Source organism: Leguminivora glycinivorella, chromosome 25 (genome assembly GCF_023078275.1).
Source record: "Leguminivora glycinivorella isolate SPB_JAAS2020 chromosome 25, LegGlyc_1.1, whole genome shotgun sequence".
NCBI lineage: Eukaryota > Metazoa > Arthropoda > Insecta > Lepidoptera > Tortricidae > Leguminivora > Leguminivora glycinivorella.
This window is the reverse complement of record NC_062995.1, coordinates 1,104,921-1,248,308: the sequence shown is the minus strand read 5'-3', so window position 1 is coordinate 1,248,308 and position 143,388 is coordinate 1,104,921. Positions and strand designations below refer to the sequence as shown.

Below are 143,388 nucleotides of genomic sequence, written 5' to 3'. Positions count from 1 at the left end.
CGAACCCGGGACCGCGGCGCAGCAGGCAGGGTCACTACCGACTGCGCCAGACCGGTCGTCATTAGTATAGATGTAGTTCAAAAAGGGTTTCCTTCGGAAACGTTCGTATTTGTCATGCTAGTTCAGTCAGTGTCAGTACATCTTGTATTGACACTGACTGAAATAGCATGACACGTTCGCAGGGTTGCAAATAGAAAAAAAACCAAATGTTTTTTTTTTCAGAATTATGAAAAAAACCGAGCACCATGTTTTTTTTTAAATATGTTTTTTTTTTTCATACATACATACATACAATCACGCCTGTATCCCATAAAGGGGTAGGCAGAGCACATGAACTACTCAAGTTTCAGTGCCACTCTTGGCAAAAAGGGGTTGAAAGAAAACGAAAATTGTGACATTGCAGTGACAGGTTGCCAGCCTCTCGCCTACGCCACAATTTAACCCGTATCCCACTGTCGACTTCTACGACACCCACGGGAAGAAAGGGGGTGGTGAATTCTTAACCCGTCACCACACGGGGTTTTTTTTTCAGATGAACAAATAATTCGACAATAACGGTTTTTCGTGAGTTGTAACGTGTTTCAATAACAATAACGTACATTTTAATTCGATTAACATTTAGTATACAAACGTTTATTGGGGAATCCCCGATGCGGCGTGCAGCGTGGAGAGGCGGTGGTGTTGCTAACAGTAAATAGTGATAACTAACAACTACAGAATTCGTAAATGTTACTTATAAGATCAGAAATTAAAGTTATTCGATTAAATTCGTTTAATAGTTAACATTAAAAAACCGTATAAAAGTATTAACTGCTTTGCAAATTCGAGATTTCGTACATCAGAAAAAAAACATACTCCAGAAAAAAAATTGTTTTTTTTCACGGTTTTTTTTTCATGTTTTTTTTTCAAGCCAGAAAAAAAACCGTTTTTTTGCAACCCTACACGTTCGTATGTTTCCGTAACAATACGAAGGCAAATCTTTTCGCAGTACATCTGTATGGAAGTATGGATTATACAAGTGAAGTTCAAGTTTTTTATTTATTTTCAGATTGGACACAACTGAAATGAAGTAGCTTTAGATTATGATACCGAACGTACCGCCTGGTACACAGAACATTGTTAACGCAGCAGCTGTACCACAGGAATACGCACCTAACTACGGACAGGTACATACAATACAATACAATACAATACAACGCAACGCAACGCAACGCAACGCAACGCAACGCAACGCAACGCAACGCAAAGCAACGGAACGCAACGCAACGCAACACAACGCAGCGCAGCGCAGTGCAATGCAATACAATACAATACAATACAAATATTCTTTATTTCACACCTCAACACAGGAAACAGCATACAAAGTATAAACAACAATTTAAGAGGTAAACCAAGAGGCGGTCTTATCGCTAAAGAGCGATCTCTTCCAGACAACCTAGGTAGCGGAGAATAATGAATTTAACCTGGTTAGTAGGTGCACTAAATGTATACTAGCACATACTATATACTACACATAAACAATATACTACGAGTACACACTTAGAACCTAACCACAAAATTAAAATTTTGAAAAAACCCAATATAGTGGACCGATTTTCATGAAACATGGCTAAGAACACTCCCGACTAATTTTTTGAGCTTTCAAACAAAAAAACTAAATCTAAATCGGTTCATACGTTCGGGAGCTACGATGTCAATGCCACAGACAGACACACACAGTCACACAGATAGACAGACTCGTCAAACTTAAAACACCCCGTCGTTATTGCGTCAGGGATTAATAAAATACGATACATATACATACAAATACGTATATATAATACAATGTACGTGCCAGATATAAGGGATATGAATCTATCAAAATATAACTGACCAGATAAAAAGTGAAGCTTGAAAAGTGTCTTAAAAAAAGTAGGAGATTGAGCGCGTCTAATGGGCCATTTTTTTTTTTCAAAGTTGTCCACCCACAGAGAACCTCCTATAGAGTGGCAGTCTTGTATATTTGGTTCGCGATACGAGTCACCAGTGTTTGGGGTGCGAGGAGCGGGCGGGGAATGTGTTAAGCGCGCTGTGATTGGCCGTTTCAAGGACGGCGGGCAGTCGCGCCAGATGAAAAGGGACAGAAGTATGACTGTCCCTCTACTGACGCGTAAGTGGCCAATATAAGTTGACCTATGCCGGCTCTGAATAAATTATAAATATGACTTATTTGTGGAATGTAATGCCGTCTGTTTTTAAATTTGAGCTTCTTGTTACCTTTCCACACCATTTCACACTACAGGTGGACATCTTTAAGGCATCAAAATACCCTTTTCCAATTTTTTTGTGCGAAAAACACGCGCTGCTTTCGGGTCTGTTACTTGGTCGATACTGATCGGGCACGGCGAGCGCCCGCGCTTATATCAGTGCAAATACTAGGAAGGCTGGCCACCGCGAGTCGTCTTGTAATAGATGTCTATAGGGGTTGGTCTGTGTGTCCACCCCACTTTTTTACACACACAATATTACAGGATTGACGAATACATGAACATTTTGACATGAATTGTATTAAAATAATAATGACAATATGCAATGTGTAAATAATTTGTAATTTTTTTTAATGTCTAATGTAATGAGTATTAATTATTAATTTATTATTTTGCAGCAGTTACTTAAATCCTTATAATTTTTGGTCTGTTAAATAACTTTTAGCATACGCTATTAGAATAGCTTAATTAAGTAGCTTATAAGTAAAGTTTGCATGCTTATTCAAGTAGAATGTACGCACTTTTTGTATACTTACACTTAAGAACTCACTGTAACACTACATTTTTGCAAATAAATATTGATTGATTGATTGATTGATTTGTAACATGGGTATACTCAGAATCGCGAGGTGTTTCGATGCTGATAGGAGAAAAAAAATGTCCCAAGACTTCCATACATTTTTCAAACCTTCCATTCCGTTACCGCCATACAAAATGTATGAAAAAATGGTAACGGAACGGGGAAAAAACCTTGGGACACTTTTTTCTCTTATTAGGATTGAAAGAGCTCGCGATTCTGAGTGGAAACCACATAACCAAATAAAGAAAAAACCGGCCAAGAGCGTGTCGGGCCACGCTCAGTGTAGGGTTCCGTAGTTTTTCGCATTTTTCTCAAAAACTACTGTACCTATCAAGTTCAAAACAATTTTCCTAGAAAGTATTTATAAAGCTCTACTTTTGTGATTTTTTTCATATTTTTTAAACATATGGTTCAAAAGTTAGAGGGCGGGGGACGCACTTTTTTTTACTTTAGGAGCGATTATTTCCGAAAATATTAATATTATCAAAAGATGATCTAAGTAAACCCTTATTCATTTTTTAATACCTATCCAGCAATATATCACACGTTGGGGTTGGAATGAAAAAAAATATCAGCCCCCACTTTACATGTAGGGGGGGTACCCTAATAAAACATTTTTTTCCATTTTTTGTTTCTGCACTTTGTTGGCGTGATTGATATACATATTGATACCAAATTTAAGCTTTCTAGTGCAAGCGGTCACTGAGATTATCCGCGGACGGACGGACGGACGGACGGACGGACGGACGGACGGACGGACGGACGGACGGACGGACGGACGGACGGACGGACAGACAGACATGGCGAAACTGAGGAGTGTCTTTTCAAAAGGGCTTATTTCCACTTTGAACTTTTTTTGGGAAATCGAGAAAAACATAATTCCACGGTATTGATTTTGAAATTAATATTTAATTTGCAGAATTGTTATATTGTAAGTTGACGTTAATGCTATGATTACATCAAACGTAACATGTGTACCTAAATCAATATTTAATTACCATATGTTTTTGAGAATTAAGCACTTTTGATGCGAACTTTTGGGAATTAAGCCCTTTTGTTGTGGCCTTGTAGCGTAAATGTTATTATTTTAAAATAGTTTTATTTTATTTTTGGATTTTGTATTAAGTTAGTTGATATCAATGTTGTTGTACTACATACATTGGTTTATCCACATAAATAATCATTACACATTCTTCAAAATTTGTTCTAAACTTTGATGTTACTCTTTTTTTTAAAGATCAAGGCGAGACTTTTTGAGCTATAATCTCAAAACAACACGTAATTTTCTATACTAAGAAAAACTGCATTCATAGTTTAAAAAAAAGATAAAATGGAAATAAGCCCTTTTGAAAAGACACTCCTCAACTATAAGGGTTCCTAGTTGACTACGGAACCCTAAAAATGGGGGGACAACTTAGAAAATAATAGCCCTAATATTTATACAGGTACCACAGGATTACGGGCAGTACGGAGCAGCGGGACCACAAGTTTACGGACAATACGGACAAGAGGATTACGGACAGAATTACGGACCGGGTCAGGCTGGTCCGGCGTATTACCCTCAGGAGGAGGAGATTGATGAAAAGTATATTTGTCCACCAGGGTACGACTAATTATGGTTTATTTCTCTAAGAAACTAGCCTCTTAACCCTAACGGCCCAGCCACGACATTGGTCTAAGCGCGACAGCGGTGAGCGGCAGCCATACGTGCGAATGAAAAGTCCCATCGCTGTGTCTAGCTCCAATGTATGGCCGCCGCTCACCTCTGTCGCGCTTAGACCAATGTCGTGGCTGAGCCGTAAGACCGTTTTCACATTATCCGTTCCGATATCGGATGTCGGAAGGATTTTAATAAAAAAAAAAACAGTCCCCACTTTACATGTAGGGGGAGGGGGGTACCCTAAGAAAACATTTTATTTCACTTTTTATTTTACCACTTTGTCGGCGTGGTTGATATACATATTGGTACCGACTTTCAGCTTTTTAGTGCTAACGGTCACTGAGATTATCCGCGGACGGACGGACGGACGGACAGACAGACATGGCGAAACTATAAGGGTTCCTATTTGACTACGGAACCCTAAAAAACTTGTATCTTCGTCTGTCAATGAAAAGAAAATTGTAGATGCATATAGACTTACTGCGTTTTAACTTTGAGGAGCAGCGTGAGATACGAGATTTTTTCAAAGTAGTGACGATAATAATATGTATGTATAACCGTTTTATTAGGCAGGCGTCCGGTTTTTTATCCATAGCCCAGTATTTAATCCATCACTTTCATCAGAATAGCCCAGTTCATTTTAGATTCCATTAACTCTCAAATAGTCCTTACACCCTGGCGGGTGTTGCCTCTGCGTGTGTCCCATGATATGGGCAAGGGCAACATCCGCTCGGTGTACCCCTTACATTTCATTAAAGTGTCGAAAGGGCCTCTACGCGTTGGCTTCGGCCCCGCGCACGCCTCCCAAAGGTCCGGAATACCATTGTTCCGTGATGGGAAAGACATGTATGTATAATTCTGGAAGAGCGAGGTCTCCTGATACAGGTACTTCGTACCCACTAGGAGGACTCGACAACTATGTATTTAGCAATGTTGTTTTTTTTTTATAAAATAAATCATTTTCAAAATCATTTTCATTTCATGTATATTGAAATGTTGTGTATTTCAGGACCTGTATCAACAGAAACTACAATCGAAACAAGTATATAGTAGCGGGTGTGTTTCTCGGAATACTAGTGTTCACTCTGATCGTTTACTTGATCGTGTGTGCTGTCACGGGTAAAACATAAGGTGTGTGTCTGTCTATTGATTCCTTTTTTCAGGTTCCGTACCAAAAAGGTACAACAGGAACACTTATGGTGCGACTCTGTCCGTCTGTCACATTCCTAAATATCTCGAGAACTACTAATGCTATCAACTTGAAATTTGGAATAGTTATGAACATTGTAAACCTCTACAAATAGAAAGTACAATTTTTTTTAATTTATTCATTTTAATGGTAGAAAATGTCCAAAATTAAAGGGGGGCAAACTGTAGATTTCAAGTTACCAGGTCAAGTGGGGTACCTATCGTTAGAAAGAGCGCAAATTGAACGTAAATAAAATATATTTTTAAATTTTTTTGTAGTGAAAAAATAATAATTTTGAAGGAAAATGTAAAAAACAATACCGCCGACGAAAAATTATGAAAATTTTACGAAATATTGGTTTATGCTAAATATTACAGGACAAATATAATTTTTTTTTATACCACGTCGGTGGCAAATAGGAGAAGGGTTATTTTTAAAACAATTAGTTCCATCCACCAATGAGTAGACGCTATTTCCGCTCTAAGGAATAAAAGGAAACGAACAACCTACCTGGGAATACTAGGTTACTTTTTGTTTTGAAGTCATAAATAGAGGTAATATTTTGTGTATAAAAATTTTCTGTGTATTTTATATGTATGTCTGAAATATAATATGAGGAGTGTCTTTTCAAAAGGACTTATTTCTATAAGTCAACAGAGGTTATTTTTATCTATGTCTTCCTAGAGAAATAACCCTTGGTGACTTATAGAAATAAGTCCTTTTGAAAAGACACTCCTCATATACTTTAGGAATTTTAGACATTAAATCTATATGCAGAACAATCAGTAGGGCTTCAAAATATATGCTTAATAATATTTCTTAATAATTATTGTTATACTTTAGACTTATATTGACCGGGATATAGACCGTGATTACCTTTTTGATTTTTGTCGAGCTCCCGATATTTCGACGCAGTTGCATGCATCATGATCACGGAAAACTATACTATCGGGAGCTCGACAAAAATCAAAAAGGTAATCACGGTCTATATCCCGGTCAATATAAGTCTAATGAAAATAACCGTGAATCATTCAAAACTCTTATTGTTATACTTTTCAATTTTATACTCATCAACTTTAAGACTTTTGAGATTATGATACCTATCCGATAAATTATGGTTTGTTATTGTTAGAACCATTAAACGTTATTCGTAACAAAAATTATGACTAGTGATGTTTATGACCACAAAATATATGAATAACAAATTCTGACTAACGAAATTATGAACAATAACTTTATGGGAAAGAAAGGGATCCCGAGATTCCCGAGCTTCAATTGTTTGACAAGCACGCCGCACGCCGCGCCCCGCGCACCTCCAATATGAGCGTACCCTTACGGCACAGCCACGACATTGGTCTAAGCGCGGCAGCGGTGAGCGGCAGCCATACGTGCGAATGTAAAGGCCCATCGCTGTGTCTCGCTCCAATGTATGGCCGCCGCTCACCGCTCTCGCGCTTAGACCATTGTCGTAGCTGAGCCGCTTATATTTTGTTATGTGTGTGATGTGACACAAAGTAATATTTTCAGATAGCGTATGACCAAAAAGGTGTGCTACATCCTCGCGGGCACATTGCTCGGCTTCCTCGTCATCGGTTTCATCGTTTACGCAGTTTTGTGCAAATAAGGTGCGTACTTATATTTGTGGCTTGCCAATCACTATCACTATCATCACTATCACTACATAGTATAAAACAAAGTCGCTTTTTCTGTCCCTATGTCCCTATGTATGCTTAAATCTTGAAAACTACGCAACGGATTTTGATGCGGTTTTTTTAAATAGATAGAGTGATTCTAGAGGAAGGTTTACATGTAGGTATAGTACCCATGCGAAGCCGGGGCGGGTCGCTAGTGCAGAATAAATAATGTTGTGGGGATCAACCTAGCCCCAAACTAAGCAAAGCTTGTACTATACGGGAACAGTATAATAAAGAGTACTATCATACAGTATGGCCACTCCCGCTCCCTGCTGAAAGTGCCGCCCACCCCCTCTCGGTTACCTCACAGTTACCGCCTGTCAAAACGCGAACAGTATACCTGTCATATTTCACTCACACAAGCATAGTACGCGTTCACCTACACGAGCTTAGACTGTGTGCTAGGAACGTGCCTCTTCCATAGGTATATTTGATCGCCAGTGTCCGAGATTTAAAGAGAGTTTCCGCAAACTGGCGCATCACTAGCCAGGTTTGTTGACCATCGTATGACATTCGAGATTTCTACTTTTAGCACTATTATAAAAATAGTAAGTAATCTTTTATTTCACAGATTTTGCATGGACGAATCAGGAGCGAGAGAGTGCCGTAAATATTTGGACGAAAAATTCGGGAAAGCGAAATATATAATCGCTGGTCTCTTATTATTTTCCCTCATTATAACTCTTGTGGTTTACGCTGTACTCTGTACCGCTAACACCAAGAAAAGAACTACGTCAAATAATAGTACGACGTCAAATAATAAAACTAGTACGTCGAATAGTAAGAATAGTACGTCCAATAATAAGGCTTCAAGATTTGCGTTCGTTTTCGTCGATTCATTACCTCCAGGTGTGTATTTCTTGTTTTTTATTTGACAAATTTTCAATTGAAGTTAAAGCCTGCCCAATATATAAATAAATAAATATATTATAGGACATTCTTACACAGATTGACTGAGGCCCACGGTAAGCTCAAGAAGGCTTGTGTTGTGGGTACTCAGACAACGATATATATAATATATAAATACTTATATACATAGAAAATATCCATGACTCACGAACAAATATCTGTGCTCATCACACATATAAATGCCCTTGCCGGGATTCGAACCCGGGACCGCGGCGTAGCAGGCAGGGTCACTACCGACTGCGCCAGACCGGTCGTCAAATATATGACTATTGTCAGGAGGGCGCTGATATTCTGATATATGCGGTGACAGTTCAGTATGGTATACTCTTGGCTCGAAACGATCGTTTTTCGTCAGTTTCGTCACGTTCCTAAATTTGTCAAATTCTGCTTTCGTCAGCCATTCTTTATTCGTCACGATCGTCGATGGTCTTTCTCAACTACGGTCAATTTCGTTGTTCATCTTTATCTTAATCCGTCTCGTTTTTTACTCGTCATAACCTTCTTTCGTCATGTTCGCTGTTAAATCTATGTTTTTCGTGTTTTTTCGTAGTCTTAGGTCGGTACAAAGCTAGAATATGACCAAATACGAAATGACGAAAAACAATTGAGTCGAAATAAGAAAAAGGTCAACTCATTATGGTCAAAGACGATAATGACTGCTGCAGTCTAAGTTGACGAATGAAGAATGGCTTACTTGGTGGATATTCCACGAATCCGCACGAAGCGCTTTGCTTCTTCTTTTCTTATGCGCACTGCCAAGGAGTGGAATTCCTTGCCGGCGGCTATATTTCCGAGCTCATATAACCCGGCAACCTTCAAATCAAGAGTGAACAGGCATCTTCTGGGCGAGCTCACTCCATCGTAGGCCACGTCTTTGCCTTTGGCTAGCCTGTGGTCAAGCTGACGAAAGCAGAATCGGACAAATTTGGGATCGTGACGAAAAACGAACGTGTCGACCCAAGAGTATACCTTCAGTATTAGTATGAGGAAAATAGTTCTGATGAAATTCCGCAACATGGCGCGTAGTTATATATTACTTGTCTGGCTTTACAGCTTACAAAAAAATCGGCCAAGAGCGTGTCGGGCCACGCTCAGTGTAGGGTTCCATAGTTTTCCGTATTTTTCTCAAAAACTACTGAACCTATCAAGTTCAAAACAATTTTCCTAGAAAGTCTTTATAAAGTTCTACTTTTGTGATTTTTTTCATATTTTTTAAACTTATGGTTCAAAAGTTAGAGGGGGGACGCACTTTTTTTTCCTTTAGGAGCGATTATTTCCGAAAATATTAATATTATCAAAAAACGATCTTAGTAAACCCTTATTCATTTTTAAATACCTATCCAACAATATATCACACGTTGGGGTTGGAATGAAAAAAAAAATCAGCCCCCACTTTACATGTAGGAGGGGTACCCTAATATTTTTTTTTCCATTTTTTATTTTTACACTTTGTTGGCGTGATTAATATACATATTGGTACCAAATTTCAGCTTTCTAGTGCTAACGGTTACTGAGATTATCCGCGGACGGACGGACGGACGGACGGACGGACAGACAGACAGACATGGCGAAACTATAAGGGTTCCTAGTTGACTACGGAACCCTAAAAAAGAGTAGAAATGGAACAATATTTTTGTTATCGGCAACATTTACTGTTCTCAGCGAAAACTACGCCCCCAGGCACTTCTTACCATTTGCAAAGACGATCGTGTATTATAGAGAGTTACTGTCGAAGTAAAATGTGTAATCACAGTACATAGACTGCCATCTCTTGGCACAGGCTTAAAACTTTTGAACCTCAGTTTTGACAATTTGGCCCATATTCTTAGCTTGATATGTGTTAAAATGTCAAATATTAATATTAGCGCCATCTAGCCGAGCTTACCCTAAAGGTGTAATGCCATTTTGGCCACCGTACCTTTTTCTGTATGGTAATGAGGTACGTTTTTTTGTCTATACGGAGTATATACACCCCTGTGTGGTGACGGGTTAAGAATTTCACCACCCCTTTTCTTCCCGTGGGTGTCGTAGAAGGCGACTATGGGATATGGGTTAAATTGTGGCGTAGGCGAGAGGCTGGCAACCTGTCACTGCAATGCCACAGTTTCGTTTCCTTCCGACCCCTTATTTGCCAAGAGTGGCACTGAAGCTTTAGTAGTTTCATGTGCTCTGCCTACCCCTTTATGGGATACAGGCGTGATTGGATGTACGGAGTATAGGTATATATGTCTTTGCCATTTCATAGCGGCCACCATTCCGTTAACATTAGTCAACCTGCCATCACTCTATCTGTCCTATTTTTTTTCCTACTACGTCGGAGGCAAACAAGCGTACGGCCCGCCTGGTGGAAAGCGGTTACCGTAACCTATGGACGCCTGCAACTCAGAGTGTCACATGCGCGTTGCCACCCCATTAGAAACTTGTACATTCCCTTTTGCTGTGTATATCTGTGTGTATGTTAAAGTGTCTTAAAGTTAGTGTGTGACCCGTATTTTTAATTTCAGATTATCAGGACGTACATGGAGATATACGTACCGGGGAAAATTCATAGGCTTTTAGACCGTTACTATGACTATCTGAAATATATTGTAGGAGGTGCTCTGATTGCCGCTCTTTTTATTGGTTTTATTGTTTATGAGGTCCGGTGCAGAAAGAAGGACAAAGAAGAAGGTGAATATTTAGAATAGAATAGAATAGATTTAACAGATTTCAGATTTCAGATCTTTATTGGTAAAAAATTATATATTTTTACAAGTACAAGTGTTAAAACAGCAACATGCATAAGACTAAACTTAAATTATACGATAAGTTTAATATATTATTACAATTGCGCGATAATCATAAATTCATTTAAATTTAAAAGTGGAAAATGTCTGCCTTGGGTGAGACTTGAACTCACGGCCTCTGGATCGATACTCCAGCGCTCTGCCAACTGAGCCACCAAGACCACCACTTCCACTTTTAAATTTATTCTAAGCCTAGTGGCATCGATTGCAGACGTTTCTGCTAATCAGAAGTTAAAAATCATAAATTCAGTTGGGTATACGTTTTAAATTAATAATTGTTCAAAATTACATTAAATTTATTTTTCATTTTTTGTGTAACGTCACACTAAAGTACAAATAAAACAGGACACATACAAACAAAAAACATTAGTCGCTAAAATAGGAGCCCCACTCGGCATCATGGATTATGGCGCGGACATCTGCAACGCTGCTGTCACATCTCGGACACTAGCAATCAAATATACTAACTCTTAGTGCGTTTTCACATTATCCGATCCGATATCGGATGTCGGACCGATATCCCATACATTACAGGCGCCATCTTGGATTTTTTCTATGGAAATCCTTCCGACTTCCGATATCGGATCGGATAATGTGAAAACGGCGTTACGGTTATCGAATTATTAAAAAAATAATTTAAAGAAAAATTTAATATACATACATACAATCACGCCTGTATCCCATATAGGGATAGGCAGAACACATGAAACTACTAAAGTTTCAGTGCCACTCTTGGCAAATAAGGGGTTGAAAGAAAACGAAACTGTGACATTTGTGAGAAAAATTTAATTTAATTTTAATTTAGAGAAATTTCGACGGGTACCTCGGCGGTCGAGGTGGTGTAGCGGTTTATCACGTCAGCCGCGTTAGCTGGAGACCCGGGTTCGATTCCCGGCTTCGCCACCAGTGGGCTTGATCGCTTTTTCTTTAGTGTATGATGGTATCTATTTCAGTTTATAAAAATAATTTAATTACTGAACACGTGTGTGGCATCCCTTACCACTTCCTTATGTTATTTATTTTGACATTTGCCGTCAAACACTTCACACTGACTTTAATATAATGATTAAGGTCCTCTCACACTAAATAATTAATTTATTATATAATATATGGAAAGAAAAAAAATTTTTTTTTGGATTCAACGAAAAGCGATATACAGGGTGGTGAATTTAACGGAAAAGAATAAAAACAGGGTGTATTTGATCGCCATGCATTGTTCGAGGTGTGATTTGGTTGACTCTATAGCTACATTTCTTTTATTTCTAGACTAAAATGGAGCGAAAAGCGTATTCCGAGTCCCGTCTCACCGTAGTTCAGCGTAAAGGCACCATGTTTGGTGTGAAAAACAAGAACAACTTCAGAATATTCATCACTGTCTTCGCTACAATCAGTGTTATGATGTTCATCGGCGTTATCATCTTCGTATTGGTGAGGACGAGCGTAATGCCGAGCGAGTATAAGGGGAAGAAAACTAGTGCCTCTACCAGTTCCGCTACTACTACAACAGCGAGTCTTGAGCAATTGGTCTTTTTGGCGAGAGACGCCGATTTTGTATATAGGTATTGACGTTTTAACCGCTCATTGTTCACGGTACAGTAATAGTTATTTGTTATACAAGGGGGCAAAGTTGTATTTTAACGCCGAGTGTGTAATTGAAAAACGAGCAAGTGAAAGGATTCTATAGTTGAACCACGAGTGGTTCGAGAATAGAATCCTGAACTTGCGAGTTTTTTAACACACGAGAAGTAAAGCACATTTGCACCCGAGTGTAACACAAAACTTTTCCCCTCACTATAGCGAGGAAACTACAACGCAAAAAATGCGTTTATCACTGCTTCCAGTAGTTCCACAGGCTTTGAGTAATTATGTTAACTAGAGAGGGCACCTCAACTTGATTTTGTGTAACAACACTTAGAGCCGATCGGCACAAACGCGCTTAGTCTGTGCCGAACGGCTGTGGTAGATTGACGTATCGCAATGAAAAATATTTCGTCTAAATAATGCCGTCATGTGTAGTGAGGTACTGTACAAACTGCTCAGGAAAATCTAACAAAAGCCAAGGAGTGACTTTTCATACGTAGGTTTTCTGCATTTTTGTTTAAACACGCTTACTTTTTAAAAAATGTATCAATATAAACTCATGCCGAAGCGCCATGTTGCGGCGGCCATGTTTCGTTGAAACCAAAGAGTAAAAAATGCAACAAAAGCAGACGTGACAATATCGCAAGTTAGTTCAAGTTTCCTATCATACATTAAATTATATATATTTATCGACGCAAAAAAGGTTATTTAATTATTATTGTCAGAATTGCAGTTTTCCGACATGTCGGTCTATAACAGATTCTCAATACGCGTGTCGAATTTCATGTGAGTATGTAAATGTAAGTGCAGTACCTAACCTATCTGAATGAATTTGGATAGGTAGACGGTCAAGCAAATTATAAGAGTATAAAAACGCGCGAAATTAAAATTTTGTATGGGACGATAAACCCGCGCCCATACATACATGGATGTAGATAAAGTTATGTATGCGACTATACATAATTAGGCGTTAAAACACTCATGTTATCTTATTAACACAACAAAAACAACACTCATGTTTTAATGCCTACCATTATGCAAATGTCACATAAATAACTAATATCCAGTTGCGGCTACGTGTACACATGTACGCTCAGTCCGTATGCAACTTTATATGTGGGCATTTAAAAAAATTGGGACTCACAGAGTTGTTAAAAAAATGTTAAATCGCTGTCAGTTGTGCAACGATAATTAAGCATGAAATTTCAATAAAAACATCGTTTTTGTTTTAATTATGTAAATTATACTAAACTATAATCTAAATTCAGAACGTGAAAAAAGTTTAGTTTTAAATACAGATTTCAAGCTTGATTGTCGTTACAAAACTAACAGCGATTTATGTTTTTTGTTAACAATTCATGCTAATTGAGAGTAAAAAAAGTTAAAAAAATGCCCATGTAAACCCATGTCACTTCTATACTACGACTTCTAATCTATGCACTCTATGCAGGGCTCATCATCGCGACCGAAAGGTCGTAAGCGCCGAGTAAAATCGTAGCGCTTGCGACGTTACGGAAGCAGGCCATTGGTTCACACCCCGCCCCCTCACCCCGCCTTCAGCTTACAGGCTGTGACACGTTCGTTGTTTGCTATAGCTCCTCTATACGAAGTAATACTTACTCAATGTCCACAGGTGGAAAATCATCTTTATTACTAGATTCACCTACTTTTATCAATTTTAAAGCAGTTAATTTGACTTTATTCAAAGTCAAATTACTTTACCCACTAGTGGATAAAATGCGTTTTTACCCGCTGGTATTAAAGGACAAAACACGTGTTTCCGAGCTAGTGAGGGGAAAAGGTATTAAAATTATAGACGGTCAACCAAATCTTGGCACTAAAAAGCCGACCAAGAGCGTGTCGGGCCACGGGCCACTTGACTATACAAAGTTATCCGAAGATTTGTCTTATTTATCAGAATCGCAATGAGCTGTATATTGTTTGTTTCATATATATCGCCTGGCAAAAAAGAGTAGAAATTAATAGGGGCGCTACTGTATATGTAGTCCGTTTTGCATGTGGCAACTATTGAGTCACTTTTTTATGAGAAAAGTGTTGCTATGATAAAATTTTGTTCCATTTTTTTTCGCCAAGCTGCAATTAAGAGTAGGGTGTTCCTTATTTTGCAAGTTTAAAATTTGAACAATGCATACCCTTAAAATATACTGATACTAGCCCAAAATTACAAAAAAAATCATGACTTCCCTGAAATCGGAACCCGGTAACTAAAATTCCTATAAAAAAATTAATAAATTTGATCAAACATTATATTGGAATTCTTTCGCATCAAGATTTTTTTGTGAAATATTGTGTATACGATCACAGAATATATAATAGTACAAGTACAGAAGGCCCACTGCTTTGATGTTCACGAAATGCCGCCTTTTTAAATGCCTACAAAATTCTTACAAAGAAACAATCCGCACGTGCGCGGCGTCTGGCACTAGGGTTGCCTATGTATTAAAACGAATTAATATTCAGATAAAATGTTATAAGTACTATTATATTGTATTAAAGTCTTGGGCACTTTCTAGGTACGTATACAGTATTTACATATTTTGGTTTAAATACCAACACCACAAGCCTTATTGAACTTTTCCGTGGGACTTAATCAATAGTAGATCTGTGTAAGAATGTCCTATGATATTTATTTTACACATGATGTCTATTTTACTAAGCATTATTAGCTATTCCACACGCGGACATCGCATATATGAACTTAAATAAAAACTCGCGACGTAAAGTAACATAGAAAATGTGAAAGTGCGTTCCGCGATAAAGCGCGCCACCCCTGAGTAGGCCGCGAACTCGCGGCCGCCAGCATGTACTTGTAGCGCGGCGATAGAATCGCGGAGTGAGCCGCCCCTGATACGATAGCAATGTAAGAGGTTGATATGAAAAAAATATATAAATATAAACAAATAATTGTTTTCATACTTTGTATGGAATTTTCGCATTTTAGCCGGCACGGGTTGAGGTTACAGGAATCTTCTTAAATGGAGGGTTTTTAGAGATGAAAAGCAAATTCGGGTTCATGCGTTATAAATTACTGAAAATCATGAAATAAGGGATATCCTATTAAGAGTATTAATTTTAAGAGGAGAAATTACTGCCTTAGGTAAGACTTGAACTCTCGGCTAGTCTCGAAAATTTTGTAAAATGTGAGTTTTGATATATTATCCATTTTTATTCTTCTTTTTTGGACTGTAATCATGATGTATTTGTTAAAAATGGTACAATGCCAGTAACTGTTATAATAGTGTAATAGTTATTTGTTTTATAAGGGGGTAAAGTAGTTGTTTAACCGCGCGTGCCAATATTGATACCCGAGCAAGCGAAAGATTCCAATATTGAACCGCGAGCGTAGCGAATGGTTCAAAAAGTGGAATCTTGAGCGTTGCGAGGGTTTCAAAGTACGAAGGTTAAACAAACTTTGCCACCGAGTGAAACACAACATTTTTCACCACACCAACACGAACAAAATACTGACTATAAAACATCAAAATAAATGAAATCCATCAATTTATTCAATATTTATGATTCAAAATCATCATTTATAGGTAAAAATCTAGCAGCCAGATTAAGACATCGAGTTAAAATTTGTATGAGATTACTTTGCCCCATTGTGGATAAAATGCAATTTTGCTATCTGTTTTCGAATAGCAAAGAAAGCCAGTTGGTGTGTTGAAAAATATTTTGTTTTGTATTTGTGAATTGTGAGTTTGTGCGTTATGTAATTTACAACTGTATTAAGCAAAGAAGTTTCATTTTAAGAAACGTTTTAATAAAAACATTATCATTAAAAAGTTATTTATTTACTGAACAGTATACCTAAAGCTTGACCAGAAATATATTACTATACGCGCCATGTTGCGGAATTTTTTAGAACTATTTTTTTCATACTGTCACACCTCGGACACTGGAGATCATTATATGAAAGAGGCGCGTCCCCAGCACACAGTCTAAGCTCGTGTAGGTGAACACGTACTATGCTTGTATGAGTGAAATATGACAGGTCAGGGTTTTTGGTGGCAATTTCAGCGAGGAGTTGGAGTGGCCATACTGTACGATAGTTCTCTTTATTATACTATGATACTACTTATACTGAACTGTCGCTGCATACATCATAATAACAGCGCCCTCTTGACAATAGTCATATATATCTGGTCAGGTTTTTATTTTTTTCAATTTCACTTAAATCACAGATAATATTCCCTTTTTATTCTAACTACCGTCGTATTTTCTGTAGTAGTATCTATTTCATTCAACTTCATATTTATTGTAGAAGATGTACCATTCTTTATTTCGACATTTAGTGATTTTCTTCCAATTGTGGGATCTTCTGATTTTCTCGCATTAAATTCATTATGGCCATCATGGAATATTTCATGACTATCTTCATGAACACTTCTGGCTGTAGCACTTTCTCTCAGTTTTCTTATTAAATAGTTGATTTTGCTTTCTTTATCACTATTTGATATATCTGTAGTTGTCTGTACTGTTATCTGTGGTTGTGTTGTTTTTGGCTCTGTTGTCTTTGACTCTGTTGTGATTTTATTGATATCATTAGTTCTGAATTCTAAAGTCTTATTAATTTCAATACTACTTTCAATATCTGAATTTTCACGTGAGAAATATTCTCGATTATCTCTTTCAATTGATTCGGAATTTTTGATATGAGCTTTCGTTTTTGACTTGGATGACGATCTGAAGGAAACTTTTTTACCGTTGATAGTTAGTGTTTGCTCAGGCGTTATGTCATCTATATAAGTTAGATTTTTTACGTAGTCCACTTGTTCTTTGACATCCTCTATTTGCTTTTCTAGATTATGAATCATGTTTTTCACGTATGTACGAGATTCTGGAAGATCTATTGGTAATGTATCGTTTACGATATATTTCCTGACATCTTTGCTAATAGGTTCACTGTTTCTCGCAATGCGGTTGTCATTGTCTAAATTATTGTTTTTTGGGTTTTCGTATTTAACATCATTTACATTTAATTTCTTTTCCGTCGTATAATCATTTATAAGTTTTGGTTCGTTTTCGATATCGCTGTCAGTTTCGGAGGAGTCTGAGAGCGCCATTTGTAACGTGTCGTTCAAGTTATATTTTCTGATATCTTGGTTTTGAAGATTACTAACATTTTTATTATTATGGTAGTTTTCCAACTCGCTTTCAATTTCTAAGTTCTCCATTTTTATTGTGTCGTTTTTGATAGTTTCCTTAATAAGTCCGTTCATTTTAGGATCCTGTTTAGGTTCGCGGTCATTTACATATTCTGAGTTTTTAATGTTTAATGTATAATTTTTAATATTTTCCACCATGTGTTTTCTTTCAATTTTAGGATCGTTATTAAATTCACTGTCCATTGTCTGTTTCGGATAGTATTCAAGCTCACTGTTGTTGTCGTCGAGTGTTCGGTTCTTTTCTAGCTCGCGGTATTTACTAAGTTCAAGGTTCTTTCTATCAGTTTCAACCTCACTGATGTTTTCCAAGTCACCTGTGCTTAAACCTTCGCCGGATGTACGCGCTACTAAATCAGTGACATTACTTTCATCATTTTTGTATTCCTTTGCCGTCCGCATTTGTTTCTTCCTTTTCGTTACGAACCTGTAATAAGACTGATTGTTAAATTCATGGCGTTTATTAGGCACTTAAACCCAACTACAAAAAGACATCCTAAACATAATAACTTGAGAAGACGAAACTGTAGCTTATTATTAGGAGATAATTTATTGTAATTTTAACAACTTTTTGAAACGTTGAATCAATTTACCTAATTCTTTATCATATTTTACTTTTATCTTTGGCTAAGTAATTTCACAAATTTTCTAGTTTTACATCCACAACTAGAATCTTGTCTTACCTTTCTACAGATATATACACTGCCGTGGGTCGAGTACTGTCAGTGACAGATTCTTTCGACACTTGTTGGTCTTCTTTTGCTTCTTCTGATTTTTCATATTCATTATATACATCTCCAGGTGTATCACCACGTAAGTCAACTTTTTGTGCTTTTTGTCCTCCCGTTAGCAACATCAAATCGTTATTCGGTGTATCTACAAGCTTTTCATCATTTTCTATTGAATGTTTTGGCCGTTTACTTTCAGCAAACGAAGGAGTGAACTTACTTCCTTTCATTGTGTTTTTTAAATGTTTTTTATCGAGAAAGACATCAAAGTTATGAGGCTTTGTTAGTTTTTTATCTTCAACGATTTCTTCAGTTTTGTGGTCAGACTCAAGTTCGACAGATGCACTTTTCTTTTCATCGGAAAGAGTTATTCTAGTAGTATCCCTATATTTGTGTAATTTAGTAAACGCCGTGACAGCTTTTCGGTCTTTTTTAATGATGTCTCTGTATTTATACCTTTTATTCACATGTTGGGTAGCGTTATGAGGTTTTCTGGTTCTTAAAATTGGCCGTACACCCCTCATTTCATGTTCCTTCTGTGCTTTAAAACTAAGACTGTTTCTATAAGGGTGTTTCTCTTCTTTATCTTCATCCACTTCCATTGTAGAAGATGTCGTTGTGCGTGTTCTTTTATTCCATTTTTTGTTACCATATACTCTCCAATAATCTTTGGCCATCTCTATTAGTTCACGCTTAATGTTATCGTTTAGTTTATTAAAATGATCGAAAATTAAAGATCTCAATGTACGCTTTAGGACGTCTTCTAAGCGCACGTCTGTAGATCTTGACAACTTTTCTAGATCTCTGATTACTGATCGCAATTTGTCATGTCCGCCGATGTACACGAAATCTCCGATGTCAAGTAGATCATTTTTTTCTCCGTTATATTTTTTGTTTTCAACTGCAGAAATGATTGCTTCTAAGTGCTCGCGCAACTTTTCTGCTTCCATTTCTCTCATATTGTCTAAATGTTCACTGACACGTCTTCTCATACTACCACTGCCTAACAAATCATGTAGCTCACTATTCTTATTGATGTATCTTCTTGTTTCATCTCCAAAGACAACAAATGCGTCTTCAAGGTCATTATCGTTGTACTTTTTAAGTATCTTAGCGGCTTGTGCTACGAAGTCAGTAAATGTCATGTCATGGGTATTGCTCCTTCTACCATTCCGGAGTTCAATGCCTTCTTTTATTTTCTCCAAAGCGGTTTGCACTTTGTCAATGACGTCAACGCCTGGCGGTTGGTCTTTCTTGTTGCCGAACTTCATTACCGTCTCGAGAGCTATATTCACTTGCTTTTGCTCGACTGCCGTAACTGCGGTTACTGTAAAATCATTAATAGGTTATTCAGCGATTGCAATAGTTAAATTAATAAATTAAAGGATATTTTGCACCACTGCAGGGCTCGAACTTGTGATCATCCTTCTTACGCTATCGCGGCATTCGCCACGGCTCCTTCTGAGAGCCTTAGGTCCGTGACAACTAATCCCAAGATTTATCGTAGGCACTTTTATGAAAGTCACTGTCATCTCATCTGACCTTCCAACCCGAAGGATAGCTACCCTACGTCTTATTATGATTAATACCTACGGTTTCCTCAAGATGTTTTCCCTCACCGAAAAGCGACTGGCAAAATATCGGATGACATTTCGCAGTTCGCACCATAAGTTCGAAGTTCGAACCCGCGACCTCCTAATTAAAAGTCGCAAAGATTGTGTAAACAATAAAAAAAACATAATTACCAGAAAAACATGCCACCACCACAAACACGATCGTTTTCATTTCACAAAAATAAACTGTAATCGATTTCTTGCAAATAAAATCGTAACGGTTAAGTATAAAGTTATTTCGCAAGCATGCAAGTATAAGGTAATAGTTTTCAGCGCACTGATAAAGGCTCTGTTGATACTTCACACGCCAATGATAAAGTTGCATTTTATCCACAAGAGTCCAAAGTATATCCCCAAAGCTAGCTGGTAGAATAAATAAATATAAAAATTGAGGGACACCTTACACAGATCAACCTAGCCCCAAACTAAGCAATATTTGTGCTATGGTTGCTAGGCGAGGTTACTTCCATATACAGAGTGGGGCCTGTAACAAAGGCGAAGAATTGAACTGTAGGCTATTCTCCTTATACTGATCAACATTTATTCAGTGACTTTTAAAAATTATGAAGTCTTTAAATTTTTAATTTTTCATACAAAATAAATATTAGCTTCAATGTACGCCATTATTGTTGTCATTGACGTTGTCTGTCACACTTTAGACTTAACAGAATTCGCAATCCATTACCTCTTAGAAAAAACTTTCAAGGGTGATAAAAATCAAAATAGGTACAAGTTATTTTTAAAAGTCGCCGAACAAATGTTGATCATTATAAGGAGAATAGCCTATAGTTCAATTCTTCGCCTTTGTTACAGGCCCCACTCTGTATAGATAAATGCATACTTAAATACTTAGAAAACATCCATGACTCAGGAACAAATTGTCGTTTAAAAGATGATTTAGATTTTTTGATGTTTAACAGTTAATATTTTAATTTCTTGGTGGTGTGGTGAAAAATTTTCTCGGTGGCAAAATCTGTTTAACCTACGTGCCTTGAAACCCTCTTAACCCTCAAAATTCCACATTTTGAATCGCTCGCGCCGCTCGCGGGTCAATATTGCAACCTTTCGGTTCCTCGGGTATCAATATTGGCAAGTGGGGTGGGGTTGAACAACTCTGCCCCCCTAATAAATCAAATAACTATTTTAACACTTGTTCATATATGAAAAATCCTCTGAAATCACTACACCGAGCTACACCTTGTAAAACAAAGCATAAACTAAAATAGATACCATACACTAAAGAAAACGCGATCAAGCCCACTGGTGGCGAAGCCGGGAATCGAACCCGGGTCTCCAGCTAACGCGGCTTCTCTAGTGTATGTTATCTCTGAAGGCTAGGCGCCTTTAAGGGCGAGCAATTTGTGCTTGCACCTCCTATATGAATCCTTTTGCAGGGTTACGATATAGCGAGAGAGATGGTGCTGCCATCTATCGATGTAAGGAACAAATCAAAATTCCCATGTTTTGTGTTTGTTATCAAGGCTTTTTCCAAAATAAATCGGTCAAAATAAGCAGTCGGTAGTGACCCTGCCTGCTACGCCGCGGTCCCGGGATCGAATCCCGGTAAGGGCATTTATTTGTGTGATGAGCACTGATATTTGTTCCTGAGTCATGGATGTTTTCTATGTATATAAGTATTTATATATTATATATATCGTTGCCTGAGTACCCACAACACAAGCCTTCTTGGGGCCTCAGTCAATCTGTGTAAGAATGTCCTATAATATTTATTTATTTATTTATTTATTTTAAATCCCGAAAATCGAATTTCGGCAGATCTGGACGTGTCTGGGCTCATTCTTCTCAGAATCACGAGCTGATTCGATCCCGACGGTAAAAAAATGTGTCCTCAGTTTTTTTTCCTTTACGTCACGATTTTAGTATGAACTTACTACGAGCGTGACGTATTGGAAACTCGAGTTTTGTATGGAAAATTTGGGACACATTTTTTTATCGTCGGGATCGAATCAGCTCGTGATTCTGAGAAGAATGAGCCCAAACACGTCCAGATCTGTCGAAATTCGATTTTCGGTATTTATTTTGGAAAACACCAAAGACAAAGTGGGACGTTCAATTTACAGACGTTACAAGTGTAAAAAGTAGTTTATAAATATACATAAGGTAAGGTGGGGCAAGAAAGCCCCCCCCCCCCCCCCCGTCACACCTCGGACACTGACGATCAAATATATGAAAGAGGCGCGTTCCTTTCACAGAGTCTAAACTTTGGTCTAAGCTCGTGTAGACGAACGCGTATAGTATTAATTTTCTGAGATGCACTTTTCGCTTTTGCCCTAATCTGTTAAACAAAGGCCTTTGTTTCTATTATTCGCCGCGGTTAGCTCCCGTTTCCACAGCACGTGCCAAAGTCTCAGTGTAGTTAAAAAGCAACTATCATGATAGCAATAAGGTTCAAATCCATAAAAAGCCCTTTCGGAGATAACACGTTTTGTCATCTTCAAAAAAAGTTACCTGCACACTGCAAACTGTTTAATAAATTTGAACCTTATTGCTATCATGATAGTTGCTTTTTAACTACACTGAGACTTTGGCACGTGCTGTGGAAACGGGAGCTAACCGCGGCGAATAATAGAAACAAAGGCCTTTGTTTAACAGATTAGGGCAAAAGCGAAAAGTGCATCTCAGAAAATTCATACTATACCTAGCACCCTACTCATGGCGTAGCGTTCCTGCCGGTGAGTAAGGCTGCCAGAGCTCAACGCGTGTGCGGTGTGCTGGCGACGAAAGGACCTACGGAACCAATTTGTCCTAACTAACAGTTTACAAGTTTCTAATGGGTTGGCAACGCGCATGTGACACCCCTGAGTTGCAGGCGGCCATTGGTTAAGGTGACCGCTTTCCATCAGGCGGACCGTATGCTTGTTTGCCACTGACGTAGTATACTAGCCCCGATACAAAAGAGTTTGTCTAGTAATACAGAAATATTTTGTTTACTCCAATAACATTTACACATGTAGGTACATATATCACGTCACAGTAATGGTAATTGTAAAAATACTATAATATAGTTTTCAGTACAGATGGTCGTTTTTTTACGCACTAGAGCGAGAAGTGGTTCATTATATGCCAGGTCGAAACTTCGGAGGCTCATCTGTACTGAAAAACGTCGTACGATACACGTGCGAAAAGGAAATTCGGAACTCGTGTCGATTTAAAACACTCCCTTCGGTCGTGTTTTAATCTATCGCCACTCGTTTCGAACTTCCTTTTTTACGCACTTGTTTCGTAATGTACTATTAATTTGAGTGTAAAATAAAATTGACTTATATTGGAAAACAAAATTGCTTTAAAAAACTGGGTGGCTAGCCGAATGGCACAATCGCTCACGAAACGAAGCGCTAGTAGATATCTATCTCTATCGCGCTTGCGTATTGGCGCGACAGAGCCAGCGGCGTATCGCTTTCGTTTGGCGTCGGAGAAATGCCATTCGGCTACGGGGCCTGTTGTCTTAATCAAGTTCTCCTCTCCTGTAGCAGTTCTGCATGCATTAAGCTTGAAGATTTGTTTTTAGTTTATTAGCAGAACTTAGTTACTTCCTTTGGGTCCCTTACATTACATCTGGCATGTATTGTAATACCCATCCATATAAGATAAAATAAAAATCGTTTTTTTTTTCCTTTCAGTATATTTCTTGTATTTAGATTTAGTTATTGTACAATACTGCCATAAAAAATAAACTAGATTAGTATTAGTATTGAACATTAATGATTAATGAACTTCGACATTATTTTTGTACAAACAGGAGAACCTCAAAAAATGGTCTGACTAGACGAAAACATTTGCATCGGGGCTAGTATTTAAAAAATCAGAAAAACATCATATTGTACTTTATTTCACTATTTAATTACATTTCTTTTTAGCTTCTACCTTTCCCTTATCTGTAAAGTTAAATTTCAGGACTATGACCTGTTTCCACAATATTAGTAATATTATTACTTATTTCTGTTTTGTCTATATGGTCATTTTTGTCATGTTCATTAGTTGTACTATCATGTTCTAACGTTGTACTGTCATGGTCATTTGGTGTTATAGATTTATCATGATCACTTGGCGTGGTACTATCATCATGTTCATTAAGTGGTGTAGTATTATCATGTGTATCTTCTTTGGCATTTTGAGTATGATTCACTTCTGTCGATCCCGTCACTGATTCTATGATGTCAACTTTATGATCTTCTGCTGTATGGTCAACTTTGTGATCTTCTGCCGAACGCACAACTTTGTGATCTTCTGCCGAAGGCACAACTTTGTGATCTTCCGCCGAAGGTACAACTTTATGATCTTCCGAAGAAAGAACTTCAACGGGTTCTTTTTCTTCATTAATAATTGTCGTTTCTGAGACATTCGTAAAAGTACTTTCAGTAACATTTTCAATTGTTCTATTATGATTACTTCCTACTTCAGAAGAATTATTTTCTGTATCATATCGAGCTCTAAATGTGTAAACTTTTGGAGGTTCAAATGCTTGAGTACTGCTAACATTTTCAGTTTTGTTATTTAGAATAGTTACATCTGTGTTATCCATGCGTTTAGAGTTGGTTAGACTTTTCACGTATGCAACCTGATCTTTTACTGCTTGTATTTGTTCTTCTATGTGTTTAATCATTGCATCTACGTCAGTACCTTTAACCGGACCGGTATCTAGGCCGAACGTATCATTTGTGTTACTCTTTCTTATGACTTTTATGTCATCGCCTATTCTGGAACTGTAAGCATAATGTTACTAGTTATTCGACAAATAGCTGCCTAATTGAGCTACGTTAGTAGAAATAACCATTTTTAGATTAATATTTATGTTTTTATCAATGAATAATTTAAATGTTGTTCATTGTTTACAGTGTTTTTATTGCTAAAAAAAAGGAGATACCCTCTTTAAAGTGCAATGAATTCAAAATCGCATAAGAACTAAACACCTACTAGGTATACAAAATTATACTTTGCCAGGTGGTTTTTGAGGTCATAATGAATAACTTTTAATATCAGAGCAATGCTGAAATCGCCTAAAAATCTGTCTATTTTATACATATATCGACTGACATGATGCCGCTCAATCCTATGGAACATTTTTCTCGATTTCAGCATTGAGTCATAATAAAAGTTGTTCATTACTACCTCAAAAGTCACTTTGCAAAATATGGCAGTTCCTTTTTATTTCACCCTATATGAGGAAGCCTGAGAGTAGCGCCAGTGACAGAGAGGTGAGAGGAAGAAGATTAGCATGGTATAGGCATGTAATGCGGAGGGATGAGAGCAATGTTATAAAACGAGTGGTAAATATGAAGGTGGATGGATACAATGGTAGTGGAAGGCCTGAGAAAAGATGGATGGAATGTGTGAACAATGATATGACAGTGAAAATGACGGCTGATAGAGAGGAATGGAGGAAGATGATCTGCTGCTTCGACCCCAAATAATGAGAAAGGGCATGGGAATGATGATGATGTATGTACGTGTACTTACTTGTCTGGCGAAACAAAGGTTATGTTTAATCGTCCAGGAGTCTTCCTAGACAATCCCACATCAATAACATTACTATGATGTATCACTATTTCTTCTGTATTATCTTTTTTCCTATCTTCATCTGCAACGAATTCTTGAGAAGTTATTTGACCTCTAAAATGAACGTCTCGCGTCTTTTGCCCACCCATTAACACTTTCTCTTCTGATTCTTCCTTTGGCACAAAGTCAGGTGATTCTTGATGCTTTGTGCGGGGCCTTTTCTTTTCTTTATGTCTATCAAAGGCCCTACCTCTAGTTGAAGGATGTCTGCTAGACTTCTTTTTATTATAGCTTTTAGATACGCTCTTTTTATCATTATGATGTGATCCTCCAAATAATTTCCCTAAATCGGTATTACTTAAGAAGATCTCCGGTTTTTTAGCTTTCTCTCTTAAAAGATTTAACCATGAAAACTTTTTTGTTGTGCGATACCTACGAGTGTTTCTCGTTTTCTTCCATTTATGTGTCGAATCATCGTTGTCTACAAGGCTATCAGTGAATGATCGCCAATAATGTTTCACCATATTTATTAGTTCAGTTTTAACATCTCTACCAAGGGATAAATAATGCAAATAAGCCAGCGATCTGAGAGTGCTTTTCAAAATGTTTCCTATATTATATTCACCACCTGTTCCCATTTTACTTAGATCACTGAGCGCTCTCCTTAATTTATCACTGGCACCTTCATATAAGGTATTCCCAATTTCGAGAAATTCACTTGCTTCCCCTTTATCTCCATTATATTCCACGAGGGTAATAATACCATTTAGATGTCGTCTTAAATCATCAGCTGTCAGTTCCCTGTAATCATCTAATTTTTCAGAAACGTACCTCCTCATATCTTTATTGTCGAAAAGCTCTTTTAGATCTTTTTCTGTGTTGATATATCTTCTTGATTCGTCGTTGATGACGACGTAGGCTTCTTCGAGTGTATCGTCGTCGAGATTTTTAAGGATCTCAGCGGCTTGGACTAAGAATCCTGTGAACGTTAAATCATCGCCGCCGCTTCTTCTGGCGCTGGTTTTCATGGCATTTTTGATTTGATCTAGGAAATCTTGCACCTTGTCTAGAACAGCGAGATCTGTTGCTCTGTCTTTCTTATCAAACTGAAGGACTGTTTCAAGAGCCAGGTTCAATTGTTTCGGCGCAACTGCTTTAACTCTGTAAACTTAAACAGGAGGACCTTGTTTTTACATTTTTATTCCCTCTAGCAAAGAATAAAAGTAACACTTTGATCCCTCCTAGTGAGAAAGAAAAAGTACATTGTGCAACTAGGGGCGGAAGTTGAATATTGCTAACGAGAGTAAGTTAAATCACGACGGCTTGCCAGAGCGAGTTTGCAATATTCTTACGCCCCGAATAACACACAATGTTTTTCATCACACTTGCAATGAAAAAAATGAAATACGGTACTAGAAATTTCATGAGTCCCTAGGGAGAACTCCGTGCATTTATATATTTACTGCGGGTGTGTGATGAAAACATTTTAATGAATATGATGAGAAAAATATATTAAATCTAAATATATAAAAGAAGAAACTGACTGACTGACATATCAACGCACAGCCGAAACCACTGGTCCTAGAGATTCCAAATTTAGCACGTAGGTTCCTTATATATATGTAGATGAGCACTAAGAAAGGATTTTTCAAAATTCACCTCCTAAGGGGGGAAATGGGGGTCAAAACCCAAAGTTTGTATGGGAATACAAAATTAGTTTGATTATTTTATTCGAAACATCACAGGGGTATTCCTAAACATTTTAATGACTTTAGTGGGCATTTTCGAGAAAAAAAAACAAAACCTTTTTTCTTTCAAAAATAGGTAAATTTAATGTTTTTCCTACTCATAATCAGAAGCCCTTTCGATTGTGCTGGGTAAAAAAGTCCCAAATTTAATTTTTCCACTTTGTTACCATTTTTCAAACACTTTGTACAGTGGTTACAAAATGGAAAGTATGCAAAATAATAGAACATTTTGGGACCATTTTATTGTATCTTGTTTCTTTCCCTAGATTGAAAGCGCTCGTGATTCTGAGTAGGAAAAACATAAAATTTACCTACCTTAGAAAAAAAAATGGTGATTGTTCTCGCGAAAATGCCCAAGTGCGCGGGCGAAGCCGCGGTAAAAAGCTTTACCTATAATACTGGCAACGGCGATAAACACGAGGGCGTTCATTTTACTGAAAATATTTCGAGAAGTTGCGAAACAATCGTAAATATTTATGTGAACATAAAACTAACAATGTTTACTCTTTTTACTTTTAAGGGGGGTTATAAACAATAACCACAAAATTTCAATTTTGTAAAATGAACGCTGACATAGTGGGCCGATTTTCATCTAAGAACACTCCCGACTAATTCAAGCAAAAAAAAACTATATCGATTCATCCGTTCGGGAGCTACTTCAAATTTAAAATCTTTTGCTGAGAAAAAATACATAATTCAATAAGTTTTTTTTGCAAAAAATCAACTTTTAGAACAAGCTATTATCGCCGACTGTACCTTTCTTTCAAGTCATCTACTGCTCTCCGAGACGTTTCTAAAAACCCCTTACTCGATGGGGATACGTCGTTTCATAACAGAGTTCCTATGACCACATTTCTGCTCCATCATCAGATCAGCTCCATGATACCATAATATTGCATTGTCACGTGATTTACATATGTGTGCAAAATTTCAGCTCAATCGGAAACCGGGAAGTGGGTCAAATTTAGCTTCTACGTTTTGACGCACACTAACATACTAACAAGGCAAGTTGAATAAGAGCTTGTAAAATAACGCTGACATATTGGGCCGATTTCCATCCAAGAACACTCCCGACTAATTCAGCTTTCATTAAAAAAAAAAAACTATATCGGTTCATCCGTTCGGGAGCTACGTCAAATTTAATTTTTTAACCCCCGACGCAAAAACGACGGGGTGTTATAAGTTTGACGTGTCTGTCTGTATGTGTGTCTGTCTGTGGCATCGTAGCTCCCGAACGGATGAACCGATTTCAATTTAGTTTTTTTGTTGAAAAGCTGAGTTAGTCGGGAGTGTTCTTAGCCACGTTTTATGAAAATCGGTGCACTATGTTGCGGTCGGGGGTTTTTTCAAAATTTTAATTTTGTGGTTAGGTTATTACTGAAAAAAAATGCATAATTAAAAATATAAAGCATTTATTTTAACATATTGTATATGTGACATTATATACAACAGGTACACTAAGCTTATGGCAACAAATCATTATAAATTGGGTTACAACCCCGCGAAGCCCATAGTCCTATTTTTAGGACAAAAAGTATTTAAATATCTCTGCTATACCTAAAGGTTGACTGGTAGAGAATGCTGTCTGGCATTAAGTCCGCCTTTTGTACTATAAGTTTTCTTTCTTTGTGTACAATAAAGTTTAAATAAATAAATATTATAGGACATTCTTACACAGATTGACTGAGGCCCACGGTAAGCTCAAGAAGGCTTGTGTTGAGGGTACTCAGACAACGATATATATAATATATAAATACAAAACACATACATAGAAAACATCCAAGACTCAGGAACAAATATCTGTGCTCATCACTCAAATAAATGCCCTTACCGGGATTCGAACCCGGGACCGCGGCGCAGCAGGCAGGGTCACTACCCGCCAGGCCAGACCGGTCGTCAAATTAATGAAACAAATAGGTTAATAGTACGAAAATTAAAAAATCCAGCGTCTAAAAAGTAGAACAATTTTTATTGATGATAATAACTTTAGTATTAACTATTTAGAATTGGATGATAATATTTTGTCCTAAAAAAAGGACACTGGGCCCGATAACAAAAAATATTGTGACATATTATTCAGTTATCCTTAAATTATAGTTTCTAATATAATGGATACAATGCTCTTAGTCAAAATATTTTAAACTTAGATACATTTCTAATAGTAATAAAAATAGCTTCTTTTTATATTAAATAAAGCACGAAGTGACGAAGCGTGTTGCAGATATTGTGGTTTGTTTTATTGATAATGTAGAATAAAAATCTGACGACGCTTGGGCGGATTACATTTGTGTTTTGACGAAGCATGTGGCGGATCAGGTTTGTATTTATTTGGTTATTAATAAATTATTTTTTATTAAAAAAAAATAAATAAATAAAAATAAAAAAATAAAAAATAAAGCATTTAACTTTTAAGCAGTTCTCAAAAAGTTTCCACGTTCCACGTCAGCAAACTTTAATTGATCCTATTTTGTTACCAACATTTAGTGATATAAGTCGACTTTCGTAAGATATATACAGGATAATTGTTATAATTAAGAAAATATAGATACTAGAGAACCTTAACGACCAAATAAAACTTACTAAAATCTCAATTCATGAAATAAATTATGGTAACAAAAATGGAATACATACAACCAAGTTATTTCAAAATTACATACTGAAGAATTTGTTATTTTTAACAACATATAAAATTATGAAGTTTACTTAACAGTTGCACAGGCTATCAAAATCACTGCAAACTTAACTTGGTCTCATGACCATAGCTTACCTTAAAGCTTTTACTATGGTAGATAATAAAATAAGCTGCTAAGTTCATATAGTGAGGCCGAACCAATTCTGTGAAGCTTGACCAAAAATATACACCCTGTTTTTATTTAATTCCGTTAACTTTAAGGGAACTGGCGTTACTCTTAGGCTTATGGAATTATTAAAAAAAAATTAATTACTGACCACGTATGTGGCATTGGCATCCCTTACCACTTCCTAATGTTATTTGTTTTGACATGTGCCGTCAAACACTTGACAATGACTTTAATGTTATGATTTAGGTCCTCTCACACTAATTAATTCATTATTACGTATGGAAGGGAAACAAAATATTTTTTTCAGTACAGATGGTGTTTTTTTTACGCACTAGTGCGAGAAGTGTTTCATTATATGCTAGGTCGAAACTTCGGAGGCTCATCTGTACTTAAAAACGTCGCACGATAGACGTGCGAAAATGAAATTCGTAACTCGTGTCGATTTAAAACACTCCCTTCGGTCGTGTTTTAATTTATCGCCACTCGTTTCGAACTTCCTTTTTTACGCACTTGTATCGTAATGTACTATTTTCAAATTTAACGAAAAGGGTGGTTCCTGATGATGAACCTAACTGCGTGTCGAATTTTACGGAAAACAATAAAAATACGGTGTATGACTATTGTCAAGAGGGCGGGCGCTGTTATTCCAATGAATGCGGTGACAGTTCAGTATAGTATGAAGATAATAGTTCTAATGAAATTCCGCAAGATGACGCCTAGTCATATACAGCGTGTGGATTCCATACGGGCGAATAATGTATCCAGTTATAGTATCTGATCATACGAATCGTATAGGTCCTATACGATTCGTATGATCAGATCCTATACTATAGGATAATCATTTTGTTAAAAAGTGCTACTAATTAATAGTAATATTTTTTTTAATCTGGCCAAGCAGCAATGTACGCCGTCCAACTTAATTTGAGATGACATAAACGTCATGTCGTAATGACGTTTAGGTAGGTACGCTAATTGATGTGGACTTAATACATTGCGTGCTGAATTATTGTGTATGAAAAAAAATCTCATCTATTCCAAAAACCGGCCAAGAGCGTGTCGGGCCACGCTCAGTGTAGGGTTCCGTAGTTATCCGTATTTTTCTCAAAAACTACTGAACCTATCAAGTTCAAAACAATTTTCCTAGAAAGTTTTTATAAAGTTCTACTTTTGTGATTTTTTTCATATTTTTTAAACATATGGTTCAAAAGTTAGAGGGGGGGGGACGCACTTTTTTTTCCTTTAGGAGCGATTATTTCCGAAAGTATTAATATTATCAAAAAATCTTAGTAAACCCTTATTCATTTTTAAATACCTATCTAACAATATATCACACGTTGGGGTTGGAATGAAAAAAAATATCAGCCCCTACTTTACATGTAGGGGGGGTACCCTAATAAAACATTTTTTTCCATTTTTTATTTTTGCACTTTGTTGGCGTGATTGATATACATATTGGTACCAAATTTCAGCTTTCTAGTGCTTACGGTTACTGAGATTATCCGCGGACGGACGGACGGACGGACGGACGGACGGACGGACGGACGGACAGACAGACATGGCGAAACTATAAGGGTTCCTAGTTGACTACGGAACCCTAAAAAAACCATGTAGTTAGGCTCCTTAGGTCCGATACTAATTGTTAATAAGATATTCGCCCGTATGGAATACACACGCTGTATTTCTGATCAGGCTTTAGTTATAATTGTTATAAAGGATTTAGTTGGAAGATATAATAGTCTTTTGATTGTCGGGGTTTAATAGGGTCCCCCCACATCTAGCGTCTCGCCAGCGTCGCGTCGGGCCGACTGTATGGAAAAAGACGTCGACGCGGCGTCAGGCTTTGCCCATACAGTTGGCCCGACGCGACGCTCGCGAGACGCTAGATGTGGGGGGACCCTTAGACCGTTTTCACATTATCCGATCCGATATCGGATGTCGGAAGGATTTCAATATAAAAATTCCAAGATGGCGCCTGTAATGTATGGGATATCGGTCCGACATCCGATATCGGATCGGATAATGTGAAAACGCACTTAGTTTTCAACATAAGCAATATTACTTGTCTTTGGAACGGCAAGCAACTTTAAAATTTCATTTGACGTTTTCTCTTTTAACCATAAAGGAATAAGAATAAGGGTCTAAGACTTGTAACTCCGTACATCAGTAAATGCGGGTTATTTGTATAGGCATAGTTAAGTGACATCTAGCGACAATCACGCGTCAACTAGCGTAAATTATCAGAACTGCAACTTGTCAATAGATGTCGCGACGAACGAAGAGTCTAATGCTCACTGTTTTATTAATCAGTATTCTGTTTTCAATTCCTTGTAATATAAGTTGTAAACTGTTATAATTAAATTTTTGGCAGACGAGACACAGTTGCCACCTAGTATCGAGTAGTGGTAGCTACTAATGTACCGAAGGAAAGTTTCAAAAATCCAATCCAAAATTTTCACATAGGAAAACTTCGGAAACTTTCTATACTTTTTTTAATACTACGTCGGTGGCAAACAAGCATACGGCCCGCCTGGTGTAAAGCGGTCACCGTAACCTATGGACGCCTGCAACTCAAACAGTGTCACATGCGCGTTGCCAGCCCATTAGAAACTTACTTACTTTTTTTTGTATGGACAATTGTATGGATGGAAACTTTCCATTTCATAAATTTAAATTCTCTTTATTTTTCGTGAATTTTTCAAGATTTTTTTTTCTTTAAAGTTTCCGTAACTTGCACATCACTAGTGGTCCCTTACTCATTCCTCTATGCTTTTACGGCCCAGCCACGACATTGGTCTAAGCGCGACAGCGGTGAGCGGCAGCCATACGTGCGAATGAAAAGTCCCATCGCTGTGTCTCACTCTTATGTATGGCCGCCGCTCACCGCTATCGCGCTTAGACCAATGTCGTGGCTGAGCCTTTAAAGGGCATCAGGATATAATAACATTTCTCAACATAAGCAATACTGCTTGTCTTTCGCACGGTAGGCGGCCTCGTCCTTCAGTATTTGCACGCGAAGGTCCTCTACGTTTTTCATCACTCGTTTGTCGGACGCACAGTCGTCTACTATTTTTTGGAAGAGTTCCTCTGAAACAAATTATTTAAAATCTTATTGTTACTAAAGCCTTTTTAACATCTTTGATGCCATTGTGAAGCAGTCAGTTTTGTAGGAGGTAGGGCATAGCGAATGATACTCCGCTTTGTGTGGTAGGGCACAGCACAGCGGATATCGTCTCGCTCGAATCTAGAGCAGAGCCCAACTGGGGTAGTACCTCCGCCTTACAGAAGACCGCAGCCAAATAGCACTAGACCCTGCTCATAGTGTTGTGTTCCTGCCGGTGAGTAAGGCTGCCAGAGCTCAACGAGGGTGCGGTATGCTGATGACGGGAGGACTTACGGAACTAACTTGTTCCGTCTATTGTCCTTTGAGTCGTCGGCAACCCAAACCTTCCTTTGAACTTGAGCACTCCTTTTTACTGTGTATTTAACACAGCAATAGGGAATGTACAAGTTTCTAATTGGGTGGCAACGCGCATGTGACACTCTTTGAGTTACAGGCGTCCATAGGTTACGGTGACCGCTTTACATCAGGCGGGCCTCCCGCTCTGGCAGCCTTACTCACCGACAGGAACACAACACTATGAGTAGGGTCTAGTGCTATTTGGCTGCGGTCTTCTGTAAGGCGGAGGTACTACCCCAGTTGGGCTCTGCTCTAGATTCGAGCGAGACGATATCCGCTGTGCTGTGCCCTACCACACAAAGCGGAGTATCATTCGCTATGCCCTACCCCCTACAACCTCTTTATTGTACTGTGCTGTGGGTATAATATGGCGTATTGTAAGTCACAGAACTTACCGACATTCTCGCCAGTTTTACTAGAAGTCAGGAAGTGACCCTTAAGCCCCTGACTGTAGGTGGCTACCGTTTCCAACGGTACCTCGCGTTGCGCAAGCCCGGAATCCAGAAGGTCCTTCTTGGTACCGCAGAGGTACACTTTGCAATCCTGTAAGCGGAAAAATTTAATTTTCATTTAATAAATACATGTACTACCAAAGACTTATATGTAACTCCCTATAGACCGATAAAGTCTAAAAAAAAACATACCTCAAAACCATACAGAAAAAGGTACTATCAGATGCAAAAGTGCATGGCGAATTTATCAATGAATTCATTCATAATTTCTCCATGCAATATTGCAGCTCACTGTACGGTGAGCTAGATGGCGTTACACCTTTGGGGTACGCTCGGCTAGATGGCGCTAATATTAATATTTGACATTTTAACACATATAAATAAATAAAATAAATAAATATTTTAGGACATTCTTACACAGATTGACTGAGGCCCACGGTAAGCTCAAGAAGGCTTGTGTTGTGGGTACTCAGACAACGATATATATAATATATAAATACTTATATACATAGAAAACATCCATGACTCGGGAACAAATATCTGTGCTCATCACACAAATAAATGCCCTTACCGGGATTCGAACCCGGGACCGCGGCGTAGCAGGCAGGGTCACTACCGTACCGACTGCGCCAGACCGGTCGTCATATCAAGCTAAGAATATGGGCCAAATTGTCAAAACGGAGGTTCAAAAGTTTTAAGCCTGTGTCGAGAGATGGCAGTCTATAGATGCACTGTGATTACACATTTTATTTTGACAGTAATTCTCTATAATACCTACTCGATCCTCTTTGACTAATACTATAAATGGGAAAGTGTGTCTGTTTCCGTCCGTGTGGTGACGGGTTAAGAATTTCACCACCCCCTTTCTTCCCGTGGGTGTCGTAGAAGTCGACTGTGGGATATGGGTTAAATTGTGGCGTAGGCGAGAGGCTGGCAACCTGTCACTGCATTGTCATAGTTTCGTTTTCTGTCAACCCCTTATTTGCCAAGAGTGGCCCTGAAACGAGTAGTTTCAGGTGCTCTGCCTACCCCTTCATGGGATACAGGCGTGATTGTATGTATGTATGTATGTATGTGTCTGTTTGATCGTCCATTTATCACGGCAAACGACGAATTGAAGTGTTTTTATGTGGAGATAGTTGAAGGGATGGATAGTGACATCAGGCTACTTTTTTATGTCCTTCTAACCTTCCACTTCCCTAAAATGGGGGGGGGGGGGATATTTGTATGAAGCATGCTGTAATTTTCGAAATTAACGCGAGCAAAGCTGCGAGCAAAAGCTAGTACATACATACATACATATAGCCTGACAAGTTTTTATTTGACCCTCGCCACGTTGCGGATTTTCAGCTGAACTAATTTCTTTTACTGGCAAGGATTAATATTTGACACCCGTCGTCGAAAGTCATTGAATGTCAGTGATGTAAACGAGAAGTAAATATTTTTGATTTTCTAACGGTTTCATCGCAAATATGCCCAAATTAAAAAAGTGAAAATAATTATACTTAACGAGATAAATTACTAACAACAAAAAAGGATGAAGGATTTCACAGTATTTCGATAACAATGTTCCGAAATCGGTTGTTGACATGTCCGGTACTGACAATGTATAGTGCAGCTCTCCTGTACTGATTATTTAATTTCGATTTAGCTTAATATATTTTTTGTTCTTATTTAAGGTGTCTGTAGCTCAGCCGTGAAAATGATTTATAGAAATAAGGAAGCCGTTACATCATTGACACCAGTATAAAACAAGGTCCCACGCAAAAACAAAATAAACATCGACGACTTGGATAAAGGCACAAGATTCATGGATTTTAGACTGTACGGAAACAAGTAGCGAGTATTTAAACCATGCTTATTAAACTTTGATTCTCTAAAACCCTGTTTTCATTTTCTACAAATATTTACGCGAAACCAGTACACGCTGTCCCCATTATACATGACGTCCGAACATTATGTCGAAAAATGTCAAAGGGAAAGTCACCAGGCCATGATGGCCTCTCTATCGAGCACCTGCGTAATGCCGGTTGTCATTTACCACGCGTACTTGCCATGTTGTACAACTTTTGTATCGGTCATTCTTACCTGCCTCCCGACATGATTAAAACTCTGGTGGTACCAATTATCAAGAGCAAGACGGGAGATATATCCGATAAGTCTAATTACAGACCAATCTCCTTGGCCACGATAATAGCAAAAATACTAGACAGTGTGCTTAACTTGCATTTAAAAAAGTATGTGAAACCCCATGATGCTCAGTTTGGTTTTGTACCTGGGCTATCTACGGAAGCTGCCATTCTTAGTTTAAAGCACACTGTCCGGTATTATACAGACCGGGATACGCCAATTTATGCCTGTTTTATGGACCTCTCGAAAGCTTTCGACACGATTTCATATGATATACTTTGGCGTAAACTGAAAGATGTAGGGTTACCACCGGAGTTAATATCAATTTTTAAATACTGGTATCTACACCAGGAAAATCGAGTAAGGTGGGCAGGAGAGCTCTCGGACCCATGTGGTCTGAACTGCGGAGTGAGGCAGGGGGGTTTGAGCTCGCCGTTGCTCTTTAGTTTATATATGAATGCACTGATTGAGGGGCTCAGTAGTACTCATACAGGGTGTTACGTTGACGGTGTCTGCGTCAATAACCTCAGTTACGCAGATGATATGGTACTGCTGGCCCCCTCAGTTAGCGCATTGCGTCAGCTAATTGATGTATGTGAGGTGTACGCGACGGCACATGGTTTGGCTTACAATGTAAGTAAAACCAAAATTATGGTATTTAAGGCGGGAAGTAAATGCCCTTTCTTTATTCCACCTATAGCCCTCAAAGGTGTTCCACTCGAAAGAGTGACACAGTTTAAATATCTGGGACATTTGCTAACCGACGACCTAAAGGATGACGTAGACATGGAGAGGAGCGCAGGGCGTTGTCAGTCAGAGCGAACATGCTGGCCCGCAGATTTGCTCGGTGTACAGATGAGGTCAAAATTACTCTCTTCAAGGCTTACTGTACATCACTGTACACGTCAAGTCTGTGGGTTAGATATACTCAGCGGGCTTACAATGCCCTGCGCATCCAATACAATAATGCGTTTAGGATGTTGTTGAGACTGCCGCGTTTCTGCAGCGCGTCGACCATGTTTGCAGAGGCGCGCACAGATGGCTTCGATGCTGTGTGGCGCAAGAAAACTGCCTCACTGCTTGACAGAGTGCGCGGCAGTAGCAACAGCATTCTAAACATGATAGCAAATAAGCTAGATTGTCCGCTGTTATGGGCAATGAGTCAGAGGACGAAGTCACTTTTAATTATTAATTATTAAATATTACTTGTTTAATTTTGTTACTAACATAGATAATAAGCGACTTAACTAACACATTTCTTGGACCATTTGATGTCTGAATTGAATAAATAAATTAAATTAATTATTGCCATATGAAAGCGGTTTGTAGCGACACTCTTTCAGGGTGAAATAAAATCTTGTCAGGCTATACCTACAATCACGCCTGTATCCCGTAAAGGGGTAGGCAGAGCACATGAAACTACTAAAGCTTCAGTGCCACTCTTGGCAAAATAAGGGGTTGAAAGAAAACGAAACTGTGACATTGCAGTGACAGGTTGCCAGCCTCTCGCCTACGCCACAATTTAACCCATATCCCATAGTCGCCTTCTACGACACCCACGGGAAGAAAGGGGGTGGTGAAATTCTTAACCCGTCAACAACTCAACACACAGGCATAAGCTAGTATTGGAATAAAAACTGTAAACTGTGTAGGTCAGTTGCGGAACTTCGGACCGTCAACTACAGCTCCTGAGGACGCCTCGTAGAGAGGCGAAACACGTGTCGAGTTTTGTATTTTTGGTGGTGGGTTGTTGTAATTATTTGCGTATTTATTTTTATTTTTGCGGTGAGAGGGTGGGAAAATTAATTGCATGTAAAAATACGCAAGTAAGTACAACAGGTTAACACTGATTGACTTGCACGTTATCAATTCGCGGATTAGCAAAGGAACGTTCTAGTTTATGAAAACTGTAAAGATCGAACCAAAACATGTTTTTCTTTCTCTATCGACGAAAACCGTTTAAAGGTCTCTGGTGTCGCTTAAAACAGATAAGTTTTAGATAACTATTTCTATTTTTGAAACATTTTTTGTGGTTATTTTTGTTATTTCTTTGTGGTAAGGTCCGACCGAGACTTCCTTCATACAACTGTCCGTTTTCACATTATCCGATCCGATATCGGATGTCGGAAGGATTTCAATGGAAAAAAATCCAAGATGGGGCGTGTAGTATGGGATATCGACCCTACATCCAATATCGGATCGGATAATGTGAAAACGCAAACGCGACCGAGAATCTCGGTCAGACCTTTGTGGTTTTAGGATATTATACCAACTTTTGCCTTAGATGTCATTTTGACGTTTACTGTGAAAAGGTTCTACAAATTGATTTTTTTTTTATACTACGTCGGTGGCAAACAAGCATACGGCCCGCCTGATGTAAAGCGGTCACCGTAACCTATGGACGCCTGCAACTCAAACAGTGTCACATGCGCGTTGACACCCCATTAGAAACTTGTACATTCCCTTTTGCTGTGTTAAGTACACAGCAAAAAGGAGTGTACAAGTTCTAAGGAGGGTTCGGGTTGCCGACGACTCAAAAGACAATAGACTGAACAAGTTAGTTCCGTAAGTCCTCCCATCATCAGCTCACCGCACCCTCGTTGAGCTCTGGCAGCCTTACTCACCTACAGGAACACAACACTATCAGTAGGGTCTAGTGCTATTTGGCTGCGGTCTTCTGTAAGGCGGAGGTACTACCCCAGTTGGGCTCTGCTCTAGATTCGAGCGAGATGATATCCGCTATGCTGTGCCCTACCACACAAAGCGGAATATCATTCGCTATGCCCTACCTCCTTCTATTTCACTATACAGATTCACTATACAGAGTGAATATAAAACCACGTTCGTGCCGTGGGAACTAGGCAGAGCCCTGGTATGGGACGCTACTTGCGTAGATACCTTCGCGCAGTCCCATATCCAGGCGACCCGCACTCAGGCCGGTGGTGCGGCTGACCAGGCCCAGATTCTCAAGCGCCGCAAATACTCGTCCTTGCTTAAGGACTACGAGTTTGCGGCGCTTGCTATGGAGACACTGGGTCCTTGGTCGGCCGACATGAAAGCCTTTGTGGGAGCTCTGTCGGCTCGGCTTATCGACTCTACTGGAGACCCTAGAGCTGGCGCGTATTTCTCGCAACGTATCGCACTGGCGATACAGCGAGGAAATGCCGCCAGCATAATGGGCACCATGCCGCAGGCGGATTTGTTAGATGGTGTTTTCTTTTTATAATTGGGTTCTTTTATTTTTGTTATTATTTTCTAATTAATATTTCTTTAGTATTATTTTAAGCTCATTTTTAAGTAGTGATTTAGTTATAATTTAGTTTTATTTTATTTGTAAGATTTTAATTTAATTGTTTTTATATGTTTTAATGGTTATTAATAAATAAATTAGATATACAACCAAAAAAATATATAAAACCTCTCACCTCTTCAACGGTCCTAAGCTCAGTCAGCCAATGTCGTAACCTGCTCCAGGATTGATGGCACGACGGGTCGTAGCAGATGACTGCCGCGTGTGCTCCTCTGTAGTACATACGCGTCATCGCTTCGTATCTACAAGTATTAAAGCACATAATTTCAACTTTCATGATACATACATACAACATACAATCACGCCTGTATCCCATAAAGGGGTAGGCAGAGTACATGAAACTACTAAAGCTTCAGTGCCACTCTTGGCAAGTAAGGGGTTGAAAGAAAATGAAACTGTGACATTGCAGTGACAGGTTGCCAGCCTCTCGCCTACGCCACAATTTAACCCATATCCCACAGTCGCCTTCTACGACAGCCACGGGAAGAAAGGGGGTGGTGAAATTCTTAACCCGTCACCAAACAGGCGCACTTTCATGATTTTTACACATATTTAAAATTTATTTAAAAATCCCCCCCCCCCCCCCGTGTGGTGACGGGTTAAGAATTTCACCACCCCCTTTCTTTCCGTGGGTGTCGTAGAAGTCGACTGTGGGATATGGGTTGTTTAATACAAAACATATAGCGTGTAAGCTTAGCTTAAGTATTTTTAGCTGTAGCAACATAATTTGCAGTTGCCTTATATTTGAATCTGGCAACTCTCTCTCTTCTCCCGCGATCCAACCCGACGACATGTACGCGACCACTTTTTGTAACTTTAATTATTTAAAAAGTTAATAAAACTCAATTTAAATTCAAAAAGCGCATTTTGTTTTCTCCATGGGTTAAATTGTGGCGTATGGGATAGGCTGGCAACCTGTCACTGCACAATTTCGATTTCCATGGATACAGGCGTGATTGTATGTATGTATGTATGTATGTATGTATTTAAAAATATTTTAAGCGGGTTACTCACGTATTAAGTCGAATGCGCGTGCGTCGCGCTCTCGACATGTAAATGCGGGGTCGCTACTCTCGAGAAAGATCGAAAATGGATCGAAACATGTCGAACGCTATATCGACTTAATACGTGAGTAATTAAAATATTTTTCACCACACCAACTGTTTCAGGCTTACTTTGCTATTCGAAAACAGATAGCAAAATTGCATTTTATCCACAAGAGTGCAAAGTAATTTCATACAAATTTTAACTTGATGTCTTAAGCTGGCTGGTAGAATTTACCTATAAATGATGATGTCGAATCATAAATATTGAATAAATTGATGGATTTGATTTAATTTGATGTTTTATAGTTAGTATTTTGTTCGTGTTGGTGTGGTGAAAAATTTTGTGTTTCACTCGGCGGCAAAGTTTGTTTAATCTTCGTGCCTTGAAACCCTCGCAACGCTCAAGATTCCACTTTTTGAACCACTCGCTACGCTCGCGGTTCAATATTGGAATCTTTCGCTTGCTCGGGTATCAATATTGGCACATGCGGTTAAACAACTACTTTGCCCCCTTGTAAAACAAATAACTATTTAAATATGTTTGAGTCTCACGGGAGTATTATAGTTAAAATATTTAAAATTGCAAACGGGACTTAATCGCTTATTACTATGTTTTAAACACTAACCTCCGACGTTTTAAGGACGGCATTGTCTCCGTGTTCTCGGAGCCGACTGCTGTTTAACTGTCACTGACTGCTAAATTTTCCTTCTACCGTTTAAATATGTTTAAGTTTGTCTCACTCGTATAGTTTAAATGCGTATACCCTTAGCTTAAGTCAATTACTCCCTTATTTGGTATTAGCTAAATTGTTACCCAATAGTTTTCTGATGTTTGCTAATTGTAGTTTTACTTACTAGATAGTGCTAAAATATGTATTGTTTCCGCTGAATTGTAGAACATGCTGAGTACACTTGTTTTGGATCTCGTGCTAGTTTTAAGCCACTTAGCATAAAATTTAATTGTTATCAAGATTTTGTACGAAATCTGTTTGGTGTACCTAATAAAGTAAAAAAAAAAAAAGATAGTAATACGCGATTAAGTCCCGTTTGCAATCTTCTAAATATATAAAAGAAGAAACTGACTTTTTTTTTATAAACTGGCCAGTGATTGACCTTAGTCGCACCTGATGGAAAGTGACGACAAGGCCGAGGTTGTAGCTCACTGGTTCAGTAATAGCCTATTCACTCTTGACTGACTGACATATCAACGCACAGCCGAAACCGCTGGTCCTATAGATTCCAAATTTGGCACGTAGGTTCCTTATAAGGTAGAGAGGAGCACTAAGAAAGGATTTTTCAAAATACAACTCCTAAGGGGGTGAAATGGGGTGCCAAAGTTTGTATGGGAAAATAAGATTATTACGCGGGCGAGGCCGCGGGAAAAAGCTAGTTTTAAATATTAAAGCACAATTATCCATACTAATATTATAAATGGGAAAGCGTGTGTGTGTCTGTTTGTCTGTCCGTCTTTCACGGAAAAATGGAGCGACATATTGACGTGATTTTTTAAGTGGATATCGACACGAGTTACGAATTTCCTGTTCGCACGTGTATCGTACGAGGTTTTTAAAGTTCCGTTGTCAACTAGGAACCCAACTATAAGGGCCATGTCTGTCTGTTTGTCCGTCCATCCGTGGATAATCTTTTTTTTATACCATGACAGTTTAGGTACTCAGTGACAGTTAGCACTAGAAAGCTAAAATTTGTTACCAAGGATTTTTATTATTATTATAGGACATTCTTACACAGATTGACTAAGGCCCACGGTAAGCTCAAGAAGGCTTGTGTTGTAGGTAGTCAGACAACAATATATATAATATATAAATACTTATATACATAGAAAACATCCATGACTCAGGAACAAATATCTGTGCTCATCACACAAATAAATGCCCTTACCGGGATTCGAACCCAGGACCGCGGCGCAGCAGGCAGGGTCACTACCGACTGCGCCAGACCGGTCGGTCGAACGATGTATATCAATCAAGCCGAAAAAGTAGAAAAAACTGTTTTATTAGTGTACCCCCTCTACAAGTACAGTGGGGAGTATTTTTTTCATTTCAACCCTAACATGTTGCTATTGTTGGATAGGTATTTAAAAATTAACAGGGGTTTACTAAAATATTTTTTGATATCATTATCATCATCATCGTCATAACGGCCCTTTATCGCCTCTGCTGAGCATAGGCCTCTCTAGTACACCACTTCTCCCGGTCCTGAGCTAGTCTCATCCAGTTGTGACCCGCCATTTTCCGGATGTCATCGATCCAACGGATACGGGCCCGTTTCTCGAAAGGTACAAGCCTTGTATTACAAGTGCGCGAACTGTCAAATCGTATGGGTTGTCATGGAAACACACTTGTAATACAAGACTTGTACCTTTCGAGAAACGGGCCAGATATTTCTAACATTTTTGATATAAAAGTAAGTAACCTTTCACTGCCGGCTGTGTCCCAGATGCCAACATTAAAGTCTCTGCCATCGGAGCGCATGGTTTTCGCACAAAACGCTGCACCGATAGTCTGAAATATAAAATATTATTATAAAGCTTATTATTGATCTAAAAAACAATACACATACATACAATCACACCTGTATCATATAAAGGGGTAGGCAGAACACATGAAACTACTAAAGCTTCAGTGCCACTCTTGGCAAATAAGGGGTTGAAAGAAAACGAAACTGTGACATTGCAGTGACAGGTTGCCAGCCTCTCGCCTACGCCACAATTTAACCCATATCCCATAGTCGCCTTCTACGACACCCACGGGAAGAAAGGGGGTGGTGAAATTCTAAACTCTACTAGTAAGTACACTTTATAATACTAGCAGTGATCCAAAACAATAACAATTAAAACACTAAAATTTACACCCTACCTGTCACTGCAATGTCACAATTTGGTTTTCTTTCAGCCCCTTTTTACCAAGAGTGGCACTGAAACTTAGTAGTTCATGTGCTCTGCCTACCCCTTTATGGGATACAGGCGTGATTAAATGTTATGTTATGTTATATGTAAATTTACACCAATTAAAATACGGAAATATACACTAACTAGCTTTTGCCTGCGGCTTCGCTCGCGTTCTATTCGACAATTGCGGAATGTTCCATACAAACTTCCACCCTCCATTTTAGGGAAGTGGGGGGTTAGAAAGAGACAAAAAGTAGCCTATGTCACTCTCCATCCCTTCAACTATCTCCACTTAAAAAATCACGTCAATTCGTCGCTCCGTTTTGGCGTGAAAGACGGACAAACAGACACACACTTTCCCATTTATAATATTAGTATGGATTGACTAGAACTGCACTAATTTTATTTGAAATGGAACCCACAACAAAATACCCTATAGGCCTATATTATCCTCCAACCCAAACCATATTAGTATCATGAAATACTAGCAAAATCTGGGCTAGGACATAATTTAAATTTAAATAACATACTACTTTAAATCTGTATTAAGAATGTATATCAAAATATACACAAATGCTACAGAGAAGGATATTGCTACATCTTGGCACATAGCTACACATAACTTCACATACACACACATACACACATAGTGAGCATATATTGAAGTTCAGGAATTAAGGCTTAAGTGTTGAAGTCTTCTTTTTCTTTGTAAGGTCCTGGCAGAATATCAGCGATGTGGCTTGCCGCATCATAATGCTGAGCCAGCGCCTGTTCTCTGCCACGACACATGGTTTTGAAAATTTGTATTCTTTTAAAAATGTAACTAAGTAATTAGCTTTTAATTTCTAATATCTGGGCGACCGAGCTTCGCTCGGTTCTGTTTCGTATCCTTGACCTGTGTCGCCATCTAGTTCGAAAATAAATAGTACCTACATCGATCAATCGAAAGAACTCTCAGTCTTAACAACACAACTACTCCACACGAGATGGCGCGCGTTTCGTCACAAAAGCTCAGTGTATTTTTCTATTCGTGTTAGCCTTGACCTGTGTCGCCATCTAGTCTTTGAAGTAAATAATACTTACATCGACCGAAAGACTTCTGTCTCAACAGTACAACTACTCCACACGAGATGGCGCGCGAAGAAAAACGCGTGAAATCTCGAAAATTCGCGTTTTCCGGGACCTAAGGATATGTTAGATCGATTTTTCACCCACTAAAACCCCCACATAACAAATTTCAGCGAAATCGTTAGAGCGGTTTCCGAGATCGTCGGTATAAATAAATAAATAGATAAATAAATAAATAAATAAATAAATAAATATACAAGAATTGCTCGTTTAATAGTATAAGATTTTAAGATGCATGCCTTTTATCTTTTGTTTTATCTACCATGTATGTTGTGGGAATGAATAAAGTTCTTATCTATCTATCTAATATAGGTAATCTAGATTTACCCAACAGAAACGTAATTAGAACCAGTCCAACGGTTGTGCAAAAACCCCTGAGAATCCCCTAAGTCCAATTTGATCTACTCATTGGGTGTGGCCCACTAAACTTTATTCTATTTGCACATGTTTTACAAACTGTCTCTATTAACGCTCTTTGTAATATGGTTCACTATGGCTTAAATTTGTTTTTATTAACAGGTAACATTTATTAAGAAGGTTTCAAATTTGACACTACTGTTTGTGGAATTGAATTTGTCCAGGCAACATTTCTTAAAACCCTTACACTGCAAAACCTTTATGACTTTGCAACAAGGTTCAAATTGAGTTATAAATAAGTATCATAATATTTTGGTCCTCTCTGAATCACCAAGCTCTCCATCTCGTATTTCTAAAATATGAGCTACTTAAGATTCAGATTCAGATTCAGATTCAGAAATTTATTTGCTGAAACATGGTATTTACAATAAGGTCTTAATACTAAGATAAACAAGATTTTGAGTATTGTGAGACTGAAACAGATTATATTAATCAACTAGCTTTTACCCGCGGCTTCGCCCGCGTAATAAAAGTATTCATTAAGATTTTCATTTGGATCCTTAGGTTTCTCTGTAGGTATATTTATCTGCGATTATTTCGATTGCACATAATACTTTTGCTTGCAATGATTGTAGAAATATTATACATCGACCACAGCGTAGGTAATAGCCCGTATTTCGACACTATGATCGGTGGGTAAAAAGTACTTTTTTCTATTATCTCTTACAATTTTTTACATTTTGCTTATACTTATCGCAAACGTAATCTTCAAGCAAGCAAACAACGATCGTCTTAGAGCACATTGATTGTAAGAGACCGCCGACCGATTATCCGTATCCCTCTAACGATACCCATATTATCCGTATCCGTATCCGTATCCGTATCCCTATCCCTATCGCTATCGCTATCCCTATCCCTATCGCTATCCCTATCGCTATCCCTATCCCTATCCCTATCCCTTATCAAGATGTTTAATGATATAACACTTTAAGTTCTCGCGCTTTGTACACATATTTAAAGTCACATACAGGTCGAACGCGGTTAATTAACATTATTTTTACCTTTTTTCCCAACGTTTCGGCCAGGTTGCACTGGCCGTGGTCGCGGAAGACTGACGTCCCAGCAAAATGTCACCGGAGATGTAAACAACACAAAACTACCCGATATTAATTTATATAAATGTTCGGGGTAGACAAATAAATATAATCTACCCGCTTTTAGTTAATGTTTATTTCCCACCATGTTTATTTTAAAGGTAAAAATAATGTTAATTAATCGCGTTCGACCTGTATGTGACTTTAAATATATGTTTAATGATTTCTTATCAAGTGCTAAAATATAAAGTTTCATGGTTTTATCTTTTAAAATTAAGAAATCCCATACAAACTTTCAACCTCTTTTTCAACCCCTTCGTCCCTTTTTTTCGAAACAAAAAGTAGCCTATGTTCTGTCTCAGGGTCTAAAGATTGTCTGTTCCAAATTTCATCAAAATCGGCTGCGTGGTTTAAGCGGGAAAGCGTAACAGACAGACAGACAGACAGACAGACAGAGTTACTTTCGCATTTATAATATTAGTATGGATTACTGATACAACTAAATATATACCTACAGTAATAGTACATTACTACAGAGGCCGGGACAAAGGGGGTTGCCGGCCGAAGACATATAGACGGATAGGTCTGAGGCGGGCAACCCCATTTCCCGCCGAGGTATGTATAGTGCTTTTCTCAAACATGGTATGAAATATATAAAGTCTACTGAAAATAGTAACTTTGGATGGCTGTATCTCCTAAACGGTGCGTCGTAGCGCAAAAATAATCGAATAAAAGTTATAAAAGTTATAAGAAATGATATTTTATGTCATCAATTGTCATAAAACATTTTAAGGACTGCCATTGAACTTGGCACCCGTTTAGATCTCACTGCTTTTGTCGTTGACGCCAACAACCAAGGCATATATAATATTGAACTTGGCTCATATTTCCCTTTTTTGGTTTTGATGGGATTTTAACGTTACAATTGATCTTCAGTGAAACTATAGACCTGTCTTAAGTTCCTCTCACTTAGGTCACTGACCTCTTCCAGTAAATTGCGGTAGTGTGCGAAAAGTATGTTGGTGAGTGTGACGTGCGTTAGTGTGTGTGTAAATGGGGTAATTTGACAGATACTGAATTTTTACCCATCGTGACGGGCTCTTAAATCGAAAATAGTTTTTCCACAAATGTCTGCGAATTCCCAGAAAGTGGAGCAAGACGGCGGTTTTCCTGCTTTAGAAGTAAGTTTTGAAGAATTAGATGAAATAGAAGAGAGCCAAAAATCCAATATAAGTCATCCGCAGACGGAGAAGAATTCTGTTTCGCAGCCAATAATCACCGAACCAATTTGCGACGACGCTCGGAGTTCACCAGTGCTGCTGAGAAGTCCCAGTCGCTCCGAATCAAATGGAGACAGCGGGTCGGACTGACAGTTTATTTAGGCGTTATCTCAAAAATCTGTGATTTCCCAAAAACACCGCAAGTAAGTGGAAATAACGAAATTGTCCATACATTTATTATTATTTCCACTTAGTTGCGGCCAAGTTGAACAAAAAAACATAGTAGGTTAAGCAATTATCAGCCAACTTAGGACAGTTTTGTTTTTCACTTATATTCATTTTTTATAGGGTATTCCACAGATGTCATATATACCATAGATCAAGCAAACGTATCTACTTAGCGTGTCAAATGAACTCAGTGAAATCCACTGAGTTGTCCGTCTTTACTCACAGCTTGCAGCTTTCGGGCGTCAATTTTTGTAAGTTGAAGTCAACCAAAACATAAAAAATGCCTCGTTACGTGATATTCAATTGCAACAACACAAAAATTATGAACAATCAAGAGCCTGAGACATATTTAAAATTACAGGCAAGAATCAACTTCAGTACAAAATTTGACACGCTCGGCCCCTATACAAATATATGAATTTGTTTCTTCTATCTAAATTAATTTCTGTGGGGTATTCACATATAAAGATATTATGTAAATAAAAGTGCTAGCAAATTTAAAATAAAAAAAATAACACGAAGCAATGATGGCACCTACATAATTATTATTGTATTGAATTGTATAATAATAAGTGTTATAGTGTTATATTATGTTTATTGATTGAAAGATATTATAGTAAAATTATAAGAAATAAAAATGCTCATAATTGTTATAAAATACATTTATTTACACCACCTACCAATACCTGTTTACAAATGGCAATAGTGCAGCAAAATTACGATCGAACGCAATTGTGACATACTAATGCGGCTATTTTCATTAGCTGCCTCTCGTTGGTCATCGCTGCGATTAGCACGCTGGCTTGCTCTTTGAACATTTGTGTTACTTCGACGACCTAAATCTGGTTTTTTCTTTGGCATAGCCACAAAACAATTTTCACACAAAATCAAGTGAAATTTGCCAGACGTGTGCGTTCCTTCCGATTTAGTATTATTTCTTACAGTTTACAATTAAAATACTAAACAGCACAGACTATAGACCAATCAAGCATAGACTATAGACCAATAAAGCATAGACTACTTAAAATAGCTGTAACAGACGTGTGCGTTCCGATTTAGTATTATTTCTTATTTCTTTAACGGAATAATTACTAATTTTCACATTATTTTGCCATTCCTTATTTCTTGAACGGAATAATTACTAATTTTCACATTATTTTGCCAAGATAAATTAATAAAATCACAATGCGTTTGGAACGCACCTGTCATTAATGTCACGTCATTGTCAAGTTGTCAGGTAGGAACAATTTGTATGGGAAAAAAGAATCACTGTTTTCTTATTATCATCACAATATTTACGTGTTTTTACACTGCCTAAACCTTCTGCGGTCTAATACAAACATTTCAATACCAAAATTACGTAAATCGGTCCAGCCGTTCTCGAGTTTATAGGTAACTAACAAACGCATTTCATTTTTATATATATAGACTAACGAAAAAATATAATTGATTGCATATGATGAAACATGGAAGTAAGTTTCTGACATGTTATAGCTTCCAATATTTATAATATAGTCTAGTGAAAACTGTGTGTCTAGTAAATAAATAAATTTTAATAATTATTATAGGACACTTTTTACATAGATTAACTGAGCTACATAGAAAACATCCATAACTCAGGAACAAATATCTGTGCTCAGCACACAAATAAATGCTTTAGGTATATCATAGGCAAGCATGCTCCACCATAGACGGCATCATCACCAGTGATCGGTTTTTTGGATTCAACATGGGGTGAACGACCTCAATCATTATGTTAGTATGGATATGCCCCAGGAATCCAGGCTTAATGTTGTTAGAAAAGGCAAAAAAATATGTACAATGTCCACAATGCCAAATGGTTTTATTGCTCAACCAAAAATATAAAGCAACAACATTAACATTATAAACTTAAACTAAAAATAGTACATAACGTAATAGGCCTTAGAGATAATTTCGTCGTATCAATATTAACTTTTCTACTTGATATCCCGCGAGGGTGAATCCAAAAAACCGATCACTGATCATCACTTACCATCAGGTGTGATCGTGGTCAAACGTCTACCTATTCAAACTAAAACAAAAATCGATATTCGAACCCAGGACCGCAGCTTAGCAGGCAGGGTCATTACCCATTAGGCCAGACCAGTTGGTGTAGTAAATCATTCCAAATTCATAGAATAGCAAATATTTAAAACACCTACATAGCTACAATAAAGTCTTGACTATACTGTTGTCTATATTTAATCCAAACATTGGATTGAATACTGAATCACCTCAGTTTAACCTCGCTTAAAGTATAAGCTGAATCATTGTCTAGAAAAAACCTTTGTTATCTACAAACATAAACATACTCACATTTTGATATGGAGTCCCAGCATTGAAGCTACAATTGACGAATCTAATCACCAAACTCGTTTTCCCAACATGTTCACTCCCTAATAACACTATTTTGAAATCACAGCGGCTCATTTTCGGGGTGTAATTTCCAAAAAATGTTCAGATTAAAATTTAGTCAGAGTTTGATAGTTATAGAGACTTTGTATGGCTTATATCATTTCCAGATAATGTAAAATCCTTGGAATTCTAACAGTTTTAATAGCGATTGTAATTATTGTAATTAGATCCGTTCGGACAATATGAGAAACTCTCTGTATACTTGATTCAATATTTTTGTAGCGATAACAAACACATTGTGAAAAAGTGACAGATATTATGACACTGACATTGTTGAGACGTTTTCCAACCACGTTAACGTTTCGTAATGCTTGTAGTTTTAACAGACTACCGCCCCGTACCACGGTCATCCCCTTAATGAGAGCCAGAAATATATTTCTTTTACTCACTTTCACTTACGGGATGCCCTTGACAGGGTCCGGTAATGTGTAAATTTTAATTTCAAGTACTTAAAAAATGCGCCATTTAACTTGGTACGGTCCGCCAGTCTCCTACGGCTATTAAAATTAGAACCATAGACATTATTTTTATTCTCTTTTGTTTTCTTTGACAGTGACAGCGCGGCGCGCTGACAGCTCTATAAATTCTCAGGTAATGTTGTTATTTTTCTCAGATTTTTCGTCTCATAGCAATAGCTGTTACTTATTCTTGAAGCTAACCGCTTTTCGGGGTAACTCATGATAATATGACGCATATTTGTGCGATTTGTACACTCTGTAAACCACCGCTGACGACGTTAGCTACAGAACATAAGTCGATACTGGAGGCTATAGTATCTCCAATTATTTCACTGGTAGGATTCAGTTGTTTTATTATAGAGTACAATGACAAAAACTACCAGTCAAATAGCAAAATTGTCATTAATTTCAGAGTTGTGAACAGGTGTATTGCACATCATCATCATCATCATCATCATTTCAACCATTAATCGCCCACTGCTGAGCATAAAACCATACCTGTGACATAAAATTTTCACGTGTATATTTTTAGCAAAATGGGATTGTAATAGGTGCGGCAAAGAAGGTTGTAAAGTCACCAGCAATAATATATAACGCAATCTCATTTGTTTTAAAAGAGTAACATATTATTGCAGATTACTGTATTAAGGTTGGTGTTGCCCGTGTGGTGACGGGTTAAGAATTTCACCACCCCCTGTCTTCCCGTGGGTGTCGTAGAAGGCGACTGTGGGATTTGGGTGAAATTGTGGCGTAGCCGAGAGACTGGCCTGTCTGCAATATCACAATTTTCGTTTTCTTTCAACCCCTTAATTGCCAAGAGTGGCACTGAGAGTTTAGTAGTTTCATGTGCTCTGCCTACCCCTTTATGGGATACAGGCGTGATTGTATGTATGTATGTATGTACTGTATTAAGGATCAGGTTACATAGCCAAATGCACAAATGCTTATGATAATACATATAGTTATTGCATCTACATCTTTATAGTTGCAACCAAGGTGCAAGACGTTGGTTTCGTCATTACCAAACTAAAATGGAGTTGGGTGGGACATGTTGCTAGGCAGAGTGATGGTAGGTGGGCTAAAATGTTAACGGAATGGTGGCCGCTTACAGACGTAAGAAGCGCTTGGCATCCGTTAGCTCGTTGGGTGGACGACATCCGCAAGGTTGCGGGCCACAACTGGATGAGACTAGCTCAGGACCGGGATACATGGCGTACTAGAAGAGAGGCCTATGCTCAGCAGTGGGCGATAAAGGGCTGACATGATGATGATGATGATAGTTATTGCATCTACATCTTTATAGTTATTGCATCTACATCTTTATAGTTATTGCATCTATGTACATCTTTATAGTTATTTCATCTACATCTTTATAGTTATTGCATCTACATCTTTATAGTTATTGCATCTACATCTTTATTGATCTTCCGCATTGGCGCGACAGAGCCACAGGGCTTTTCCACCATTTTCTACCGTCAATTATTGTCATTTCACATAGCTGAAACAGCAAAAATTAAAATTTCGAAAAAACCCCCGACTCCTATATAGTGAACCGATTTTCATAAAACATGGCTAAGAACACTCCCGACTAACTCAGCTTTCAGACGAAAAAAAAAACTAAATCTAAATCGGTTCATCCTTTCGTTAGCTACGATGCCACAGACAGACAGACACGTCAAACTTATAACACCCCGTCGTTTTTGCGTCGGAGGTTAAAAAGAATGTATTTTGCAGGCTGCTCTCGGAGTTTCCAAAATCTTGCTGTGCTCGGATTGCCAGGAGAAGCTTCGGTTTGTACAAGATTTCCAGCAGATGGCACTGAATGGCCTCGCTGTTCTCAAGTCTGCACTTTCTAAAGTAGATGACGCACCATGTTCAGTCATTCAGGATCATAAGAAAAAGACGCTAATACAAATGGAAGGTAGTGAGCAAGTAAGTTAAAATGATGATATAACTCTATGTAAACAAATAGAGTATTTGAAGATACCTATATGAAAATACAATACAATACTCTTTATTGCACACCTCACATAGTTTACAAGTAATACATGATTACACAAGAAACAAAAACAAATTAAACAGAGGTAACAACAGGCGGTCTTATCGCTTAAGAGCGACCTCTTCCAGACAATCTTTGGGTACTGGAGTTAATATAATCAGAATATATGGTAGGTGGCTCTAAGAAATATGAGAAGTAGAATTTAAATACAACCAAACAACACAAAAGAGTCATGCAAATAGACATACATAAATAAGTATAACCATAAACATACATACATACATAAAAAGGTTTATATTCATAAAGAAAAAAACAACAGTGTCATTCAAAAAAAATCTAAGGAATAATAAATTAATTAATATTATAGGCTTGTGTTGTGGGTTCTGTGACAATGACAATAACTCAGATATTGAATTATTGATATATCCAGACTAATATTATAAATGGGAAAATGTGTGTGTGTCTGTTTGTTTTTCACGGCAGAACGAAGTGACGGATTGACGTGATTTTAAGTGGAGATAGTTGAAGGGGTGGAGAGTGACATAGGCTACTTTTTGTCTCTTTCTAACGCGAGCGAAACCGCGGGCAAAAGCTAGTTCTCTATAATATTCAATTATTTTTTGCTTGCTTGTTGCAGCTGGTAAATCCAATATCTGTAGTGCAAACAGTTATTAAGGAACCGAAAATTGAAGAACAGGACAGTGTAGAATCTTCTGACCCACCCACACACGTAAGTTAATGCTATTATTTCTCTCCTTTTACATACATACATACATACATACAATCACGCCTGTTTCCCATATAGGGGTAGGCAGAGCACATGAAACTGCAAAAGTTACAGTGCCACTCTTGGCAAATAAGGGGTTGAAAGAAAACGAAACTGTGACATTGCAGTGACAGGTTGCCAGCCTCTCGCCTACGCCACAATTTACCCCATATCCCACCCTCCCCTCCTAAACCTCTATCCTCTCTCCTTTTAAAAACCATTTAAAGCTGGTTACTACATGATTAACTGAAATTGGAAAAAATTACAAAAAAATCTGCCTCCTTGGCAGACAGATTTTTTTTCAAGTTTGCAGAAGATGGGTTAGTGACCTAATATTTGACAATTTTAACACATATCAAGATCAAGTTAACAATATGAGCAAAATTGTCAAAACTGAGGTTCAAAAGTTTTAAGCCTGTGTCAATTCAATGGCAGTCTATGCACTGAGGTTATATATTTTTCCCCTCACTACCTTGGAAACACGTGTTTTGTCCTTTAATACCAGCGGGTAAAAACGCATTTTATCCACTAGCGGGTAAAGTAATTTGACCTTGAATAAAGTCGAATTAACTGCTTTAAAATTGATAAAAGTCGGTGAATCTAGTAATAAAGAGGATTTACCACCTGTGGAACTACTGGAAGCAGTGATAAACGCATTTTTTGCGTTGTAGTTTCCTCGCTATAGTGAGGGGAAAAGTTTTGTGTTACACTCGGGTGCAAATGTATTTTACTTCTCGTGTGTTAAAATACAACTTTGCCCCCTTGTATAACAAATAACTATTACTTTGACAGTAACTCTATAATACTTGGTCCTCTTTGTTTAACAGTAATTCTAATACCTTTGATTTCAGCCCAACCTTATTGCAAATGACGATATCAAAGCAGAAAAATCACTGGAAAATTTAGACAATGAATTAGTAGTTGAAATAATGCCCGAAACAGAATCTGAACCCAAAATAGAGTTGAAATCGGAGCATTACGAATTTGACTCAGAATCTGAATTTGATAACGCTGCTTTAAATACTGCTAAAGAGTCAAAACTCAAAACGGAGGCAGAAAAAGAATTAACTAGATTACATAATATTGGATTAATCACACAACTCAGGAGCACGTTGCAAAGTAACCATGTTATTAAGGTAATTTTATTTTAAGCCAATCCATACTAATATTATAAATGGGAAAGTGTGTGTGTCTGTTTGTTTGTCCGTCTTTCACGGCAAAACGGAGCGACGAATTGACGTGATTTTTTAGGTGGCGATAGTTGAAGGGATGGAGAGTGACATAGGCTACTTTTTGTCTCTTTCTAGCGCGAGCGAAGCCGCGGGCAAAAGCTAGTTTATGATAATAAAAGTTTTTATTTTCATTAAAATTACAATAAGGTACAGCGGGCAAATCTCGACTCGGGGGCAAATGTAACTAATCCATTTTTAACCCCCGATGCAAAAACTGTCTGTATGTTTGTCTGTCTGTCTGTCTGTGTGTGTGTCTGTCTGTGGCATCGTAGCTCTCGAACGGATGAACCGATTTAGATTTAGTTTTTTTGTCTGAAAGCTGAGTTAGTCGGGAGTGTTCTTAGCCATGTTTCATGCATGAAAATCGGTGTACTATGTCGCAGTCGGCGGTTTTTCAAAATGTTTTTTTTGTGGTTTGGTTAGTTTTCATTATTACACTATGATGTTGAGTTCTACATGTATCCACTGAACACGCCTACCATATATAACCGGTGGACACTATTTGATAATGCAAATTGTAAAACATGGAAAAAATGGATCAGTTACAATTGACCCCCAGTCGGAATTTGCCCCGCTGTACCTTACCTTAGATTACATAGTTAGTTACATACAGGTCGACATATTTATCGACATAAAAATCAACATATTTTTTCCACAGCCCCTCAGAAATAAGCAAGCAATATTGAAAAAAGCACACATACCACCGAAAGAGCCGAAAGCAGCAAAAGTTGGTATAATAGCTCGTTCATACGCTGCCAAGTTAGCTAAAGCAGCTTTAATAAAACAAAATAAAGCTGTTAGAGACAATGAAGCTACTAAAAAAGCTAAAGAAACAAGTGAAGTTAAAGAAGAAACTGTTGATTTAGAAGATAATAATGATGAAAATGCTGGGACTAGTGAAATGGAAAATGTTGAAGCGAACACTACAGATGTTGTACCAGATAAGAAAAGGTAACTATATCATCAAAATCATCATCCTCCTTGTGTTATCCCGGCCTTTACCACGCCTCATGGGGGCCTGGGGTCCGCTTTGACAACCAATCTCAAGATTTGGCGTACGCACTAGTTTTACGAAAGCGACTGCCATCTGACCTTCCAACCCGAAGGGTAACTAGGCCTTATTGGGATTAATCCGGATTCATCACGATGTTTCCCTTCACCGAAAAGCGACTGGCAAATGTCAAATGACATTTCGCACATAAGTTCAGAAAAACTCATTGGTGCGGGCCGGGGTTCGAACCCGCGACCTCCGGAAAATGTCAAATATTAATATTAGCGCCATCTAGCCGAGCGTTCCCCAAAGGTGTAACGCCATCTAGGTCACCGTACCTTTTCTGTATGGTTTTGAGGTACGTTTTTTTCTTAGACTATATGATATGTCTATCCTCCTAAGGCCCAAGGTCCTTCCTATAGTAATAATTAAGTTGGTCATTCAGGCCCAGCTTCTTCAACGACTATATAGTCATAGCGTACCACGGTCCTACCAGTAGGACTTATTATAAAAGCCGACATTTTGATTTCAAATTTCGCGCCAATCTAAATTGACGTATCCGATTTTCTAGAGGGGTGTTTAAGGTTGAATGTGAACACACTCATAAGCTTGAAAAATAAAAACAAAGTGTCAAACTGACAAGTTACAGACGGCGACATGGGTATTCCGTGAAGGAGAGGTTAGTAAATCCAATTTTATTCATGTAATTTTCAGTACTTTCTTACTAATTTGTAAATAATCTTCTTTTTAGGGTTCCGTAGTCAACTAGGAACCCTTATAGTTTCGCCATGTCTGTCTGTCCGTCCGTCCGTCCGTCCGTCCGTCCGTCCGTCCGTCCGCGGATAATCTCAGTAACCGTTAGCACTAGAAAGCTGAAATTTGGTACCAATATGTATATCAATCACGCCAACAAAGTGCAAAAATAAAAAATGGAAAAAAATGTTTTATTAGGGTACCCCCCCTACATGTAAAGTGGGAGCTGATATTTTTTTTCATTCCAACCCCAACGTGTGATATATTGTTGAATAGGTATTTAAAAATGAATAAGGGTTTACTAAGATCGTTTTTTGATAATATTAATATTTTCGGAAATAATCGCTCCTAAAGGAAAAAAAAGTGCGTCCCCCCCCCTCTAACTTTTGAACCATATGTTTAAAAAATATGAAAAAAAATCACAAAAGTAGAACTTTATAAGGACTTTCTAGGAAAATTGTTTTGAACTTGATAGATTCAGTAGTTTTTGAGAAAAATACGAAAAATTACGGAACCCTACACTGATCATGGCCCGACACGCTCTTGGCCGGTTTTTTTTTATTAGTTATTTTACGAAGTTAAGTAATAATTTCATTGATTTTGCTTATATTTTACGAAATACGGGATGAAAAATATTAAGTCCTATGAGTAGTACCTCGGTTTTATACAACTACATAATTTAATAATAATGTTTGTGGTGGTTGCAAAAACTGACACATATTGCTTTTATTGTTGTAGGATTAAATGACAAAGAAACATAATTCGCTCTTAGGGAATCAGAAATAGAAACTGAAGATGAAAAAACAGACTTTTGCCACATAAAACTCATAGAAACAAATTTTGTTCAAACCAGATCCCGGTATGCTTCCTCTAGTTCCTATGTCGATATTTCTCTGTCAGAACTAATTAATTCCAAAGCCTATCCACGGCAGGACCCGATATTTCACCTTGCAGCTTCTGCAGAAGGACGTCGTGGAGCGCCTACAAGAGGATGATCTCACGCTCGCAGTGGAATAACATTCGTCGAAGAAGAGCGTAAAATCTTAATTTTTAAGTGATTTAAAAGTGATTGGTGCATTGTATTATTTTAATAAGACTATTATTTTATCTCATTCTTTCTATAAAACTAAAAAATAAACAAATCTTAAGTGAGTTTTTTCATTTCGTAATATAAATAACGTTTCTTTATAAGCCCATGGTCCTTCCTGTAGGACTTTTGTAAATTAAAATCAAATTATCCTAAAAGGCATCGTAAACTGATAATAAATATGCCCCAAAGCTGTTGGTGGCATACAAGTACAATAACATTTAAAAAATGTATTCCTAATGTTTGGGCCTGAACGAGTATAAAACAATAGTACTACTGGTAGGACCGTGGTTCGCAATGACTAGTAGCCGAATTTCGCCTTGGGCCAAAGACTTAGGAGGATAAAAAACTTAGTAGTTCATGTGCTCTGCCTACCCCTTTATGGGATACAGGCGTGATTATATGTATGTATGTATGTAAATAAATACAATACAATAAAATAATTGTTCCAGTTCTTTTTTTGCCAAGCTGTGCTTTTATTTCATAATATTTTCTTATTCAGTGATTATAAGAATTCGCGTCGCGTCCAGTGTACCATGTGTGATAAAGTGCTCTGCCACGCCCGAAGTCTACGCGCACATTTCCATCTGTGAGTATACTAGCTTTTTATTTATTTATTTAAACTTTATTGCACAGTAAAAAAATGTACAAAAGGCGAACATAATGCTCTAAGGCATTCTCTACCAGCTAACCTTTGGGCCAAACAGAGATCTATAAGAGCTTAATAAGTGCAGGGAATGTCGCAATGACGAGAAATGGGATACCTACTAAATAACCATAAATGTTTATGTATATCATACAGCTTACTATTATATATATTACGGCAGTGACGGCCGGTCTGGCGCAGTCGGTAGTGACCCTGCCTGCTACGCCGCGGTCCCGGGTTCGAATCCCGGTAAGGGCATTTATTAGTGTGATGAGCACAGATATTTGTTCCTGAGTCATGGATGTTTTCTATGTATATAAGTATTTATATATTGTATATATCGTTGTCTGAGTACCCACAACACAAGCCTTCTTGAGCTTACCGCGGGCCTCAGTCAATCTGTGTAAGAATGTCCTTATAATATTTATATTTATATTTTTCCTGCACTGGTAGCCTAGCGGTAAGTAAGTGCAACTTTCGTTCCGGAGGTCGCGGGTTCAAACCCCGGCCCGCACCAATGAGTTTTTCGGAACTTATTTGCGAAATGTCATTTGATATTTGCCAGTCGCTTTTCGGTGAAGGAAAACATCGTGAGGAAACCGGACTAATTCCAATAAGACCTAGTTACCCTTCGGGTGGGAAGGTCAGATGGCAGTCGCTTTCGTAACTAACCTAACCACAAAATTAAAATTTTGAAAAAACCCCCGACCGCGACATAGTAGACCGATTTTCATGAAACATGGCTAAGAACACACCCGACTAACTCAGCTTTCAGACAAAAAAACTAAATTAAAATCGGTTCATCCGTTCGAGAGCTACGATGCTACAGACAGACACACTTATAACACCCCGCCGTTTTTGCGTCGGGGGTTAATAAAGGTTGATATAAACTATTTTTTCATTTATTTAATTTAAGGGTTCCGTCAGACAATTTGCTTTCGAAAAGGGTTCCATGGGAAAATAAGTTTGAGAACCGCTGACCTAACACATCTGTCACAAATAAAACTAACTATGCCTGTACAAATAACTCGCATTTACTGATGTATCGAGTTACAGCCCTTCCCATACTTATTCCTCTATACAAGGTGCTCGCGAGGAACCCATATAACTTTAACGGCATATTCTTCTTGGTCACATTTTAAGACTAAAATGTCATATAAACTTTTCTAGATTTCGTCTAGTTTCAGAGTTATTGCCAATTTAAAAAAAAAACATTTCCGTATTGTTACTCAGCAGAAAAGGTTTCTTAACGGCGCTGATGCGCAATTGTGGAGCATAGTCTCACAGTAGTCATTGATAGATGTCAAAATGTGACAAGAAAAACTTCCAAATAATTTGGTTTTTAGAAAAATAAATGAAGGAACTCATTTTAATTGCCAACTTTATGGATAAAAAAAAATTTTTATGTGAAAATACGCCCAAAAAAGTAAAAAAAAAAAAATTTTTGGCGAAAATTTTTAAAATTCGTATAACATTTTTTCTTTCTTTTTGCCTCAGAAACGCGTGGTTGAAGTTATGCGGGTTCCTCGCGAGCACCTTGTATAGGCGGTGAGAATTGTATCATTTAACTTGTTGCAGTTGGCACGGAGAAAATAATCCGGTCAAGTGCGAGTTTTGCGAGAAACAGGTCAAAAACGCGGGTTTGCTCGAGTTTCACACTTGCCCAAAGAAAAAGGTAAATATTTATTTATTTAAACTTTATTGCACAAATAAAACAAAAATGTACAAATGGCGGATTAATGCCTAATGGCATTCTCTACCAGTCATGTCAAACAGAGACATGTAAAAATGGTGCAAGGAGAAGGAAAAATGACAATGACAATTATCGAAAACAACTGATTAACTTCATAAAATACTTATATAATACATAAATATAAATATATGCAAACGAAAATAAATATACTTATTTTTAAATTAAAGGAAAAATGGAAAAAATTCACACCTCCGGCAGGACTCGAACCTGCGACCTTTGGCTTTGCCGGGGCCAAAAAAAAATATGTAAAAATATGTAATTAATATCGCTCGCAGACGTTTCTGCATGATAAAAAACAAATATACTTACTTATAATTGATATATATTCGCAAATATATACATATATATATATATATATTGATGGACATATATATATAAATATTCGTGGCTTTCCTCAACAAACGGCACTGGTCCCAACTAGTGATGTGCAAGTTGCGGAAACTTTCCAAAAAAAATTTAAATTCTCGAAAAATTAAAAAGAAAGGGGATTGAAATTTATGAAATGGAAAGTTTCCATCCATACAATTGTCCATAGAAAGTATGGAAAGTTTCCGAATTTTTCCTATGTGGAAATTTTAGAATTTTGGAAACTTTCCGTCGGCACATCAGGCGTCATCCATATATTACGTCACAGTGTAAGGGGGAGGGGGGGGGTCATACTAAATGTGACAATCCCTGTTAAAGGGATACAAAAAAGCGTGACATAGAGGGGGGGAGGGGTCCAAAAACCTGAAAATTGGTGTGACGTAATATGTGGATGATCCCTCAGTAGTCCTAAGGCCCAGGCTATAAAAACGAACAAAAGATAATCACTCCCGTGCAATTAAAAGAGACCCTACTCATAGTGTTGTGTTCCTGTCGGTGAGTAAGACTGCCAGAGCTCAACGAGGGTGCGGTGAGCTGATGACGGGAGGACTTACGGAACTGACTTATTCCGTCTATTGTCCTTTGAGTCAATCAATATATTATTATAGGACATTCTTACACAGATTGACTGAGGCCCACGGTAAGCTCAAGAAGGCTTGTGTTGTGGGTACTCAGACAACGATATATATAATATATAAATACTTATATACATAGAAAACATCCATGACTCAGGAACAGTTATCTGTGCTCATCACACTAATAAATGCCCTTACCGCGGCGCAGCAGGCAGGGTCACTACCGACTGCGCCAGACCGGTCGTCAAAGTCGTCGGCAACCCGAACCCTCCTTAGAACTTGTACACTCCTTTTTGCTGTGTACTTAACACAGCAAAAGGGAATGTACAAGTTTCTAATGGGGTGGCAACGCGCATGTGACACTGTTTGAGTTGCAGGCGTCCATAGGTTACGGTGACCGCTTTACATCAGGCGGGCTGTATGCTTGTTTGCCACCGACGTAGTATTAAAAAAAAATCACGTCGAGGTTTAATTTATAGGGCAGTCATAGCTCTCCGAAAATAGATTCTGATTCATTTATGTCATATTACAAATTACAGTATAAATTGCATGTCAATCTACAAGAATTCATATTACGATCGTCAAATACAATAATATAAATAATTTCATAATACCTAGTTCCAAAAATAAACGATTAAACAATATCTAATTAATGTTTAAGTATTATCTCCTGTAGCGGATCAAATTACACAAATATAAGTCAAATTACAAGAAATTCAATAACATAATATATCGATTTATATACTCGGAGGAGGCCATTGCCGCTGCCACGGACTCGCGAGCAGCGATCCAACACGCTTGCGTCTGATTGCGAAAATCGTCAGTTCGCACTTCGGCAAACTTGCCGGACGCATTACAATGCTTCGGCACCTGCAAGAGCATCCTCAGAATATTGTTATACTGTACTATTTATTTATTTTCCCCTCACTAGCTCGGAAACACGTGTTTTGTCCTTTAATACCAGCGGGTAAAAATGCATTTTATCCACTAGTGGGTAAAGTAATTTAACCTTGAATAAAGTCAAATTAACTGCTTTAAAATTGATAAAAGTAGGTGAATCTAGCAATTAAGATGATTTACCACCTGTAGAACTACTGGAAGCAGTGATAAGCGCATTTTTTGCGTTGTAGTTTCCTCGCTATAGTGAGGGGAAAAGTTTTGTGTTACACTCGGGTGCAAATGTATTTTACTTCTCGTGTGTTAAAAGTAAGTTTCTAATGGGGTGGCAACGCGCATGTGACACTCTTTGAGTTGCAGGCGTCCATAGGTTACGGTGACCGCTTTCCATCAGGCGGGCCGTACGCTTGTTTGCCACCGACGTAGTATAAAAAAAACTTCAGGATTCTATTCTCGAACCACTCGCTTCGCTCGCGGTTCAACTATAGAATCCTTTCACTTGCTCGTTTTTCAATTCCACACTCGGCGTTAAAATACAACTTTGCCCCCTTGTATAACAAATAACTATTAGGCCCACGTTAATGTCCGTATTTATTTATTTAGGCCCAACAACAGGCTGCCCCTAAGACGAAGCCCGTGTGGTACTGCCAAGAGTGCTCATTACACTTTCCGAACCGACCGCAGTATAAGAAGCATCTACTAGGTCTCAAACACACGCCGAGGGAACAGTATAAGTATGTATTATCATTCAAAGAGGATCGATATAGAGTTGAAGCCCGATCTTCTCGGTAGTAGGGTTTTCACCATACACTTGCGATATATGTAAAGCCTGATCAAAAATATTATGACTATTGTTAAGACGCTAGTTTCTTAGAGAAATTAATTGTATTTGATCTAAAGAACCTTCCCTTAAAGTTAACAGGGTGTATATCGTCCTTGCTTTCACACTCTTTTTTTTCATACACTTTCTTCGTTAATCTCATCTCATTTGTCCTCTTTTCAAAAGTATGTTCAATATTTATTTCTTTACGTTTCAGATTTGAATGTGAGGTGTGCAACAAAAGGTTCCTCCAAAAGCGATGGCTGGACGATCACATGGACGGAATACACTTAGGATTGGTATCTGTCTTTACTATACTTACTAGTAGAAAACTTCATTTTTAACCCCCGACGCAAAAACGAAGGGTCTGTTTGTCTGTCTGTGGCATCGTAGCTCCCGAACGGGTAAACCGATTTAGATTTACAGTACCGGTCAAAAATTTAAGTTCACTCCTTGTTTTCAGTACAATTGACTGCTTTAGAGAGATAGTTTTTTGTAGTTCAGACGTCAAAATTTGTTTCGTAAACAATTTATATTTTTGTAACATCTGTTTCCCTCAAATCTTATAGGCTAAATAATTATTTGGCCTATATTATCTGGCTAAACCTGTGTTTCGTGTAAAGATGTGTCTCAATTAGTGGCAAAGGCAAGGCCATAAATATAACTTGCATTTTGCCGTCATGTTTATTAGATTTTAGTGAAAGAAAGGTACGTGAATTGTGTCTAACTAGTAAAACAAATCTCCACAAAACAATAAATATAAGTTGAAAACATATTTCGACTACCAAACCGAAGATAATTATCGTACAAAAGTACTCATTTGTACCGAAATAAAAGGGTGAACTCAAACTTTTGACCGGTACTGTAGTTTTTTTGTCTGAAAGCTGAGTTAGTCGGGAGTGTTCTTAGCCATTCTATTATTAAAACTTACATTATAACCTAACCACAAAATTAAAATTTTGAAAAAACCCCCGACCTCGATATAGTAGACCGATTTTCATGAAACATGACTAAGAACACGCCCGACTAACTCAGCTTTCAGACAAAAAAAAAACGAAATCTAAATCGGTTCATCCGTTCGGGAGCTACGATGCCACAGACAGACAGACACGTCAAACTTATAACACCCCGTCGTTTTTGCATCGGGGTTAAGAACTACCCTGGGACACTAACACATTAAACATGTAAAATCGGGTAACTCTCGTGAAATTGTCGAAGGTCGCTCGACATGTTTCGCTCCGTAACGAGGAGCATTTTCATTGAGCACGCGCGATGCCGATGGTATCCCGACGCAGACTGCGGGCCGCGACCTTCGACAATTTTACGTGATATTGTCTTCGGTTACCGCGATAGTTACTCATGAAATAAAACTATGGAAACGGATTAAATCGCGTATAATGAATTTAAAATACATCCCGACGTTTCGAACTCTTTACAGCGTTCGTGGTCAACGGGTGACTGAGGAATAATTAAAATGTGCAAAAGCTACCCACTTACAAGAAATATTAACGAACCATGACCACAAATAATCTAGATTTCTAAGGCAGGTTCACACACACACACAAAATTGACAAAGAAACAAACTGCAAAAAAGAAAGAAACATTTTAATTTTTCCTCAGTCACCCGTTGACCACGAACGCTGTAAAGAGTTCGAAACGTCGGGATGTATTTTAAATTCATTATACGCGATTTAATCCGTTTCCATAGTTTTATTTCATGAATTTTACGTGAGTTACCCGATTTACATATTTATTATGTTAATGTAAGTTACTAGGAAATATGTGTCGCTTAACTTCAAACTGGGGTAAACCCATTCTGCTATGAGGTTGATTATTTCAGATTTTATGATATTTTATACGTAATCATAATCAACCTTAAAGCAGAATGGATTAACGCGAGTTTGAAGTTAAGCGACACATATACCCCGGTGGCCTAGCGGTAATAGCGTGCAACTTTCGATTCGTAGGTCGCGGGTTCGTTTCGTACCAATAAGTTTTTTGAACTTATTTGAGAAATGTCATTTGATAAGGCCTAGTTACGTAGTTAGTCAGATGGCAGTCGCTTTCGGAAAACTAGTGCCTACGCCAAATCTTGGAATTAGTTGTCAAAGCGGACCCCAGGCTCCCATGAGCCGGGCAAATGCCGGTATAACGCAAGGATGATGATGTAATTTATATTTGACTATCGATCCGTATGGCCTAGCGCGTAGTGACCCTGCCTGCTACGCCGCGGTCCCGGGTTCGAATCCCGGTAAGGGCATTTATTTGTGTGATGAGTACAGATATTTGTTCCTGAGTCATGGATGTTTTCTATGTATTTGTATATTATATATATCGTTGTCTGAGTACCCATAACACAAGCCTTCTTTTGCTTACCGTGGGACTCAGTCAATCTGTGTAAGAATGTCCTATAATATTTATTTATTTATATTGTTTCAGAAAAAATATTCGTGCGACAGATGTGACTCGTCGTACGGGTCATTCTCGTCGCTGCGACGGCACATCGCTCGCGACCACGAGAAGCAGGTCACGCCGAAACAGACACACATCTGCGATCTCTGCGGACAAGTCTTCACGGTAATAGGGTTTTCATCATACGCCTGCGATATATGTAACTTTCTAGGAACGATATGACAGATGTTACTCGTCGCTACGACGCCACATCGCTCGCGACCACGACAAGCATGTCACACCGCAACAGACACATCTGCGACCTCTGCGAGGTGCGAGCAAATCTTCACGGTAATAGGGTTTTCCCCATACGCTTGCGATACATGTAACTTTATAGGAACGATGCGACTCGTCGCTACGACGCCACATCGCTCGCGACCACGACAAGCAGGTCACGCCGCAACAGACACACATCTGCGACCTATGCTGGTAAATCATCACGGTAGTAGGGTTTTCCCCATACGCTTGCGATATTTGTAACATGCTAGGAACTATGTGACAGATTAGAACGAGGTGTGCTACCTATGTGGGAGTTTTCTCGGTAATAGGGTTTTCACCCAACGCTTGCGATATTTGTAATTTGCTAGGAACTATGTGACAGCTAAGAACGAGGTATTCGACCTGTATTGGAAAGTCGTTACGGTAATATGGTTTTCCCCATACGCTTGCGATATATGTAACTTGCTAGGAACTATCAGGGCGGTATGACCACAAGACGTTCACGGTAACATAAGAGGGTTGTGATTAAGTACCTTACGCGTGCGATAGATAAAAGAAATTAATTTTTATTTGCAGGTAAAGAAGTCATTAGACGAGCACCTGTTATCCCACTACGGGATTCGACCCTACACCTGCAGTACGTGCTCCGCCACTTTTACCTACCGCGCCGCTTTATACACCCACACACGACTCAAACACAGAGGGGGGAAGAGGGAGAGAGAAATACAAAAGTTGGGGAGAGATGATGATGAAGAAATGGATGAAATACTAGAGAGTGATGAAATTGATGAAAGTCCTGAGTACTTGGAGTTTTGAGTTCGTAATAAATAAATTCCTATGGTAAAATGTTTTATTGTCCGAGTTCCTTTCTATCTCGATAACTATAAAATTAACTCCGTTACGAATTTAATTAAATAAATAAATAAATATTATAAGGACATTTTTACACAGATTGACTGAGGCCCACGGTAAGCTCAAGAAGGCTTGTGTTGTGGGTACTCAGACAACGATATATCCATACTAATATTATAAATGGGAAAGTGTGTGTGTCTGTTTGTTTGTCCGTCTTTCACGGCAAAACGGAACGACAAATTGACGTGATTTTTTAAGTGAAGATAATTGACGGGATGGAGAGTGTCATAGGCTACTTTTTGTCTCTTTCTAACGCGAGCGAAGCCGCGCGCGGGCAAAAGCTAGTATAATATATAAATACTTATATACATAGAAGACATCCATGACTCAGGAACAAATATCTGTGCTCATCACACAAATAAATGCCCTTACCGGGATTCGAACCCGGGACCGCGGCGTAGCAGGCAGGGTCACTACCGACTGCGCCAGACCGGTCGTCAAATTAATAGTCATTTCCTTTCTAACCCCCCACGCAAAAACGACGGGGTGTTATAAGTATTAATTCTGACATGTCTGTCTGTGGCATCGTTGCTCCCAAACGGATGAACCGATTTGGAATTCGTTTTTTTTTTAAAGCTGAATTAGTCGGGATTGTCTTTAGCCATGTTTGATAGACATTGGTCCACTCTGTCGGGGGTTACGAGAATGGGGAAGGGAAAAGGGGGGACAAGAATACAACACATGTGTAAATAGAAAGTTTTAGTACAAAGGCGAACTTATCCCTTCAATGGATTTCTTCCAGTTAACCTTTTAGCAATATACGTCGGTGTTTGTCAAGTTTAGCCGCGAGAGAAGGACGGGGCAGCGTTAGTTTGCAAGTAGAAGATTCCAGAAGATCTGTAATAAAGTATATCAATTTTAAAGGTCTAAAATCAAAAATAACTAAAAATTTCGCAAAAAAAAAAATTTGGCACAAGCTTTTATCGCCGACTGTACTTTTCTTTCAACAGTCATCTACTGCTCTCCGAGACGTTTCTAAAAACCCCTTACTCGACGGGGATACGACGTTTCATAACAGAGTTCCTATGACCACCTTTCTGCTCCATCATCAGATCAGCTCCATGATACCATAATATTGCATTGTCACGTGATTTTTGTGTGCAAAATTTCAGCTCAATCGATTAAAGATAAGATAGGAAACAACAGCTTGTAAAACACTATCTGCTGATCATTTCTTTTTTTTCACCAATTTTATGAAATGTGATATTTTTGAAAAAAAAATGATATTTCTACTCAGAATCACTAGCTTTCTCAATCCTAGTAGTTAATAAAAATTGTCCCATACGATTTTTTCTTATTTTGTTACCATTTTCCGTACATGTTGTATGGGGAAACAAAAGAGGAGAGTAACAAAAATGTATGGAAATTCTGGGACACTTTTTGTCTCCCAGTGAGATTGAAAGTACTCGTGATTCTGAGTAAAATTGACCTAAAATTCCCTAAAAAAATCAAAATAAAAAAATGGCAAAAAAAAAGAAATGCTCAGCTATTGCTAGCACTTTTTGCGAAAAAAGTTTCATTTCAGATTTGGTTGACCGTATATAACAGTCTCTTACCCAGTCTTTGGCTTCACTCCTCCCAGATGAAGAGCGTCTCTCAGTAGGCAGTTCCCCATCATAGCGTCCAGAGTAGTTCACACAGCGGTTCATAATAATACATCAGTAAATGCGGGTTAGTTAAGACTGCTACTTGTCAATCAAAGACATATGTATGTATTAGAGATGGGCCGAAGATTCAGTATAAATATTCGGTATTCGGCATATTCGGCAAGTTTTTCAATATTCGAATTCGGCCGAATAGTTCGGTTATATTGCCGAATATTTACCGAATAAACAAAGTAAATAAATAGCGTAAGTTCTTTCGTAATTCATCGGATAATGACAACCTATTTCAGCATTCTAAGAAACCACCAAAGGGAGTTAAAAATGCGTTAAAATATAAGTACCTACAATAATTAAATTAATTAGAAATTAAAATAACGTAGCATAAGATACAAAACCAAAATCTTCTTATGCACTAAATTATACGAATATTAAGAGCCTTAGTAGTCTTAGTTCCCATTACTTATCAATCATTGAAAAGTTTTTAAATCTAATCCAGGCTTTAAAATATGGCGGAACCGAATATTCGGCCGAATGTTCGGTTCGGTAACAGCTGAACCGAATGTTCGGTCGAATATTCGTATTCGGCCCATCTCTATCTCCTATTTTTAATTAGCCGGAATTATTGTAAACAAAAGTGTGGCCGGTGCTATAAAAAATTTGCACCATTCGAGGTATTAAAATTGCCGATATTTTACAGGTTTAATAAAAATCTTTACATATTCCACTACACAAATAATGACTCTTTTTAAACGAAAATAAATTGAAACACTAAACGTTTTGGTATATTTATTGAAATTGAAAAGCCGTTCTTGTCGGGTAGTTTGTTTATTGCACTGGTATTACTGTGGAAATGTACCTGGGCGACCAAGTAGCGGGCCGCTAAACTTTATTTTTTAGCAACTTTTGAGACTAGGTGGCAGTGATTTTTAATTACTAATTAAAACCGTCTTCTTCAAATGCGATGGTGGTAATAGGTGGTTATTAATTAAATTATTGGTTTTGTAAGTATCTGATATGACAGGACATCGTCTATTTTGGACCGATTTGTATATTGACTTGCATGGGATCATAACATAATATAACAGTCATTGTGTTCGATCGCTTCACGATTTTTAAGTATGTAATAGAGTGATCGTTAATAACTGGTTAAAAGTAATTTGATTTTCTCTCGGGCCTTACTTTGAGAACCCCTGACTTGAGCGGCACGTGTTACTTTGACAGTGACAGCAGTTTGTTTACGTTTATTCCGTTCAATTCGTAATGGGACTATAGTATGTATAACTCCGTATAGACAGATAAAGTCTAAGAAAAAAACGTACCTCAGTACCATACAGAAAAAGGTACGGTGGCCTAGACGGCATTACACCTTTCGGATACGCGCAGCTAGATGGCGCTAATATTAATATTTGACATTTTAACACATATCAAGGTAAGAATATGGGCCAAATTGTCAAAACCGAGGTTCAAAAGTTTTAAGCCGGTGTCAAGAGATGGCATGGCAGTCTATGCACTGTGATTACACATTTTACTTCGACAGTACCTCTCTATAATACTCGATCCTCTTTGTTGTCAATAGATGTCGCGACGAACGAAATCTAATGCTCAACAATTTTTAGCTAATAAAAAAAGCTAAGTATTCTGTTTTCAATTCCTTCTGCTTGTTGTTGTAAACTGTTCTAATATTAAATTTTTGGCAGACGTGACACTGTTGCCACCTAGTATCGAGATGATAATTCATGCTATTTGACGCGTGATTATCGCTAGATGTGACTTAACTATGCACTATGCCTATACATATAGTATACCATTTTATCGGAGAATTAATTCGTTTTAATCCATAGGCAACCCTAACATCCGACGCTGCGCACGTGCGGCTCGTTTCTTTGTTAGAATTTTGTAGGCATTTAAAAAGGCGGCATTTCGTGAACATCAAAGCAATGGGCCTTCTGTACTTGTACTATTATTATTATTATTTGCTAATGCACAGGCAGCTTAAAGCTGATACGTGCACGTCACTATTATATATTCTGTGGCAATAAGTTGAAAAAATGTACACATATTTACGAACTCGACTATACGATACACGTGCAAAGAGGGATTTCAAAACTTGTGTCGATTTAAAACATTCACTCTTTTTCCGAATTGCCTCTTTTTAAAGTATAAAAAAAATTCAGTGTACATTTTGTACATGCAAATGTTCTACCTTATCCTGTGTGGTAAGTCTGTCTTTCCGAGTTTTCTTTATCCTGTTAGGGCCTAATTTCATCCGTCGCAACGTCCTTAAGTTCGGTAACTTCATAACTGTTTGTAGCGAACGATAAACTTGTGGGCTAGCGTAGTGCAGATTCAGAGCAAAGTCTTTATACTCAGCATCGTACCGGTTGCCTTTATGTTTATTTTTTAATTTATTCTGCCAGTCCATCAGTTTGGTTAACTTTTGCGTTGCTTCATCTGTTAAGTCAGATTTTAGCGACGCATTTATAGACTGTAGATCATTTTTCAATTTAGAATATTCACTTTCCAAATGCTTGAGTTTACGTTTAATAATCCTATTTTCTTCCACCAATTTTCTTTTACGTAGCAACTTATTTGATGTTAATATTTTTTTATTTAAACCTGTCTGCGTAGAAACGTGTTGCTGGTCAGATAATACGCTTATTTCAAGCTTTAGATACTCTTCGATTTTGGAAACTGGTTGATTGTTCATTTTATCTTGTAGTTGGTTGGCAGTGGCTAACATATTTTCTTTGGGTGCGGCTGGTAAACAATTTTTCGGTAGCTTCAACAATGGTGGAGGGCTGGTACTGGTTGCTCGTTTGATCGGGTAATATTTCTGATTTGTAGGTTGTAACGGAGTGTGACAGTTGGTGGATAATTGTGTGCTTTTTCCTATAGGAAGGAGTGGTGATAAGTTTTTTGATAGATTCGTTAAAGGTGGTGGTCGTTCATGTTGTATATCTCTATAAGTTTCCTGTTTTGTGAATTCTTCCTTCTTAGACTCCATACCAGTGTCTTTTGTAACGTCACAATTTTGTGGTAATTTTGTGGGTACAGCATTATTTTGAAGCCTCCTTGATATTATCATTTCTGAATCTTCAAAATGGTCTGAGCACACATAATAGTATATTATAGCTTTATTTTCATGTTTTTTCTCAAGTAAGTCTTTTCTGTCGATTGCTGTTAACCACTGTCGTCGTCTGAAATATACAAAAATCGAGATTAATAAATGTGAGTGTGCACAGGAAAATGTCCCACTTTGTTGATTGCTATAAAGCCGCTTTGTCAGTTTATTCATAGAAAGATACAAGTAAATCTCGCCTTAATGGTGGTAACTCACAAAGTGGGACGTTTTACTAAACACACTCACAAATAAGAATATTTTATAAATCAGCAAGTATAATTATTTTATTTTCTTTTTTCACTTGTTCTTGTGGACTATTAATATTTATCATGTTATAAAACAGTATTACAGTTTAAAAGAAGCAAAACGCAAATAAGTAATTCTTAAAATACACTCCCCAATCAATAAATATACTAGAGGGCTTTCATGTGAAAAATAGTGAAATAGAAAACCGAGCGCTTAATCATACCGTGTGTGGTATCAAATTAAAGGTATTTGCGAGTAGTTTACTTATAACAAGTACTTTTTCTACTTGGTCTAACAAAATATGAGGATTTATTTCTTGCTGTACCTTTCTATATCCGTCGGAACACGAAAAAACGTTAGATTAGATGCCGATATTGTTTTCGTTTTGTTCTGGCAGCCCTTAACACAGCAGTATCTAAAACTATTCATTTTGATATTTATTTATCCGCTCAAATAAATGTAAACATTACAGTACCAGCACCAGCTGTGACATTGCAATGGCGGACATATTTTTTTATGGCCTGGCTACGAGAATTTTAAGCCAAAGAATGTCGAGTGATTTTATAGCCCAAACACACTACCAGACCGTGGCCATGTCATCCGAAAGTGAGAGCGAGAAAAGGATATCTCTTACTCACTCTCACTCATCTCATCAAACTTCAGCAACATCACTCTAATAGTGATTCAATGCTCTTTGATCACTCTATGTCACTCAATTGACACGGAACGGTAGTCTGTTAGGTTCTTTGCGTCTTTTGCTATGACGTGTGTCACTGTCAGTCAATCGAAATGTCAAATTCTCAAAAGAGACGCTTCGCTTTTCTTTAATTCGATGCATTGAAAGAAAACCATAATCAATAAAATTTACAAAACTGTCTTAACCAGTGTAAATTATAAGACTCCTTATTATTTTTCAGCACAAAAATGGACGATTTGTGCACAACGTGTTTATGCTCTGGACGAAGCTTATATTTTCTGGAAGATACGGCATATTATCACATGTATTTACAAATATTCAATGAATTACAGGTAAAAGTGGTTAATATAATAATTTCTTCGATTAAATATGTGTTTCCTCTAACTGTTATTAACTGGATGTGCATAATTTCTGTAATCTGTTCGCTGGAGTTACGTTAAAATTTTTCCATAACTATGTCGTGTTCGTGTAGAACCAGTTAAGTTTGTTTGTATGGCAATGAACTCAAAACTCTGTAGGCCCGTAACTTAAGACAACGTAACGACTTTAAATAATAGTCTACGATTGTACCATACAAATACGATTTTTTTTGCAAATTGGCTAGTGTAAGAGTATATTCTTCTAAGGCAATGTGCAGACTCATGCACAGAAAAATAATTGACTGCTTTAAATTATGAAAAAAGTCATCGCAATACACGAAATACTCCAAGCGTTTGCATGGGAACTATGGGACAGCCCATGGAATGCTCCAAATGTGTTGTGCCCAGGATCGTGAAAAGTGGAAGAGCCCTGTCCCTAATGAGGGATAACAGGATCACATCGTCATCATCATCAACTCAAGTATTTGTTGCAGCCAGAAATGCGAGTCCGCATCTGTTGGGAGTGCCGAGCGCTGCTCCGTCGTTTCCAGCAGTTCCGGGGCCAGGCGCGTCGCTGTCACCAGCTACTAACTGAACATGCAAGTTAACTTATTAACTCTTCTATCACAATTGATCCAGAAAGTTCGCAGTGATATTTAGGCACTATGAAGCCTTACATACATACATACATACATACATACAATCACGCCTGTATCCCATAAAGGGGTAGGCAGAGCACATGAAACTACTAAAGCTTCAGGGCCACTCTTGGCAAATAAGGGGTTAAAAGAAAACGAAACTGGCATTGCAGTGACAGGTTGTCAGCCTCTCGCCTATGCCACAATTTAACCCATATCCCATAGTCGCCTTCTACGACACCCACGGGAAGAAAGGGGGTGGTGAAATTCTTAACCCGTCACCACGCAGCCTTACATAGCCCCCAATAAATTAGAAGAAACTTCTTTACCATTGGAAGATGTGGTCACCTGCTGTTCTAGTCGCTTTTTGTAGTTAACTCTTGAGTAAGGCACTGGTCCCACTACGAGCTGGTAAGCTATGAGCTATCGGCTATAAAAACGAACAAAAGATAAGCACTCCCGTGTGCAAATAAAAGAGACGCGGCGATTTTGACAGCTCACCGCTGGGCGAGTAACTATAAATATCGCCATGTCTCTTGTATTTACGCGGGAGTGATAATTTTTGATAGCTCACTGCTGGGCGAGTACTATAAACATCGCCATGTCTCTTTTATTTACGCGGGAGTGATTATCTTTTGTTCGTTTTTATAGCTGACAGCTCATAGTTTACTAGCTCGCGGTAGGACCAGTGCCTTAGACCAGTGGTGGGCTAACTTTTTCAGTCACTTTTTTTTGAGTCATGGCCGTTTTCTATGTATAATTATATGTATGTATTTATCTATTTAAGTATGTATATCGTCGCTTAGCACCCATAGTACAAGCTTTGCTAATTTGCTTACTTTGGGGCTAAGTTGATCTTTGTAAGGTGTCCCCAATATTTATTTTTTTATTTATAATAACTTGTTCTTTAGACTCATATTGACCGGGATATAGACCGTGATTACCTTTTAGATTTTTGTCGAGCTCCCGATATTTCGACGCAGTTGGATGCATCATGATCACGGGAAACTGACGAAAGCGTCATGCTTCTGGATGTCAAAGTTGCGTAGACAACGCGCGATCTACACTCCTCCGCACGCGTCGGCTGCGTTCACTTTCAGCGTTACCACTGATCGCATTCACACTCGACGGTCTGTCTAACCAAACACACTACACTCACAGTGTCACCATGTTTGTTCAATTCTGATTTCACCAGTTTTTTACACAAACAAATCACTGGATTCCATACATTTGATAGGATCAAAAAGGTGATCACGGTCTGTATAAGTCTAATGAAAATAACCGTGAATCATTCAAAACTCTTAACGTGTTCTTATTTCCAGGGCACTCCGAAGTACGCACTGTGCCAGCCGCCCCGGTTGAGCGTTCATCAGGTCACCGCTACCAGTTACCCGCTAGATGTGAAGGTCGAGCCAACAGAGACTATTGTGGAGATCATTGACAACATCAAGGTAAGCGCAGCTAAATAGCGCTAGACCCTACTCATAGTGTTGTGTTCCTGCCGGTGAGTAAGGCTGCCAGAGCTCAACGAGGGTGCGGTGTGCTGATGACGGGAGGAATTACGGAACTAATTTGTTCCGTCTATTGTCCTTTGAGTCGTCGGCAACCCAAACCGTCCTTTGAACTTGTGCACTCCTTTTTACTGTGTATTTAACACAGCAAAAGGGAATGTACAAGTTTCTAATGGGTCGGCAACGCGCACGTGACACTCCTTGAGTTGCAGGCGTCCATAGGTTACGGTGACCGCTTTCCATCAGTTTGCCACCGACGTGGTATAAAAAAAAACCAATGAAGTTTTCGTTAAAATTTGATTTAAAGTAGAATAGTAGTAGAAAACTTTTAAGAGTTAGGACATCTTAAGAAAGAATTGTTGGATACAGGCAACTATCAGTTGTTATAACTGCCTGCCTGATTAATAAATAATAATCTATATATGTTAGTTACCTATAAACTCGAGAACGGCTGGACCGATTTACGTAATTTTGGTATTGAAATGTTTGTATTAGACCGCAGAAGGTTTAGGCAGTGTAAAAACACGTAAATATTGTGATGATAATTAGAAAACAGTGATTCTTTTTTCCCATACAAATTGTTCCTACCTGACAACTTGACAATGACGTGACGTTAAAGCTAGGAACATACTACGCGGACGTCCGTCGTAAATCGACCGCGACCGCGACCGATCAGTGTGCACGGAACAAAACATCCAGAGAGCCAGATTTCGATCGGACGTCCGTGCGCTCAAGGCCACGTCCACGTCCGTCGACCGATAGTTTGCACGGCTACGTGTATTTCCATTGTCCAGATTCCCGTCCGCGGTCGATTCACGACGGACGTCCGCGTAGTGTGTTCCTAGCTTAATGACAGGTGCGTTCCAAACTTACATTAATGACGGATGCGTTCCAAACGCATTGTGATTTTATTAATTTATCTTGGAAAAATAATGTGAAAATTAGTAATTATTCCGTTAAAGAAATAAGAAATAATACTAAATCGGAACGCACACGTCTGTTACAGCTATTTTAAGTAGTCTATGAAGTTGTCATTGTCAAATTGCTTGCCAGATTTATAAATTTTCTCTAATAGCTGTATAGCTGTAACAGACGGTTAGATTTGGTTCGGGCCGACCGGTCGGATTTGGTCCGCGTGCTCTACAGACGGCCGGATATGGTTCGGAGCGAATTAAATCCGCTGTCCGACTCGAACTAAATCTGACAGTTTGTTACAGCTATTAATTTTATACTTCACAAAAGTAGTGATGAACCGGTACCATCGCAAATAAATAGTTACATTCGCTCCGTGCAAAACTTAGGCGAAGGAAACCGAAACGATCACAATCCTCAAGATCTCTACACACATGGCGATCGGTTGCTCGATTAGAGTGAGATAGAGCGATAGAGTGAGGCAATACATGTTTCTCCTTCTCTACCTATTGCTCCATCTCACTCTAATCGTGCAACAAGTAGTTGATTAGGTGGATGTCACACTGGCTCCGATTCGCATCACACAACCGGAGCCAGTGTATCATCCACCTTAATATGTAGCGGCCAGGTAATGCGGCTAAAAAATATTGCTTGAAATGAAATGAATGAGAATGAGCTGTCATAACAGAAAAAAAATCTGTTAGACGTTGTCAACTGTTATTGCTGTGATTTTAGTAGGGGGAAATTAGCTAAAATTACGGCATAATTAATGGAAGGTTTTTTTTAATTGAAATATGTACGTTATAGACTGAAGTTATTTTTCATGAACCCTCCCCACTCCTCCCCCCTCTGCGTCACCCCTCTACCCTCCCTTAAAGTGCCGAAAATGCGGTTTTTCTCGATTTCTGACAAAACTGTTGAAGATACAGAAAAAGCGCGTAGGAACGAAGTAATCCTTAATAAATTTACTACAAATCATTCATTAACACTTTGGTTCTAGCACTTATAGTTTTCGCGTGATCCGTCACGAAAGTTGGTCCTTTGCTGCAATTTTCTTTATTGAATGTTAAGTTTTCGCCCAAATGCTTACGAAATCGTCGAAATTTGTTTGATATGACTAAAATATTGTAACACATGACTAAAATAAAATTAAGGGGGAAAAATCACTACCATGAGTGGAATTTCCAATATGTCTTGGAATTCCAATAACTATTTAAGACGTAATATTTTCACAGTAGTAGTCGCTAGGAGTACCATTGATCCATATAGTATATCGATGACTGGGGATGAGCTTTTGGTAGCTGTTGGTAGAGCCCTGGAGTTTCAATCCAGAAGCCGTGAGTTCAAGTTCCACCCATGGTAGTGATTTTTCCCCCTGAAATTCATTTTCAGTTTATAATATTTTAGTAATATCAAACAGATTTCGTAAGCAATTTGAGAGAAAACTTAACATTCACTAAAGAAAATTGCAGCAAAGGACCAACTTTCGTGATGGATCACGCGAAAACTGTAAGTGCTAGAACCAAAGTTTCAATGAATGATTTGTAGTAAATTTATTAAGGATTACTTTGTTTCTACGCGCTTTTTCTGTATCTTCAACTGTACACGCTTTTTCTGTATCTTCAACTGTTTTGTTAGAAATCGCGAAAAACCGCATTTTCGGCTATTTAAGGGGGGGAAGAGGGGTGACGCAGAGGGGGAGAGATGGGGAGGGTTGATGAAAAATAACTTCGGCCTATAATGTACATATCCTAATCAAAAAAAATCTTCCATTAATTATGCCAATATTTTCATACATAACTTTCCAGAAGCAACGTACTATTTGTGTTTTGAGATAAAATAAAAATAGTATATTTTTGTAGTTGGAATAAACTAGCTTAAATGGTGTATTTTAAATGAATGGTAATAAAACTCCAAATTGATTTCAAAAGCAATTTAAAGTATTACAGTTAGTAACTAAAACAACGCAATAACCGGATGATTGCCACAAGAGGAAAAAGGTAAGTCATCTTATCTCTTCAATAGGTATGTGCATAGCCGGGCACCGTTAATCAAATATTTAACTTCGATAATCGTTAATCCGTTACTAAAAAAGTTAACTTCGTTAATCGTTAATGCGATACATTTCAACAAATTTAACGTAAGTTAAAGTTAATCGATAATCCGTTAACGCGTGACAAAAAAATATTTTTACTGTAGGTATATATTTAGTTGTATCAGTAATCCACTATAATGTATTATATTACTGTAAAAGCCCGAATTACAGCAAGCCTATTGAACTCTAGGCTACATGTGGAAGGCAGTGATTGCCTGAGCTACTGCCAAGAACTGTGTCAGGAGAGCTGCAAGATCACAGCAGGCGGAAGCCGGGTAGAAGCTAGGGAAGAGAATGTGGTCTTAAATTGGGCTCGAATTTGCTGCCCTATCACTAGAACCACAGTATAATCTAGAACAGTTGCCATGATAAAACTTAGGATTCATCGAATCAACGTTGGTAAAAGCGAACCCATGTGAACAACAATTCTTTAGGTAATATTTGGGCTTTTGGCGATCAAAATCGGTAAAAGCTGGGATTTACCGGTTAAATCCTAGGATTTTCCGTACTTCGGACTTTTACAGTAGCGTGTTTTTCGCGGCGCTGCTCTGCTAAATTAACGATTAACGGACTCGGAGAAATTTAACGGAAGTTAACGAGTCCGTTAACATTTTTTAGAGTTAACTTAAAAGTTAATCCGTTAATCGAAATGTTAACTTCGTTAATTAACGATTAACGGATTAAAGAGTTAATGCCCAGCTATGGGTATGTGTATATTAAATAGGTACGCTATAATGTAATTAATGATGTAGCTACTTAATTGTGTCAAGTAAAAATGGTCACTTCTTTGCCTTGCCCCATGTTTTGCGCCTCCAAGTATAAGGCGATACGAAGTACGCCGGGCAGCTAGTAATAATAATAATAATCTCCCACCTTCCCTAACAACTGGTGTTACTTTCCTGCTCTATAAGTCCGGTAGTACCACGGAAGCAAAAAACTACAGACCCATTACGTGCTTGCCTACACTTTACAAGCTCCTTACATCCATTTTGAGAGCAAAAATTAACGCGCATATTGTCGCTAACAACATTCTGGCTCCCGCTCAAAATGGATGTAGGGTTGGGTCCCGTGGTACTAAAGAGCTCCTCCTCATAGACATGACCATCTGCCAACAAGTTCGGCGGAACAAGGGGGCCATCTCGGCCGCTTGGATTGACTATAAGAAGGCCTATGATTCGGTGCCTCATTCATGGCTGAGAAGGATATTCGAGCTGTATAAACTTGATGCAGCTTTAATATCCCTCCTGGCTGCATGTATGAGGCAGTGGACCACAGTCCTTCGTCAACCAGGAGGCAGGGATGACCCCCCTGGCCCGCAGGACTTCATAAGGATTGAGCGAGGAATATTCCAGGGTGACAGTTTGAGTCCATTATGGTTCTGCCTAGCTCTGAATCCCCTCAGCACGCTGCTGAAGGATTCTGGGCTAGGTTGCCGGCTTCGGAGAGAGGGTGAAGTCATCTCTCACCTTCTGTACATGGACGATCTCAAACTATTTGCACCGAACGCCCAAGACCTGATGGTGCTCCTCACCTCACGCCGCTCTCCTTGGCGAAAGAGAACTGGCGCAAACCTGTGGTACTAAGTGCTGCGGACCGCAAGGCGGTATGGGAGAGCAAGCAGCTACACGGGCGGTTCTACAAGGCCCTCACGGGACCCGATGTAGACCTGCTCTCATCGGTGAACTGGTTACGATTTGGGGACCTCTTCGGAGAAACCGAGGGTTTTGCCTGTGCAATTGCGGACGAAGTTATGATGACGAACAACTACCGGAAATATATCCTGAAGGACGGTACGGTCGACATTTGTCGGGCATGCCGCCGTCCCGGAGAGTCACTCAGGCATATCATTTCCGGTTGTTCTCATCTTGCTAACGGCGAGTACCTGCACAGACATAATCTCGTAGCCAGGATTATTCACCAGCAACTTGCTCTTCAATACGGCCTTGTGGACCGCGAAGTACCGTACTACAAGTACTTGCCTGCGCCAGTTCTTGAAAATGGTCGTGCCACGCTCTATTGGGATCGATCTATTATCACTGACAGGACTATTGTAGCCAATAAGCCTGACATTGTGATAATAGATCGACCGCAACGCCGGGCCGTGCTCGTTGACATCACCATTCCCCATGATGAGAATCTCGTGAAAGCCGAGAAGGACAAGTCCAGTAAGTACCTAGACTTGGCTCACGAGATAACCGCCATGTGGGATGTTGATTCAACGATCATTGTTCCGATAGTCGTTTCAGCGAACGGTCTCATAGCGAAGAGTCTCGATCAACATCTTAAGAGACTCTCGCTAGATGGCTGGATCAAGGGCCAGATGCAGAAGGCGGTGATCTTGGACACGGCGCGGATAGTCCGACGGTTCCTCTCTCTGCAGCCCTAACCACCGGCAGCTTGGGCCCTGCCCCGCTGCTGGCGGCACCCTAGGTTAGGTTTTTTATAATGTGTTTATATGTTTTTTATATTGTTTTGTATGTGTTTTTGTATTTTACTTTTATATTCATATTATAAAAAGCTTAACCTAAGAAGCAAAATAAATAAAGGAAATAATAATAATAATTGTAACTTAAGCTGTTATTTTCAGTTTTTACCTCCGAAACTATGTTAGTTAGTTGTATCAGTATTCCACACTTTTTTTACCTCCCTCGCTAATATACCAGTGACTTTTTTCTGAACTTATGTGCGAAATGTCATTTGATATTTGCCAATCGCTTTTCGGTGAAGGAAAACATCGCGAGGAAACCGGACTAATTCCAGGTCTAGTTTTACCCTTCTGGTTGGAAGGTCAGATGGCAGCTTTCGTAAAAACTAGTGCCTACGTCAAATCTTGTGATTAGTTAAGAGTTTTGAATGATTCACGGTTATTTTCATTAGACTTATATTGACCGGGATATAAAAAATGAAAGTGAACGCAGCCGACGCGCGAGAAGGAGGGTAGATCGCGCGCTGTCTTTGCAACTTTAACATCCACCCGCCTTCGTCAGTTTTCCGTGATCCTGATGCATGCAACTGCGTCGAAATATCGGGAGCTCGACAAAAATCAAAAAGGTAATCACGGTCTATATCCTGGTCAATATAAGTCTTATTGGGATTAGTTGTCAAAGCGGACCCCAGGGTCCCACGAGCCGTGGCAAATGCCGGGATAACGCAAGGAGAGTGATGATGGCTCGTCGATGGTACCGCCAGCGACAACGTACAGTCGGCGATAAAAACTTGTGCCATTTTTTTTTTATTTTTTTTTTCAAATAAACTTATTTACAATTTTATGTTACAGATAGAAGTAGATGACGCCATAGTGGAGCATTGCGAACCAGAGACATTTGTGAACGAGCTAGACTTGAACAAGACTGAGAACCGAGAGAAGACCGAGGATTTGAAAAAGGTAATATCAATGTAGCGTAGCGCAAAGTAGAGATGGGCCCAATACGGACTTTTCGAAATACGAATATTCGGCCGAACATTCGGTTCAGCTGTTACCGAGCCGAACGTTCGGTTACGCCATATTTTAAATTCTGGCTTAGAGTTAAAAACGTTTCAATGATTGGTAATGGGTACACATTTATCTTACTAAGGCTCTTAATGTTCCTATAATTTAGTGCATAAGAAAATTTTGGTTTTTGTTTCTTTTATAAATTATTGTATTTTATATTTTAAAGGATTTTTAACTCCTTTTGGTAGTTCTTTAGAATGCTGAAATAGGATGTCATTATCCGTTGACGAAACAACTTACGCTATTTATTTACTTTGGTGTAGCATTGTCGCTTTAAAGGACTATATACACCGTGATTAAAAAAACTATGACATGTCAATCGCATATCGAACACGCAAAGGCCGTTTCTTAACAGCAATTTATGTAACATCTATCGCAGGTGTATGGTTATTATTCAGAAAAAAGTTACGAATTAAAAAAACTAACCATGCTATTCTGTTTCCTATAATGGACCTAACTATATGGCGCAGTTAACGGGATCAATAAAAACACTGTGTATGTCCGAAGCTAGCATGAATAGTTAGTTAGGATTAACAACAGTAAAATGAGCCTTACTTGATCATCTACCTAGAAAACACATGTTCATTCATTCCTTTACTTGTGCAATTCCCGATAAGTTTGTACATTTGGATCACGTCACCGATTTTGATAAAAAATGGTAGGCTGATAGAGTCCATGATGCTGAGCAAGATCCACTAGGTTTCCCAAAATGTCCTAAGATGTAGATTGTATGAAACCTTCCTTTCTTGTTACCAGATTTCTATACATTTTCGGTAACAAAAAAGGAAAGTTTCATATAATGAACTTAGGACATTTTGGGAAACCTAGTGGATCTTGCTCAGCATCACGGACTCTATCAGCCTACCAATCTTTGTCAAAATCGGAGATGTGATCCAGATGTACAAACTTGACGGGAATTGCAGATTTCTACCATGCTGTACCGAAATGCTAGAAAAGTTGCGATGTCTGCTCTTTGTATTAAAATCAAACTATCATTTTTTTCTTTACAGCCAAGCAAGAAAAAGAAGAAAAAAATAAAAGGGAATAAAAAGAAGAAAAAGAAATTGGAAGAACCACTGTCAGACGGATTTAGCGATCGAGAATGTGATTTTAAAATTGACATTGTTGACAATTTTGACAATATTAGGAATACTGCCAATATAGACAAAGCAACCAATAATGTTGACAATTTTGACAATGCAGCTCACAATTTTGACAATATTGATAACTATGACAATGTTGAAAAACCAGAGGAAAAAGTGATTGAAGCAAAATGTATGTGTTCTCAATGTGGACTGACATTTGACACTAAAAAGCAGATGGACTTACATGTCAAAAAAGATCATCTAAAGGTAAGTTTAATTCTTTAGGGCATTTTAAGGTTCCGTATCTCAATAACGGAACGCTTTAGACAAAAAGTAGCCTATGTCACTTTCCATCCCTTCAACTATCTCCACTTAAAAGATTAACATCAATTCGTCGCTCCGTTTTGCCGTGAAGGACGGACAAACAAACAGACACACACACTTTCCCATTTATAAGTATAATATTAGTATGGATGAAAATAAAAATATAGAAAATGGCCGTCCGGCAAGCACAATTTTTTTCACCACACCAACACGAATAAAATATTACTAACTTTAAAACATCAATCAAACTAAATCAAATCCAACAATTAAATACTAGCTTTTGCCCGCGGCTTCGCTCGCGTTAGAAAGAGACAAAAAGTAGCCTATGTCACTCTCCATCCCTTCAACTATCTCCACCTAAAAAATCACGTCAATTCGTCGCTCCGTTTTGCCGTGAAAGACGGACAAACAGACAGACACACACACTTTCCCATTTATAAGTATAATATTAGTATGGATGAAAATAAAAATATAGAAAATGGCCGTCCGGCAAGCACAATTTTTTTCACCACACCAACACGAATAAAATATTACTAACTTTAAAACAGATTTAGATTACTAATTTTAGATTTATTTAGTTTAATTTAATTTTTATTTTATTTTAAGTTTAATTTTAGATTTAATAGTTTAGTTTTATTGTAAGATAATTTTATGTCCCTAATGTTTTATTATAATGTATTTTTATTATACAAATAAATTCCACTTTAAAACATCAAACTAAATCAAATCCATCAATTTATTAAATATGTATGATTCAAAATCATCATTTATAGGTATTATGTACGTAAGATCCTGCTTAAGATTTTTTTTTTAAGATACATACAATCATACATACAATCACGCCTGTATCCCATAAAGGGGTAGGCAGAGCACATGAAACTACTAAAGCTTCAGTGCACTCTTGGCAAATAAGGGGTTGAAAGAAAACGAAACTGTGACATTGCAGTGACAGGTTGCCAGCCTCTCGCCTACGCCACAATTTAACCCATATCCCACAGTCGACTTCTACGACACCCACGGGAAGAAAGGGGGTGGTGAAATTCTGACCCGTCACCACACGGGGGTTTTTTAAGATGTCTAGTTAAAATTTGTATGAAATTACTTTGCAGTCTTGTGGATAAAATGCAATTTTGCTATCTGTTATGAATAATCAAGAGTCTTTACCAGTTGAAGCCAGGTGAAGCGCTGGTGGCCTAGCGGTAAGAGCGTGCGCTTTTCGATCCGGGGGTCGCGGGTTCGAACCCCGGCTCGTACCAATGAGTTTTTCGGAACTTATGTGCGAAATGTTATTTGATATTTGCCAGTCGCTTTTCGGTGAAGGAAAACATCGTGAGGAAACCGGACTAATTCCAATAAGGCCTAGTTACCCTTCGGGTTGGCAGGTCAGATGGCAGTCGTTTTCGTAAAACTAATGCCTACGCCAAATCTTGGAATTAGTTGTCAGAGTGGACCCCAGGCTCCCATGAGCCGTGGCAAATGCCGGGATAACGCAAGGAGGATGATGAAGAGTCTATACCAGTTGGTGTGGTGAAAAATACGTCCCGTTTTTCTAAAAGACCTGATTCTCACAGATTCTGATATTTACTGACTTCATTTTTAACCCCCGACGCAAAAACGACGGAGTGTTATAAGTTTGACGTGTTTGTCTATCTGTCTGTCTGTGGCATCGTAGCTCCCGAACGGATGAACCGATTTAGGTTTAGTTTATTTTGTTTTAAAGCTGAGTTAGTCTAGAGTGTTCTTAGCCATGTTTCATGAAAATCGGTCCACTTTTTTAGGGAGAGGGTGTGAACGAGAAAGTTAGAACCCGGAGTAAAGAGGTGTTAGCTGAGAAACCGACTTGTGCTGAGTGTGGCAAGGTGTTCAGCTCCAGAAAGACCTACAGATATCATCTCAAGTGAGTAAAAAAATCGTATGCCAAAGACGCCGGTTCGAATTTTGAATTCGCAATTGGTAGTGTCCGTCATTATTTCTTTAATATATGACATCTTATTTCGATTTTTTAATGTATAGTAGTGTGACTACTTAAAAAACTCAAATCAAAATATAATTTAATTTGTTTCAATAGTTGCGAATGTCTTGTAATGTTTAAGGGTTTATTTGGTATTTCTTTATTTGCTTCAATAAGATACGAGTATCATGCAAAATTGTATACAGTAAAATAAACTTAGCCTAAATCATGCATAACATTCAACATGAAATCAAGATTGACAAAAGGGTGATAATGATAACTGTCCTAACCTAAAGATGTCACATTTATAGATTTAAATTTTAAGAACTATCTAATCACCTATATTTCATTAAATGATTAAATGATACGAGCAGTAATTTAAGTAGTAATTAGTCAACCAGAAAACTGTAAAAACCTGTATGAAGCTAAATGAAATAAGATGAGAGGGATTAGTCAAAAAATCTAGTATAATATTCATCCAGGCTGTAGAAAGGCCTGCACATAAGGTAGTTTTTAAGTTTTTTACTAAATTGTTGAACATTTTCAGCATTCTTTATGTCGTCATCTAGTTCGTTATATATTTTTAATGATACTCTAGAGACACTATTTTTAAAATGCGTATAGTTTGACGTCGGTAGAGCTAGTTGCACCCTACGCCTTAATGGATAATTCATTTCTTGACAAGTCAATTTAAATAAGTCAATGTTTTTATACACATACATACTAATGTGATATATGTACAAAGCTACAACTGTCAGGATTTTATTCTCCACAAAAAGGTCTCTATGCGTTTCTGGAAAGTAACCAACAATGAGTCTTAAACTTTTTTTCTGTAATAACAAGATTTGATTTGCTTGCGTACAATTTCCCCAAACTTCAATGCCGTACCTAACGATGCTTTCAAAATAGGCATGGTATACTGATTTTAATGTTTCTATATCGGTAAGTTTTGACAGAGATTTTAATGAAAAGCATGCACTTGCAAGTTTTTTACGCAATATCTCTATGTGCTCATGCCATTTTAAATAAGGATCTAATTCTATTCCAAGAAATCTTACACTGTCACGTTTAGTAATTGGCAGATCAATGGAATAGTCGGGGGTGTGTACTGCTCGTCTAAAAGTCATATAATTACTCTTGTTTAAATTTAATTGCAAGCCATTAGCCTTAAACCAATTTTCTATACTATCCCAACACAGCATAGCCTTATGGCACAGATCGTTAGAGCTAGTGCCTTTTATAATGATACTAGTATCGTCTGCATACAGATAGGGGGTCCCACAAGGCAAACAGTCCGGTAAGTCGTTAATAAAGATGATGAACAGTAAGGGCCCAAGTACTGAGCCTTGAGGGACGCCGCACTTTAACAGTCTTTGTTCTGATTTATTCAGTACTTCCCTTCCAGCCTGATCAATATTTTTAATTTCGACATACTGAGTACGATAGCTAAGATATGATGTAAACAAATCTAGGACAGAACCACGTACTCCGTAATATTCGAGCTTGCTAATTAATATTTTGTGATCAACACAGTCGAAAGCTTTGCTTAGATCACAAAATATTCCTGCGCATTTATCGCCTTCATTAAGGTTATCAATGACCTCTGTAACCAAACCCACCATAGCAGATATGGTATTTTTACCCTTACTGAACCCATGCTGATGCATTGATAAGAAATTATTATCATTAAGGTGTTTAACGAGCCGTTCTGCCAGGCATTTTTCATACACTTTCGCAATGACGGATAATAGAGATATGGGCCGATAGTTATTAACATCTGATTTACAGCCTCTTTTGTGAACTGGCACTACACGGGCTGTTTTAAGGATTGCAGGAAAGATACCTTCTTTAAAATACTCGTTGAAGATGTGGCAAAGTGGAATACAAAGTAGTTCTATGTTATTTTTCAGCAGTGCGGTGTTCAAGTTGTCAGGGCCACATGAATTACTATTTTTTAGACCTTTTACAATTCTAATAATTTCTATCTCATCTACTGGACGAAGAAACATAGACTTACAATTACTTAAGCGTTTTTTAAAAAGAAATTGTTTGAATGCCATTGGGTCCGTATTTGCGCCTTTTAAATCACAGCCTACGTTTATAAAAAAGTCATTAAAAGTGTTACATACTGTCATAGGGTCTTGCAATATCGTATTATCTGTTTTTAAGATCAAATTCTGACTTATAGTTGATTTATATTTGCCTGTGTTGGTTTTTATTATTTGCCACGTAGTTTTTGATTTGTTTTTAGATTTTTCAATAGACTTTTTAATATGTAATCTCTTAGCCGTAGTAAGCGTAGTCTTAAAAATTGATTGATACAGGTTTAAATGTGATCTTAGGGTTTCATCGTGAGCATTCCTTTTTAATTTTGAATACAACTGACGTTTAGTCCTGCTGCTCTTCCTTATACCCTTTGTTACCCATTTTTTAGACTGTTGTTGTACAAAGGTTTTTTTTACAGGGTAGTGTTTATCTATCAAATTATAAATGACGTCATAAAATTTGTCTAATTGTTGCTTGCAATTTAGTGATTGCAAAATATCATACCACTTAATTTCTTTTAAGTCTTCATAGAATTTAGCATTTGATTCTTTAGTATAATGCCTTTTCATAATTATTTTCCTCGCAGGTTTTTGGTCTACATTTTGACCTTTTATATAAATTACCTGAGCATCGTGATCTGAGAATGAACAAGGCAAAATGACAGAGTCAGTATCCGTGCAATCTGTAAATATATTGTCTATTGTTGTAGCCGACTTTTGTGTACTTCTAGTAGGTTCGGTGATTGTCAGCTTCAAATTATGTTCTAGAAATGTTTGGATTAGTTTTTTCGCTGCCAATAATTTGTCATCAGATAAATTAATATTAAAATCACCGCATACAATAATATTATGTTTATCAAAGCTACACAAAAAACTTTCCAACCTTTCTATGAATAAGATCGGATTACATTGTGGACTACGATATACAACAAAAACGTGGTAAGTAATCCCAGTAAGGTCTACTGTAATTCCACATATTTCACATGTCTTTTCCAAGTAAAAATTTGACATGTCTATTATTTTTAATTTATTTCGAAGGTCTTTTCTAATAAATATGAGTGTTCCTCCGCCTCGTGAAAGAATACGATTTGTTTGTGTTGCTACCTGATAATCTGGAAGACATATTGATTTATATTCGTCTTCTTCTAACCATGTCTCTGTTATAGCAATAATGGTAGGTTTGGTTATGATGTCATATTCTATAAAAGCTTCTAGACTTAGCAGCTTGTTTCTAAGGCGATTGATGTTTAAGTGCATTACGGAGTATTGTGTCGATCCAGCTGGAATAGAAGTAGTTATAAAAAATTTAGACTATTATAATGTTTTTCATTTATACATTTTAATGTTTCATTTAAAGCTAGTGCAATTTTGTATTTCCCACTTATATTTAATTTATATCCGTCAGTCTTGTAGTCCATGTCCTTAAGTTTTTCATCTATACTTTTTATATGTAAATTGTCATATTTATCTTCTAATGTTATCAGTCTTAAGTTTAATTTAGTTACATAATTGTTAAAACTAACCGCATCGGAATTAATGCTATTGGGTATTGTGCATATTACTACATGACAGTGAGATAATGACTTAACCGCGTCATCCAATTGCTGTATAACTACATCAGTACTATTAATCCCAAAATCACTTCCGCCGCACAGTACTACCACACAATCACTCTTTGTAAAATCCTCGGTCTTTTCCTTGAGATTCTGAAGAACCCTGTCTGTTGTTCCAAAGTAAACCACATCTGTATAGACATCATAATCTTTTTTGCGGATTTTTGATAGATTATATGATAGTTCTGTTCCATGGAAGTCTGACAAGATTAGCAATCTAGGTTTAGTCTTTACGTAGCTATTTGATTCAAGATTGCCTTGATTGTCTGAAGTTTCCTTACATATTTTCTCGCTGCTGTATCTCCTCGGATCTTGATATTCTTGTTTCTTATTAACAGATTCTTTGTTAAAACTTTTGTTTTCAGCAATAAATTTCGAAAGTGTGTCAACATTTTTTTCGAGCTTATTGTCGCGACCAACGCGAAACTATAGAGCCCCAAGAATATTCCCCTGCGGCAACACTGGCGGCGCCCTCTGGGTGGAGCCATAGTAAGTATCTCAAAGTTGTCAAACTACGTGCCACGTAGACATTCCACGAGGCGCGAGAAACGCGCCAGTACTTAAAAGTGTAACACACAGTGAAGTGATCCACGTGCTATCCAGATATTGCAGAGACGACTAAAGCTAAGTATTTATTTATACTTGGTGGCTCACAGTGGTGTAATGGTATCTCTTACAATTGTTTCCATATCTAACTAAAGGCTATTACCTCGATTATCTTAGTAACAGACAAGGCGCACTAAAGGTGCCACTAGGTGCCGAGTTGTCTATCTAAATAGTAAGTATGGTACTCAATCCTGGAAGACTAGTTCTCCAGAGGCGCAAGCAGACAAGGCACGCTAAAGGTGCCGGTAAGTGACAGGTAGACACACTTAGAATAAGCATGCATGCTCAATCATGGTGAGACCGCGGCGTGCTCGGCTCAGCCCGGGGGTCGAGGTCGCCGGGGGTCGAGGGGCACGTCGGCGGCGTACCTGGCTCAGCCCGGGGGTCGAGGTCGCCGGGGGTCGAGAGGTACGTCGACGGCTCACTGTTCTCAATCCTGGTAAGACTAGATCGCCAGAGGGTGAGGTGCAAGTCCACGGCGTGCTCGGCTCAGCCCGGGGGTCGAGGTCGCCGGGGGTCGAGGGGCACGTCGGCGGCGTACCTGGCTCAGCCCGGAAAGACGAGGTCGCCGGGGGTCGAGAGGTACGCCGACGGCCCTCACTGTTATCAATCCTGGAAGACGAGTTCTCCAGAAGAGTCGGTATGATAGGTACGAGGGTGTTGACAGTTCAGCACGTCCTCACACCCGCCGAGCTCCAGACAGACGTGCCGTAGTGTGGCGGTACGTCTCGACTATCCACTTGGGCGGGTAGGCGTCCGAGGAAGATGTATTTGGTGTACCCTGTCTGGTTGAATAAGATCAATCCTTAGTATGAGTAGTATGACGATGATGTATGTTCTAAGGGACGGTTGTTAGGAGAATACCATATTCATGAGCACTTAAAACCCACAGATCACGGAGTGACAATCAGCCGCCGTAACATAAAAGCAAGCGAAGCAGATCAGAGGCTCACCTGGCCCCGAGAAGGTTGGGACAGCGTGAGCGTGGATGAGGAATCATCTATAGAAATGTCAGGTATGTATACCATGCATTCTGTTTGGTGGTCAGTATATATATTGACCACACACACACAAATAAGTTGCCATCCTTCTCCTTTACGGACTCGTAAATGTACCGTAGGCGGCTAGGAGAGGGGTGGCGACAATGGTGGAGGTGCTGGGATTGAACAGATATAGAATCAAGGCATAACCTAAAATGAATGCAAGGTATACTATCCTGACATTAAACGTATTATTCTAAGAAAAATAACATGTGTGTGTCAATAGTAACAAAAATTGCAAGATTTGTACTTTAAGTACACGTGCGGAATCATATAATTACAGGGTCTGGTTCAACATCAATTTTGGCTCATTTAGTTATGAAAGTTACTTCAAGAGCTCAATAAGTGAAGACTTTTAAGAATAAAGTAATTTCATTGACTGTGTAATACGGCAGGATATGAGAAAATACATCATGGCGTACTCTCTCGGCTAAAGGATGGTTTACTTACTTATAAGATACATTTTATTCCCCGTATAAGAAAAAAGGCTCAATTGTTATAAATAATGTTTAAAAAATAAAAGTATGAAGATTTCAGTATTCGTCCGAATTTATGAAATTAAAAATTCATTATTCAAAAATAAAAGGTCATGTTATTGAACAAAGTTGCTTCAGTTGCTTCCGGGATACGTCACGAATACGTCTCTGATTGGCCAAAAGCGAAACATGGCGGCCATCGCGCCATCGCGGCGGCCATAGCACGAAGTAGTGTTGCTACAGTTACAGTAAGAAGATTACCCGAAATGTCGGGAGAAAATTACGACTCGAAAGGATTAACCGGATAACTTCAGTGAAGAGAAGAAATTATTTTACAAACGGATTCGACTTGGAAGGCAGTAATGAGAATTTTCTTATAAGATGAATGTGTAATTAAGTCAAACGGTCATACTGAACTGTGTATAGATATAAGTCGGTAAGAATTTTGTCTTTGTGTTCGTAATTATATTGGATTGATTAGTATATAAGCTAGAAGATCTTTTCAGGGATAAGAAGAGAAGCACTAGCCTATGGTATACTGCAGGTATATCTTATAAGTCTTATAAGACAAGCGTAAAATAAGAAGGGGCAGAGGAATTTTCCGCTTTGAATTTTACTTGATACATGTGTGTTAAACTTAATTAGAATTAAGATTTTAGTATTAAGTATTTGTATAAAAGTAATAACGATGCATCTAAAAGGACCGAAGAAGAAACAAGTTACGGTTAGTTTATTCGTTAAATATGTCAGAAATCAGGGAGTTCTGACTAAGGCTGGCAACACTAATTCCCGTAGAGAATACGCTTTACTTTGAAACTTTGTTTACGGAGAAGCTGCAACAGCGCTGGTTCCCAAGAAGTTTGCATCCAGTTTATAGGTAAGATGCAGTTGTTTTGTACAATTTCAAGTGCTTTATAGAAGAATTAAATTGGTGAATGAGTACGATTATTGAAAATATGTGTATTTTACGTCATAGGAAGACAAAAACACGAACCGGCCTCCGTGAACCATCACGGACTCGACACATACCACCGGATTAGACGAGAAAAGAGAAAAGAAATTCCTCGGTAAGTTTTTAAATAACTACTTCGTCATCACATGAAGTTTGTTCAAAGAAAAACCAATCGTCAGCTAATTTGCCGTAAAGTTAGCGAAAACGACCTCGTGGTTTTTGCAAAGAAACATGGCGTGTTTAAAGTTCTAAAGTAGAAATAAAGTTAGTTAAGTAAGAATATTACAGTCAATATTCAAGTTTTAACATCCGTATTACGTTTTATTAGAGATATCTTGAATATTTTGACATTGTACTTGTTATTGGCGAAGATTAACTTGGATGAAGAAATGTATTTGCAGCGGAGTCAAAATGGCGAATTCTAGTATTCTTTAAAAGTTTAGAGAAGCTTTTAACATCGTGAGATATTATGTTATGCATATCTCGCATATTTTCCTGAACTCACAATGTTGTTTACTTATTCCTCAAAGAACTTTGAGAAAGTTTTTTTTTATGTTGATTGTGTGTATATGTGAATTAACATCTTCTTTACAGGTTTAGTATAAGAAGTGAATTTGTGTCAATAGTGTTCGTTAAAATACGTCATACAAATTAAATACAAAAATAAAACAAATGAGTAAGCTGAATGAGTGAAAGTGACAGTGCAAAGTTATATTATAGTTACCTGCGTGTAAACGTCAACGTTACTGACAAGCACTGATAAGAAGTGATAAGTCTTAACATAAATTTGAGTTCAATAACATGTCTGTGTGTATGTTATGTTTACAGATATTCCAATTTTCTTTAGTGATATTCAATTTAAAGTGAAATAATTTAAATTTGGAAATAAAAGAACTCATTAATTAAATTAATTTTAAAGTGAAAGTATTAAAGTTTCAAATAAGAGTCCTCATAAATTAAATTAAATTTTAATCTTTTGTTACTTTTAACTATTGAGTGTTGTTTTCCATAATAAGAATAGATTAATAAAAAATAAACAATTCCTCATTTCTAGTAGCATTCTAAAATAATTAAAGAAAATGTCAGAAACCTATCCTTGTGAAGGATAATTAAATAGACTTTTCCCAATAAGAGTTTTAATAAAAGATACTAGTTTATAGTATATATTTCTGTACCTTCCAGGACAAGATGGACGAGATTCTCTTAATCAGACTTCGAATCACCAGTGAAAAAATTGGTGCTGAATTGGAAACAATACCCAGTACGGTTCGGTCAGAAAACATAGGACAGGCTCAGGTCGTCTATAACAGACTGCAAGCTGCAGTGAATAGGCTCAACGCTAATTTATCAGAATACTTTCGTTTAGCTACAACTCCTGCATCAGATGAAATTTTCTTGATTAGTGGCCAGCAGCTTTTAGCAGAAGAGACTTTAGCAGAACTCAAGGCGAAGATCGACCAAGTCACCGTATCCCGTGAGACCCAGGAAAAGCCGCCTGAAGTGAATTCCTCTTGTCGACTACCGAAACTCCAACTACAGGTTTATAACGGGGATGTGCTTTCCTGGTGCGAATTTTGGGATAGTTTTAGCAGCAATATCGACTCAAGAAACTTACCTGATGTAGACAAGCTGTCTTATCTTAAAACTTCAGTGACGGGTGATGCTAAGAAAGCTATTGATGGCCTGCCTACCACTAACGGAAACTATAAGATAGCGGTCACTCTACTAAAGGAACGTTTTGGCAAGAAAGCTCATCTGATTGATGCCCACTATGCTACATTATACAAAATCGAAGCGGCAAAAAGCAGCGCAGAAGATTGTAGAAGAACTTTCAACGAGGTGGAGCGCAATCTTAAAATCCTAGAGTCTCTTGGCGAAAACACCAACCACAACCATCTTCGTTTCATGATTTTGGAGAAATTTCCTTCGGATTTAATATACGAAATAAAGTTGAAAATTCAGAATGAGTCCACACAAGAACTCCGGGAACAATTGAATAAAATTATCACTGCAAAGGAAGATGCAGAGAGAATTGCTGGAAGGAAACGATCACATGAGGTAGATGACAGCACTGTCGGTACCCTGCATGTGAACGCAAAGCGTGCGAAGAGAATGCATCATTTCCAACAGGGAAATAATACCTCAAATACTCAACATTATCAAGGAAGTACTAATAGAAAAGGACTAAATAGAAAAGGAAAATTTCAAAGGGCCAATGAACCCAAAAAGGAAGCAAACCGAGCGTATCTAATGTTGCAACATCTGCTAACAGATCTGCAACTGTTAACCCAAAGGAAAAAGGGAAAATCTTAGGTTGTATATTCTGCAACGGCAAACACCGCAATTATACGTGCCAGGACGCTTCTACTTTAGAGGAAAGAAAGAAGCGGTTGACCGGAAGATGCTTTATATGCTTTAGGAAGAATCATCTTGTAAAGGACTGTAAGGAAAACTGGACTTGTAGACTTTGCCCAGGAAAGGAAAGGCACAACATGGCCTTATGCCCTTCAAATTTTCCAAAGGATCCCAAAACAAAGAAACAGTCTTGACTATTTCAGAAAGAGGAATCACCACTCTACAGACAGCTGTTGTTTATGCTAACCCCTTAGGTGATAAGAATAATGTATTGTGTAAATACCGTTTAATTTTAGACCCAGGGTCTCAACGTTCTTATGTCACATTTCAAGCGGCCAAGGAGTTGAAGCTTCCAGTAGAAGAAGAAAGTCTCTTGACAATTTTCACCTTCGGTGAAGATCCTCCGAAGGAAATACATAGTCCTATAGTGATTCTACAGTTAGTAACTAGAACAAATAAGAAGATAGTTATACAAGCTAACTGTGTCCAACGCATTTCAAGAGGATTCATCCCAAATGTCAAGTTACGGGGCGTACCCGAGTCTTATGTACTGGCGGATGATGGTTCTCTAAGCGGACAGGTGCAGATTCTAATCGGAAACGACTACTACTTTAACATTATTTATGAAACTAAGATACAACTAGATAGTAACTTGTTTCTAGTGGATTCTGCCCTTGGATGGATAGTCAGTGGCAAGACGGAACCACAGCTTGAAGAGGAATCATATATAGTGACTTATGCTCAAACTTGTATTGAAACGAAGCTTCATCAACCAGATTCACCTCTTTGTGATGGAGACATTAAAAACCTTTGGGAATTGGAATGTATAGGAATTTGTGATTCACCTAAAGCAACAAGAGAAGAAGAAGCTATTAAAAATTTTAATGAAACTACAGTAAAAATTAACAATAGATACACGGTAAGCTGGCCATGGATAACTTATCCGCCTGACTTACCTAATAACTTTGGAATCGCCTTTGGGCGTCTGTCAAGTTTACTGAAGCGCATGGACCAAGAAACCTTAATGTCATACGACGATACATTTAAACAACAATTAGCTAAGGGTATAATAGAAGTCGTACCCACATCAGGAACGTCAACTGGTAACGCTATTCACTACCTACCCTTCCATGGAGTACGTCATCGAGGAAAACCTATGCGAATCGTGTATGATGCTAGTTCCAAGAGTAACAAGAACACCAAGAGTCTGAACGAGTGCTTATACAGAGGACCACTCATGCTTGAAGACCTTACAGGGTTACTCATCAAATTCAGGACACATCACATAGGATTGACGTCCGACATAGAAAAGGCGTTTTTACAGATGGCATTACACGAGAAGGATCGTGACGTTACCAGATTCTTATGGCTTAAAGATACCTCTAAACCAGTATCTCAGGATAACCTACTTTACCTAAGATTCTGCAGAGTTCCATTCGGCGTGATATCTTCACCGTTTCTACTGAATGCGACTATTAAAGAACATTTAAATAATGCAGAAGATCAGCATGTCAGGCAGAAAGCGAATGACATATACGTAGACAACTTTGTTTCAGGCTGTAGTACTACAGCTGAAGCAATAGAGCTTTACAAAAGTTTAAAAGGATCTTTTCAAGATATTTCAATGTCACTCAGGGATTGGAGTTCTAACTCCGAAGAATTCATGAAGATGGTCCCTGATACATGTAAAGAAAACAAGATAAAAGTACTTGGCTTAGAGTGGGACATAAAAAAGGACACCCTCCAGCTGAAGCCCAACCTCCAAGAGGAAGCAGTCACAAAAAGAGGAATACTGAAGACTATCGCATCAATTTATGACCCGTGCGGTTACGCGGCACCTCATACATTATCAGCTAAACTTTTTCTGCAAGGACTTTGGAAGGCCGGAGTATCTTGGGACTCACCATTATCAAGCGAGCTAACAGAAGAGTGGAACATCATCCGACAGAACCTAGAAGTCATAGGAAAGGTATCGATGGATAGATGTTACATGAAGACACCAACGGAAGCGAATTACCAATTGCACTGCTTCACAGATGCTTCACTACAAGCCTACGCAGCATCGGTGTTTCTAGTCTGTGGCTCGAAGAAAAGCTTTATCATGGGTAAATCCCGTCTGATACCAATCAAGGATCAAGATAACCTCAAGATACCCCGTCTAGAACTTCTGGGAGTACTGATAGGCTGTAGACTGATGAAGTTCGTCCTTAAGTTTCTGCAACAGAAAATAGTAAGACAAGTCTTATGGACCGATAGTCAGATTGTCATCGAATGGTGTAAGTCTAACAAACTACTTCCTCCCTTCGTTGCCAGACGAGTAGAAGAAATCAAGACAAACAAAGACCTGGAGATAAGATATCTACCATCAAGCTTGAACCCAGCAGATGTAGGCACAAGACCCCTTCGTGCAGAGGAGGATAAGGAGAAATGGCTGAATGGTCCGCAGTTTATAACAGAAGATCCACAGAAATGGCCAACCACATCCGGCAGTGAGCCAACCAGTTCTCTTCTGACAGGGGAGGGTCTTGGGTTCCAAGAAGACATAGAGATGGTCGATAAAGAAGATCCAGTTGTTAATGTCAACCCGATGAAAACGGAGGAAATTATAACACCAAATGAAGTGATAGGAAATAATCAGTCAACAGACGACAAGCTTCATAAATTAAAAGAAATTCAAGCTAAATATTTTCCTCTAGAGGTAGAAGGAAAAGAAACCAATCTAAGTCGAAACTTAGGAGTATTCAAGGACATTGATGACCTATTGAGATGCAAAGGTCGTATGAAAAACGCAAACTGGTCGTTCGACAAACGATACCCTATACTCATACCAAAAGAGTCAGATTTCACGAAGGAAATTATAATGAAAACTCATCAAGAGAACAAACATGTAGGTGTCAGCCACACGCTTGATAAAATAAGAGAAATGTATTGGATTCCTCAAGGAAGAAGTAAAGTCCAACGGATATTAAAGGGATGCCCTGAATGTATGAAACATGATGGAGGACCTTATAGACTACCAGAAACCCCTGCTCTTCCTAAAGAGAGAGTCAATTACAGCTCTCCTTTTACGTACGTTGGAACAGACTACCTGGGACCACTTCTAGTTAACAACGGGAATGGCAGTTGTAAAAGATGGATTAGCCTTTATACATGTTTAGCGGTAAGAGCCATTCACCTGGAAGTGGTAAAGGATCTAACAGCGGAAGAAGGTCTTCTGGCCTTAAAAAGGATGATATCAGCGAGAGGCGTGCCTACCTTAATTACATCTGACAACGCAGCTCATTACAAGTTACTTTCTGAAATTCTTCAAGACCCATATTGCATAGAAAAGGAGATTAAATGGAAATTCATACCGCAATTAGCCCCATGGCATGGAGGATTTTACGAAAGGTTGATTGGCTTAACCAAGAATTGTATGAAGAAAACCTTACAAAAACACTTATTGAATGACAGCCAGCTGGCAACAACAGTTAAGGAAATAGAAGCAGTACTTAACACAAGACCTTTAACCTACGTGGATTCAGAACCTGACCACGTATTAAAACCCTCAGACTTTCTTACCATGGGAAAATGTATCGTAATGGAAACGTCGAGCATGGATCCTATTACGTCACATGGGACAGTAATCAAAGACAATCTAATTAAAGGTTGGAAGAAAGCGCTCATCATTCTACGAGAATTCAAAGAGATGTTTGAGAACAGGTATCTCCTAAATTTGAGAGAAAGATACTCCCATCATCCTAAGGAGCCTAGAGTGACTTCAAAATTAACGCCAAAAATAGGTCAGATAGTGCAAATAAAAGGCGACACGAAGAATAGGATCAATTGGAAAGTTGGGAAAATAGTATCTTTAAAGGAAGGCGCCGATGGTTTATGTAGAGTAGCCACGGTCCAAGTAGGAGATACAATATATACAAGATCTATCGCGCATCTCTACCCGTTAGAGATCGAAGATGGAGAGGAACAGTGTAAACAAACGTCACATGAAGAAAGCGTAGAAGAATCTGTACAGGTTCCTGACGTCCCACATCCAACAAGAAGGGACGACGTGATGAAAGAATCCACTAACGACGTTCTTAAGACTTCTGAGCAGAAATCTTATCAATTAACAGAATTAAACGAGTCAGAAGAAATACCGTCTGATTCAGTCTTATTAGAGCCTGCATCTAGTCAGTTACACGAGCCTGAGCCTAAGTCCATACCCGAACCAGACCCACTCGCAGTCAAAGACATGACGTTCTGCGAGAACACCGATCCTGAAACGCACCACCTAGAGAACATCGCGTCGGCTGAACATCACGACGAGTCCAGACCTAAGAGAGCAGCGGCGCTTCGTGCTCTTGAGAAGATTAAGGAGTGGACCAGCAACTTAGTCGCAGTTTTGCTGCCTGTAGTGGGGAGTGTCGCGACCAACGCGAAACTATAGAGCCCCAAGAATATTCCCCTGCGGCAACACTGGCGGCGCCCTCTGGGTGGAGCCATAGTAAGTATCTCAAAGTTGTCAAACTACGTGCCACGTAGACATTCCACGAGGCGCGAGAAACGCGCCAGTACTTAAAAGTGTAACACACAGTGAAGTGATCCACGTGCTATCCAGATATTGCAGAGACGACTAAAGCTAAGTATTTATTTATACTTGGTGGCTCACAGTGGTGTAATGGTATCTCTTACAATTGTTTCCATATCTAACTAAAGGCTATTACCTCGATTATCTTAGTAACAGACAAGGCGCACTAAAGGTGCCACTAGGTGCCGAGTTGTCTATCTAAATAGTAAGTATGGTACTCAATCCTGGAAGACTAGTTCTCCAGAGGCGCAAGCAGACAAGGCACGCTAAAGGTGCCGGTAAGTGACAGGTAGACACACTTAGAATAAGCATGCATGCTCAATCATGGTGAGACCGCGGCGTGCTCGGCTCAGCCCGGGGGTCGAGGTCGCCGGGGGTCGAGGGGCACGTCGGCGGCGTACCTGGCTCAGCCCGGGGGTCGAGGTCGCCGGGGGTCGAGAGGTACGTCGACGGCTCACTGTTCTCAATCCTGGTAAGACTAGATCGCCAGAGGGTGAGGTGCAAGTCCACGGCGTGCTCGGCTCAGCCCGGGGGTCGAGGTCGCCGGGGGTCGAGGGCACGTCGGCGGCGTACCTGGCTCAGCCCGGAAAGACGAGGTCGCCGGGGGTCGAGAGGTACGCCGACGGCCCTCACTGTTATCAATCCTGGAAGACGAGTTCTCCAGAAGAGTCGGTATGATAGGTACGAGGGTGTTGACAGTTCAGCACGTCCTCACACCCGCCGAGCTCCAGACAGACGTGCCGTAGTGTGGCGGTACGTCTCGACTATCCACTTGGGCGGGTAGGCGTCCGAGGAAGATGTATTTGGTGTACCCTGTCTGGTTGAATAAGATCAATCCTTAGTATGAGTAGTATGACGATGATGTATGTTCTAAGGGACGGTTGTTAGGAGAATACCATATTCATGAGCACTTAAAACCCACAGATCACGGAGTGACAATCAGCCGCCGTAACATAAAAGCAAGCGAAGCAGATCAGAGGCTCACCTGGCCCCGAGAAGGTTGGGACAGCGTGAGCGTGGATGAGGAATCATCTATAGAAATGTCAGGTATGTATACCATGCATTCTGTTTGGTGGTCAGTATATATATTGACCACACACACACAAATAAGTTGCCATCCTTCTCCTTTACGGACTCGTAAATGTACCGTAGGCGGCTAGGAGAGGGGTGGCGACACTTATGTAATGATCTATGCGTGTTACGCCACGTCAATTTTATCCCTTCCAGTTCTTTGTATTTCTTTTGAAGTTGTTGATAATCTTGTGTTATTTTATTTAGCCGTTTAAGGAGTACTCTAATTTTTTCCCTTGTTTTTTTGGATTCATATTCAGAGTCCCGCATGGGCTCTTGTTGTAACCCAGCAGTTGTTCTAACACATATATGTTCAGCAATTTTTTTACTTAATTCTGAATTTTGTGCTTCTAATTCTTCAATGTGCATAGCTAGAGTCATATTCTGCTGCTCAGTTTTTTTAAGTTTCGATTTAATTGGTGTTAGAATTTCCATGTTGTCAGTTTCAAAATTACTTATCTCCAATGTTAACTTGCTGTCAGTTTTTCCATTTTCCTTAATTAATACTTTTAATGATTTATTTTCTTCGCATATCTTTTCGTAGTTTATTTTCTGCTCGACTTGCTTATCAGATTCTAATTTAATTCGGTTTTTAAGCTCGTTTATTTCTAGTTTTAAACTAGCGACTACCTTATCTTTTTCATTAATAATCTTTAGGCACTTTGAATGGTCATGGGGAGCCTCATCGTCACTTTGGGTGACATTTTTACTGCTAGTGGATACCAGTTTTTGCGATCTAGTGGTTTTTCGTGGTATTTTATCCATTGTGTAGCTTAATTTTAGTCTTAGTCTATTATACTCATATACTCGCAGTCAATACTAGTTAAAACTATTATTTAATTATCACTTACACCCAAATACTGCCCTGTATAGTCAACTTGGTATCAAAGAAATATACTACCAAACTTGTTGCGTAAACTGGAACGTAATTTTGTCCTGCAAGTTGGTATTGGTCTCCTCAATATCGTCACTTATCCGTTGTGTATTCTGTGATGTTTTGTTATGACAGTTATGTCAAGTCTCCTGTGGTGTCAGTTTATTTAACGAAAGCAGCCGATCATTTTCAAAATATATTCGTTAATTTTGATTGCATATGTGTGCGTGAGTTGACGTGAAGTGTTTTTTTGATAATATAGTAATATCACTCACCAATTTGTCAGATATATTATGTGCCCATGTTTTGGAGGTTAAGTCACAGTATAAAGATAAATCAGTAGTTAATCTCCGGCAGCGGCGACGCGGTCGTTACTACTGCGCAAGGTCACGCAGGGTTGTACCTGTGCTACTGTCCTACTCGTAGTAACTGTGTATGGCGCTATGCTAGTACCAACGCTCTTTCTACCTTTTTATCTAATAAAGATTCAAGTACGTGTTTGTTTCCTAAATACTGACGAAATCGTATTTACATAAAATGTTTGAATAGATGTTTGCACAATATTTAAGTAGGTACCAAACTCGAAGCTAAATAGATCGCAGCATCTACCTAAATAACTTTACAGATAAATCCTTATTGATTTGAATGTGTCATTCTAGCTTTAAATCTCACTTTTACGCCATTTACGTAAGCAATAATGTACCTAACACTGCAAAAATATAACAACCACTTACTTGTCTAGGAATTCTAAAGAACATTCTGACATTTCCGCATTTTGAGAACTGTTCTCCATACACCCATAAACACTACAGTAACGAAAATATGTCTTCGGTGCAGACGTCATTTTCTCCCGAACTCAACACGTCAACACAGCGCGCGAACGCGGCCCCGACTGTCCAGCCCAATACTTACCAGTTTCGCATGTATTCGGTGCATATGGAGAGTAGTTTTCGACACACCGCGCGGCGTGAAGTTTGTTAGAAGAGTTATTACTGCTTTATACTGTGGTTAAGTGCTTCAAGTCTCGTACCGGTATGAACGTGATAAGTAGGTTTGTATCAATATTTCAATTTTTTTTTTTTGAGCAGCGATTTTAATAGAACTTAACTTGACAGCTGTCAGCTGTGAGCTTATTTGTGAGTGTGCACGGGAAAACGCCCCACTCTGTCGATTGCTATAAAGCTGCTTTGTCAGTTTATTCATATAAAGATACAAGTAAATCTCGACTTAATGGTAACTGACAAAGTGAGACGTTTTACTAAACACACTCGCATTTATTTATATTTTTGTTTTAGTGTCTTACATAAAGGGCAGAACAGATACCCTTGTCCGCGGTGCGGAAAAGTGTACCAATGGAAGAGTAACCTCGGTCGACATCTCAGGACGCATAAGGTGAGTTTCACTACACTACACTACATCACGCCAATAGACAGCGCAATTTCATTAGTCAATAACTCGTATACAGCATACGGGGAGTCCCCACAGGCGAGATAACAACCAATGAAAGTGGTGTAATTTAATTGATCGTTAACTCGTTAAGTATGCAGCATACGGGGAGTCCCCGCAAACGAGATAACAACCAATTATAGTGGTGTAATTTAATTGATCGTTAACTCGTTAAGTATGCAGTATACGGGTAGTCCCCGCAAACGAGATAACAACCAATGAAAGTGGTGAATGTAATTGATCGTTAACTCGTTAAGTATACAGTATAAGGGGAGTCCCCGCAAACGAGATAACAACCAATGAAAGTGGTGTAATTTAATTAGTCGTTAAGTCGTTCGGCATACAGCATACAGGGACTCCCCGCAGGCGAGATAACAACCAATGAAAGTTACAATTATGGCGCAATTTCATTAGTCGATAACTCGTTCGGTATGCAGCACACGGGGAGTCGCCGCAGGCGAGATAACGACCAATGAAAGTGGTGCAAATTGATTGGTCGTTATGCAGCATACAGGGACTCCCCGCAGGCGAGATAACAACCAGTGAAAGTTACTATTACTATTTAATTTGCCGAATGCGGGCCCTGTGGCACGCATTCCAGAAATCGCTCGCACCCCGCATGCGGACCCTATCGACTAAGGAAAACGTTTCTTCGAATGCGGGCCCTGTGGCACGCGTTCCAGAAATCTCACGTACAACGAATGCGGTCCCTATCGACTAATGAAAACGTTTCTCCGAATGCGGGCCCTGTGGCACGCGTTCCAGAAATCTCACGTACAACGAATGCGGTCCCTGTCGACCAATGAAATCGTTTCTCCGAATGCGGGCCCTGTGGCACGCGTTACAGAAATCTCACGTACAACGAATGCGGTCCCTATCGACTAATGAAAACGTTTCTCCGAATGCGGGCCCTGTGGCACGCGTTACAGAAATCTCACGTACAACGAATGCGGTCCCTATCGACTAATGAAAACATTTCTCCGAATGTGGGCCCTGTGGCACGCGTAACAGAAATCTCACGTACAACGAATGCGGTCCCTATCGACTAATGAAATTGCGCCATATATCCTACATCTATCTCTGATCTCTGCTGAATCTGATTATTGCCTCAAGTTGAGTGAAGGTAGTTCTGCACGCGTTTTATTATGACAATTATTGGTTGTTTATTTTAAGCAGCGCACGAAATAATACACCAGATAATTAGAAGAAAAATATGGACAGTAGTTATTTTTAACCCCCGACGCAAAAACGACGTGTGTCTGTCTGTCTGTGTGCCTGTCTGTCTGTGGCATCGTAGCTCCTGAACGGTTGAACCGATTTAGATCTAGTTGTTTTTTGTTTGAAAGCTGAGTTAGTCGGGAGTGTTCTTAGCCATGTTTCATGAAAATCGGTCCACTATGTCAGGGTTTTTTTTTTTTCGTTTTTTGAATACTTTATTATTTTCTAACAGGCTAGAGACGACGGTGAACTGTACTGTGAGCTGTGCGACAAAAGATTCGCGTCCGTAGCTACTTACAGGCAACATTTACGGGTGTCAAGACGCCATGTTTCTGAAAGCGAGTTCAGGTAACATTCACTCATTCAATCATTCACTCATTCATTCATTCACTTATTGTTCCATTCCATCATTCACTCATTCATTCATTCACTTATTGTTCCATTCCATCATTCACTCATTCATTCATTCACTTATTGCTTTTTCAGTCATTCATTCATTAATTCACTCATCCATTCACTCATTATAATATTCATTCATTCAAGCATTCATTCATTCACGCATTAATTCATTCACTCATCCAGTCATTCCCTCATTCATTAATTCACTTATTGATCCATTCAGTCATTCATTCATTCACTCATTATAATAGAGACAAGAGATTCGCGTCCGTAGCTACTTACAGACAACATGTAAGGGTATCAAGACGGCATGTTTCTGAAAGCGAGTTCAGGTAACATTCACTCTTTGATTCTTTCATTCACTCACTCATTCATTCACTCATCAATTTTTCATTGAATCGTGATGTATATATGCATTTGCATCATATATTTTTGACTCTTATGAAATCATATCTAAATTCAAATTTGAACAAATCTCTGTCAAGGTCATGCATTTAAGGGTCACTTAATTCATTCAATCATATACTTATCCAATAATCATTATATTATAATAGACACAAGCTACGGAAACTGCTTATCATCAAGCAGCCGTACGCTTGTTTGCCACTGACGTAGTTTTTTTTCAGTTTTGTATGCAACGATTGCGGCAAGAAATTCGTCAACAAAACTCGGTTAAGGGACCACGTGGACTGGGAGCATCTCAAGAAGATCAAGTTTCGATGCCAGCTCTGTAACAAGGTACTTATACTCGACGCACCTATAATGGACATGGCACCTGTAATGGAATGGTATACACCCTGTTTTTATTGAATTCCGTTAACTTTAAGGGAAGGTTCTTTAGATCAAAATACAATTAATTCCTCTAAGAAACTAGCGTCTTAACTCTTGCGGTTATTGAGTTATTAAAAAAATAAAAATAATTACAGAACACGTGTGTGACAGCCTTTACCACTTCCTAATGTTATTTGTTTTGAAATGTGCCGTCAATCACTTGACACTAACTTGAATATTATTCTTAAGGGTCTCTCACACTAATTAATTCATTTATTATGTATGAAAACGAGGAAAACAGTTTTTTGGCAAATTTAACTAAAAGTGATATACAGGGTGGTTCCTGATAATGAACCTAGCTACGTGTCGAATTTAACGGAAAACAAAAAAAACATGGTGTAATGTAAACTGACATCTCTATTGTAACCCATGATGACGAAATAAATGAATTATTATTATGAATCAATGTTATCGCCATCTAGGCGACCGCACATTTCTCTTGATCGTTCAGAGGTTCATTTTTTAGGGTTCCGTAGTCAACTAGGAACCCTTATAGTTTCGCCATGTCTGTCTGTCCGTCCGTCCGTCCGTCCGTCCGTCCGTCCGTCCGCGGATAATCTCAGCAACCGTTAGCACTAGAAAACTGAAATTTGGTACCAATATGTATATCGATTACGCTGACAAAGTGCAAAAATAAAAAATGGAAAAAAATGTTTTATTAGGGAACCCCCCATACATGTAAAGTGGGGGCTGATATTTTTTTTTATTCGAACCCCAACGAGTGATATATTGTTGGGTAGGTATTTAAAAATGAATAAGGGTTTACTAAGATCGTTTTTTGATAATATTAATATATTCGGAAATAATCGCTCCTAAAGGAAAAAAAGTGCGTCCCCCCCCTCTAACTTTTGAACCATATGTTTAAAAAATATGAAAAAAATCATAAAAGTAGAAATTTATAAACACTTTCTAGGAAAATTGTTTTGAACTTGATAGGTTCAGTAGTTTTTGAGAAAAATACGAAAAACTACGGAACCCTACACTGAGCGTGGCCCGACACGCTCTTGGCCGGTTTTTTTTTTCATATTGTTATCTGTATTCAGGTGTTATATTTGCAGCCTTTCAAATGTCACACATCGTTGTACGTGCATCTACAAAACGTTCATAGAAATAAGGAGAAAAAAGACAACCTGTGCCATGTCTGCGGTAAATCTTACCAGGTCAGTATTTTCTTGATAAATCATTTTTTTCATGAGTCATAAGCCATAACAGGCTCTAAATGTATTTATTTTATTTTTATTTTATTGGTATTCAGGATAACAACAGCCGTAAATATAACTAAGACATACTACTGCTTACGTATAAGAAGGCCAATAACAGTCATCCATTAAATTACATTTTGTAAGAATTAAATTAACTAAATGTTATATAAACAATCAAAATGTGCAATACACACAAATGCTCCAACGGCTAAAGTACATACAGGTTGTTGATTAAGTATTCTTATAATTACGTAACTTAAGGCTTCAATAGCTATCCACCTACTTAAATCATTAGAATACTAGTATAAATACCCATAAATACTCATAAGTCAGACACCAACAAAACTTACGTCAAGAATTTACAATAGTACCCACCAGACCATGGCCGATAAACAGCATAGCATTCCCCTAGTACCCAGTAAAAGTTACGATGATTTTATTTTATTTTTTTATTTTATTATTCATTTAAGTTTCAGTTTCATTAAAATTTTCGTTTTCACTGAGCAAAATTGCATAAATATCTTTTTTATATCTATGTTTAGACCCTATAAAAGGATCAGAAGAGGAAAATTCGGTGTTATACAAGTGAGGGATCCTAGATAGAACGGAGTTAGAACCATAGTTAGTAGTGTGAAAGGGAACATGAAAGAGAGTTGTGTGTCGGGTTCGCCGCCTTGGGACTCGAAATGAAAGGCTAGATAACAGTTCAGGACAGTCTAAACGATTTCTAATGATATCAAAAAGCAGGCTCATATCAGACATTTTGCGCCTATCCTCAAGAGAAATAAGGTCATATTCCCGGCAGTTACCTTTATACCCAACAGATGTCTTCTTAAATTTATAATTTAAATGAGCTATAAATCTTTTTTGGATTCTTTCGATGCGTTCTTTATGAACAGCATAGCAAACTGACCAAATTGGTGATGCATATTCAAGGATGGATCTCACATATGCGTAATATACAACTTTTAGACATGACAGGCTGTGAAAAGGTTTACAGGTTCTCATAACAAATCCCAAGCTTCGATATGACCTGTTTACAATAGAGTCCACATGATCTCTCATAGTCATTTTGGAATCTAGGATTACTCCTAGGTCACGTACTACATCTACTCTGTTCACCGTTTCGCCATTAAAGTGGTATGGATAAAAGATTGGCTTAAGGCTGCGAGTAAAACTTATGCTCTGACACTTGGTAACACTAATTGTTATCTTATTACGACAGTAATACTCGACTAGATTATTAAGATCATTCTGCAGCAGTTCGCAATCTGCTATAGATTTTATACGCATGAAAACTTTTTTATCATCAGCGTATAGCAAATGGCGCGCGGTGAGAAAACACGTATCAATATCATATATATAAGCATTATAAAAAAGGGGACCCAAATGGGAGCCTTGGGGCACCCCGGAGGGTATATCGATGTAGTCTGACCTGAAGCCACCGAGATTGTATTAGTATTTTATGCAACAGATGTTTAAACAACATTGCATACAATAAATTGCATTTGACGACCGGTTTGGCTCAGTCGGTAGTGACCCTGCCTGCTGAGCTGCGGTCCTGGGTTCGAATCCCAGTAAGGGCACTTATTTGTGTGATGAGCAAAGATATTTGTTTCTGAGTCATGGACGTTTTCTATTTATTTATTTGAAAACATATTTCAATGACATTACAGATAAATCCAAGGCGTCATGAAACTTAAATAAAAAAAACAGTAAATAAGAACATGAAAGAAAAAAAGTTTACAAGTGAACAATTGATTTGGGCGATGACGTAACAGCGTGGCTCCGTTGTCGTTTGCCCTGGTGTAGGGTTCGGCAGGGTAGGATTCTATGAATATTAAGTACCTATTTGTATTAGATAAGTATATCGTGTTTGTATTGTATTTGTTGTTACATAAGTATATCGTTCTCTGAGTACCCACAATACAAGCCTTCTTGAGCTTACCGTGGGGCTCAGTCAATCTGTGTAAGAAAGTCCTATAATATTTCTTTATTTATTTTATTATTTACAACTATCAATACAACAGTAAACAAAAATATGTTACACAACGAAAAAACCAAAAATATGTTACACAACTAAAACTAAATATTAAAAATCTCACCTAGAGAACCGACCTCTGGAAGTGAACCCAGGATGCTGGCGGCGTTGCCCCTTTGCACTGCTAATCTTATTTTTTGGGCAAAGAAAGACCCTGCCCTGTAGTCCCCCGAGACACCTAATAGTCTGACCGACACTTCTTTTATAAACTGTTTAGTGTCGGTCGACCACGGGCCCAGCGTCCCGATTTATTATATTTATAATACTTTTTCTACGACTATGCACTTATTTTTTGAACAGTTTTCTAGAATACCTTTCTCGAAATACATACTCCATCCATAGGTGGGGGTTTTATAGATGTGTGCGCCGGTTTGCCGCGAAAGACGGGGCAAACAAACAAACAGACACACACACACACACACTTTCCCATTTATAATATTAGTATGGATGTTTGCGTCTGTGGTCCACAAATGGTCTCGCCGGAAAACCAGTGACTAACTTCCTGGTTAGCATTGTGCTGAGGCGGGACCATTTCGTGGTAAACTATAATAAAATTTATACTGTGTTTTGACTATTAAATGTGTTTTCAGTACAGATGGTGTTTTTTTACGCACTAGTGCGAGAAGTGGTTCATTATATGCCAGGTCGAACCTTTGGAGGGCCATCTGTACTGAAAAACGTCGTACGATACACGTGCGAAAAGGAAATTCGTAACTCGTGTCGACCTAAAACACTTCCTTCGGTCGTGTAAGTCGTGTTTTAATTTATCGCCACTCGTTTCGAACTTCCTTTTTTACGCACTTGTATTGTTGTGTTTATCACGAATAATATGATTTGTATTTGTTGTATTTCTGTTGTAGAACGCGGCCAAACTAAAATATCACATAGTGGCCATGCACACACGTGAAACTCCGTACCAGTGCGGTCAGTGTGGAGCGGCCTTTGGATGGTACTCGAGTCTGTACCGACACATACGGGAGGTGCATTACAAGGTAACTAGTCCCAGTGTTGGACATGTGTGTACCAGTCATAGACACCTTAGCAGTGTGACTTGGCCTTTGGATGGTACTCGACTCGTGTCTGTACCGACACATACGGTAGGTGCATTACAAGGTAACTAGTCCCAGTGTTGGACATGTATGTACCAGTCATGGACACCTTACCAGTGTGACGTGGCCTTTGGATGGTACTCGAGTCTGTACCGACACATACGGGAGGTGCATTATAAGGTAACTAGTCCCAGTGTTGGACATGTATGTTCCAGTTATGGATACCTTACCAGTGTGGAGCGGGTTTTGACGATACTAACGTTACAATTTTGCTTTCAGATGAAAGTGCAGCCGAAAAAGGCAAAGAAGGGGAAAAAGATAGAAGATATGGATATTATGCCTATGCCCGGGCCCGCTTAAACATACGTACAGACAGACAGACAATTTTATAGGGGGTGCTACTGCAATTTTAGTCGCTATTTAGGGTTCTGTACCTTAAAAAGATAAGATATAGTACATTACGATACAGGTGCGGAAAGAAGGAAGTTTGTAACGAGTGGCGATAAATTTTTCGCACGTGTATCGTACGACGTTTTTCATTACAGATCGCAGTTTCCACCTGACAAGAACTGAACCACTTCTCGCACTAGTGCGTAAAAAACACCATCTGTACTGAAAGATATGTTTGTACTGAAAAACGTCGTACGATACACGTGCGAAAAAGGAAATGCGTAACTCGTGTCGATTTAAAACACTCCCTTCGGTCGTGTTTTTATTTATCGCCAATTCGAACTTCCTCTTTTTCACACTTGTATTGTAATGTAATATTATTTGCAATAATACTTACTTCTAGAACATTTGAACGGCCCCTTTACCATAAGCGACAACTGGTACCTTTTACCACACCTCGGACACTAAGCGATCAAATATATGAAAGAGGCGCGTTCCTAGCACACATTCTAAGCTCGTGTAGGTGAACGCGTACCATGCTTGTATGAGTGACATATGACAGGTCGACTGTTCGCCTTTTTGACAGGCGGTAACTGTGAGGTAACCGAGAGGGGGTGGGCGGCGCTTTTAGCGGGGAGCGGGAGTGGCCATACTGTACGATAGTACTCTTTATTATACTGTGCTTTTACTGGAGCGCGTCACAAACAGGACCTTTTGTAATGGAATACCACATTATTGATATGATCAGACTGAATTATATTTAAGTATCTTTACAATGTAATGAATAATGAAATAAATATTTTGTTTTCTTGTATATAATGAATTAAAGTTTTTTTATAATAACAATGTGCTTTTTATATCATGGACCACAGTCAGTTAACCCTTAAATGCATATTGTTGCATTTGTTGCCATTTGGCTACAATGCATGTATTATTTAATAAACTAGCCAAAATATAAGCTGGACTTTTTTATTTATTTTTCTTAAATCTGTAGGATCATCATCCAGTTTTTTCACACTTTTCCGCCATTTTTTCTTAAAGGGTTGGAAATAATGTTTTTATTTAAGAAAAAATGGCGGAAAAGTGTGAAAAAACTGGATGATGGTGATTTTTAGTACATGATTCAGGCAAATTTTTTCAGAGTTAGTAACTATTTTATGTTTAATCATTTTATCATAGGGGTTTCTCAAATAGTGTACCTTTTTAATAGTAGTAAAAGTTTTCTTATAAATTTTACTAGTAATTATATATTTATATAAGTAAGATTTATCCTATTTTACTTCTAACACTGATTTAGTATTAAAATCGATGTTAAATATTTTTTTATTATTTTTCCTAGAGTCAGAAAACCATTGTCTATCACATTATTAATTTCTAGTTAAAAGAAAAAAATCATGCATTTAAGGGTTAATTATCATAACAGCTCTGACAGCGGACGACCGGTCTGGCCTAGCGTGTATTCACGCTATTTGACGCGTGAACGTCGCTAGATGTCACTATAACTGTGCCTATACAAATAACTCGCGATGTGAGCGTCAGAATGGCGGGTGTACATCAAGCAATCCTGGTGTGGTATACGTCAGGAGTTAGTGCTAGCAATGTGCCAAATGTGCGCCAAAATTCGAGCAATGTGCTCTTTGAACTCCAGAGATATTTAAGAAATCAATGACACCCGCCATTCTGACGTCAGGTTGGCGGGTGCACTTCCAGTTCTAGCTAATGGCTGCCTACTCAAGGGTGAAAGTACTGCCTAAGGTTAGTGCTCGCAATGTGCTTCCACATGTATGAAACACAAACTAATTCAGAGAGCCATTGAAGAGTAATCATCATCCTTGCGCTGTCCCGGCATTCGCCGCGTCTCATGGGAGCCTGGGGTTCGCTTTGACAACTAATCCCAAGATGTGGCAAAGGCACTAGTTTTACGAAAGCGACTGCCATCTGACCTTCCAACCCGAAAGGTGACTAGGCCTGATTGGAATTAGTCCGGTTTCCTCACGATGTTTTCCTTCACCGAAAAGCGACTGGCAAATATCAAATGACATTTCGCACATAAGTTCCGAAAAACTCATTGGTACGAGCCGGGGTTCGAACCCGCGACCTCCGGATTGAAAGTCGCACGCTCTTACCGCTAGGCCACCAGCGCTTCCGTTGAAGAGTAATATGGGATTGAATAAATATATCTGATGTTCTATACTTCAGTTACAACTTTCCCCTTATCATCATTCCTCTATGATGAGAATCGAAATAAAACTGCCTTAATAATCAAAAACCTTAATTTAATAAAAATTAAACTATAGTCAGTCAATGACTTTATATTGTAACTGGTAGACTAATAGACACAAGTGGCCTTACCACCAGTGTGATACAAATACCAAAAATTGATCTTAATGAAAATGAAATAAAACTACGAATACTGATTAAATCGCGCAAATAGTGTGTTAACCTGCCTTAAAATAAGTTTATTAATATGGTCATGGTTCGTTAATATTTCTTGTATGTGGGTAGCTTTTGCACATTGTAATTTTTCCTCAGTCACCCGTTGACCACGAACGCTGTAATGTGTCCGAAACGTCGGGATGAATTGTAATTTTATTATACGCGATTTAATCAGTTTCCATAGTTTGCATGTTGTATTGTATGCCATAGTTTTATTTCATGAGTAACTATCGCGGTAACCGAAAACAATACTACTGAAGATGTCATGGATTTTGAGATATTGACCGTTTAATTAAAAAAATATAAAGAAAAAAGAAAAAAATAGTGCGTGGAGTCGAAGAAGTGAAACTTCGTAATGTGGAAATGAAAATAGGAAGGGTTATTTCAAAATTTGAGTTGGCTGTCAGATGGAAGTCGCATTATAAGTTTCACTTCAAAGGTGCCAATATCTCAAAAAACATGACAGTTTCACTATACTGGTGGTAAAGCTAAAGATGAGGATTGCAAATAGTTATATTATAATTACCGATTGCATTGCATTGCATCAGAGTCACTAGCCGAAACAACAGTTACGGTGACCGCTTCCCATCAGGCGGGCCGTACACCTGTTTGCCACCGACGTGGCATTAAAAAAATCCCAAATATCGAATTTCACCAGATCAATGGTCTATTTCTCAAAACTGAAAGTTACAAGTTACAAGCGGAAGTCTCTTTCTGACTTGTCATACGTACAGATGTGGTGAAATTCGATATTCGTGATTTTAACTATAACCGGGAGACTCGGACATAAGTATTTAAAATATTTTTAAATACTTATTAGGGATTTTTTTTTTAACACCCAAAATCGTTTAAATCTTGCGAAGCGGTGTAGCTTATTGTCTACTTCTTCTTCATGGGCCGGGGTTGCTGGTTGGGCTGCCTCGTGGGAGGCGGCGCGGGGCGGCGCGCGCCGAAGGCCCCGCGGGCGGCGCCGCGCGCGCGCATGTTGCCGCCGCGACCTTTCGACACTTCACGGAGGCCGCGGGACTTCACCTGGGAAATTATATTTACTCATTTAAAATATGCAAAAAGTATGAGTATCCGGCTGAGTATAAAGACTATATCTTAAGTATGAAGACTACTTTGTGTAGCCGTATTTATTTGCTAATATATTCTTTTCTTATAACAAGACATGGGCTTAATAAGGTATGCATTTTGTCCTAGAAACTCGACGTAAAGCCTTTGGTTTATTTTAAAATTTATGGTTATATAAATTCACCACATTTATTCTGCAAGTGCTCAATTGAACAACCATGAAGAGAACTCTTAAAGAACATCTTTTGGCAGAAAATTAACCTCTGTTTGTTTAAATCGTACAAAAAGTCATTGGAATATTCTCAAATTAAGCCAGATAGGGGTTGTCCGAAATTTATTTGCTAGACCTTAATGAAAGCACCATAAACTCTCTAAAATACAAAAAAAAAATATCACATAGTGCTTACCAATGCCTTCAGATCATACTCTCGGAACATAATAATACAAAATTATGCACAATGTCAATATTTAGACCAGGCTTTTTTAAGATAAAATTTATTTCATAGAAAAATGTCTAAAATTAAAACAATCACAATACTCTTAAATAATGCTTAAAAATTATAAATATAGGTCTAAACATGGTTTAGGAAAGCAAACATAAATAATAAATAAATCTGGTATGCAATAATTGTAAGCAAATCAACATAATATTATCTTATATATTTTTATCCTTATACTTAACGATACATTCTTTAGATATTAAGTCTATACTAACAAGTTCTATGGATTTTTAATTGGTCCGAAATAAACAATTTTTATTTTATTTATTTTTTTTAAATCAAAGATCCATACATTTAGCCGAGAATCGATAAAACGTGTAGCTATCTAGACAATACTACATATTCCTTAATGGTTCTGAGTTTGCCCTCAGTCAGAACTTCTGACTGAGGCACGTTTTTCTTTTTCCAGAGGTGGGCAAACTTTTTTTCATTATTTGAAAGAATTTTTAGAGGCAGGCCAGATTTACACCCAAAACGCATTTTTAATACAGTGCTGGCCATATTACACACTAACTGGAAGGGACCTTGCCAGACCGTACTTTGGCCACCACCAAGTGTCTCTTCAACATAATAATCATCCGTTGACCTTCTTTAGCACAACAAATCATAAGCAAAACTATTTTTTAGTAAGTAGAGGCTTTGGCATACTCTAAATCTGATTACCAAGCAGTAAAAAACAGTACAAACTTACTTGAGTTTCTTCCTTAACCATATCAATAACTTCGTCAGGAATACGTAAGTATTTGATCGTGGAGCCTCGAATATAGCACTCTGGCATCCTCCAAAACTTGTCGCCATCTCGTGATGTGCAAATAACTTCTCTCAAGTTGATATTCATCCAGTTATCGCAAGAAACCAGATGACCGTTGTACGTCTCGCCATTTTTAAGTTCTACGAGCATTGGATGGTTTTGAGCGGTCCGCAGTAACGATAATGGGAGCATTTTGATGATTTGAAACACTTAAGTTATCGTAGAATTCCTTAAATAGTGTGAATTTATTCGTAATACACTTTTTACGCGAAGCTAAATTTCGAGTTGAAAACGTAGCGTCGCATAAATAGGTTAGAATTTTAGGTGTTTTATGGGCGCAGCATGGATGTTTAATAAATCATTGGTATTGACGTGATAATTTTTGTTATTGTTCTGTGTTACTCTTCTTCAAGTTCTAATTAATAATAAGGTTTATAAATAGATAAAGCGATAAGTAATTTTGGCTTACTAAAATCAAGTTTTAGTTTTACTTTTATAATTAACAGGATTTTGAGTAAAGTTTGCCTTATAAATTACCAAATGTCAGTTTGACAAGTAATACCTGCTTGAGGCGTTTTTCACAACCACAGTATGAGTATTTTTCACACCAAATGAGAGTTTTAAAATGCAACTCGAACAAATGTTGTGACAAATAAATGATATGACATTGACAGAAAATTCAGAAAATATTATTTGTCTGAAACCACTTTAATTCATGATATAAAACAATGAAATTTATTTAAAATGGCTTTTCCAAAAGTCGAGGGATATGTAGTGACTGAAAAACTTGGCTCTGGAAGCTATTCCACGGTGTACAAAGCTTATACAAAGGTGAAGTACCTGTGCCTTTAATTCCAGCTTTAGTTTATAAGTAAATAGCTTATATTTGTATAAAATTTGCTATTATCTTTGTAATGATCTATTAGTTAGAAGGTTATCTAGTCTTATTGTTGTGTTAAGATTTAACTACATTAAAAAGGTGAAGCTTATTCTTGAGAACAATGAAAGTTAGGCTTATACCCAACATGATTATAAAATTATAAAAAATGCGAATTGGATACGCATGTTCCAGACTTTTACTAATTTTATTATGTTAACAGAACTTAAATAATCCTAAATCAAAAAAGTTTGTCTATTTTTTTTTTTAAGTTGTTCTTCATCTAGGTTAAGTTTTGTTGTACTGTTCCTGAGTCATGGATGTTTTCTATGTATATAAATAAGTATTTGTATATTACATATACTATTGTCTGAGTGCCCACAACACAAGCCTTCTCGAGCTTACCATACAGTCAATCTGTGTAATCCTATAATATTTATTTATCTGTTTGTCAGGTCGGCGGCCGCGCCATAGTTGCAGTAAAATGCGTGGAGAAGTCGCGAGTGCGCGGCGCCGCGGCCGACAACCTCATCACGGAGATAAGGCTGCTGAAGACCTTGGCGCATCCACACATTGTGGCTATGAGGGAGTTCTCATGGGATGATAAGTTAGTGTCTATATAAGGTGCTAACAAATTAGTCACGGATATTTTTACGGCTGATAGTACTCCGCTCCTGGAGTATATTTATGTATGAAACATCATAGGTTTTGTTATGTTTTTTTAGAGAAAACTAGGAAACAAATATGCTATGTTAAAACACCCCGTTAATAAAATTATTAAATTAGACCTCTCTAGACACTGTTAACGTGACATGAGAGACACTGTTAAACATCCTGACAGGCAATTACATTACAGAGGATGGTTATTTAGAAAATAAATTAAAATATTTTTTTTTTGTTAAGGGTGAAAACAAAAAAAAACATTTTTCAGTAATTTCTAGTGAAAGTTCATTGTTTTGATGTTAATTAACGTCCCTTAAAATATGGCCAGACAATCTTTACTATATACCTTATATATAGTAAAGATTGTCTGGCCAAAACCACACCTCGGACACTGGCAATCAAATATATGAAAGAGGCACCTTCCTAGCACACAGTCTAAGCTCGTGTAGGTGAATGCGTACCATGCTTATATGACAAGTCAACTGTTCGTGTTTTTGACAGATGGTAACTATGAGGTAACTGAGAGGGGGTGGGCGGCACTTTCAGCGGGGAGTGGGAGTGGCCATACTGTACGGTAGTACTCTTTATTATGCTGTGCCTTATTTTTTGCATAAATTGAAGGTATACTAACAACAATATTGATCACAATCTTCAGTATTCATGAATTATATAGGTTCCTAGATCGCAAAAATCCTAAGGGACCGTCCTCACTCAAGAGACGCATGTCCTGAGGCGCGGAACGGACGTCCGCGCCACGCCGCCTGAATGTAATTTAAAAAACGTCTCCTCAGTACATTTACAAGGGACGCGCAAGCGCTCCAGGCGGCGCGGCGCGCGCCAAGCGACGCGTCACTTGGGGGCACGTCTTACGTCTTTCCTATACAAAATGTCAGTACATTTTTGTATAGGAAAGACGATTACAATGTCAGGACGTTTTTTAAATTACATTCGCGGACGTCCGTTCCGCGCCTCAGGACATGCGTCTCTTGAGTGGGGACGGTCCCTAAGAATATTGTTAACAAGAAAAACATTGCGTCATTCTTAAGTATCACTATTTTGACGCAAACTAAAGAATCTATACTTATATTTCTGATCAGCCGTCAACATGTAAAATATGTATTTTCTTTGTAGAAACATATACATCATCATGGAATATTGCTGCGGTGGTGACCTGTCTAAGTATATTCGGAGATACGGCCGCGTTCCAGAGAAACAGGTAATAGACAAACCAGTGGAAACCGAACCCTTATCATTAAAGAGACATCATACCTCCTTGCGTTATCCCGGCATTTGCCACGGCTCATGGGAGCCTGGGGTCCGCTTTGACAACTAATCCCAAGATTTGGCGTAGGCACTAGTTTTTACGAAAGCGACTGCCATCTGACCTTCCAACCCGAAGGGTAACTAGACCTTATTGGAATTAGTCCGGTTTCCTCACGATGTTTTCCTTCACCGAAAAGTGACTGGCAAATATCAAATCACATTTCGCACATAAGTTCCGAAAAACTCATTGGTGCGAGCCGGGGTTCGAACCAGCGACCTCCGGAACGAAAGTCGCACGCACTTACCGCTAGGCTACCAGCGCTTCATTAAAGAGACTAATAATTATTATTTGTTTTACAAGGGGGCAAAGTCGTTGTTTAACCGCACATGCTAATATTGATACCCGAGCAAGTGAAAAGTCCAATATTGAACCGTAGCGTAGTGAGTGGTTCAAAAAGTGGAATCTTGAGCGTTGCGAGGGTTTCGAGGCACGATGGTCCTTTTTGATTAATTTCTCTTTTTTTGTGTAGATTCGTTGATTAATTGTTTTTTTAAAATAGTAATAGTAATTTTCTGAATATTGTGTAACTAGCTTTATTAATAATGTGTGAACCTGCCTTAAAAATCTATATTATTTGGTCATGGTTCGTTAATATTTCTTGTATGTTTTGCACATTGTAATTTATCTCAGTCACCCGTTGACCACGAACGCTGTAAAGAGTTCGAAACGTCGGGATGAATTTTAAATTCATTATACGCGATTTAATCCGTTTCCATAGTTTTATTTCTCTAAAATTTTCAGGTCCTGTACTTCTTGCAGCAACTGGCTTCGGCGCTTAAGTTTTTAAGAGAAAAAGGTAAATTTACGTAAAAACTGATTATTACACCACTCACTTATACTGTGCGTGAAGTGAGCCACCCTTTTTTAACCCCCGACGCAAAAACGACGGGGTGTTATAAGTTTGACGTGTATGTCTGTCTGTCTGTGGCATCGTAGCTCTCGAACGGACGAACCGATTTAGATTTAGTTTTTTTTTTGTTTGAAATCTAAGTTAGTCGAGAATGTTCTTAGCCAGGTTTCATGAAAATCGGTCCACTAAGTATGTTAGGGTTTTGAAAAAAATAATTTTAAATATATGGTTATTTCACCAGAAATATGTTAACCCCTCGTATGCTTAGACACGGATCCGTGCGTGGGAATTTCAATCTATTGTTTTAAATGTCAGGGTCACTATTTCAATGATCAAAATTGCCAGGCCGCATACGAGGGGTTAAGTAATCCTAACTATAATATACATGACATGTCTTGTCATGACATGTCATGCATTGTATATTTGATTCTCCAGGTGTCGTCCACATGGATTTGAAGCCGCACAACCTATTGCTACACAAAGGCTCGGATGGCAAATACATACTCAAAGTGGCAGATTTTGGGTGAGTGCATTTTCTAGTGACCTTCAAATCAAGGGACTTTACATACTTTTTATAGTATTTTAGGCAACAGGCGTTTAAAGAAGGTCAAAAAAGACGAGTGGCGTGGGTAACAGTTTGAGGTGAAGCCACAGATTTCGGGAGATAGGTCATGCCGGGCGATTTGTATAGAATACGCCTGTCGCAAGGTCTGCGCAACCCACACAAAGCACCAGTAATTGTAAAGATAATGCACGCACACACCTAATCCACACACACTTGTAGCTGGACGCTCCTATTGCGCAATACACGCGCATCATTTCAATGGTTGTGTACATGCGAACGATAAGCGAGCGCGATCGCGCACGCACACAACGATAAATAGCGGGAACGCCTCGCCTCGTTTCCGAGAAAAATGTCTCACTGAGTGAATCGTTTTGTACACCGTTCATTGCGGCGCAAAACACTACACTGTTTACAATATGTTCCTTGTGTAGCCGCAATGTATAATGAACGTTTTAAAGCACAAGCAAACGTAAGGTTACATGGTACAACTCGGAGTATTACGTTGAATTCGTGTTTTATGTGAAATAAAAGGAAATAAATAGTATTTACCTATGAAATGTTATCCTATCGGCTTGGAAATTATTCAGGTCACTACGATGTTTGCAAGTTATTATTGCACACTTCGGCATTTTTGATAAAACTTGTTTTTCGTCGGTGAACAGCGCGCGTGTACACTCGATGACAGCGGACGGCGAACTGGCGGCGGTGTAGGCCCAATGGGCCTACATCTGCGACAAGGCCGCGCGCGGCTTGTCCTCTCTATAGAATTTTTTCCTCTGAGGGTGAAGCCGAAAATTGTTATTAAAACGCCACGAGTATTTTTTGACTCAGTTAAACACCGTTGCATATAATACTTTTTCTACGACCATGCACTTAGTTTTTAATAGTTTTCTTGAATAACTTTCGTGAAATTCACACTGTTTCATGTATTTTGACGCAAAGGTTTGCACTGTCAGCTCAGCTGCCCAAAGCCTACCCGCGCACGCGCGCAGTATCGTTATAACAATGCGTTGCCATGGTTACAGAGCCAAACAATGCGTTTTCAGTTTTTTCGATACTGCGCGCATGCGCGAAAAATCGGCGGACGCTGGCTTTGGGGAATAGACTTTTATGTAGGGTTTTAAAGATCTGTGCACGACCATGTAAATGACGAATAACAGTTCAAGAGTAGAAAAAATACCTAAAAGTACTATGGATTAAGTATAACCTATGGATTGTTTTCAGATTCGCCCAGTTTCTATCGGACGAGAGTCGTCAAAAGATGGTGCGCGGGTCTCCCCTGTACATGGCACCTGAAATGTTGCATGGCGATTACACCGCTAGCGTCGATCTGTGGAGTGTAGGTCAGTAAAATAAACACAAACACACTCGCGTAAGGATTTACTGGCTGACTGTTTTTTATTATAAATGGGCTTACTCTGGGCAACAGACTAGCCAAAGGCAAAGACGTGGCCTAAGATGGAGTGAGCTCGCCCAGAAGATGCCTGTTCACTCTTGATTTGAAGGTTGCCGGGTTATATGAGCTCGGAAATGTAGCCGCCGGCAAGGAATTCCACTCAAGAAGCAAAGCGCTTACTCACGCTATCACTCACGAACGCAAGCACTTACGCACGCACTAACTTACTAACTCACTCACTCAATCATGGACTCACTGGATCAGTCACTCACACTAGCACAAGTAAGTGTGAGGCCATGATAGCTCTGTCTTACTCAAATACTCACGAACGCACGTATATTAATTACGAGTAACAAAGCGTTCAATAAATGAAAAATCAATGAAACAAAAGAAGATACTTTACAGGTATGTAATACGTTGCTTTTTTCACGCACTAGTGCGTAAAGCAGTACTTCATATGCCTATGTCGAAACTTCAATGCACCTTATATATGTATAAAACGTTGTACGGTGCACTTGACAATTATAACTAACCTAACCACAAAATTAAAATTTTGAAAAAATCCCGACCGCGACATAGTGTGTGGCCCCGACATTGTGGACCGATTTTCATGAAACATGGCTAAGAAACACTCCCGACTAACCCAGCTTTCAAATAAAAAAAACTAAATCTAAATCTGTTCATCCGTTCGGGAGCTACGATGCCACAGACAAACAGACAGACACGTCAAACTTATAACACCCCGTCGTTTTTGCGTCGGGGGTTAAAAATGGCGTACTACGTCAGAAACCGGTCGTAATTTATTACCGCTTGTATGGCGAGAACCCGCCTATCGGGTTCTCCGGATTCTGAGCAAAGTTCACGAGTGCCCGAGCTGCTCGCCAGGCGGGTTCTTGGTTACGAAAGTGTTAATTTACCACCACTCGTTTCGGAATTCCTCTTTTCAGCTGAGATTTGGTTATACTGCTGAAAACTTTATTTATTTAAACTTATGACAACAAAAAAGGCAGTTCACAAATAAATTATTTATGTTTAAAATAAAATTAAACTAAAAAAAATCTAAAATTAAACTAAAATAAATCTAAAAACGGCCCCTGCGGCACCGAAGACGCTGTCATCATTTCCTGGATTGTCAAGCTAATATACGCTGAGCGAGGAAGCTTGCCAGCTCTTCGGTCCCCGGTAGCGTCTCTTGGTCTCTTCGATAGGTCACTGAAGAGGCTCAAGAGCACCAGGGCCCCAGTTATTTGGTTTAGTACAGTTTTTTAACCTCCGACGCAAAAACGACGGGGTGTTATAAGTTTGACGTGTCTGTGTGTGTGTGTCTGTCTGTGGCATCGCAGCTCCCGAACGGATGAACCGATTTGGATTTAGTTTTTTTTTGCCTGAAAGCTGAGTAAGTCGGGAGTGTTCTTAGCCATGTTTCATGAAAATCGGTCTACTATGTCGCAACCGGGGGTTTGAAAATTTTAATTTTGTGGTTAGGTTAATTAAAAGAACATTTTTTTTCCCCTCACTAGCTCGGAAACACGTGTTTTGTCCTTTAATACCAGCGGGCATAGCTGGGCATTAACTCGTTAATCCGTTAATCGTTAATTAACGAAGTTAACATTTCGGTTAACGGATTAACTTTTAAGTTAACTTTAAAAAATGTTAACGGATTCGTTAACTTCCGTTAAATTTCATCGAGTCCGTTAATCGTTAATCCAGCACCCCAAGCGGCTCGCTGCGTCGCGAATACCACGTCCTGACTGCTACTGTAAAAGCCCGTAGTACTCGTACGGCAAAACCTAGTATTTATCGGTAAAAGCAGATCCGTCGGTTATAAACAGTCTAAAGACCAATTGGCGACTTTGGATCACTTATTCGAGATCTTCTAAATCTTATTAGACGTGCTAGATCGATCACTAACCTGGGAATAGAGTGCAATCATCAGGCATGACAGACAAATCGCGCAACCGACGCATCGAGTCCGGCGGGCCTTAGATTACTCTACCAAGTTATCGTGGCCCCCAGCATCGAAATGTCGTCTCAAATCTCAATCTGAAGAACCGACGCACCACGATCGCGACCGCATGAATGACCCAATAATTACCAATCCGAAGTAAAACCTAGGATTTAGCCAACCAATGGCGGTAAAAGCCCGAAGAGACCGTAATTATTACATTTCGGTTTTTACCGATTGGCGTCACAGGTTTTAATGGTTTTTGGTGGATACTAAGTAAATTCAAATACATAATACCTACAGTGAAGTCCTATTTTTATGACGTGTTAACGAATTATCGATTAACTTTAACTTCCGTTAAATCTACCGACATGTATCGCTTTAACGATTAACGAAGTTAACTTTTTAAGTAACGGATTAACGATTAACGAAGTTAACTATTTGATTAACGGTGCCCAGCTATGCCAGCGGGTAAAAACGCATTTTATCCACTAGTGGGTAAGTAATTTGACCTTGAATAAAGTCAAATTAACTGCTTTAAAATTGATAAAAGTAGGTGAATCTAGTAATAAAGATGATTTACCACCTGTGGAACTACTGGAAGCAGTGATAAACGCATTTTTTGCGTTGTAGTTTCCTCGCTATAGTGAGGGGAAAAGTTTTGTATTACACTCGGGTGCAAATGTATTTTACTTCTCGTGTGTTAAAAAACTCGCAAGTTCAGGATTCTATTTTCGAACCACTCGCTTCGCTCGTGGTTCAACTATAGAATCCTTTCACTTGCTCGTTTTTCAATTCCACACTCGGCGTTAAAATACAACTTTGCCCCCTTGTATAACAAATAACTATTACTTATTCCAATAATTAACTTACTTACCGCTAACAATATTTTATATCCCAATAATTAACGTGTTTGTTACAGGTGTGATAATGTACGAATGTTTATTCGGCGCGGCGCCCTACTCGTCAGCTACGCTGCAAGAACTTATCAATAAGATACAGAGCCGGGCACCCATACAGGTTAGTGTGGGTATGGCCGCTAACGGCATTTATTCGTTTAGGGAATAAATCAAATTGTTTTAAGTCTTCTTCTTCTTCTTCCTTCTACCCTTATCCCACGTTATGTGAGGTCGGTACAACACAGTATTAAATATTTATTTGATTTGTTTTTTTAAGTAGTAACACTACTATATATAAATTATAAACGGAAATAGATGCCATACATTAAAGAAAAAGCGATCAAGCCCACTGGTGGCGGTGGTGGGAATCGAACCCGGGTCTCCAGCTAACGCGGCTGACGTGCTAAACCATTACACCACCTCGACCGCCGAGGTAGTCGTCGAAATTTCTCTAGTGTATGTTATCTCTGAAAGTGCCACCAGTGCATTTCAGTTTATAATTTATTTGTGTATTTATATTGACCGGGAGTCTATATTCCGGTCAATATAAGTCTATATGGAAATTTGTATTTGTATTTGTTTATTTGCTAATACACACAGATAACAATACAGGTCATGTTGGTGCGGTACAAATTCATGAGTGCATATTACGCCATAAGGCATGCAAAATATTAATCCTATACTAAAGCTAGTCTTAGCCTAAAGAGCCTAATTAAGCTTCTTAGGGAATACATATGTTTAAACTAAATATATATATTAATATATTAATATTATTAATTTATTTAGGACCAACTTGGATCATTTTTGTTAGTAACATAATATATAGAACAACTTAAGACTAGTGTTAGTTAGTATACGTAACTATTTACATTTAAATCTACTTATTCCTAAGTGCATGGGTCATGCAGCAATTATTTAGGTATAGGCCATCAACCCTGTCCGCAATCATGGTCAGGATGCTGTTGGAGTTGGCCCGTATCCTGCGCACCAGGGATGTGGCTCGCTTACGCATAGTGGTGTAGAAGCAGTCTACCCGCGCCTCTGCGAACATCCCTGACGCGCTACAAAATCTGGACAGCCCCATCAGCATCCTGTACGCGTTGTTATATTGAACGCGCAGAGCGTTGTACCGTTTATATGTATAGTCTGCCCACAGGCTGCTTGTGTAGAAACTAGTACAGTAGGCTCTGAACAAACTAACTTTGACTTCTTTAGAGCAGCAAGCAAACCTGCGGGCTATCATATTTGCCCTGACGGACAACGCTCTGCGCTCACGCTCAATATCCGCTAAATAACCGTGAATCATTCAAAAGTCTCATTTATTTGTGTGATGAGCACAGATACCTGAGTCATGGATGTTTTCTATAATTATGTACCAATGATGTTTTCTATAGTCAACCAATTGGAACCCTAGGCCACCGTAGAACTATGTCATAGTAACGTTATAAATCAGATTGTAAGAAATCTCTTACTGCTTGTCATTTTGACATGGTTGTAGAGTGGCTTAGGGTTCCAATTGGTAGTCAGCCAAACAGCTATAGTAAATAATAGTAGAAATGGAACTATTTTTTTGTCATAGCAACACTTACGGTTTTCATACAAAAGTGACTCAACAGTTGCCAAATTTTTGCATGTGGCAACTGTTTGCATAGACGGTGGCACCCCATTAATTTGTACTCTTTCTTGCCAGGCTGTATTTTTTTTTTTTTTTAATTTTACTATTTATATTTTCAGTTACCCCACGGAGCCGGTATATCATCAGGTTGCAAGGACCTCCTCACCAGGCTTCTAAAACATGACCCTGAGGAACGGATCACGTATGAGGAGTTCTTCCAGCACCCCTATTTGGACCTAGAGCATATGCCGAGCAAGGAAAATTACGATAAGGTTGGCGATGTTTTTTAAAATATTATACGTAATTTGTTATGTTTACATAAATAAAATAAATAAATATTTTTTTTTTTTCAGGCTGTGGCGTTGATAAAGCAGGCAGTGTCCTTAGACGCAGCGGGACGGTTAGAGGAAGCGTTTACCGCGTACTGCTCAAGCTTACGATATTTAGTGCCTGTCGTCCATTGCGAGAGCGATGCTATGCGGCGGCAGGCGTTAAGGGCAAAACTTACAAGGTAGGGTATATATATACAGTGGCTCAATAGGGCACGGGGAATCATAATGTTTTATTTTAAGAAATTTAGTTTAATAGTGATAGCGGGAGTCGCTTCGAGTCGAACTTACTAGAGATATACAGTGGATCATATTACAAACTGTTCGAGCTTACATTATTTAGTGCCTGTCATCCATTATGAGAGCGATGCGATGAGAAGGCAAGCTGTAAGGGCCAAACTTACAAGGTAGTGTACACAGTGGTTCAGTGGTACACAGTGGATCATATCGCATTCTGCTCAATCTTATTATGTCTTTGCTATTATATAATCTTGCTTTATTTATTGTATATTAGTATATTATATTTGTCCCCAGTTACATGGACCGCGCGGAGCAACTCAAAGTTGTACTCCGCGGGGGGGCGCCCCCCGCCCCCGTGAGGGACGCCCCGCGCGCGCACTCCACAGGTTGGATATTTATATTATTTATTCATTACCGCAGATATGCGTTAACACTTTCGCAGCCAAGGACCCACCTGGTGGGTACTCGTGCACTTTGTTTAGATGCCGGAGAACCCACTAGGCGGGTTCGCGCTATACATATACAAGCGCGGTTACAAATTACGACCGGTTTCTGCTACAAGTGTGGAAAAGAGGATATTCGAAACGAGTGGCTATAAATTAAAACACGACCTAAGGGAGTGTTTTAAATCAACACGAGATACAAATTACAAATAATAATAATGTTACATCGTGTCGTTGTCTGAGTACCCACAACACAAGCCTTCTTGAGCTTACCATGAAACTCGGCCAATCTGTGTAAGAATGTCGTATATATTCTTTTTATTTTCTAGTAAATTCGGGTCATATAGAAGAACCTCAAATACCGATTGATGGAGTGTGTACTGAGAGCGAGGAAGCCAACGATAAGGTATCGTAATAATATCATTTAGAAATATGTTATTTTTACCACACTAACTATTACATGTAGAGTATCACTCTGAATCATTGAATAACCTAACCACAAAATTAAAATTGTGAAAAAACCTCCGACATAGCGGACCGATTTCCATGAATCATGACTAAGAACACCCGACTAATTCAGCTTTCAAACAAAAAAAAAATCGAAATAGGTTCATCCGTTCGGGAGCTACGATGCCACAGACAGACACACACACAGCCACGTTAAACTTATAACACCCCGTCGTTTTACGTCGGGGGTTAAAAACTGAGATAAACTGGCGAACATTTTGAGATTTCTTCGTATGTTGGTGACTTTAATAGTTATTTGTTATACAAGGGGGCAAAGTTGTATTTTAACGCCGAGTGTGGAATTGAAAAACGAGCAAGTGAAAGGATTCTATAGTTGAACCACGAGCGAAGCGAGTGGTTCGAGAATAGAATCCTGAACTTGTGTGTTTTTTAACACACGAGAAGTAAAATACATTTGCACCCGAGTGTAACACAAAACTTTTCCCCTCACTATAGCGAGGAAACTACAACGCAAAAAATGCGTTTATCACTGCTTCCAGTAGTTCCACAGGTGGTAAATCATCTTTATTACTAGATTCACCTACTTTTATCAATTTTAAACCAGTTAATTTGACTTTATTCAAGGTCAAATTACTTTACCCACTAGTGGATAAAATGCGTTTTTACCCGCTGGTATTAAAGGACAAAACACGTGTTTCCGAGCTAGTGAGGGGAAAAATTATTATTTTAATTGATGAATATTTTTAAAAACATACAAAAACTTTTGTACTAGGAGACGTCTGATCGCCGGAAGGGTAAGGAGGGCGCGCGCGCGCGCCTGTGGCGGCTGCTCGGGCGCGCGCCCAGCCTGGACACCGAGCCTGTGAGTACTACAATACGATACAACTGCGAAAAAACGAAGTTTCGAAACGAGTGCCGATAAATTAAAATGCTACCGAAGGGAGTGTTTTAAATCGACACGAGTTTCGACTTTCGGCGAGTTTCGGCCCTCCGAAGTTTCGACTTGACAAGAAGTGAACCACTTCTCGCACTAGTGCGCAAAAAAGACACCATCAGTGTGCGTAGCCGAATGCATTGCATAAACGCTAAACGCTCACGATAATATCTCTTTCGTAGCTATCTATCTCTATCGCTCTTGCATATTGGTGCGACAGAGCCAGACTACCTTACTGGCGACAGTCGCAGAAATGCCATTCGGCTACGGAGCCTGTACTGTAAACCATTTGTCTCACTGTCCAAATGTTGACGACCGGTCTGGCCTGGCAGGTATAGGTGAAAAACTTAAGAAGGCCACCTGTTGTATGTGTGAGTGACGTGTTCGAATAGAGAACACATATTTAAAATTAGTAACACAACACAAACAAAACAAACGTCCCCATTTCACCATAGGACCGCTAGACAATCGGCAATGCGGCATCGCTTCATGGTCAGTATTCCAAAAATACGTACTAAGCGTTTCGCTTCAACATTTCTTTTGCGAACCGCCAAGGAGTGGAATGCCCTGCCTGAGTCTGTGTTTCCGCACGAGTACAATCCAGGTCTCTTTAAAGCAAGAGTAAATAGGTATCTCATAGGTAAGCGTGCTCCACCGTAGACTGCATCATCACTTACCATCAGGTGTGATCGTGGTCAAACGTCTGCCTATCCATACTAAAAAAAAAAGCCTATTCGAACACGCCACTCACACATACAACAGGTGACCTTAAGTTTTTCACCTATAAGGTAGTGAAGCTACCTGCTAAACGGTGCCGGGTTCAAATCCCAGTGAGGGCAATTATTTGTGTGATGAGCATCATGGAGGTTTTCTATGTATACATACTATTATGAAAGTAATTATATTACGATTTTTTCGTAGTCTGAGGACGCTGGCCCCTCGGAGAAAGGACGCGACGACCCAGCCGGCGATGTTTGTCGAATCACGTGATTATATTTCTTTCACATTGTTGTCTTATTAGCAATACATCCAAGCCTGACCAGATATATATGACTACTAGCTTCTCCCTGTGTGGTGACGGGTTAAGAATTTCACCACCCCCTTTCTTCCCGTGGGTGTCGTAGAAGGCGATTGTGGGATATGGGTTAAATTGTGGCGTAGGCGAGAGGCTGGCAACCTGTCACTGCAATGTCACATTTTCGATTTCTTTCAACCCCTTTTTGCCAAGAGTGGCACTGAAGCTTTAGTAGTTTCATGTGCTCTGCCTACCCCTTCATGGGATACAGGCGTGATAGTATGTATGTATGTATGTAGCTTCTGCCCGCGGCTTCGCTCGCGTTAAATTCGAAATTTGTGGAATGGTCCATACAAACTTCCACCCCCCATTTTAGGGAAGTGATGGGTTAGAAAGAGACAAAACGTAGCCTATGTCACTCTCCATCCTCTCAACTATCTCCCACTTAAAAAATCACGTCAGTTCGATTTGCCGTGAGACGGGCAAACAAACAGACACACACACTTTCCCATTTATAATATTAGTACTCATAGTGTTGTGTTCCTGCCGGTGAGTAAGGCTGCCAGAGCTCAACGAGGGTGCGGTGTGCTGATGACGGGAGGACTTACGGAACTAACTTGTTCCGTCTATTGTCCTTTGAGTCGTCGGCAACCCGAACCCTCCTTAGAACTTGTGCACTCCTTTTTGCTGTGTACTTAACACAGCAAAAGGGAATGTACAAGTTTCTAATGGGGTGGCAACGCGCATGTGACACTGTTTGAGTCGCAGGCGTCCATAGGTTACGGTGACCGCTTTACATCAGGCGGGCCGTATGCTTGTTTGCCACCGACGTAGTATAAAAAATAAAATTGTATATATGACTATTGTCAAGAGGGCGCTGTTATTCTGATGTATGCGGTGACAGTTCAGTATAGTATGTAGTTCTAATGAAATTCCGCAAGATGGCGCGTAGTCATATTATTTCTGGTCAGGCTTAAATTTAATTAGTAGGGGGCGTTCATTTATAAAAAGAAGACTTGAATCTAAATATACAGATGTACTCACGTTAACACACCAACAATGGCGCACTACGTCAGAAACCGGTCGTTATTTATAAGGCGACTTGTAAGGCGAGAACCCGCCTAGCGGGTTCTCCAGCGTCTGAGCAAAGTTCACGAGTGCCCACCAGGCGGGTTCCTAAGTGTTAATGGACGCTCCCTTACTATGTTTCTATTTAATTTGCAATGTCTGCAATATGTTTGTTTGCGTCAAATCTTTAGTCTAAAACACATATGTAATAATTTTCCATAGCAAGACTGTGATAAATATGAAATACTAATATATAAAATGCAAAACTAAAATTTATAAACTGTAAAAGATATGTAAGTAATTTGTATAAAACAATTGGTCTGAATAAAAGGCTTATATTATTATTATTAAAACATATATCAAAGAGGTAAGTTATGAACAGACATCGTCACTTTTACAGCTATTTCGGTGCAGCATGGTAGAAATAATTAAAGGAATTCTTACATGTGTTTTCTAGGTAAGTAACACATTCAATACTAAAAACGACGCACTACGTCCAAAACCGGTCGTAATTTATAACTGCCCGCTTGTATGGTGAGAACCCGCCTAGCGGGTTCTCTGGCATCTGAGCAAAATTGACGAGTGCCCACCAGGCGGGTTCTTGGTTGCGAAAGTGTTAAGGCTCATTTTACTGTTATTAATCCTAATTAACTATTCCAGCTGGCTTTGGACATATATATTCCTTTAACGCGACAATGTTGTTGTTGATTGTCCTAGGGCACCCCATAGGTGCATAGGGCCTCCATAAGATTCTTCCACGCCTTTCTATCTTGAGCCACCGCCTTGGCATCGTTCCAACTCAGTCCGAACTCACGCAGCTCGTACTCTACGCTCCGCCTCCAGGTGTTAATGCGACAATGCGGTACCAAAGGAAAGGTTACCATGCTGGAAATGTTACGATGTCTGATCATATATTTTTCGAAACCTACTGAACTCAATGTTATATTAAGCTGGGCTTCTAGTCTAAACCTGGATAATTCCTACATAGTTTAATTTCCTTTTTGATTATAGAAATTAATTTTAAATGATTTTAACGTATTTATTTTTAAGTATTTTGCTGAAAAGGCTGTGCCTTATAGACATAGTTTAAGAACTGTTTGAAACTACCAGAGAAAAAATGGCGCACTACGTCAGAAACCCGTCGTAATTTATAACCAACTACTTGTATGGCGAGAACCCGTCCAGCGGGTTCTCCGTCATCCGAGCAAAGTTCTCGAGTGCCCACTAGGCGGGTTCTTGGTTGCGAAAGAGTGGTGTTAGCATTTGTTACTCTGAATGCCGGAACGTGTAAAAGTTGATTTTAATATGTAGACGGTTAACCAAATCTTGGCACTAAAAAAGGCTCTAAATTCAAATTTATGATGGGAACCTTTACCCCTACATTTTCAATCAATTTTATATTGTTATGGTTTGTTGATGATTCCGCCGAGGCTTAGAAAAGCACGCGTTTTATGAAGACAATAGGCGGGACGACTAAAAAAAAAACTAATTAGTCTGTTAGTTAGATTATCAAAGAATTTTAGACACGTATTTTTTCTTTTTTCTCGTAAACGAGAAATGACGACGGTACAGCGCGTTGAAGTTTCGCGTGACGTCACGCCTAGGTACAATTTTAAACGACGCAAAAACGAAGGGGTGTTATAAGTTTGACGTGTCTGTCTGTCTGTCGGTCGGTCGGTCGGTCAGTCTGTCTGTCTGACTGTCTGTTTGTCTGTGTGTGTGTCTGTCTGTGACATCGTAGCTCCCGAACGGATGAACCCATTTAGATTTAGTTTTTTTTTGTTTGAAAGCTGAGTTAGTCAGGAGTGTTCTTAGCCATGTTTCATGAAAATCGGTCCACTATGTCGCGGTCGGGGGTTTTTCAAAATTTTAATTTTGTGGTTAGGTCATTACTTAGAAGTGACGTCACAACTGTCACAAGCCACCACTCTGGAACTTTGATGCTCTATATCTTTGTATTTTTTCATTAATTAGAAAAAGCGAAAAATATGTGTTCAGTATTTTTGGACGATCTAATCTAACTGACGGACTAAACAGAATGCCATTTTTTTATGTAGTCGTCATCCCTATTGGCTGGCGAGCCAGTTTTAGTAACAAGATTTGGTTGACTGTCTATACATATATATTTTTTTTACTGTTAAGACACTATGGAATTTTAATTTGTTTTGAGTGAGTATTATTCTATAAATGTTGTTTTAAGTAGGATGTTTCAATTGTTTGCTATTTTTAAGAACCTATTATTTGGAAGTTAATAGATTTTTATAATACAGTAATACAGTATTTTTTTTTATGTAACCTATTTTCTTCCTATAATATCCATACTAATGTTATAAATGGGAAAGTGTGTGTGTTTGTCCGTCCTTGACGGCAAAACGGCGCTATGAATTGTCATGATTGTTTTAAGTGGAGACAGTTGAAGGGATGGAGAGTGACATAGGCTACTTTTTGTCTTTTTCTAACGCGAGCGAAGCCGCGGGTAAAAGCTAGTCCTTTATACTTTTCTATATAAAATAAGGTATAATTTTGTACCTTTTTGGTAAGGAACCCTAAAAAGCGCGTGTGTGCGTGAGAATTGACAGTCATGTTATTGGCAGTGCATTTAATTTAATTACGAAATAATGTTTAAACCCGTTAAAATAACTCTAATTAGTGTATAAAACTTACGAGAAGATACAAGCGTCATGGTGATGAAGTTTTAGGCGTTATGGTGAGCTCTAATTGTGTATTTAGATCGAAACAAAGCCTAAAATTATAACGGTACTTCCAAAAATAACACTCACACATTCAAACATAAAATAAAAGGATTAGTTAGTTAAAATATCAAGTAAAAACTGCGGTATTTACCGGCTGAGTTTGACGGCTTTTGACGACTGACACTGACAGCTACAAACTGACGTTGAAGTGTCACATGAACGAGGTACGTTCAGAAACAATAAGACATTAAAAGGGCGACGAACGACTTCACACCGTCCTCAACAAAGGCAGTGTTCCAAATCATCACACATTATTATTTTTTTTAGATCAGTTTTTTGTAATTACTTTTGTTGTTCAAATTAATAAAAATGACCACTAGAAGGCAGTATCTACAAGAGAGTCTATCTAAGACCCAAGATGAGCTCAAAAGTCAACAAGCTTTATGTGATAGACTACTAGAAGAGCGAGAGGAAAATGAGGCCGAAATTAAGACCATTGTGTCACGTAACTCGCTATTAAAGCGCCAACTAAACGAGCTGTCTAATCAACTAGCGGAGACTGAAGAACAAAGAAATTCTCTGCAGGTCTTGGTAGACGGCTTTCGAAAATGTCAATCAGTGCACGAGACTGCTCTCGAAAAAATCTCTTGCCTGCAGATACAGCTTGGAGAAGCCCAAGATGAAATTCATATTTTAAAACAAGACAAAGGGCAAGATGATCTAATATACACACTGTCCGAGGAACTGTCATCATTGTCATCCTTGTCGCGACCAACGCGAAACTATAGAGCCCCAAGAATATTCCCCTGCGGCAACACTGGCGGCGCCCTCTGGGTGGAGCCATAGTAAGTATCTCAAAGTTGTCAAACTACGTGCCACGTAGACATTCCACGAGGCGCGAGAAACGCGCCAGTACTTAAAAGTGTAACACACAGTGAAGTGATCCACGTGCTATCCAGATATTGCAGAGACGACTAAAGCTAAGTATTTATTTATACTTGGTGGCTCACAGTGGTGTAATGGTATCTCTTACAATTGTTTCCATATCTAACTAAAGGCTATTACCTCGATTATCTTAGTAACAGACAAGGCGCACTAAAGGTGCCACTAGGTGCCGAGTTGTCTATCTAAATAGTAAGTATGGTACTCAATCCTGGAAGACTAGTTCTCCAGAGGCGCAAGCAGACAAGGCACGCTAAAGGTGCCGGTAAGTGACAGGTAGACACACTTAGAATAAGCATGCATGCTCAATCATGGTGAGACCGCGGCGTGCTCGGCTCAGCCCGGGGGTCGAGGTCGCCGGGGTCGAGGGGCACGTCGGCGGCGTACCTGGCTCAGCCCGGGGGTCGAGGTCGCCGGGGGTCGAGAGGTACGTCGACGGCTCACTGTTCTCAATCCTGGTAAGACTAGATCGCCAGAGGGTGAGGTGCAAGTCCACGGCGTGCTCGGCTCAGCCCGGGGGTCGAGGTCGCCGGGGGTCGAGGGCACGTCGGCGGCGTACCTGGCTCAGCCCGGAAAGACGAGGTCGCCGGGGGTCGAGAGGTACGCCGACGGCCCTCACTGTTATCAATCCTGGAAGACGAGTTCTCCAGAAGAGTCGGTATGATAGGTACGAGGGTGTTGACAGTTCAGCACGTCCTCACACCCGCCGAGCTCCAGACAGACGTGCCGTAGTGTGGCGGTACGTCTCGACTATCCACTTGGGCGTGTAGGCGTCCGAGGAAGATGTATTTGGTGTACCCTGTCTGGTTGAATAAGATCAATCCTTAGTATGAGTAGTATGACGATGATGTATGTTCTAAGGGACGGTTGTTAGGAGAATACCATATTCATGAGTACTTAAAACCCACAGATCACGGAGTGACAATCAGCCGCCGTAACATAAAAGCAAGCGAAGCAGATCAGAGGCTCACCTGGCCCCGAGAAGGTTGGGACAGCGTGAGCGTGGATGAGGAATCATCTATAGAAATGTCAGGTATGTATACCATGCATTCTGTTTGGTGGTCAGTATATATATTGACCACACACACACAAATAAGTTGCCATCCTTCTCCTTTACGGACTCGTAAATGTACCGTAGGCGGCTAGGAGAGGGGTGGCGACAATGGTGGTTAGTGCTGGGATTGAACAGATATAGAATCAAGGCATAACCTAAAATGAATGCAAGGTATACTATCCTAACATTAAACGTATTATTCTAAGAAAAATAACATGTGTGTGTCAATAGTAACAAAAATTGCAAGATTTGTACTTTAAGTACACGTGCGGAATCATATAATTACAGGGTCTGGTTCAACATCAATTTTGGCTCATTTAGTTATGAAAGTTACTTCAAGAGCTCAATAAGTGAAGACTTTTAAGAATAAAGTAATTTTATTGACTGTGTAATACGGCAGGATATGAGAAAATACATCATGGAGTACTCTCTCGGCTAAAGGATGGTTTACTTACTTATAAGATACATTTTATTCCCCGTATAAGAAAAAAGGCTCAATTGTTATAAATAATGTTTAAAAAATAAAAGTATGAAGATTTCAGTATTCGTCCGAATTTATGAAATTAAAAATTCATTATTCAAAAATAAAAGGTCATGTTATTGAACAAAGTTGCTTCAGTTGCTTCCGGGATACGTCACGAATACGTCTCTGATTGGCCAAAAGCGAAACATGGCGGCCATCGCGCCATCGCGGCGGCCATAGCACGAAGTAGTGTTGCTACAGTTACAGTAAGAAGATTACCCGAAATGTCGGGAGAAAATTACGACTCGAAAGGATTAACCGGATAACTTCAGTGAAGAGAAGAAATTATTTTACAAACGGATTCGACTTGGAAGGCAGTAATGAGAATTTTCTTATAAGATGAATGTGTAATTAAGTCAAACGGTCATACTGAACTGTGTATAGATATAAGTCGGTAAGAATTTTGTCTTTGTGTTCGTAATTATATTGGATTGATTAGTATATAAGCTAGAAGATCTTTTCAGGGATAAGAAGAGAAGCACTAGCCTATGGTATACTGCAGGTATATCTTATAAGTCTTATAAGACAAGCGTAAAATAAGAAGGGGCAGAGGAATTTTCCGCTTTGAATTTTACTTGATACATGTGTGTTAAACTTAATTAGAATTAAGATTTTAGTATTAAGTATTTGTATAAAAGTAATAACGATGCATCTAAAAGGACCGAAGAAGAAACAAGTTACGGTTAGTTTATTCGTTAAATATGTCAGAAATCAGGGAGTTCTGACTAAGGCTGGCAACACTAATTCCCGTAGAGAATACGCTTTACTTTGAAACTTTGTTTACGGAGAAGCTGCAACAGCGCTGGTTTCCAAGAAGTTTGCATCCAGTTTATAGGTAAGATGCAGTTGTTTTGTACAATTTCAAGTGCTTTATAGAAGAATTAAATTGGTGAATGAGTACGATTATTGAAAATATGTGTATTTTACGTCATAGGAAGACAAAAACACGAACCGGCCTCCGTGAACCATCACGGACTCGACACATACCACCGGATTAGACGAGAAAAGAGAAAAGAAATTCCTCGGTAAGTTTTTAAATAACTACTTCGTCATCACATGAAGTTTGTTCAAAGAAAAACCAATCGTCAGCTAATTTGCCGTAAAGTTAGCGAAAACGACCTCGTGGTTTTTGCAAAGAAACATGGCGTGTTTAAAGTTCTAAAGTAGAAATAAAGTTAGTTAAGTAAGAATATTACAGTCAATATTCAAGTTTTAACATCCGTATTACGTTTTATTAGAGATATCTTGAATATTTTGACATTGTACTTGTTATTGGCGAAGATTAACTTGGATGAAGAAATGTATTTGCAGCGGAGTCAAAATGGCGAATTCTAGTATTCTTTAAAAGTTTAGAGAAGCTTTTAACATCGTGAGATATTATGTTATGCATATCTCGCATATTTTTCCTGAACTCACAATGTTGTTTACTTATTCCTTAAAGAACTTTGAGAAAGTTTTTTTTTATGTTGATTGTGTGTATATGTGAATTAACATCTTCTTTACAGGTTTAGTATAAGAAGTGAATTTGTGTCAATAGTGTTCGTTAAAATACGTCATACAAATTAAATACAAAAATAAAACAAATGAGTAAGCTGAATGAGTGAAAGTGACAATGCAAAGTTATATTATAGTTACCTGCGTGTAAACGTCAACGTTACTGACAAGCACTGATAAGAAGTGATAAGTCTTAACATAAATTTGAGTTCAATAACATGTCTGTGTGTATGTTATGTTTACAGATATTCCAATTTTCTTTAGTGATATTCAATTTAAAGTGAAATAATTTAAATTTGGAAATAAAAGAACTCATTAATTAAATTAATTTTAAAGTGAAAGTATTAAAGTTTCAAATAAGAGTCCTCATAAATTAAATTAAATTTTAATCTTTTGTTACTTTTAACTATTGAGTGTTGTTTTCCATAATAAGAATAGATTAATAAAAAATAAACAATTCCTCATTTCTAGTAGCATTCTAAAATAATTAAAGAAAATGTCAGAAACCTATCCTTGTGAAGGATAATTAAATAGACTTTTCCCAATAAGAGTTTTAATAAAAGATACTAGTTTATAGTATATATTTCTGTACCTTCCAGGACAAGATGGACGAGATTCTCTTAATCAGACTTCGAATCACCAGTGAAAAAATTGGTGCTGAATTGGAAACAATACCCAGTACGGTTCGGTCAGAAAACATAGGACAGGCTCAGGTCGTCTATAACAGACTGCAAGCTGCAGTGAATAGGCTCAACGCTAATTTATCAGAATACTTTCGTTTAGCTACAACTCCTGCATCAGATGAAATTTTCTTGATTAGTGGCCAGCAGCTTTTAGCAGAAGAGACTTTAGCAGAACTCAAGGCGAAGATCGACCAAGTCACCGTATCCCGTGAGACCCAGGAAAAGCCGCCCGAAGTGAATTCCTCTTGTCGACTACCGAAACTACAACTACAGGTTTATAACGGGGATGTGCTTTCCTGGTGCGAATTTTGGGATAGTTTTAGCAGCAATATCGACTCAAGAAACTTACCTGATGTAGACAAGCTGTCTTATCTTAAAACTTCAGTGACGGGTGATGCTAAGAAAGCTATTGATGGCCTGCCTACCACTAACGGAAACTATAAGATAGCGGTCACTCTACTAAAGGAACGTTTTGGCGAGAAAGCTCATCTGATTGATGCCCACTATGCTACATTATACAAAATCGAAGCGGCAAAAAGCAGCGCAGAAGATTGTAGAAGAACTTTCAACGAGGTGGAGCGCAATCTTAAAATCCTAGAGTCTCTTGGCGAAAACACCAACCACAACCATCTTCGTTTCATGATTTTGGAGAAATTTCCTTCGGATTTAATATACGAAATAAAGTTGAAAATTCAGAATGAGTCCACACAAGAACTCCGGGAACAATTGAATAAAATTATCACTGCAAAGGAAGATGCAGAGAGAATTGCTGGAAGGAAACGATCACATGAGGTAGATGACAGCACTGTCGGTACCCTGCATGTGAACGCAAAGCGTGCGAAGAGAATGCATCATTTCCAACAGGGAAATAATACCTCAAATACTCAACATTATCAAGGAAGTACTAATAGAAAAGGACTAAATAGAAAAGGAAAATTTCAAAGGGCCAATGAACCCAAAAAAGGAAGCAAACCGAGCGTATCTAATGTTGCAACATCTGCTAACAGATCTGCAACTGTTAACCCAAAGGAAAAAGGGAAAATCTTAGGTTGTATATTCTGCAACGGCAAACACCGCAATTATACGTGCCAGGACGCTTCTACTTTAGAGGAAAGAAAGAAGCGGTTGACCGGAAGATGCTTTATATGCTTTAGGAAGAATCATCTTGTAAAGGACTGTAAGGAAAACTGGACTTGCAGACTTTGCCCAGGAAAGGAAAGGCACAACATGGCCTTATGCCCTTCAAATTTTCCAAAGGATCCCAAAACAAAGAAACAGTCTTGACTATTTCAGAAAGAGGAATCACCACTCTACAGACAGCTGTTGTTTATGCTAACCCCTTAGGTGATAAGAATAATGTATTGTGTAAATACCGTTTAATTTTAGACCCAGGGTCTCAACGTTCTTATGTCACATTTCAAGCGGCCAAGGAGTTGAAGCTTCCAGTCGAAGAAGAAAGTCTCTTGACAATTTTCACCTTCGGTGAAGATCCTCCGAAGGAAATACATAGTCCTATAGTGATTCTACAGTTAGTAACTAGAACAAATAAGAAGATAGTTATACAAGCTAACTGTGTCCAACGCATTTCAAGAGGATTCATCCCAAATGTCAAGTTACGGGGCGTACCCGAGTCTTATGTACTGGCGGATGATGGTTCTGTAAGCGGACAGGTGCAGATTCTAATCGGAAACGACTACTACTTTAACATTATTTATGAAACTAAGATACAACTAGATAGTAACTTGTTTCTAGTGGATTCTGCCCTTGGATGGATAGTCAGTGGCAAGACGGAACCACAGCTTGAAGAGGAATCATATGTAGTGACTTATGCTCAAACTTGTATTGAAACGAAGCTTCATCAACCAGATTCACCTCTTTGTGATGGAGACATTAAAAACCTTTGGGAATTGGAATGTATAGGAATTTGTGATTCACCTAAAGCAACAAGAGAAGAAGAAGCTATTAAAAATTTTAATGAAACTACAGTAAAAATTAACAATAGATACACGGTAAGCTGGCCATGGATAACTTATCCGCCTGACTTACCTAATAACTTTGGAATCGCCTTTGGGCGTCTGTCAAGTTTACTGAAGCGCATGGACCAAGAAACCTTAATGTCATACGACGATACATTTAAACAACAATTAGCTAAGGGTATAATAGAAGTCGTACCCACATCAGGAACGTCAACTGGTAACGCTATTCACTACCTACCCTTCCATGGAGTACGTCATCGAGGAAAACCTATGCGAATCGTGTATGATGCTAGTTCCAAGAGTAACAAGAACACCAAGAGTCTGAACGAGTGCTTATACAGAGGACCACTCATGCTTGAAGACCTTACAGGGTTACTCATCAAATTCAGGACACATCACATAGGATTGACGTCCGACATAGAAAAGGCGTTTTTACAGATGGCATTACACGAGAAGGATCGTGACGTTACCAGATTCTTATGGCTTAAAGATACCTCTAAACCAGTATCTCAGGATAACCTACTTTACCTAAGATTCTGCAGAGTTCCATTCGGCGTGATATCTTCACCGTTTCTACTGAATGCGACTATTAAAGAACATTTAAATAATGCAGAAGATCAGCATGTCAGGCAGAAAGCGAATGACATATACGTAGACAACTTTGTTTCAGGCTGTAGTACTACAGCTGAAGCAATAGAGCTTTGCAAAAGTTTAAAAGGATCTTTTCAAGATATTTCAATGTCACTCAGGGATTGGAGTTCTAACTCCGAAGAATTCATGAAGATGGTCCCTGATACATGTAAAGAAAACAAGATAAAAGTACTTGGCTTAGAGTGGGACATAAAAAAGGACACCCTCCAGCTGAAGCCCAACCTCCAAGAGGAAGCAGTCACAAAAAGAGGAATACTGAAGACTATCGCATCAATTTATGACCCGTGCGGTTACGCGGCACCTCATACATTATCAGCTAAACTTTTTCTGCAAGGACTTTGGAAGGCCGGAGTATCTTGGGACTCACCATTATCAAGCGAGCTAACAGAAGAGTGGAACATCATCCGACAGAACCTAGAAGTCATAGGAAAGGTATCGGTGGATAGATGTTACATGAAGACACCAACGGAAGCGAATTACCAACTGCACTGCTTCACAGATGCTTCACTACAAGCCTACGCAGCATCGGTGTTTCTAGTCTGTGGCTCGAAGAAAAGCTTTATCATGGGTAAATCCCGTCTGATACCAACCAAGGATCAAGATAACCTCAAGATACCCCGTCTAGAACTTCTGGGAGTACTGATAGGCTGTAGACTGATGAAGTTCGTCCTTAAGTTTCTGCAACAGAAAATAGTAAGACAAGTCTTATGGACCGATAGTCAGATTGTCATCGAATGGTGTAAGTCTAACAAACTACTTCCTCCCTTCGTTGCCAGACGAGTAGAAGAAATCAAGACAAACAAAGACCTGGAGATAAGATATCTACCATCAAGCTTGAACCCAGCAGATGTAGGCACAAGACCCCTTCGTGCAGAGGAGGATAAGGAGAAATGGCTGAATGGTCCGCAGTTTATAACAGAAGATCCACAGAAATGGCCAACCACATCCGGCAGTGAGCCAACCAGTTCTCTTCTGACAGGGGAGGGTCTTGGGTTCCAAGAAGACATAGAGATGGTCGATAAAGAAGATCCAGTTGTTAATGTCAACCCGATGAAAACGGAGGAAATTATAACACCAAATGAAGTGATAGGAAATAATCAGTCAACAGACGACAAGCTTCATAAATTAAAAGAAATTCAAGCTAAATATTTTCCTCTAGAGGTAGAAGGAAAAGAAACCAATCTAAGTCGAAACTTAGGAGTATTCAAGGACATTGATGACCTATTGAGATGCAAAGGTCGTATGAAAAACGCAAACTGGTCGTTCGACAAACGATACCCTATACTCATACCAAAAGAGTCAGATTTCACGAAGGAAATTATAATGAAAACTCATCAAGAGAACAAACATGTAGGTGTCAGCCACACGCTTGATAAAATAAGAGAAATGTATTGGATTCCTCAAGGAAGAAGTAAAGTCCAACGGATATTAAAGGGATGCCCTGAATGTATGAAACATGATGGAGGACCTTATAGACTACCAGAAACCCCTGCTCTTCCTAAAGAGAGAGTCAATTACAGCTCTCCTTTTACGTACGTTGGAACAGACTACCTGGGACCACTTCTAGTTAACAACGGGAATGGCAGTTGTAAAAGATGGATTAGCCTTTATACATGTTTAGCGGTAAGAGCCATTCACCTGGAAGTGGTAAAGGATCTAACAGCGGAAGAAGGTCTTCTGGCCTTAAAAAGGATGATATCAGCGAGAGGCGTGCCTACCTTAATTACATCTGACAACGCAGCTCATTACAAGTTACTTTCTGAAATTCTTCAAGACCCATATTGCATAGAAAAGGAGATTAAATGGAAATTCATACCGCAATTAGCCCCATGGCATGGAGGATTTTACGAAAGGTTGATTGGCTTAACCAAGAATTGTATGAAGAAAACCTTACAAAAACACTTATTGAATGACAGCCAGCTGGCAACAACAGTTAAGGAAATAGAAGCAGTACTTAACACAAGACCTTTAACCTACGTGGATTCAGAACCTGACCACGTATTAAAACCCTCAGACTTTCTTACCATGGGAAAATGTATCGTAATGGAAACGTCGAGCATGGATCCTATTACGTCACATGGGACAGTAACCAAAGACAATCTAATTAAAGGTTGGAAGAAAGCGCTCATCATTCTACGAGAATTCAAAGAGATGTTTGAGAACAGGTATCTCCTAAATTTGAGAGAAAGATACTCCCATCATCCTAAGGAGCCTAGAGTGACTTCAAAATTAACGCCAAAAATAGGTCAGATAGTGCAAATAAAAGGCGACACGAAGAATAGGATCAATTGGAAAGTTGGGAAAATAGTATCTTTAAAGGAAGGCGCCGATGGTTTATGTAGAGTAGCCACGGTCCAAGTAGGAGATACAATATATACAAGATCTATCGCGCATCTCTACCCGTTAGAGATCGAAGATGGAGAGGAACAGTGTAAACAAACGTCACATGAAGAAAGCGTAGAAGAATCTGTACAGGTTCCTGACGTCCCACATCCAACAAGAAGGGACGACGTGATGAAAGAATCCACTAACGACATTCTTAAGACTTCTGAGCAGAAATCTTATCAATTAACAGAATTAAACGAGTCAGAAGAAATACCGTCTGATTCAGTCTTATTAGAGCCTGCATCTAGTCAGTTACACGAGCCTGAGCCTAAGTCCATACCCGAACCAGACCCACTCGCAGTCAAAGACATGACGTTCTGCGAGAACACTGATCCTGAAACGCACCACCTAGAGAACATCGCGTCGACTGAACATCACGACGAGTCCAGACCTAAGAGAGCAGCGGCGCTTCGTGCTCTTGAGAAGATTAAGGAGTGGACCAGCAACTTAGTCGCAGTTTTGCTGCCTGTAGTGGGGAGTGTCGCGACCAACGCGAAACTATAGAGCCCCAAGAATATTCCCCTGCGGCAACACTGGCGGCGCCCTCTGGGTGGAGCCATAGTAAGTATCTCAAAGTTGTCAAACTACGTGCCACGTAGACATTCCACGAGGCGCGAGAAACGCGCCAGTACTTAAAAGTGTAACACACAGTGAAGTGATCCACGTGCTATCCAGATATTGCAGAGACGACTAAAGCTAAGTATTTATTTATACTTGGTGGCTCACAGTGGTGTAATGGTATCTCTTACAATTGTTTCCATATCTAACTAAAGGCTATTACCTCGATTATCTTAGTAACAGACAAGGCGCACTAAAGGTGCCACTAGGTGCCGAGTTGTCTATCTAAATAGTAAGTATGGTACTCAATCCTGGAAGACTAGTTCTCCAGAGGCGCAAGCAGACAAGGCACGCTAAAGGTGCCGGTAAGTGACAGGTAGACACACTTAGAATAAGCATGCATGCTCAATCATGGTGAGACCGCGGCGTGCTCGGCTCAGCCCGGGGGTCGAGGTCGCCGGGGGTCGAGGGGCACGTCGGCGGCGTACCTGGCTCAGCCCGGGGGTCGAGGTCGCCGGGGGTCGAGAGGTACGTCGACGGCTCACTGTTCTCAATCCTGGTAAGACTAGATCGCCAGAGGGTGAGGTGCAAGTCCACGGCGTGCTCGGCTCAGCCCGGGGGTCGAGGTCGCCGGGGGTCGAGGGGCACGTCGGCGGCGTACCTGGCTCAGCCCGGAAAGACGAGGTCGCCGGGGGTCGAGAGGTACGCCGACGGCCCTCACTGTTATCAATCCTGGAAGACGAGTTCTCCAGAAGAGTCGGTATGATAGGTACGAGGGTGTTGACAGTTCAGCACGTCCTCACACCCGCCGAGCTCCAGACAGACGTGCCGTAGTGTGGCGGTACGTCTCGACTATCCACTTGGGCGTGTAGGCGTCCGAGGAAGATGTATTTGGTGTACCCTGTCTGGTTGAATAAGATCAATCCTTAGTATGAGTAGTATGACGATGATGTATGTTCTAAGGGACGGTTGTTAGGAGAATACCATATTCATGAGTACTTAAAACCCACAGATCACGGAGTGACAATCAGCCGCCGTAACATAAAAGCAAGCGAAGCAGATCAGAGGCTCACCTGGCCCCGAGAAGGTTGGGACAGCGTGAGCGTGGATGAGGAATCATCTATAGAAATGTCAGGTATGTATACCATGCATTCTGTTTGGTGGTCAGTATATATATTGACCACACACACACAAATAAGTTGCCATCCTTCTCCTTTACGGACTCGTAAATGTACCGTAGGCGGCTAGGAGAGGGGTGGCGACAATCCTCTTCCGACTCTTGTAATAGTTTCCACTACGATATTAAAAAACTAGTGAAGAGACATTCGAAGACAACAAACAAAATTAAGCAAAGATCTCAAATTAAGCACTGTATGAGGATTTGTAGAAAATATATCAGATCAAAGAAAGAGTCTTTGAAGATGACTGATAAACTATTAAATCAGAGAGCTGAGCTCGAAACTCTAAGTTCAAAATTAAGCTCTGCTAACAAAGAGATACAGGAGCTCTCCACTGCTACGTTAGAACTTACTTTGCTAAGCAAACATAACCGAGAATTGACAGAGTCGCTTATAGATAGTTTTTTAACTGCGGCTGAGCCCTCGCCGCTCTCGACTGATCCCTCGCCGCTCTCGGCTGAGCCCTCGCCGCTCTCGGCTGAGCCCTCGCCGCTCTCGGCTGAGCCCTCGCCGCTCTCGGCTGAGCCCTCGCCGCTCTCGGCTGAGCCCTCGCCGCTCTCGACTGAGCCCTCGCTGCCCTCGGCTGAGCCCTCGCCGCCCTCGGCTGAGCCCTCGCCGCTCTCGGCTGAGCCCTCGCCGCTCTCGGCTGACCCCTCGCCGCTCTCGACTGAGCCCTCGCCGCCCTCGGCTGAGCCCTCGCCGCTCTCGGCTGAGCCCTCGCCGCCTTCGGCTGAGCCCTCGCCGCTCTCGACTGAGCCCTCGCCGCTCTCGGCTGAGCCCTCGCCGCCTTCGGCTGAGCCCTCGCCGCTCTCGACTGATCCCTCGCCGCTCTCGGCTGAGCCCTCGCCGCTCTCGGCTGAGCCCTCGCCGCTCTCGGCTGAGCCCTCGCCGCTCTCGGCTGAGCCCTCGCCGCTCTCGGCTGAGCCCTCGCCGCTCTCGGCTGAGCCCTCGCCGCTCTCGACTGAGCCCTCGCTGCCCTCGGCTGAGCCCTCGCTGCCCTCGGCTGAGCCCTCGCCGCCCTCGGCTGAGCCCTCGCCGCTCTCGGCTGAGCCCTCGCCGCTCTCGGCTGACCCCTCGCCGCTCTCGACTGAGCCCTCGCCGCCCTCGGCTGAGCCCTCGCCGCTCTCGGCTGAGCCCTCGCCGCCTTCGGCTGAGCCCTCGCCGCTCTCGACTGATCCCTCGCCGCTCTCGGATGAGCCCTCGCCGCCCTCGGCTGAGCCCTCACCGAGCGCGCTGACACCAAATATAGTCATGTATTGTGATGAGATCGGTAAAAACATTGGCACACTTCTTCATAGATATTGTGGGGAGCAAAGAATTATTAGCACCTGCATGCCACGTAATAACTTTGAGAATATTTTAAATCAAATGACGAGAGACAATAACATCCATTCTAATACGACATTGATTATATTTATAGGAAACGTAGATAAAATTAATAAAAATGACATAATTAGATATCATGACATTCTAAATGGCCTCATAATAAAACAAATTGTATTGTTCTCTTTCCCTTACTGCCAGCAGTTGTCACGAGCGGAAAATGAACTTAGACATAAGTTAAACTTACAAATGTACAATCTCTGTGCGTATAATAAAAACATCCATATTATTGACACTAACAGATACGTTAGACATTTTTACACTTTGAACAGAGGTAAATGTTACCTCAAATATTACTGTAGAAAACAGATAGCTAAGTCGCTATCATACTTTTTT

General features: G+C 39.1%; 12 protein-coding genes, 1 long non-coding RNA gene and 1 other non-coding gene across 18 annotated transcripts; 7 read left to right on the top strand and 7 right to left on the bottom strand.

The window, feature by feature from the left end:
* Window positions 1–5,541: 5,541 nt before the first annotated feature.
* LOC125239359 lies at window positions 5,542–8,003 on the top strand. The gene is made up of 3 exons (XR_007178523.1): window positions 5,542–5,617; window positions 7,203–7,300; window positions 7,941–8,003. It is a non-coding gene; the product is annotated as an uncharacterized LOC125239359 (long non-coding RNA).
* On the top strand, window positions 8,002–12,740 carry LOC125239356. The gene is made up of 3 exons (XM_048146912.1): window positions 8,002–8,218; window positions 10,783–10,948; window positions 12,331–12,740. The coding sequence occupies exons 2-3, from the start codon at window positions 10,913–10,915 to the stop codon at window positions 12,628–12,630; spliced, it is 336 nt and encodes a 111-aa protein (XP_048002869.1). The 5' UTR covers window positions 8,002–8,218; window positions 10,783–10,912; the 3' UTR covers window positions 12,631–12,740.
* On the bottom strand, window positions 11,153–11,225 carry Trnad-auc. The gene has a single exon. It is a non-coding gene; the product is annotated as a tRNA-Asp (tRNA).
* Window positions 12,741–16,562: 3,822 nt separating the features above from the next.
* Window positions 16,563–20,324, bottom strand: LOC125239347 (uncharacterized protein PF3D7_1120600-like). Its single transcript, XM_048146901.1, has 3 exons — window positions 20,305–20,324; window positions 18,515–19,886; window positions 16,563–18,258 (listed from the first exon to the last, which is right to left on the bottom strand). Exons 2-3 carry the CDS (start codon window positions 19,828–19,830, stop codon window positions 16,845–16,847), a joined length of 2,730 nt encoding a protein of 909 aa, XP_048002858.1. The 5' UTR covers window positions 19,831–19,886; window positions 20,305–20,324; the 3' UTR covers window positions 16,563–16,844.
* A 3,678-nt stretch (window positions 20,325–24,002) lies between these two features.
* LOC125239348 lies at window positions 24,003–27,886 on the bottom strand. The gene is made up of 3 exons (XM_048146902.1): window positions 27,828–27,886; window positions 25,651–26,857; window positions 24,003–24,896 (listed from the first exon to the last, which is right to left on the bottom strand). Exons 1-3 carry the CDS (start codon window positions 27,865–27,867, stop codon window positions 24,077–24,079), a joined length of 2,067 nt encoding a protein of 688 aa, XP_048002859.1. The 5' UTR covers window positions 27,868–27,886; the 3' UTR covers window positions 24,003–24,076.
* Window positions 27,887–32,948: 5,062 nt separating this feature from the next.
* Window positions 32,949–50,231, bottom strand: LOC125239354 (ras-related protein Rab-24-like). Its single transcript, XM_048146910.1, has 5 exons — window positions 49,906–50,231; window positions 43,067–43,155; window positions 39,703–39,829; window positions 34,091–34,238; window positions 32,949–33,322 (listed from the first exon to the last, which is right to left on the bottom strand). Exons 1-5 carry the CDS (start codon window positions 50,017–50,019, stop codon window positions 33,186–33,188), a joined length of 615 nt encoding a protein of 204 aa, XP_048002867.1. The 5' UTR covers window positions 50,020–50,231; the 3' UTR covers window positions 32,949–33,185.
* A 340-nt stretch (window positions 50,232–50,571) lies between these two features.
* Window positions 50,572–65,857, top strand: LOC125239350 (zinc finger protein 528-like). Its single transcript, XM_048146905.1, has 11 exons — window positions 50,572–50,595; window positions 52,197–52,394; window positions 53,099–53,191; window positions 54,079–54,363; window positions 55,118–55,410; window positions 57,793–57,879; window positions 59,515–59,611; window positions 62,131–62,261; window positions 62,565–62,646; window positions 64,787–64,924; window positions 65,594–65,857. The coding sequence occupies exons 2-11, from the start codon at window positions 52,275–52,277 to the stop codon at window positions 65,831–65,833; spliced, it is 1,566 nt and encodes a 521-aa protein (XP_048002862.1). The 5' UTR covers window positions 50,572–50,595; window positions 52,197–52,274; the 3' UTR covers window positions 65,834–65,857.
* Window positions 65,858–69,584: 3,727 nt separating this feature from the next.
* Window positions 69,585–71,365, bottom strand: LOC125239353. The gene is made up of 2 exons (XM_048146909.1): window positions 71,226–71,365; window positions 69,585–70,730 (listed from the first exon to the last, which is right to left on the bottom strand). The coding sequence occupies exons 1-2, from the start codon at window positions 71,327–71,329 to the stop codon at window positions 69,704–69,706; spliced, it is 1,131 nt and encodes a 376-aa protein (XP_048002866.1). The 5' UTR covers window positions 71,330–71,365; the 3' UTR covers window positions 69,585–69,703.
* Window positions 71,366–71,729: 364 nt separating this feature from the next.
* Window positions 71,730–108,932, top strand: LOC125239351 (zinc finger protein 184-like). The gene is made up of 12 exons (XM_048146906.1): window positions 71,730–71,929; window positions 72,451–72,555; window positions 73,917–74,045; window positions 80,390–80,497; window positions 81,616–81,957; window positions 83,793–83,911; window positions 100,860–100,956; window positions 102,461–102,576; window positions 103,254–103,365; window positions 104,517–104,618; window positions 107,562–107,693; window positions 108,030–108,932. The coding sequence occupies exons 1-12, from the start codon at window positions 71,825–71,827 to the stop codon at window positions 108,108–108,110; spliced, it is 1,548 nt and encodes a 515-aa protein (XP_048002863.1). The 5' UTR covers window positions 71,730–71,824; the 3' UTR covers window positions 108,111–108,932.
* LOC125239345 lies at window positions 89,448–98,801 on the top strand. Of its 3 annotated transcripts, XM_048146898.1 has the most exons (6): window positions 89,448–90,622; window positions 90,722–90,812; window positions 91,880–92,504; window positions 93,520–93,523; window positions 93,982–97,535; window positions 98,544–98,801. In XM_048146898.1, the coding sequence occupies exons 3-5, from the start codon at window positions 92,460–92,462 to the stop codon at window positions 97,476–97,478; spliced, it is 3,546 nt and encodes a 1,181-aa protein (XP_048002855.1). In that variant the 5' UTR covers window positions 89,448–90,622; window positions 90,722–90,812; window positions 91,880–92,459; the 3' UTR covers window positions 97,479–97,535; window positions 98,544–98,801. The 3 variants fall into 3 exon arrangements, with proteins under 3 accessions (XP_048002855.1, XP_048002856.1, XP_048002857.1); XM_048146899.1 differs by lacking the exons at window positions 89,448–90,622; window positions 90,722–90,812; window positions 98,544–98,801 and having other exon boundaries at window positions 91,242–92,504; window positions 93,982–97,732; XM_048146900.1 differs by lacking the exons at window positions 89,448–90,622; window positions 90,722–90,812; window positions 91,880–92,504; window positions 93,520–93,523 and having other exon boundaries at window positions 93,787–97,535.
* A 1,467-nt stretch (window positions 108,933–110,399) lies between the features above and the next one.
* LOC125239355 (U6 snRNA-associated Sm-like protein LSm4) lies at window positions 110,400–113,238 on the bottom strand. Its single transcript, XM_048146911.1, has 2 exons — window positions 112,842–113,238; window positions 110,400–111,608 (listed from the first exon to the last, which is right to left on the bottom strand). Exons 1-2 carry the CDS (start codon window positions 113,091–113,093, stop codon window positions 111,456–111,458), a joined length of 405 nt encoding a protein of 134 aa, XP_048002868.1. The 5' UTR covers window positions 113,094–113,238; the 3' UTR covers window positions 110,400–111,455.
* Window positions 113,239–113,598: 360 nt separating this feature from the next.
* Window positions 113,599–124,462, top strand: LOC125239489 (serine/threonine-protein kinase ULK3-like). Its single transcript, XM_048147103.1, has 11 exons — window positions 113,599–113,732; window positions 114,234–114,385; window positions 115,573–115,657; window positions 116,507–116,561; window positions 117,051–117,138; window positions 118,405–118,523; window positions 121,444–121,541; window positions 123,155–123,307; window positions 123,389–123,546; window positions 123,899–123,990; window positions 124,377–124,462. The coding sequence occupies exons 1-11, from the start codon at window positions 113,646–113,648 to the stop codon at window positions 124,460–124,462; spliced, it is 1,173 nt and encodes a 390-aa protein (XP_048003060.1). The 5' UTR covers window positions 113,599–113,645.
* Window positions 124,463–135,191: 10,729 nt separating this feature from the next.
* LOC125239344 lies at window positions 135,192–141,751 on the top strand. Of its 3 annotated transcripts, XM_048146897.1 has the most exons (3): window positions 138,956–139,088; window positions 139,973–140,494; window positions 141,504–141,751. In XM_048146897.1, exons 1-2 carry the CDS (start codon window positions 139,005–139,007, stop codon window positions 140,435–140,437), a joined length of 549 nt encoding a protein of 182 aa, XP_048002854.1. In that variant the 5' UTR covers window positions 138,956–139,004; the 3' UTR covers window positions 140,438–140,494; window positions 141,504–141,751. The 3 variants fall into 3 exon arrangements, with proteins under 3 accessions (XP_048002852.1, XP_048002853.1, XP_048002854.1); XM_048146895.1 differs by having other exon boundaries at window positions 135,192–140,494; XM_048146896.1 differs by lacking the exon at window positions 141,504–141,751 and having other exon boundaries at window positions 135,192–139,088; window positions 139,973–140,104.
* A 15-nt stretch (window positions 141,752–141,766) lies between these two features.
* LOC125239488 (autotransporter adhesin BpaC-like) lies at window positions 141,767–142,922 on the bottom strand. Its single transcript, XM_048147102.1, has one exon. The coding sequence runs from the start codon at window positions 142,920–142,922 to the stop codon at window positions 141,933–141,935; it is 990 nt and encodes a 329-aa protein (XP_048003059.1). The 3' UTR covers window positions 141,767–141,932.
* Window positions 142,923–143,388: the final 466 nt, after the last annotated feature.

Bases quoted from the DNA above. Each gene is read 5' to 3' on its own strand.
- LOC125239344 (XM_048146895.1), top strand. From the start codon at position 136,157: ATGCCCTTCAAATTTTCCAAAGGATCCCAAAACAAAGAAACAGTCTTG.
- LOC125239347 (XM_048146901.1), bottom strand. From the start codon at position 19,830: ATGAAGTTCGGCAACAAGAAAGACCAACCGCCAGGCGTTGACGTCATT. The intron at 18,259-18,514 runs GTAAGACAAGAT...GTCTTATTACAG, and splicing joins GTGTATATATCTGTAGAAAG to GTTCGTAACGAAAAGGAAGA.
- LOC125239355 (XM_048146911.1), bottom strand. From the start codon at position 113,093: ATGCTCCCATTATCGTTACTGCGGACCGCTCAAAACCATCCAATGCTC. The intron at 111,609-112,841 runs GTAAGTTTGTAC...ATAATTTCCCAG, and splicing joins TGGTTAAGGAAGAAACTCAA to GTGAAGTCCCGCGGCCTCCG.
- LOC125239488 (XM_048147102.1), bottom strand. From the start codon at position 142,922: ATGACTATATTTGGTGTCAGCGCGCTCGGTGAGGGCTCAGCCGAGGGC.
- LOC125239489 (XM_048147103.1), top strand. From the start codon at position 113,646: ATGGCTTTTCCAAAAGTCGAGGGATATGTAGTGACTGAAAAACTTGGC. The intron at 113,733-114,233 runs GTGAAGTACCTG...TCTGTTTGTCAG, and splicing joins TGTACAAAGCTTATACAAAG to GTCGGCGGCCGCGCCATAGT. The intron at 117,139-118,404 runs GTGAGTGCATTT...GATTGTTTTCAG, and splicing joins CTCAAAGTGGCAGATTTTGG to ATTCGCCCAGTTTCTATCGG.
- LOC125239350 (XM_048146905.1), top strand. From the start codon at position 52,275: ATGGCACTGAATGGCCTCGCTGTTCTCAAGTCTGCACTTTCTAAAGTA. The intron at 52,395-53,098 runs GTAAGTTAAAAT...TGCTTGTTGCAG, and splicing joins AAATGGAAGGTAGTGAGCAA to CTGGTAAATCCAATATCTGT. The intron at 62,262-62,564 runs GTATGTATTATC...TTTACGTTTCAG, and splicing joins ACGCCGAGGGAACAGTATAA to ATTTGAATGTGAGGTGTGCA.
- LOC125239353 (XM_048146909.1), bottom strand. From the start codon at position 71,329: ATGAATAGTTTTAGATACTGCTGTGTTAAGGGCTGCCAGAACAAAACG. The intron at 70,731-71,225 runs GTACAGCAAGAA...TGTATATTTCAG, and splicing joins GTTCCGACGGATATAGAAAG to ACGACGACAGTGGTTAACAG.
- LOC125239351 (XM_048146906.1), top strand. From the start codon at position 71,825: ATGGACGATTTGTGCACAACGTGTTTATGCTCTGGACGAAGCTTATAT. The intron at 80,498-81,615 runs GTAATATCAATG...TTTTCTTTACAG, and splicing joins AGACCGAGGATTTGAAAAAG to CCAAGCAAGAAAAAGAAGAA. The intron at 104,619-107,561 runs GTCAGTATTTTC...TTTCTGTTGTAG, and splicing joins TCTGCGGTAAATCTTACCAG to AACGCGGCCAAACTAAAATA.
- LOC125239348 (XM_048146902.1), bottom strand. From the start codon at position 27,867: ATGAACGCCCTCGTGTTTATCGCCGTTGCCAGTATTATAG. The intron at 26,858-27,827 runs GTAAAGCTTTTT...CTCCTGTTTAAG, and splicing joins CGCCGTTGCCAGTATTATAG to TTTACAGAGTTAAAGCAGTT. The intron at 24,897-25,650 runs GTAAGTACACGT...TTATGCTTACAG, and splicing joins ACCTTTGTTTCGCCAGACAA to TTCCAGAATAGGCGATGACA.
- LOC125239345 (XM_048146898.1), top strand. From the start codon at position 92,460: ATGCCCACTATGCTACATTATACAAAATCGAAGCGGCAAAAAGCA.
- LOC125239356 (XM_048146912.1), top strand. From the start codon at position 10,913: ATGAGGTCCGGTGCAGAAAGAAGGACAAAGAAGAAG. The intron at 10,949-12,330 runs GTGAATATTTAG...TTTTATTTCTAG, and splicing joins AAAGAAGGACAAAGAAGAAG to ACTAAAATGGAGCGAAAAGC.
- LOC125239354 (XM_048146910.1), bottom strand. From the start codon at position 50,019: ATGAGCCGCTGTGATTTCAAAATAGTGTTATTAGGGAGTGAACATGTT. The intron at 43,156-49,905 runs GTGAGTATGTTT...TTTATATTTCAG, and splicing joins CTGGGACTCCATATCAAAAT to ACTATCGGTGCAGCGTTTTG. The intron at 39,830-43,066 runs GTTACTTACTTT...TAATACTTGTAG, and splicing joins GACACAGCCGGCAGTGAAAG to ATACGAAGCGATGACGCGTA.